The 144,179-nt window shown below is 40.5% G+C and overlaps 1 protein-coding gene and 1 pseudogene across 1 annotated transcript; one reads left to right on the forward strand and one right to left on the reverse strand.

Annotated features, from left to right (window-relative positions):
• Positions 1 to 1,367: 1,367 nt before the first annotated feature.
• On the reverse strand, positions 1,368 to 57,724 carry LOC124612675 (CCA tRNA nucleotidyltransferase 1, mitochondrial). The gene is made up of 10 exons (XM_047140999.1): positions 57,510 to 57,724; positions 57,197 to 57,405; positions 50,833 to 50,998; positions 50,643 to 50,760; positions 32,392 to 32,518; positions 21,489 to 21,682; positions 12,839 to 12,951; positions 12,258 to 12,361; positions 8,942 to 9,114; positions 1,368 to 1,746 (listed from the first exon to the last, which is right to left on the reverse strand). Exons 1-10 carry the CDS (start codon positions 57,570 to 57,572, stop codon positions 1,610 to 1,612), a joined length of 1,404 nt encoding a protein of 467 aa, XP_046996955.1. The 5' UTR covers positions 57,573 to 57,724; the 3' UTR covers positions 1,368 to 1,609.
• Positions 57,725 to 93,749: 36,025 nt separating this feature from the next.
• LOC124614649 lies at positions 93,750 to 93,867 on the forward strand (annotated as a pseudogene).
• The last annotated feature ends 50,312 nt before the right edge of the window (positions 93,868 to 144,179 follow it).

Raw genomic sequence — 144,179 nt, forward strand, 5'->3', positions numbered from 1 at the left:
TCTTTCATCAAGAGTGCTTCTGGCCTATGTAAAAACCAGAGGCACCATGATGACTAATTTAATTTTACTGACATGTGACGGACTGCCAGATGAAATTTTTATCCTTTTATATCTTTGCCAAACAAATGCACTGTTGACTGACTGTATGTACAGTACAATGCTGAAACTCAGCCGTAACAAAGAGTTGTGCATTCAGTGCTGAGATATCACAATACTGCCTTGCATTAGCAGTTGGTATGCTGATGTGCTGAAGTTTCAAAATGGACGAAGAAACAAGTCACAATTTTAATTCATCAATCTTCTGTGCACTCTCAAGAGCTTCAAAAATATATTTTTTAAATAGTTGTCTCAATGTGGTAAGGGTCACCTGCTGGCACATTCTGCACACAACTAACTAACTGATATCAGTAGTGAACTGTATCATACAGTCTAGATGTCACACCTTGGGTGGTGCTAATTTCTGAAGAATGCTTGTACTCCTATGTGTATCTCCTGGTTTTGGAGAACTTTTAAGAACTGCATTGAGACAGGCAGCAATCTTCTTTGGAAGATGATTGCCATAGAAACCCCTTAGCTTACATATTGTAAAAGGCTCTGGAAATGTGGTAATGGCTCTATTTTGCAGTGGGCATACTTCTTGCCCACTGGTTGAGTATCCCAGAAACGGTATTTCTGTTACTCTTGTGACACATTTTGGTGGATTAATGAGCAAGCTGCGTAAATATCTGCCAAAGGTGGTCAAGATATCTGCCTCTTTGTGTGACATGACAATAATATTGTCCATGTATATGTAGTAAAATGGTATCTCATGTGTTACCTCATCCATCAATTACTGCATTACTAAATCCAAATAGCATTTTGGTAAACTCAAATACACCATGGGGTGTAGCTTTTTCTCTGTTGAATAGTTGAGTGTCATCTTGACAGCCAGATTTTCACTATCTTCATCCATATTCATTTTAAACTAACAACTGCACTATCTGTGCCAATGGACTGATTCAAGGTTTCAATGTGCCTTTTTTCCTTTTTCATATTTTTTAATCTTTGAGCTAGTCCATAACGCATGCCTGGATAGTGTATTGATACTATGCTGCCTGGTCTGGCACACAAATTTTAATTTGTTGAAAAAATAATTTTTATGGTGACTGAGTCAGCAAACCTATTTCTGAATATGTAACTTGAACCAGTTTTTATTGATCCATGGAGTGCATATGATCACATTCTAATTTGAGCTTATATGACAATTGGAAATAGGCTGCTGTAGCATTATAAAAAGGAGGAAAGGAGATAAGGGTTTAACATCTCTTCAAGAACGAGGTCATTAGAGATGGAAAACTAGCTAGGCCAGGACAAGGATGGAGCACCCATTCCAAAAGAATCAATACAACATTTTAATTAGGAGACTGAGGACAATACAGAAAACCTAAATCTGGATGGTCAGTTAGAGATCTGAGCTTTAAGAGTGAATCCAGTGTCTTGCTGCTGCCCCACTATTGCTTTGCAGTAACATTTTGCACATAGTTTGTTTGTTACAGTATAAAATTGTTTACAAGAATGTGACAGTTATTCTTTTAATAAATCGAAATAAGTATCTTTATTACTGCTCATTTTATCTTTTTATGTCAATTCCTAGTGTATTGGCAATAGCTGGTATCTGAGCCAGTAAATCTTCTGGGGACATGTTGAAATCACTTTCAATCCATATTTCTTTCAACTGTTTCATTACCAGCCCAGTAATCTTCCCTCCTGAAAAAGAATGCAAGATATTAACTTGTGAAATTGCACGTAGCTCATATTAGAAGCAAAATAGTGCCGTAAAATGGGAGGCAATAATACAACCACTATCTAACAGAAGTAACTAGAAAATAGTAGTAATTCATTACAAGCAAAGAAGTGTTAAAAAGTACTTCTTGTAGGCAATCACTAATGAAAATGAAGCCATTTCTTTATCACTCACTCAAGCCAGCAACATTTAGTATCAAATTATATTTCACACAAAGGAAGGAGGAGACCATGTAGGGCCTACTTTTGCACATGCAATGGTTTAATGAGACCATGCTAAAAATATTAGAGTCTACTAAATTACTTTTAACATCTGTTACTTTTTTCTCTTTTATAAATGTGTTTAGCCTACACAGTCTTTTTATAAACACTTGGTGGGGCAATTACTACACAGCATTCACAATAAACGTTATCTAAGAAGGGGCACATAATAGGTACTCTGCCAATCTTTAACAGTTTCAATCACTTTTCTACATTAGATGAACTTTTTCCTTATGCCACATCTGAAAATTTAATAATGAACAGTAACAATGTAGTATAAGAAGATCACCACCAGACAAATTTTGAAAATGGATTTCAAATGTTTGCTTTTCTTTTCCTTCTGATGTCTTCTGTTTGTGATTTTATACAGGAACACATTTCTCTGTGATAACTTGAGAGATACTTTGCTGGGTTTATAAATTAAAAGGACAAAGTTTTAGAAGCTCCACAGTATTAATTTATTTTGTTACAGCAAAACGGTATTACACAAACCACTCAATCTACAAAATATCCTAGTCCATCCTTACTCCTTAGCCCTTGCTGGATGGGCCCTACCTTGGTGGAAGCCCAACGTGCAATATTGCAATATCTATCCAAAACATCCACCCATAATATCCTACTAGAGTCCTGACATAGGACTATCTTGCCCTGTCAAAGACAGGGCCAACTGTGAAGGTGGTACATCAGCTCTGCCATAATTTTTGTGCACCTTTTCTTGCTAGCAATACCACCAAGCAGCTGTCCATCCAAATGAATGGTCACCACTAAGACTGTGGCCAAGAGCAGTGGCAAACGTGCTGCTGAGCACAACACGATCAATTCCAATGGCCACTTCACAACATGTGTCACCTGGACCCTCCCACCTACATCAGCTTCTCTGAATTATGTAAAGGGTGTATACGCGGACAAGGAAAAAAAATTCCCAGATTTTTCCCGGATCTCTCGGTTAAAAATACATTTTTGCCATGTTAAGTGGCAGCATACCTTCCTTCGGAACTGTAAAACGTATCCTTTGATAGGATATGGTTTTATACAGCAGCGTAGAATTTCCTGGCACTTCAGAAAACGATACTCAGGACGAAAAAACACGTTTTGGAAAGATCTTTGATGTGCAGCAACATGTACGCTGCATATTTTCGTATTACGGAAGTATAAATTCCAATTCCACCAACAGGAAAAGTTAATGGTTTAAATTAATATACATAGTGTTGCTACATGAAAAGCAAAGCTTTCACATATAATATTTGTCTCTAAGATTAATAAGCTACAAGAGAAGCTAAGCTTTCACATATAATGTTGATCTGTTTAGTGCATGTTACACTTTAAGATACATCACAGAAACATGCCAGCAAAACTTAATACCGACATAAATCTCTGATCTTCTGGGCTCAAAATTCTTCTAAATGGCTCGTCATCAAAGAGCTGATTTTTAAAAGACCAAACACTGATGATTTAAGAAATTCATCGTACATTCGCGCACATAGTTCATCTTTCATAAATAGGAAATTGATTTTGAAAATAACGCTTTCCGAACAACAATTCGCAATGTTTTCCCGTGACCTGTTAGAAATAGATTCATTTCAGCAGTTGCCAGAGAGCACCAGATAAAAGGCATCACTGCGCTTGCACAGCTACAGTGACGTACGAAGCTCGTATGTTCGTACGAGTAAAACATTAAAAGATCTTACATTATGTCATAAAAGAAACAAGACATTAGAGGATAATCCAAGAGCGTCGGAATTTCATGAACCATACTAAAATGCATAGTTCGCCTTACAGTGCACATTCGTATGTCCAGATTCCCAATGACGTAGGCCTCAACCAGATATGAAGCTTTTCAGTGTGATTTTCGGGACGTAAATTTTCTTGGAGTGCCAGTACTGTATTATCTCATGCTTGGTTCTTTATTATGGCGTAATGCCATACGTGCTAGAAGTTGAAAACGTGCACCTGAAATGCAGCAAACAGTTGAAACTAGCCAATAGTGTGGAATAAATTGACTGCCTCAGCAGAAAAGCTTAATAAAAGCCAAATTTATTTATCAAACCGACAAAAATAACTTCACTATTCTGCAAGGTGATTAATGCTTGACTGTCAGAATGGTGGAAATAAAATAAAATCTGAAACTAGTAACATATTTTAGCCTTCTGTAATTATGTGAATGTATTTTAATTCACTTGATAGCTCCCAGCCACAGAAATTCGCAAAAATAAGTTCATTTTGTAGCTCACATTTTCTGAAGAGTCCGATACATAAAAGATACATCTTCGAGTAAATGTAAGACACGTTATTTGGTCTTAAGTGTTCAGTGCAGTGCAGTGCCACGCATCTTCAAACAACATTGTTATACCACAAGTCACTGTATTTCGCTCCGTGGAACTCAAAGGTTGTATATATTTTGTAATGGATGCCATCAAACTATTTCAGGACAATTGAAATTAAAATGTCCTGTAGTGCCTCTCCTGCTCCCAGTCGGCCGGTTTGACATCCTGCCCTCTTTTCTTTTTTTCTTTCCTTTTTTTTTTTTGGTAAAAAAAAAGCCCTCGCAATTAAGACTGGATGCGATAATTTGTAACCAGGAGAACACGAGCTCTTTAGAAAAACTGGACTCTTTATTGCCTATTAGCTAATAACTTGCTCTTCTGTGTGACATAAAATTAAATATAGGACAACTAAACCCAGTAAAGACAAGGGACAGGCAAGACAGTACACATTTCTTCAATCCTTAGGTCCTAGCAATTTTTCTCTCTAATCTTGCTACAGCTTTACATGACGTGCTTTCCTTTCTGCAAAAGGACTATTACCTTATTGTCAAACGTTTTGCTACATGAAAAATAAAAATGTCGTCGTCTAATACTGAAAAAGCTGCTAATACAAATAGTACCCAAGACTGGTGTGGTTTCTTGATCTGATTACGTCTATTTGGTCACTGTGTGCTTGAGAAAACAAAATAGGCCTTTCTAATATTGCAGCAATTGTAACACACTCCAAATAAGCGAGACTGTTTTGGCAATAGTGATCATTTATAATACACCAAAATATAATTCATGAAGTACCAACACGAAATACCTATTTGGCCTACTATAAGCAAAAAGCTTTACGTTAGGAAATAAGTTTCACATTTCATTCATACGCTCCAGTTTCTCCTGCATGAGACCAAAAAGTAGTAGAACGAAATTTTTGTATAAATTTGGAATCGTCATATTCTTCCATAATTTGTGTGATGTCCCCATTTCTTCTCCTTCCATGTTCTAACAAACAGTCTTGTTATCACTGCAGTGCGGGATTAGCCGAGCGGTCTAGGGCGCTGCAGTCATGGACTGTGCAGCTGGTCCCGGTGAAGGTTCGAATCCTCCCTCGGGCATGGGTGTGTGTGTTTGTCCTTAGGATAATTTAGATTAAGTAGTGTGTAAGCTTAGGGACTGATGACCTTAGCAGTTAAGTCCCATAATATTTCACACACATTTGAACATTTCTTGTCATCACTAATTCTGTAACTAGTCCTACCACTGTCAAAACTCATTCTCCGGTTAACTTCACTAGCCCTGCCACAATCACCGGTTTAGTTATCCAGCGATTATTCTCCGGTTAGGCGTTATTACGTGTTCGTACAATGCGTTTTCCGCACTACTCTCAGAATGGAACTTAAGCGGCTGCTAGCCGGGGACTACAACTGGTCCTGTCTAGTGTAGCGATCTGGTCAAAAAATTTCTGCCAAAATTTCACTTTCTTGGATACGCCGAAAAGATAATACAGGATTATTACAAATGATTGAAGCGATTTCACAGATCTACAATAACTTTATTATTCGAGATATTTTCACAATGCTTTGCACACACATACAAAAACTCAAAAAGTTTTTTTAGGCATTCACAAATGTTCGATATGTGCCCCTTTAGTGATTCGGCAGACATCAAGCCTATAATCAAGTTCCTCCCACACTCGGCGCAGCATGTCCCCATCAATGAGTTCGAAAGCATCGTTGATGCGAGCTCACAGTTCTGGCACGTTTCTTGGTAGAGGAGGTTTAAACACTGAATCTTTCACATAACCCCACAGAAAGAAATCGCATGGGGTTAAGTTGGGAGAGCGTGGAGGCCATGACATAAATTGCTGATCATGATCTCCACCATGACCGATCCATCGGTTTTCCAATCTCCTGTTTGAGAAGTGCGCTGGAGCACCATCCTGTTGAAAGATGAAGTCGGCGCTGTCGGTCTCCAGTTGTGGCATGAGCCAATTTTCAAGCATGTCCAGATACACGTGTCCTGTAATGTTTTTTTCGCAGAAGAAAAAGGGGCCGTAAACTTTAAACCGTGAGATTGCACAAAACACGTTAACTTTTGCTGAATTGTGAATTTGCTACACGAATGCGTGAGGATTCTCTATCGCCCAGATTCGCACATTGGGTCTGTTCACTTCACCATTAAGAAAAAATGTTGCTTCATCACTGAAAACAAGTTTCGCACTGAACGCATCCTCTTCCATGAGCTGTTGCAACAGCGCCGAAAATTCAAAGCGTTTGACTTTGTCATCGGGTGTCAGGGCTTGTAGCAATTGTAAACGGTAAGGCTTCTGCTTTAGCCTTTTCCGTAAGATTTTCCAAACCGTCGGCTGTGGTACGTTTAGCTCCCTGCTTGCTTTATTCATCGACTTCTGCGGGCTACGCGTGAAACTTGCCCGCACGCGTTCAACCGTTTCTTCGCTCACTGCAGGCCGACCCGTTGATTTCCCCTTACAGAGGCATCCAAAAGCTTTAAACTGCGCATACCATCGCCGAATGCAGTTAGCAGTTGGTGGATCTTTGTTAAACTTCGTCCTGAAGTGTCGTTGCACTGTTATGACTGACTGATGTGAGTGCATTTCAAGCACGACATATGCTTTCTCGGCTCCTGTTGCCATTTTGTCTCACTGCACTCTCGAGTGCTCTGTCGGCAGAAACCTGAAGTGCGGCTTCAGCCAAACAAAACTTTATGAGTTTTTCTACGTATCTGTAGTGTGTCGTGACCATATGTCAATGAATGGAGCTACAGTGAATTTATGAAATCGCTTCAATCATTTGTAATAGCCCTGTACATAATCTTTCTTACCTGTTAGTCATTTATTTCCACTCTGATAGTCTGAATCTATGGATTTCGCTACTAATTATAACAATGCTGAACATTCGCAAACTGAATCAACCACATAAACAAGCAGCAGTTGGCATTCACCGGTTCAGCCTTATTCCGCTAGGCTCGTATAGCCACATCCCGTTTTGTCTGCAGGAAAGTCTATTTCTAGATTTGACGAGGATTCCCCTGGCAGAGACATCATGTACACTATGCACGCATTCAAAAATCAAGTTATAATTCGTTCAGAAATCAACTTAGAATGTGTTCAAAACCCAGCAGGGGTGTGTTTCAAAATTGTATGAATAATCGATAGACTGACGTGCGATGGATGCTAGGTGCTTTGTGAAACAAGGTTTTTTTTCCTGAATAATATGAATTTGCCCCTCCCCCCGAAATTGCCGCCCGGTTCAGATACCACGGTTTGCCCCCACTCCCCACTAGATCATGGCCTGCTGCACACGTGTGAATCTGGCAGCTTGGGCGCGCCAGTAAAACTTTTCCTGGTTCCCCATGTGGCTGGTTGCCGCTACTGCTGCTTACACAGCCAACAGCCACATTTCTGCAGCCAGAAGTGGGAGAAGGTACTACTCATACGCGAATCAACTGCGCGTGTGCATGAGCCCACTCGTGACTGATTAAATGAGTCTAATGTAAACAGTTTTGACGTCACGCTCATCGAAGGCAATTTGTTGTAATGAAGCATTGCATAGTCTTCCGAAAGCCTTTGACACATGTTGCTGTTGGCAGAGGCTCGCACGAGCACTGTGTTATTTTACATGGCGCACTTCCTTTGCAATTTAAGTTTTATTTTCATTTTTTTCTCTCGTTTTAATGCTGCAGTATTATTCTGCAGTAGCGGGATACAGTACCATCCTTTGTTAGAGCAGCGGTTCTCACCATTCAAAATTACAAAAATTTAACTGAAAACTAAAACAACGAAAAATTCCCAGAATTCTAAAAAATTCCTAGGTTTTTTTGGTTTTCCCCCAGATGAAAAAAGTCTCGGGTTTTTCCCGGATCCCCCGGTCGTATACACCCTGATGTAGATGGGAGTTGTCCTTGCAAAATATCATTTGATCCTGTAATCCTCCTGGCCTCAATCTCTGCTATTCCATGCTCCATGTTCACCTCCATCCTTGTCCCATGGACCCTCACTTCACTCATCCTGCACTCCCACCCTACTTTCCACAATCTCCTTCTTCCTATGTTTTACCCCCCCCCACCCCCCACATAAACTCCCATGTCATTATGTGCTGTGCGTAAGTCCCCTTGCCTACAGAGGCTGCTCTTCTGTTCAGTGCAACTGTTGCGTCTCCTTCCTAACTGGCAGCCACCGTTCTCTAAGCTTCCCTCCAGCTCCCATCAGTTTTCTCTCCTGTGCCACTCTGTCTGACAGTCTCTCATCCCAGCCAAGCAGCAGAACCATCACAGTGTAGTCAGCCAAGACAATTTAGTCATACAGATGCGTCTGTACTCTATAGCTCTGACAAGCTAACAACATTTTCCATCTTGTTTAGGTACTTGTTGACAGCTCAGTGTCTTAACTATGTGATGCATTCTTACCTTTTAATTATTTATGAAAAAACTGCAGAATAAGTCTGATTTAAAATCAGGCAAAGGGCATAAATAAATTCAGCAGTTAATTCAAATTAATCCCACATCTTCAAGGACATAAAGGAAATTTGTAAACAATAAGTTCACTTTGTCATTGCACTGTGTTTGAGGACCCGCTGGAAAATGATCCACAGAAACACAATAATCATAAAATAAAATAATTATTTACAAACCTGGAACACCTTTCTCCCTTAACATGTTGCCATTTAATGGAAATCTTGGGAGTTCCCAACTGTCAAATTCAGCCAGTAGCTGATGGTCACCTCTATATTTGAGAACTTCTCTTGCATAATCTCTGCAGTCAGGAGCTTTATATTTTGAGTTAATGACCAATGCCTGATACGGCCTGGAAGAATATGATTAGAAAATGTATTATTTCAGTTATAAAGGGCACAAACAATACATCATTGCAATGTCTGCCTATGCTCCAAAATCATATGATTACATATGTCTTACTACACCTCAAACTCAATCTTTATTTACACTTAGTTTTCATAGATAACTTTCTGACTGAATCATTATAGATCACTGCCTCTTAGATCTAAAGGATATGAAGATAAAATATCTCTCTTCAAGGCCAAGAATGTGGGATAACTGCAAATACAAGCTGTCTGAATGCTCTAGAGTTTCCGTGGTTTTGTAGTTAACAATGACGTTCCATAATATTACTCTAAAAATGTTAAAAGCATTAACTTGCTACTTGTATTTAATGTTAGCACTTAACATGCAATACTTCTACTAAAAACTGAATTGCATTTTCAGGAGTCAAGCTTGTGGCTCATTTGCTTCAAAATGGATTTACTCTCACGCCAAAATTGATTCAATATGCAAAAAGTGTCACTGTATGTGAAATATGCAAAGATACCTTAATTTTTACAGTATCAGGTGATTGGATAGTTTTGAGAGATGAAATATAAAGGCAGCAGAGGATCAAATAGGCAAAAAGACAAAGACGAGTAAAAGTACATGTATTTTTATGTATGTGTACTGGCATTATTGAAGATTTATTTCCTTATGGTAAGAATTAATGGACATTAATATTATCTCCCAATTTTATACTTTCCCACATGAGTTTTCCTTTTGATAATGACATTGAATTTAATAGACAAAATCAGAAAAGATAAAAATGCAGCAAGTGAAGCAGACAAAATGGACACAGATACCTAAAAAATAAGACTGACACGAAGTTCACAATGGCAAAGTGGGAATGGCTAGAGGAGAAATGCACAGCTGTAGAAGCATGCATGACTGTAGCAAAGATAGATCTACCCACAGAAAAGTTAAAGAATTTTGTGGATAAAAGAGAAGCAGCTATATGAATAGCATGAGCTCAAATGGCAAGCAAGGAAGAGAACGATGAACAGTGGAGGGACTTAACATCTGAGGTCATCAGTCCCCTAGAACTTAGAACCACTTAAACCTAACCAACCTAAGGACATCACATACATCCATGTCCGATGCAGGATTCGAACCTGCGACCGTAGCGGTCACATGGTTCCAGACTGAAGGGGGGTGGAGGCAGTGGAAGTAAGATCTTGGTATATTATCTCAATGTATGGACAATTTATGACAGCACGGGTACTTGATTCACGACAAAAAAATGTAATTTCTTTTCAAAATATATTGTGGAATACTATTGCTATTTGCTACTTGTAAGCATTTCATCCATTTTGTCACCTACATTCCAACATACTTTCAGAAAATACATGAAGAGGAAGTGAATGTCAGGTGGGTTATGTTTCCAGACAATGTTTAAATGATCCTAACTTCAAGTTTTCTGTTTTCCTCCCTTTTGCCTCCTCACAGGATTTCAGTGCTATCAAATTTTTGCATTTGTGAAATATTTCAAGCACAGTTCTTTGTTAGACTGCAGATCCTTCCACAATTATCTGGGCGAGCAGGTCAAACACAGTGGCACAACATCTTTTTTAGGACTATTACTAATAACATATGTTAGCAAATAAATGAATGTTTTCCTTAATATATCAACACCTGCAAAGACACTAATGATATGTCACAATAATAAATAAGAAACAGGACGTATAAAAATGTCACTTGAAGGAGTATAAGTCGCATTAATGAATTTTTATTCATGTATATATTACTATACGTAGGCTGGAAATTAAATAGTGGCAACACTGCTGTGGGGAAACTATGCAATGGAATCTACTATTGTCGCTGATAGCACACGTTGCTGACATACCTAACTTACCTCTGAGCAAATGGACTTGCCCATCCCATGTCACCGGCATGCACACAATCGAGGGAAACACAGTCACTTGTGAGCACACGGTCTAACGTAACGGTGTCACTATGTTTTCAAAACAGGAACAATAGAGTTGGATCAAGATTGAATGTGCCAGAGGTTGTACAGCATGACAGCGTCATCAAGGTCTTCAAGAAGTGTGCAGGGAATCGGCATTGCTGTACAGAACAGTGGCACATTGGGTAAAAGCCTTCAACAAATGTTGGCAAACTGTGGCAGATATGATTGGGGCAGGTTCTCCTAGCATCTCTGAAGAAGGAGTGCATGATGTTGCCGCATTAGTGGACTGCGATCAATGCCATATGATTCGTGAGCTCGCCCACAAAATCAGATTAGCACATACGACTGTGCTTTGCATCCTGAAGGAACGTGGGCATGCGAAAAATTGCACCACGATGGGTTCCACATGACTTAACGGAAATGCAGAACTGGATGCGCTATGAAGCTGTTTACACTCACTTGGAGTGCTATGAGTGTGAAGGAGAGGCTTTCTTACACCGTATCGTAACACTGGATGAGACATGGGCCACATCGTATGAGCCATAACTGAAACGTCAATTCAAAGAAAGGCGTCATTATGGGTAACTACATAAGTCAAAATTGCATCAGAGCCCCAGTATGGTGAAAGTTATGGGGATTCTCATGTACGACCGTGATGGTGTTATCCTAATGCATTACACTCCACGGCAGACTGTCAATGCACAGTATTACTGCTCGTTTTCAGAGCATCACCTGCAACCAGCTTTGCGAAAGAAGCGGCAACACTTTCTGAACAACCCACCTATAATTTTGCATGACAATGCGCGGGCGCATACAGTGCAAGCTGTGGCTGCTATGTTTGGTCAATGGGTCTGGGAAGTACTTTACCATCCACCACACTCCCCGGACTTAAGTCTTTGTGACTTTGATTTGATTCTGAAGATGAAGGAACCACTTCATGGCATTCGCTTCAGAACAGTTCCAGAGATTCGAGAGGCAGTAGACCGTTTCATTCGCACCACCAACAGAACAGGCTCTGTTAACAGTATACTACACTTTCCACATTGCTGGCAACGGGTTCTACACAACGCTGGTGACTACTCTGAAGGACAGTAACAGGTGCAAACATGTAACTGTTTTGTATCAGTTGTGAATAAATAGCTGCCACTATTAAAGTTCCAACCCTCATATCTTTAACATTATTTAATTAACAATATAAAAAAAATCAGGAAAAATATTCTCACCTCAATGGATTTACTGATATTTTGTCTTCTCGATTTTCTACAATGAATAGACCCAAATCACGGTCATATGCTGACAGTTTCACACGTCCGTGGAAATTCATAACCTAAAAGAAATTCAAAAGCTTTCTACATATTTGCAATGCTGGTCAGAAGTAAGTAAACAAAAAAAAGGACACTCTTTTACATTATACAATTAGTGTACTCACGCAGCTTATGTCTTAAGAAAGAAAATGTTTCTGTACTTCATTTAGCCAAAAAGAATCTTCAATTTTTTAAAATTAGAATGTTAATTTTAAAATTTAACATTCTATGGCTGGTAGATATAAGTGATACATACAAATATTTGGAAAAAAAAGCATTAATGTTAACTCAAATGTTGTGTCAGTAACAAAGTAATCAAAGATGCAGTGTAAGCTCAGTGTGGAAAGTAAGTGGCAGAAAGTTGGGTGGATAAGTATCAGAATACATATAGAAAGCTCAGACGTCCACTATATCTAATAGTCTGCACTCTTTTCCTTCCATTTTTGACATCATTTAATTCCATTTTTTAAATTACATACTCAAAACAAACAGGTCCTTACCTGTTCTTGGCTTCTAAGCAGTGATGTTAGTAAAGTCATTGCTTTAAACCCCTCACTTCCACGTCTCTTCCATACTGCTTGAAGTTCTTCAATGTTTGGATCACTGGGTAAACCTGGTAAGAACAAGATGAAATACAAATCTGTAATAGAAGTTTATCTATTCTGATTTCACAAAATAAAGCTATGTATCAAGGTAATGGTAAAATTATAAATATTAAGTTGTTTACTGACTGAAAATTAATTCTTCAGTATGAAAATACAAAATTAAAGTGATACTCTGTTTACCTTGCGGATAAGAGTAACTATTAGTCATCTTTTGTAACTGAATGTTTATTGTAACTGTTCAATGAACTATAAATATTTTGTTTTGCGACGTATAGTGTTCCATGGCAGCACTTTTAGATTGTATGGAACAGGGGACCTAGAAACAATGGAGAGGCTTCGTCTCCACCGCAGCCCTCAGTAGTACACAACACAACAACAGGCTACAGTAGTCCACTCACCCCACCGCCGCCCCACACTGAAACCAGGGTTATTGTGCGGTGTGGCCCCCAGTGGATCCCCCCTGGGAACATCTCACACCAGACGAGTGTAACCCCAATGTTTGCATGGTAGAGTAATTATGGCGTACAGGTACGTGGAGAAAGTTTTTGTGCAGCCATCGCCGACCTAGTGTAACTAAGGCAGAATAAGGAGAACCAGCCCGCATTCGCCAAGGCAGATGGGAAATCACCTTAAAAACCATCCACAGACTGGCTGACACACTGGACCTAAACACTAATCTGCCGGGCAGATTCATGCTGAGGACTGGCACACCTTCCTGCCCGGAAAGTAGCGTGTTAGATTGCACGGCTAACCCACTTTTAGATTACCTTTAATATTTACATTATTTACAAATACAGTATTGTGATTTAGTACTTAACTTTTATTTCTCCTTAGCATCATGTAAAGTAAGTGCTAAATCATTATCCTGCAGTTGCAAATATGACGGTGACCTAAAATTGCAAACATGAAAAACACCAAATCTCAAACCAAAAAATTATAGTAAACACTTCCTAATATTCTTCAAAATTATATCTACTTGGTTATGCACCAGCTTTCAGCTTCTTGGTTCTTAGGTCATTGTGTTATGATAGTTGAATAGCTGTCACCTGATGATAGCCTAAGACGCCGAAACTTGTGACCAAATAAATATAAATTTGCGTTTTGGGTAGTGTTTCCTATTTATATTACTCTTATGCTCTGTCGAGCATTGACAGAAAATTAGATTAGTAATAAAATATTTTTAAGTGAAACATGTTTGGCTAAAAATATTAATATAAATTCAGTGACAAAAGACTAGTAATAGTTATTTGAATCTACGAGATAAACAGCATTGACGTAGCAGCTGAGTAAGAATGGCTGTAAATATTAACAATATCAATAGTAAAGGGAAAGTAAATGAGAAACAATGATAAAATAGTTTGAGAGAATAACTCCCTAAACAATATACAGACAGATTTAAGAGGTGCTATGAGGGATCATGCCGGGTGGAGTACGAGGGGTGAATGGACAATGGGTGGGAGTGAGAGGCAGAAAGCTGACAGAACGTTTGTGGCACCAGTGAGCTCATCCTGGCACAGGCAAGGAGAGTTGTGCGAGGCACACAATGAAGTAGAGGAGTGAACTGGGGGTGGAGAGGTGGAACAGAGGAAATGGGAGACTGTGAAGGAAGAGTGTGAGAGTATAGAACAAGTTAGAGTATTGAATGTGCAAAGTGAGGTAGTGCAGATGGTGGTGGATGTAGGAGAGTTGCTGTAACAGTTAGGAGAATTACAGGTTTCAACATTGTTGAAAAACCAATATTTGTGCCATCAGCTGTACAACTGTATATTTCTTCTCAACCAGTTTCAGTTACAACAACCATCTTCACAGGAGAAAAACAGTGTACATCAATGGATCAAAATTACATTATTGTTAAATATGGAACAACCAGACTGTGGAACATACATAACTGTCATAAGAGTCAGTTAGAACATAATCTATATAAACATGCTGTACATTAGCACATAATGCTGATGATGATGATTTGGTTTGTGGCACTCAACTGCATGGCCATCAGTGCCCCTACAAAGTCCCAATTTTTACACAGCCCAATTTTTCACGCAATCCAATCAAGCCACTGTCACAAATGATGATGGTGACGACACAAACACCAGTCCCCAGGCAGAGAAAATCCCCAATCCGGCCGGGAATCGAACCCAGGAATCGATGATCCAGAGGCAGCAACGCTAGTCACTAGACCATGAGCTGCGGACTACATTAGCACAGTTAACATTAATGCATAAAAGTTGTGTCACCAAAGATTCAGTGTAAGCTCAGAGTGAAAAGTAAGTGGCAGAGCATTGGGTGGATACGTTAATGTAATTGTGCTAATGTACGGCACATTTATAACCATTATGTTCAGAGAGACTCTTATCATCAGCTGTGTATGTTCTGCAGTCTGGCTGTGTTGTATCTGTCGAAAGTGTACTATATTTAGCCGCTTATAAGAAGGTTCTTTTTCCAAATTCGTCATTAAAAAAATTGAGGTCATTTTATATTTGCAAACTAAACTACTGCTGCTGGGATAAACATTTTCAGTGTTTAATAGATTAATATAGGGGCCGTCTTACATTTACAGATGAAACTTTGGCTACTGAGGTATTATACAAATTTATTTTGAAGAGTTCCAATGGGTATAGCTTAGCAAACAACACTTTCTATCAAACAGGCTCAAGATTTTTCTGATACACATAATAAGCACTTGATACAGTATTGATCTTGCTCAATCAATCATGTGACATTTGACGTGTGGCACTAGTGCAACAGATGTATATGTGAGAAACTATGAATTAGGACCTACAACAACTTTGTGAAACACAGGAGGACATAGCATTAAATTCAATCAACTCACAAACTTTTGTTGTATTTGAATAGGTTTGCAAAACAGAAGTTCACATACATGTACTGATACTCTATACATACACTTATGCTGCTTTTTAAGTAGAGGTAGCATTCATAGGTGAAAATCTTGTCCTTCAAAACCATTACATGATTCTTACCCAAGTCAGTATAATATTTGTTTATGAGAAACTAATGATTTATGAAGTGAGTTACAAATGAAAATTTGTTAGCTATTCACATATTAGAATACTTGGGGAAAATATTACCAGCCTTAGAACGTGATGGTGACACTCAGATGAAATGAGAAAGAAAATTAACCCACAATGACATATCTAACAAACAAAACATATCACATTAAACGACCAGCAACTGTTTTTGCAAGAATAAATTATAGCGGAAAGACCCGTTGTGGAGATAGTACCAACACACAGCACTGGATCACGGGACGAGAGAAAGTTCAAGACTTGGAGTGAATCATAATTGAGATTTTTTATTTATGTATTAGTTGCTGTTGTTACATATGACCTGTACTCTGGAAAATACGGCTGTCTGTCTTTCACTATTGCTCAACCACAGCTCTACAGAAGGCTTGGAGTGTGAACAGTGACACGAGCTTGGCTGAGAATTATAATGAGTGTGGGGAGGTGAGTGCCAAGCACGCAGTAAATTTCATCTTGCTTCCAACCATGGCAATTTATACTGCGTACTTTGGCTTTTTATGACCATCTACCACATTTAAACTGCAGTTTGTCTAAATGTCCGAATCAAAATGACTTTAAAATTGGCCAAATACTCAGCAATAGTGTACATTTCTGCATGAGATGCTAAAAATCAAGCCAGGGGCCAGCGGCGCACTTTCGTGTTTCATGCAGCAATGTTGTCGATGCTCAAAATTAGGTGTGACACAAACAATAAGGGGGTGACACAGCCAATAAGAGAGTGGTGGGCAGATGATATGTTTCCGTAGCAAAAGACATTAGAACATCCTATGTCAGTACAGAAGTGAAATCCACTCCGTGTTTTTCTTTTTAAAATAAAAGAAGAAGAGGAAAAAGAAAATAAACTTGCAATGTATTTGGAAGAAAGGGGCAAATATTTGAAACAAGGAAGATATAAGTTTCACAACTGCCTTGTTAGGATGATGACAACGGTGATTAAAAACAATGGTACCACAGACAACACGCTAAACAAAAGGGGCAATGAAGATAAAAATTAATGCAAACAATTTCTGTTTGTTTATTTTATTTCTCCTTTTATTATCAAAATTTAGATAACCATTACATGGCGCAAGTTTAGAATACATGTAATGGTAACTTTTTATGCAGAAATCTTATGTCAATAAAAGTTTGTAATTTTGATTAGTCAGAATATTTCAAAAATAATTTTTTCTCAAGGAGCCTCTAAAAAAAGGGGGGAGGGTCTTATACTCAGGGTCATCCTATAGTTGGGTAAATATGGCTTTTTTGATTCATTGATGTACATTGTTTTTCTCCTGTGCATGTGATTGTTATAACTGAAACCAGTAGAGCATAAATATACAGCTGTACAGCAGATGATACAGGTATGTTCTTTCTTTCTTTGTTTTTTTCAAAATACTTATCAACCATCAACAGTCACTTACAAAAAGCTTTATTTGAAGGATGTGTTTGAAGGACGTTTCTCATCTATACAGCTCTGAGAAGCTAATTTAGGGGATGGGTCAGAGGGGAGGGGAGGGGAAGGAGGATCCAGCAGGGACATGGGAGGGATTCTGAAGCAGCTACTGAAGTTGAGCATATTGTGCTCAGCAGTGCATCCTATCAAAGGATGGTTAAAATGAAATTAAAATAATTTTGTGATCGACGTTTCAGTGGGTCAAGTGGTATGGGCCAAATACCAGCTTTAGCGTGGTAGCTGTGTTGCCATTTGCCACAGTCTGCTAGGGTGCAGAAAGGTCTGGAGGGGGAAGCATAGTCAAACACACAGCTGTTGTGGCCACCACCATTGCCCTCCTCACCACTGATGACACGGGGACAATAGTTGGTAACACTGTGTGTGTGTGTGTGTGTGTGTGTGTGTGTGTGTGTGTGCATGCTTGTAGCATATTGTGTAAGAGCTGGAAGCTCCGCTTCCCGTTACTGGTATAAGTTGGTCACAAAGTTATTTAATCTTAGCTGAAGCTTAACAGTGAGCATGCATTCCGTCAACAGCTGCTTGGTGGTCGAATCTATTTAAATACAGTGCAAAAGATACAGTGGAACTGGTGTATGACATTACTGCTTTCCATGTGACCCTGCCTGTGGTAGGAAAGGTTATGCCTCTGACCTCTTCACAAACTGTACCACCTGCATCTGTCACCTTAATGTGAGCTGCTCTGAGTCACAAAGATAGAAATTGCACTCACAAAACATCCTTTGATCCTGTAATCCTCCTGCCCTCAATCTCTGGTAGCTTGGATCCCGCATAAACCCATACTCCCCACTTCACCCAAACTACATTCACATCCTACTCCTCCACGGTACAACTCATCTTCTGTCGTACGTGCGTTCCCCTACCTAACCACTACTCCATTTCATTCTGAGGCACATACAACTTCATCAGTCCATGCCAGAGCATGTTCATATGTGCCACACTGCTATCCCATGAGCTTGTTGCCCTTCCTTCCCAGCCATCAGCTGCCCATGCCTTTTAATTCTCCCACATGCCTTTCTCCCTCCACAAAATGCACGTGACACAACCACTCACTCCAGTAAAGGTACAGTGTTGGTACATTGTAGTTGTCTGGGAAAATTTAGCTAGCTGTGGTGTGTGTGTGTGTTTTCTATACTAGTCAGCTCGGCTCAGCAGTGTTTCCATTTTGGCTTACGTGCATTGCATTGTTGCATTCGCCACTTCCCTTATTTATATTACACAGAATTCTTATTAATGAGGTATTTTCTTCTTAATGACATAATTAGTAATGGAGTAGTTGCTTACATTTTATAAGAATGGAGAGAGGAATCCACTGTGGCCTTTTCAAAGTAACAACTACACTATTCACTTAGTATGACTTGGAGGAAAAAAGAAAAAAACATAATGGAACAAGTACTGAAACAAACTGATAATCAGTTCAACAGACTAAAATGAAGAAATGCAACAAATTGCCTATAGCTGACTGATGCATGTGGAATATGAACATCCAACATACAATACTAACTCTCTACCTACAAAATTTCTTTCTAGGGCGTGGTGGCTCTTTGCTTCACACTGAACTTAGCAGTTCTGTATGTTCCTTAGTTGTTGCGGCCTGGCCATCTGCTAGGGCAGCGAGTTTTTTACTTTGTGTGTTTACTCCTGCCCCCGAACTGTTGATTCTACTGTGCAATTGAATACCCGCCTAAAACGGTTACTGGCTACTGGTACAGAACAATAGCTCAGTTTCTAGTGAAGCTTCTGCTGACCTGTCCTTGCTCTCAGTCTCTCTCTTCTCCATGTAGCATCCAAATTGACTTCAGACCTGTGGCCTCACCATGAGGACATGCCACATGGTGATGCTCTTCATACCGGTACACTATTGTAAAGTTTTAAGACTCACCCACACTATTTCTATGCCTGCTATGCAGCCCAGTGTGTAAATTGCTGTTGTGCGCTGCAAGCTATTACAATCGGTAATTGTTGGTGCCTATATGAGTACTATGCGAGTTCCAAACTCAACCCGTCACTGCCAGCACACTTTTGTGTTAAGGCAGGCTTGTTGTTCGAGTCTCGCCCAGAGAGATGATTAATTCTGTGCCTCATGTCGATAAAAATTGGTATTGTGCTGGTGGATACTCTGGGATAGAGTAGTGACTTTGTTCAGTGTCCGATATTCTTACCACACAATGCTTTTATACAGTACCATCACATCAGCAAGTGACTTTCTCTGATATTACTTAATTTTGAGATCATTTCATGATTTTTCTGCAGTAGTTTAGTTGTTTAACAAATGCATTGTTTTCTTAACCACGTGTGGACACTGTTCTTTGTGCAGTATCTATCATGCCTTATTTTGCAATTTTGTAACTAATTTAGCAAGTTAGGTAGGGAAACATTCCTATGCTAGTGTAAGTACGCACACTCACATGCATAACCACACTGACATCTATATGCACCCACTTGTGACTGATTACTCTGTGCTGTGCTATAGTGTTTTTCACTGTGTCAGATATTAATCAACAAAAGGTGACTGGAAACCTTTCTCATTTTTCCTTATAGTTTTGATCCTACATTTTTCATTATTGTAATAATGATCAGTTTAGGACTATAATCTACTGACTAATTTTGTAGCTTCTATGGCATTTTAAATAAACACAGACAGTTGAATTTCACATGGAAAGAGGTTTCAATTCAATCAACTGCCTGCCACTTTATTAGCACTAAACAACATTGCTTAGTTCTGCTGCAACTTAAGCAAAATTGTGGGCAAACCTAATGGACAGAAAGTGACTGTTTTTCAAAATCATCTTGTTTCAGCATTCCAAAATAGGCCACAGTGATATAGTCTCACACAAAAAAGAAGGAAGGAAGATTATTGTTTTATGTCCCATTAACACAGAGGTCATTACAGATGGAGCACAAGCTCAGGTTAAGGAAGAATGGGAAAGAAAATCAGATGTGCCCTTTCAAAGAAAACAATCTAGCATTTGCCTTAAGCAATTTAGAGAAATCACAGAAAACCTATATCAGGATTGCTGAACGGGGATTGGAAGCATCATCATCCTGAATGTAAGTCCAGAATAGTCTCATATTGTCACCTACCAAAAACATGTACTGGTACCACTAAATAGTGACATATAATGAATAGTTTAAATATCAATCAAGAGCATAAAAAACAATGTTCTCATCAATGATTGGTGACAGCGACACAAAACACAACATATTTACACACTGGCTTTCAAAGCCAAACTTTCTTTGTCAATGTAACTTACAGACTGATTAAAAATTAGTGAAATACTTGCAAGACAGGACAGGTAACATGTATGCCTCAAACATATCATGGGAAAATATCTCTGAAATAGAGAGTTCTTCATACAGTTTAAATGCCAAACACTGCATCATTTTTTGCTCTCAATCCCCATGATTCTATACAACTTACATTCCACAATGTCTGCACAGTACACGTAAAAATATTTCTTCCTTCGTGTTATCTTTCAGTTAATTAATAATTCTTTTCACTGAGTAGAGGGTCATAATGAAGTAAACAAAGTGAGCAAGTTTTATAGCACATTAGTCATTCTTGGACAACAGACTTCAACATATCTCACCCTTCCATGCTACACTATGGGTTAGTGAAAATGGAACACAAAAAATGAATTGAAAAATTTAAAGCCTTGTGATGTCTCATTTTTAAAAAAAAAAACTGAACACAACCATTTTATTATTCATATGTGGTTAACATTATTAAGGCAGTACCAGCATATTATAAGGGTAATTGTTGCAGAGCTTCACAGACAGTGCTGTGAGCAGTGTGGCATATTACACTGGATTTATATTTTGTGGTGAAGTTAAGAAACTCCCACTACCTACTTTTTCATTTCAGTCTCTCTTTAGTTCTCAACGAAGAAAGATTTGACTGTGAAAGGCAGTGATTCTGTGATTATTTATGTGCATTTATCTCAAGCGCATCATTCTTTTATCTGGAAATACGACTACAGAAATTCATCTAATTTGATTTTGTTTTTAAAAAGAAGGGTGTCCATCCACCTGCTGCACCAAGGCAAGTACTTACCAATATATGGTCCAATACCAAGACTTAAGATTTTCAGCATTAAATCGCCTCCATAGTTCCCTTCAAGTATTTTGTGAAGTTCACTCCAAATCCTCTCTCCTGAAATGCGCGCTAAGCCTTCAGCATTATTTCTAATTGCTTCAAGTGTCTTTTCTTCATGTTTATCTGGATGTTCTGCAATTCGGCCGTAAAATCTGAAAAACAACCATTCACTGCACTCAAATTCATCAACTACCAACTGCTGTGATCTACAATAAACTTCACACATTTCAGTATCTCGTAAGTCACGCACAAATCTATGCTGTCTCATGTACAGCCAATAATCATTTCTGACTTTCATTCTGGAGGGGATAACAATAGTGTGAGTGCAAAAGTTATTATAAGAGGCAGTCAAATGAAAATAAGACAGATGGAGGAAAAAGTAAGTAAACTGTTTATTACTTCAAAACTTTGGAATAACTTTTAATACATTTATCCCACTGTGAGACATAAAGGTCAATGCCTCCATGGAAAAATGTTTGCACTTGCCTACAGAACGATGACTGCACCCAACCCAAGCATGCACATCCAAAGCATGTATACGGCCATGAGTGTCTTTCCTCAGGGCTCCAAAAATATGGAAATTGCATGTGGATGAATCCAGTATTCCCTTTAGGGTAAATAACATACATACAGTAGAGGGTCCTAAGCTATTTCAAACTATTTGCCGATGGTTTAAAATAAATATTTCAGACAATATGAGAAGCGACTGAGTAACGGGTGTGAGGCATTGTCTTACATTTCATAACAAACCACTGGTTGTCACATGGACATTGGCAGCACTATCTAAAAATACAATACAGTCATTGGTGATGTGGTGACAGTGGAGTTTAGCATTGTTTACAGTTCATGATTGGTTTTTGACTATGGAGCATTACATGTTACAGGAACCTGTAGACATAGTTTTAATGTATGGGACTGCAGAATGTAATTCCTGGGAAGCTGAACAAATACACAGAGAACACTTTTGCAAAAGCTACCATCTTTATTGGATGAAATTTATCACAACACTTAGAAACTTATGAGAAAAATGAGAAAATGTGAAGAGATAGTGTTAGATCATGTGAGAGAAGATTCATCAATAAGTACTCTTCACTTTGCCTGTGAAATACACAGTTATGAACAAGTTGTCCAAGCAATGGGGCCACATGATTTTTAATCCAGAGTTCATATTTGTCAATGGATTCTCTTCTAATGCACCCATTGAGACAGGCACACATCACTTTGAATACCTGCTTTGAGCTTTAATTGTTATGATAAGGTGTATGTTATTTACGTCAATAAACATTAAATACTTGTTTCCAAAGTTAGTTTTTTATCTCATGTTACTCAGTTTAAGATCACCTACATTTATGTATAATTTAGATCTAAAGGCTTCACATATGCTGTAGATTTTCTCCCCGCACAGTTGTGTTAGCACTACTGTCGGCTGTTTCATCACCACGGAAAATGGGGCGTGTCCTCCAAAAAATCCAGTTCTGTCCTAAAATGCAACTAGTTAACATGAAATGTAAGAAAACTACAAGTTTTGGTTTATTCTATTCACTGATGCTACAAAACATACAGCCATGTGTGCATAATAATGTTGAAGTTTACTCTTGCATTGTAGTTCGGAGTGTGGTAATACAACATATTCAAGAAATCCATTTGTGTCATAAATTTAGATGAGTGAATTAAGTCCATAATTACTTGAATGTGCACTTCGTTCTCGGTCTTCCACTTTTATTGCTCCCTCTTAGTTCTTGTACATGTATCCCTATAGTTTACCCCTATTTTTCTCAAAGATTTTGAACATCTTGTACCATTTTACATTGTCAAACGCTTTTTCTATGCTGAAAAATGCTATGGATGTGTCTTGGGTTTTCTTTGGGCTTGCTTCTATCAGCAACCACAATGTCATGACTACTTCTCTGGTACCTTTACCTTTCCTAAAGCCAAACTGATTGTCATCTAACAGATCCACAATTTTCTTTTTCAATATTCTGTGTATTATTCTTCTCAGCAACTTGGATGCATGAGCTGTTAAGCTGATTGTTTAATAATTCTTGCACTTGTTGGCTCTTGTATGACATTTTTCGGAGTCTGATGGTACATCTCCAGTCTCATACATTTCACATGCCAACGTGAATAATCATTTTGATGCCATATCCCCCAATGATTTTGGAAACATTATCTGTCTGTATGCCTTATTTGATTTTAAGTCTTTCAAAGCTCTTCTAAATTCTGATTCTAATAGTGGATCCCCTATCTCTCCCCTATCAATTCCTGTTTCTTCTCCCATCAGATCAGCAGATAGTTCTTTCCCTCACAGAGGCCCTCAATGTACTCTTTCCACCTAGCTGCTCTTTCCGCTGCATATAACAGTGGAATTCCCATTGCACTGAAGGCTGTTTTGACTTTTCTGTATGCTGAGACACTCTTTCCAACAATCATTTCTTTTTTGATTTCTTCACATTTGTCATGTAGCCATTTCATCTTAGCTTCCCTGCACTTCCTATTTATATCATTCCTAAGTGACTTGTATTTCTGTATTCCTGAATTTTCGGAACATTTTTGTACTTCCTTCTTTTGTTGATCAACTTAAGTATTTCTTTTGTCACCCTTGACTTCCTCAGTTATATACCTTGTACCTATGTTTTTCTCTGCAACTTCGGTGATTGCCCTTTTCAGAGATGTCCATTATTTTTCAACTGAACTGCCTACTGACTATTCATTATTGTTGTATCAATAGCCTCACAGAATTTCAAGCATATCTCTTCATTCCTTAATAGTTCCGCATCCCGCTTCTTTGTCCATAGATCCTTCCCGACTAATCTCCTAAGTTCCAGCCTACTCTTCACCATTACTAAATTGTGATCTGAGTCTATATTTGCTCCTGGGTACACCTTACAATCCAACATCTACTTTTGAAGTATCTGCCTAAGCATGCCGTACTCTAACTGAAATCTTCCAGTATCTCCCAGCCTTTTCCAAGTACACCTCCTCCTCTTGTGATTCTTGAACACAGTATTCGCTATCACTATCTGAAACATATTGCAGACCTCAATTAGTCTTTCTCTTCTCTCATTCCTACTACCAAGCCCATATTCTCCTGTAACCCTTTCTTCTATTCCTTCCCCTACAACTGCATTCTAATCCCCCCCATGATTATTAGATTTTCATCTCCCTTTACATACTATACTGAGCATTCAGTGTCTTCATATACTTTCTCTCTTCATCTTCTGCTTGCGACGTCGATATGTATATCTGAACTATTGTTGTCAGTGCTGGTCTGCTGTTGATTTTAACGTGAACAACTCCTGATGCTCACTACATCTAGAGTGAGCTTTAGCATTTCCCTTTTCACATTTTCTAGCTTTCCTACCATGTTCAAATTTCTGATATTCCATGCCCCGACATACAGAATGTTAGCCTTTCATTGGACATTTAATCGTTTTCTCATGGTCACCTCCTTCTTGGCAGCCCCTTCCCAGACATCTGAATGGGGGACTAATCCAGAATCTTTCACCAATGGAGAGATCACTATGACATTTCTTTCAATTATAGGCCACATGTCACATGGATAGACATGATGTGTCTTTAATGCTCTGATCTCCATTGTCTTCTGCTTCCTCAAGCTGTTGATCATTGCTGATTCTTCCACCTTTTAGGGGCACTTTCCCCGCCCCAATGAAAAGAGAGTGCTTTGAACGTCTGTGTGCCCCTCCACTCTCTTTGACAAGGCTCTTGACAGATCAGGGTAACTTCTTACGCTGGAAGTCTTCAGCCACCATTGCTGATGATTTTTATTCATAGTTTTGATTCCTAATCAAAGACGCTACCCCAAGATTATGGGTGTCCCCTCCCACCTCAGAGTACCAATACCCGTCAACAACCATCCTATCCCGGTAAATGCCCTTGGAACCACTCATAGCACCCCCCTCCCCCCCCCCCCCACCCTGCCTTGTTGACCTTTTCCATCTGCCTCATCTCCACAACTCCCTCCCAACACCTCACAAAACCAAAAACATAAACAAACCAAAAATACTTTTGTCACTTATCCATCAAAAACCTCAATTCTACAGAAGTTTCAGTCCTCTCCAAGAATCTCACCTTCAGCCCCTCAGCCCCACACCCCAGTTCAAACATGCTGGGCTCATCAGAGAGCTACTCACCTTCTCCTTACCCTTACAGTAGAAACACTTCTTTGCTACCAGTCCCCCCCCCCCCCCCCCAAACAACGCCAACCTAATCCCATGATAAACTTTGCTTCTCCCCATTTCATACCACCATCCAACCATGACCTTCTCCCTCTTATATCTAAAGAACTCTTGGTTACCTTCCAGGAATCCCTTATCTTCACCTTAGAAAACCCAGGACGGAATAATGACAATATTATGAAACAGACTGATTGCTCCTCATCACATAGATGACACGTTGAGTTGCAGACAGGCACAACAAAAAGACTGCTGAACATGTGAGCTTTCGGTCAGTGGGCCTTCTTCTAAAGAAGACAGCACATGCATGTTCACGCAAACCCAATTCACACACACATGACCACTGTCTCTGACCACTTCTCACCTCATTGGCAGTGCAGCCTCAGTGGCCAGTGATAGTGGTCACATGTGCGCGCGCGCGCATGTGGTGTGTGTGTGTGTGTGTGTGTGTGTGTGTGTGGTCTTCTTTAGAAGATGGCCTTTTGGCCAAAAGCTCACGTGTTTAGCAATCTTTTTGTTGTGCCTGTCCGCAACTCAACATCTCCCCTAATGGTTAGTAGTGATTTATCCTTTACTTCCCTTCCCAAGAACACAAAGCTCTCAATGGAAAAAAGAACAACCATCCCCACCATCCCCAATCTCATGACAGGTCCTGATTTAATGATTCCTTCTGCAGACAAAGGCTCCACCACTGTTCTCAGGCATCTGCCAACTGTAAGATTACTCCCCCTACAAGCCCTGCCACAGTGATTCCATCCCATAAGTACAGCATTATCTCCAATCCCTAATCCAATCCTCAGCCATTTCTTCACCGACTCTTGACTAACCCCGCCTCATCATTAACTGGATCCCTATTCGTCACTGTTTGAGCCACTTCCTTAACACCCCCTATGCCCATGACCCTTCTGATTTCAAAGCCACTACATCATTCCTTATATGTCCACCCAACTACATCCTCACACATACCCACTTTTACTCTGAGGGAAAGGTGTGAAAAAAAAAAAAAAAAAAAAAAAAAATCCATGGCCCTGCCACAGTTGCCCACATGGTACCCTCCTATGCCAATCTGTTAATGGGCCACCTGGAGCCTCCTTACACAATGAACCCTCAGTCCGGTTTAGGTTCACTGATAATATCTTCATGATCTTGATCCAGACCAAGACACACTATCCCCATTCTGCCACAGCTTCAACATTTTCTCTTCCATTCGCTTCACCTAGTCCTCCTCAGTCCAATATGCAGCTTCCTGGATGGTGACTCCATCTCTCTAAAGGGTACATGCATCCCTTTGTCCTTATTAAGCTTACTAACTGTTAACGGGACCTGCGTTTTGATAGCTCTCCCACTGACTGCATATCTGCAGTGACAAGAATTCCCTTGCCCAGCATGCTGTAGGTCTCAAAAGGATTTCACAGACGAGTCCCATCCTCCAGACATAGTATGCTAACACATTTCCTGCACCATATCCTCACACTCACACAACCCGAACTCACACAACATCAAGTACCAACAGCAAAGATGTGTCCCCCACCCTTATTACCCAATACCATTCCGGACTGGAGCAACTGAATCATGTCCTTTGTCAGGGCTTTGACTATGTATCACAGTGCTCAGAAACGAATACCCTAACCACAATCCTCCCCAACCCTCCAAAAATAGTATTCTTCTGCACACCCAATATACACAACATTCTGCTCTATCCCTGCATTTCCAATCCGTTGCTATGGAGTCATATCCCTCTGGAGGCCCAAACGGAAGACATGCCCGATTCACTCGCCCAGGGCATCCTACTCTAGGACTGTCAGAGGCAGGGCCCATAGTGAATGCAGGCATGTCATACCAGTTCTGCAGCCATTTATGCACAGCATTTTAATTGGGCATGACCACCACTTACCTGTCCCACAGAATTAACTGTTACCACCAAACCATAGCCAAAAGCAGAGTTGATTTCACAGACTCCCTGCACCCCGTCTTCCAGACAGTCTCCGCTTCGTCTGTTCTTTCACCTTGTCCATCCCAATCCACTCCCTCAATGCACTGTGCCCTGTACGAATGCACTGTTTCCAGTGTCAGTGAATCACATCCCTACCCTGTGCATTTGCTGTCTCCCCCTCCCACATTCTTAGCTTGCACACTTGTTGCTGCCCTCTGTGCCATCAGCCATCCTTTCCCAACCCTCCCTCTCCCCCTCTTGCTCCCTGCCTCTTTCCTCCTCTCATCCACCCCATCTGAGATAACCCTTCATCCCCATCTAGCTGCCAAACAGCAGTCCCCAGCATTGTATATTCAGCCAATTTTACAGGTGTGTGTTTACTGTTATGCCTAAATTATTTAGATTCTGCCAAAAATTTCCATACCAAATTTATTTTTTACTGTCAGTCTTTTGGGTCAGGACAAGTGATTAACCTCTGGAAGCAGTAAAGTTAAGAACAGGAAAATTTCGAGTAAACAATACAGCGAAAAAATGTGAAATCTGCAATTTTAGCAACTAAATGCAGAATTGATTCTTTTTGCAAAATATTGTACAATCTGTCATTTTTCCCGTTTCCATGTAAAAATGTAGATCTGACGGTGACAATTTACTTATATTGGTAACTGATAGTTATTGACTGCTTTTACTAGATTTTGATTTTGTTTCTCAATGCTGAGAATTGTATTTAATCTTAAAATTACAGTTGATTTCCCGTGTAAAGAACTATGGCTCTAGTTGTGATGCCAAATGATAACACTCCACTTCCAAAAATCTCTATCCCAGCAACAGTTTTAGTCATGGACGTGGGATTTCCCAAAATTTTTGTACAACCTATCACACAAAAATTGGCACTTTTTGAGAGATCTTTAATGTGATGAATCAATTAAACTACATATTTTTGTAATACACAAATATATATATTTGAAAAAAAAAAATCAAATACGGCACTTTAGCTAACAAATAAAGCAACATGACGTCTGATAACCCAGCAGCCTAACCTAAGCATCGACACAACTGATTACCTTGTCCCTACAAACTCCATTCACAAAACAGTAAAAATAATAGTGGATAAATACTGAAATAATCATTCTGTGTTCTTTTTTACTGCCAGAAACACATTTGCATGAGATTACATTTCCATCGCTCACTGGTTGGCCAAGTGGGTGTCGTGCTGATTTACATGTTTGTGACGCAAAAATGTCACACTTAGTGATTTTCATATTCTTACTCGCATAATACAAACATGTGCTGTTTAGCTGATGCACCATAGTCAAGATCTCCCCAAACAGTGTTGTTTTTGGTACTATTTGTAGAGTAAAAATTTCGAGAGGTCTGCCACATAAGACCATTAATTACCAGTGTTCAAATTAAAAGTGAAGATAGCTGCATTACTGCAGGAAAATTAATTTTTTTAGTTAAACCAGCACGCTTTTGAGAAAAATGAAGGAACAAATACTTCAGGCAGATGCGAAGGAAACACTGAAATGCACTGCGTTGCATCACCAAATTATGCTAACAACTCTTATGGCCACATACCCATGTAATCTATTTTCACTACTCTAGGATCTTGTTCCAACCATGGGATACAATGAACTCTATTAATGACAACATGCAAAGAGTCTGTTACAACTACCTAGAATGTTAAGTCTCATCCACGTAAGATATCCTGAAAGGATACAAATCCCTTCATAATTTAGTGGAAAAGTGATGTTCCATGCCAGCAGGATATGTGCACATGTCAAATATATTGTGTTGTGCAGAAGGCAGTTTGTCTTTCACTTTCAGATTAAGACTATGGGCTGCTGTTTTCCCAATATAGTAGTGTGTTGACAGATCAGTGACATAATGTCTCATAATACAACTCTGAAGTTATGACAACATTTTCTTTTGAGGAGTTTGAACAGTGTGTGTGGTGTTAATTATTCTACAATTGATTGGATTTAATGGGTTTCATATTAAGTATTTCTTTTTTTTAATAATATAAATAAATGGATTTGTGATATCAAAAAATATAATGTAATATGTAAACTAAGAAAAGGTAACAACTAACCTACAGCTGACTGATGCATGGCACATAGAAACACACAACAGAAAACAGTATTTACACTAGATGTCGACTTCTTGCTCTTTCTCTAGCAAAAGTACAGACATCCACATACACAGCCACACAGATTCCCAAATGCACACATCTGTAACCACGACAAGACTAACTGTCAATTATTGGTTATTCAGAGAAGTTGCCAAGACAGATGGAAGTAGGGAGGGAATAGGGAAAGGTACATGAGGTAAGGAGGGGTAGGGGATAGTGTGAGGCAGATCCTTCGAAAGATAACTTAGTGGCTGCACAACAAAACAAAATGAGTTCAGAGAGTAGGGTATGTAAGAGACAGATGAGGGGTAGGCGAGGGGAGGGGAGGAAAGAAGGGTAAGGTGCAGGAGAAACAAGGGGATGAGAGGGATGGAAAAGGGGGGATAGAAAGGGGGAGGGAGGGGGAAAGGGGGGGTGAGTGAGAGAGAAAGAGAGAGAGAATGACCACATGGAGGAAGGGGAGGGAGGTAAAGGAAGGCAGTACATAATCTGGACGGGGAAGAAGTGATACAGATAGAAGAGAGAAGGAAAAAGGTAAAGTGAGGCACTGGGAAACAGGTTAGAGGAGGTTTAGACCAGGAGGAGAGTGTGCAGGATATGCTGGAGAGACAATTCTCACGTTAGCAATCCGAAGACACTAGTGCTGGAAAGGAGGATCCAAATGTGTCATTTAATGAAACAGCTATTTAAGTTATTTATGTTGTGGTGTTCAGCATATTCAGCAACCAGATGGTCATGTATGTGGTTTACCACAGTTGGAGGTGGCCATGCATGCAAGTATGCAGTTGGTTACTTGTCATGCCCACACAGAATGCTACACAGTAACTGCAGCATATATAACAAGGCTGGTTTCACTTGAGGCCCTGCCTTTTTAGGGTAGGAAATGCCTGTGACTGGAGTGTGATAGGAAGTATTGGATGGGTGTATGGTACAGGTCTTGTAACTGGATCAGTCACAAGGAAAGGACCCATGATGTGCAGTAAGTATAGACAAAGATATTCTGTAGGTTGGGTGGACATCAGAACGAGACTTTGGGTGATAACGGTAGGATTTAGGGTAGGATATTTTTCATCTTAGGGCATGAACGGAGTAGTCAAATCCTTGGTGAAGGAGGTAGTTGAGCTTTTCAAGGTGAGGATGATGCTGGATAATTAGAGGAGTGCTGGTTGGTGGCTGGTTAACAACTTTACTGACGTCACGTGTCAGAGATTGCACATGTGATCTGTTTGTGGACACACAGGACAGGATACTGTCTGTCAATAAAGACTCCGGTATGATGTCTGGTATATTCTAGCAACTCACATTTTCCAACACAGATGTGGAATCCATGGGTGATGAGACCGTAAGAAAGAGACTTTTTGACACGAACTGAGTGACAACTGCCAAAGTGGAGGTACTGCTGGTAGTTGGTGTACTTTATATGAACAGATGTATTTATGGAGTCATCAACAGCCGTTTCACTACGTGAGCCATTGGGACACTCCCTCTCAGCACTAGTTTCTCTGAATTGTGCAGGTGGGGACTGTCTCTCCAACATATCCTGCATTCTCGCAATCCTCATGGCCTACACCGCTGCTTACCTGTTTCCCACTGCCTCACCTTACCTCTTCCTTTCTCCCTTCTGTCCACACCACTTCTTCCCTGTCTGGATTGTGTACTGCCTTCCCCTACCACTGTGTTCTCTCTCTCTCTCTCTCTCTCTCTCTCTCTCTCTCTCTCTCTCTCTCTCTCTCCCCCCCCCCCCCCTGCCCCCCTCTCGACAATTTCCCATTACTATCCCTTTCTCTCTTCCCTCCTTGTCTCCCACTTCATCTCCTTTCTTCCCCTTCTTTTCTCTCTCTGTCTTATATGCACTACTCTCTGAACTCCATTCCTCTTGTTGTGTAGCTGGAGTCATCTGCCTCACACTATCACCCTACCCCCTCCTCACCTTGTGAGCCTTCTCTCCCTTCCTTCTACCATCTATCCAGGCAACTGGTCTCAATACTCAACAGTCAGTCTTGCAATGGGTGTGGGTGTGTGCTTGAGTGTCTATGTGGTTGTGGTGTGAATGCCTGTACTTCTGCTAGTTAAAGAGCAAGAGCTCAAAAGCTACTATGAATACTATTTTCTGTTGTGTTTATGTACCGCACGGCTATACATAAATGGTTGCCTTTCCTTATTTTACATATTTTCCATCCTGAACTTTCCACTGTTATAAGTATAATGCAATTAATGGGTTGAGTTTCATTTTCAACATAACACTGAAAAACAATTAAATATGACAAAAGTAAGGAACATACAGTACTCACAAAAAGCTGTCAGAAACTAATGCCAAAATGATCAAGAAATAATGCACTGAAAGATACGTGTATCCTAAGGATTAACAAATACATGAGACAGACTATTCAAAAGCAATGTGTAAACATCAATGTCAACATTGATATAATTAATTTGTCCCTCATGCTACAGTGACTTCATACAAAATTACTCTTTCTTGTTATTTCTACACTCACATTTCACAAGACTGTGCATTTGCAGTATGCAAAGTGAATTAAAAAATTAAGTCTTTTTGAAAAAAAATAAATAAATAAATAAAATGCCTGCTTATTAGAAAAAAACGCTTACCTGAAGTATCGAAGTATTCTTAAATAATCTTCCTGAATGCGAATATTTGGGTTACCTACAAATACAACTCTTCTTTTCAGTAGATCATTATATCCATCAAAGTAATCATAGACAGTTCCATCGAGACCTGAAATAAGGACTCAATGTCAGTTCCAGTAAAGTTCATGCAAAACTAACAGACAAAAACACACACACAAACTTATTCGTTAGGGTGCGTCACACTGAAGCTGCAAATGTGCTGCAGAGTTTATTCAAAAATTAGTGAGACACTGGAACAATATACTATGTGTGTACAAATGAGAAATCCTCAGCAGCCACCATAGTGCTGCTGATGTTTTGTGGAGTAATATGCAGAAAAGGTATCACAGGATACAGACAATATGGAAGTCAAATGACTTTGGATGGGTACTGGAAACACATGATAATAAGGAGACATTCAACTGTACTCTATTTTATTTCAAGGATTTGTCAAGCTTGTTACTTAGCACAGGACACACAAAGTTCATTGTCACAGCTGCACAGAGCAAAGGTGTGTAACTGGCAGGAAGTTTGCCTATGTTATTATGTAAACTGTCATCTACAGGAGAGTTACAAGTATGCTCTTTGATGTACGACTGTTATTTTGTGTGATTAAATTGTTTAATTAATGCTTGGAAAACCAACCACGTAAAATGAGAAATAATTGTCAAGAATTCTGGCTTTGATTGTAGTATTATGAGTAACTGCAACACTGAACACTTGTAACAATAGGAAGGAGATGTTTCAAACCTTATCTCAAGTTCTTATTAAATAAGTTAATTACAATTACTTTGATTATGCCATTCCACCACCTCATCTTAAGTCAGGCTGTTCCAGCTCGTTGGTTCCATTGTGAGCCGTGGAGTGCTCCCTGCTCCAGGGAGTCGTGTCGCTCGCTGTGACCATTCAAGTGGGCCGGCACGTGGCATGGCTGGCTGAAGCAGGTGGCAAGGCAATCGTTTTGATGTGCCAGCTGTGTCTTACAAGATCGACAAGCTCATACTCTTAGCTGCTAAGACGTGGTGACATGCTTCACCAGGAAATACGATGTTCAGGAAATAAATAAGAAACACCTGTTTTACAAGAAATTGCATACTAAATTTATTGGGCCTCTGTAGAGTGACATTTTGTTTTCATTACAAGATCGGAAATATGAGGCGTCAAAGTGTTCGCAGCGTTAATGGGGAGGATGGCCTACATTGTTGCATCCTGAAGTAACAATCGTTCCTTACTTTTTACTCTTTTCATTGCTGAGAAAAGCTGTTTACAATAGTATGTAGATCCAAACATGCACATGATCTGAGCGGCATTGTTGTGAAGCTTGGGAAATGTTTTTTGCTGTAATGAACAATACCATTGTGATAAATGCAATGTGTTGTAGTACCTCTTTTTCAACAAAGTTGAATTTTGCAAATCAATAATCTCCAATTGAAGTGACGATGACAAGTCATTGAGGGAAATTGAAAAAGGAGTGCTGAACACCTTAAGTTCCATTTCCAAACTAGTGAGGTCTCGGAATCGTGTTTCAAACGATGTGATGAGCTGCTTTAACTTTGCTTGGTAATAGCCGAAAGTAGTACCTTCAAGTAGTTTTAAAGAAGCAAGACGGTTGAAGAACGTTAAATGTCCATTACTCATCTCCCTCTCAAATAGACGTAACTTTTCCATGAATGCTTTGATCTGGTCGTGTAGCTGCCCTTTGCCCTGCAATGACAGATTTAAATTATTCAGATGCATAGTTATGTCAGCTAGGAACGGCAGGTCTGATGTGTATAATGTTGTTGTATATTGTACCTCTTCGCAGAATTAAGTACTTTATGACATACAAGACACAGCGGACGACCTTCCCTCTCAATGAATAGATAGGTATCCTCCAATAGAGATACAGGGCTCCCACGGCTAGCCATAGCTGTCATTGAACACAGATTATTGCGTAAGTTGCAGCTGCATGCGGGCAGGGGGCAGTGAGTTCACTTTCCCCCTCCACGCAGGCTCCGAGCTGCCGCAGTGAGCACTCCGGCACCCTGGAGCTTGGTTGGAACAGCTTGTCCTAAGTACCTAGCACTGTAAGTAATCAAGGTCCTGCAACTGACTCTATGCACAATGAGCAGCATCATTAGTAGGCAATTCTACACAGAATTTTTGGCTGAATAATGACTTATTTAACTCAGCAGAATTTGTTAACTGCCTCTCAATCTGACTTCTCTAAAGGATTTTGCACAAAGAAAGCAATACGACAAATGAAGTGGTACCAGAGTTAAACAAAAAAATCATTCTTTGGGAATATTTTGTGAGCTTGCCCCAATCTTTGATTGTGTGGACCACAAAATTCTACTCGGGATCCCTCTAGCATGAATGGAGTCTTATATTCATAATGGAAAACGGAGAGTCCCATTAAGAGCCTGTGTCACAGGCATGAAACTACTTCACAATGAAGGACCACAACATGCTGAATATCGCAAGGATTGACACTGTGCCCAGTCGTTTCCAACCCACATAAATGGTTGTCCAATGACTTTAACAGGTAGTTAAAAAATGGTAGTGTTTTCTGATGACACAAGTATACTAATTATGTCTCCAAACTCAATCCTAACACGCACAGCTCAGATGATAAATGAACATGCATACAACTGGCTCATGGCAAAGACTCATGTTATGTGATTTCAGACAAAGGAAAAAGACCTTTTAGAACCAGAAGTAGTCATTAATGGCCATACACTAAATGAAACACGATGTGTGAAATGCCTTGGTCATAAGCTGAACAACACTTTAAATGAAGCCAACCCACAAATAAACTACTCAAAACACTCACTGTGGTTTGCCCTTACAGGCATCTCAGATGTGTGGCCCTACATACAAGAATGTGTCTTTGTTTTGCATATTTTCTCTTGCTGTTGTCTAGTGAAATTATCTTTTGGGACAGTGTACTTAAAGTAAACAGACTGCTTATTAAAACTCATACGCTCACCTGCCGACACATTTTTTCCTTAATGGTTTTTTATCATGGATGACAAAATTACTGTCGGCTGAACTGAGAGTGACACCAGGGTTGCCACAAGCTTACCCAAGCGTAATTCCCTGATATTGCCCCAATTTCCGGACAAGATTTAGCATTTGTCCCTGACAAATTTTGAGATCTTAAGGGTAAGTAAAGACATAAGTTGGCAAAAAAATTTAATGACATCTGTATTTCTAACCATGTGAGCAAAAATCTTAAGTACTAACATCAACATATTGTGTAATTAACTGCTTTTAGATGGAAAATCAAGCCGAATGATATACGTGTTTCATTAAGACCACTGATGTTATTTTATTTCAATAAAGCGAAACACATTTGGTGACAAATATACGCATTTTGTTGGAGTCGCAAGTCAAATTTAAAATACCTTCACTGCTTTCAGATATAACCTCAGAAAAAAGCAGGCCTCTTGCAAGAAATGTATAAGGTGCGAAGAGTTGTATAAACTAACACTACAGGTGACCGCCAATAAAGAGTTGGTTCCACTATGTTTGTTGTTGTCGGTTGTGTTATGTTACTCTATAGGTATGGTGTGATTTTTCTTTCAAGAAATACATGAGTACATAGCGTACAAACTGTCAGTGACTGCCACTATTTTCTTCTTCTTATCATCCATACTTTCTAATATATAAACTACTTTCGAAGTGCTAAAATGTACTACAACAAATAAAATGTCTATAAAATGCCGCACTGTACAATGTACTTGCAATGAGATAGTTGCAATTCCTTAAATCCATTGCCTGTGGCCTCTGGCCTGTTGAGCAGCACCACAGTCCTGGGTCCATGGATAAACCATGAAAATCCACTGAATTACACCACACACAGACAGAATCGGCCTGCGGTCAAATCGGTGAGAATAAATCCAACAGGCAGGGCCAGCACATCAGTGGGAAACTACAAGCTACAGATTGGCAAACCCGATCTGTCAGAGATACCCACAGAAATGGCCTGCGGTTTTTGCCCATCATGGAAGTCCACTAGTGTGGCCAGCTGATAACGTCTCACAGACATGCTGATGAAATGAGACCATGGTAACCACCCATGCAACAGATGACTTGCGCAAATAGGTAGCAACACACCGTAAAGATGATCGCTAAGCCACAGACAGACACATAGAAAATGCCGATGAAATGAGACCATGGTAACCACCCATGCAACAGATGACTTGCGCAAATAGGTAGCAACACACCGTAAAGATGATCGCTAAGCCACAGACAGACACATAGAAAATGCCGATGAAATGAGACCATGGTAACCACCCATGCAACAGATGACTTGCGCAAATAGGTAGCAACACACCGTAAAGATGATCGCTAAGCCACAGACAGACACGTAGAAAAGACAATTACACTCTCACAACTAAATTTTTGGCCATAGCCTTGGTCAGAACATGAAAACACTCACACATTCACACAATCACTCAGACACAACTCATCCACATGTCTGTTGTCTTTGGCCGCAGCGTCAACAAGCTCTGAGAATGAGATCCAAACAAACCACTGCTCACGCCTCCCTGCCTGTCATCAGCAGCTGCTGGCTAGCAGCAAGTAGGGTGGCAGCACTGACTGTAAGCCGAGGGAAGGGGAGAAGCAGTAAGAATGAGAGATTAGGGAAGCCACTCACATACTCAGCTGCACCCAGCCAGTGACAAAGCATGCCATCTAAATAAACAAACAATTTCATGCTACTGAGACAAAAAAAGAGATTTTTCCAGTGATTTTTTTTTTTCCAAATTTCCCTGATATGTTTGAAATTCCCTGATTTCCAGAACTTGTGACAACCCTGAACACAGCACAAGAGAGACAATAATTTTCATGTAGACTTTGTCCTGTTGTCTAGCAAGCAGAATGGAACTATTCATTCTAGAGGGAATATAACCAACAAGCTGCCATCCAACAGTAAGCAAGAGATTGGGAATCCATAACAATCCAATAGAATAATAGAAACATACGTCATTAGTCACTCTTTCTATAAGTTATACAAATATCTAGATTCAGGAACTGAAAATTCACATTAGGAAATCAAGCTTTCAATACCACTCACCGGCTTTGATCTGTGACATAATTGTGTTGTGTGGTGTCATGACAGCGCAGCATATTTGAAATGTATTGTGGTTGCACAGAGCAATCATGTTAGAGAATGTGGTGGCAAGCTCTAGAGTGGGATATTTATGTTTGTTATACTGGACTTCTTGAGTGCTGTTTGTGATAATAATACTGAAGAGTTTGTGGAGGTCTGTTATTTTGAAGCTGGCAGTTATGGGCCATACATTCAGTTTTGGGTTTAAATTATTAGTGTGGTATGCCATTTATGGTTGGGGATTTAATTTTATGTGTGATTTTTATTGATTGATTTACGGAGGGAGACAAAACAACAGTGGTCTTAGCCCACTGTTGTCCACACCAACACTTTGTTTATTATTCGGTTTCTCTCCTTGTTAGTCTAGGAAAGCCAACCGATACCTATAAAGAGTAGTGGAAGGCTTTTACTATCTCTTTATTAGACACAATTTCTTCAGGAATTAATGAACTGAACATTCTGCCTCTTTTGTCCTCCAAATATAGCATGTTTCTTGTTAGTTATAGATGTAACAATGAAGTACACAATTAGGTTCCTGAAAGTCACACTGGGGGTTTAAAATTTTCTTAGTGACAGACACTTTTTATTGTTACATGTCTGCTTTGTTTTCATTTTCTTGCTTTCAAATGTTGACTCCTGATGGGTAAATGAAATGCTCAAGATGTCTACCATTAGCTCTAACACAACCTTCTAAAGAGCACATATGGACTGACTTACTAACTCCCATATTTCAGGTGTCAGCTGTATTTGCTGAAATCCTTCTTGAATGCACTGGTGAAGGATGTCAACATTTGAAAAACTATTTTGCTCTGATATCAAGTACAATTTTAAAACAGCATCTGCCAAATAAATGACCAGGTCGTGTGGCAGCAATATCTAGGCCTGCTCGATCTCCTGATCTCAGTGCAATGGATTTTTATTTTTGGGGGCACTTAAAGGAAATAGTGTATTCAAGGTCTATTGTGTATGTTGATGATATTAAACTGACTATTTAAGAAGGATTTCAGCAGAAACAGCAGACACCTGGGTCATGGGAACAATTAAGACAATCCATGATGCAACATTTAGAAGTTCACGTTAAAGCTAATGGCTGATGTTTTCAGTATTTCATTCAGCCATCAGAAAACAACACTTGAAAAGAAATAATACCTGTAGAAACAAGCTGGAAATTTGAAAACAAAAAGTCAGAAATGAAGTGAACTTGCGGTAACAAAAAATGTCTATAATTAAGAAAATAAAAATCTTCTTTTTAAATCCTCCATCAATTCTCCAGAGGTTCCCATACGTTAGTTAACACCCTGTATGTGGCACTGTTGATGGGCCAGCATATGGCATTCCATCCAGAGAGGTTTCTGGTTTGAGAAGACTAGGCTCACTATTCAGGAGATTGCGTTGATGACTTTTTGTTTTTGCTAATTGCTAGATTTGTGTATTGGCTCACTTTTGTTTGTAAGTATGGTTTTTTTTTGTTATTGTCATATATACTGTATGTGTACATATTTGTGCGTTTCTTCTACAGTGAAACTGGAGTTAAGGTACGCTGGAGTTTGTTTTATCTACAATGTCGAGGTTAGATTTTTGACGTTAGTGATACAAGTGAGTTTTGGTTTAACAGTTCCATAGATAGGTCACCTGTTGTTGTCGATACTGCCTTTTGTTAGTTTTCACAATTTTTACTATGTGTACTGGTCTTGCTTTTTATCTTAGGATGTCTTTATCACTATCGGTGTTTCAAGTTGAGCTACATAGCTCAAATCATTTAAATGATGCTGTACTTCCTTCAGTTGTCATTTTTACTTATTTGTTGTACTACTGTACAATTTTGGTCCTAGACCATTTTCAAGAATATAAAATGGAAGCATTACAAGCACAATGTGTTAGCATAAGTAAAGAGTTAAACGCAAAGTATGTCAGAGCTCAAGATATGCTAGGAAAATAACAAATTAGGTCACAGAAGATTGTCAATGGTACATTTGCCACACAGGGTTTTGCCTCTGTGTATATTTAATTAGCATTTATAATGGTTGTGCTTATAACCATATGTAACAGCCAAAAATTGGTAATGGAAGCTCAGTTATTATGGAAGGACTTCACTATTAATCAGTTGTTGCAGAGATCTTCCACTAAATATACACATATATACAAAGCTGATGTACTCAAGATACACAAGCAGTGCTTACTGGGTGTCAGTCGGTCATACACATGTAAAAGTAGTAAGATTAATTAAATTAAATAAAGCCAAGTTATATAATTTACCATTTGAGTCTATAAGAGTTTAAAGCTGTGCTTTTACAACCATGTAAAAGGGATGAAAATTATGCAATTTATTCTAATTTCACAATTCTCATCCCTTTTTCATTAAGGGAAGGAATGAACATTTTGTGTTTTTCATTTCTTTTTTGTTAAACGGCTATAAAAGCACATTTTTAAATGTTTAATTGCTCACAAGGTAAATTGCATACCTTAGTTTCATTTTAATTTCATTAATTTTCCTACTTTTACATGCATGTGACACAATAACACTCTTTAAGCACCGTTTATGCACAATGAGCATATCAACTTTATTTATGTATACTTAGTATAATATCTCTGCAACAACTGATTATTAGTGAAATGGTTCCGTAATAACTGAGCTAAATTTTCAAATTTGTGGCAGCTACATATCTCCTAAGTACAAACAACAATGAACAATAATTAAATATACACAGAACCAAAAACTTGTGTGGCATAATGTACCATTGACAATCTTCTGTGAAGTAAGTTGTAGTTTTCTTAAAATAAGTTGAGATTTAACATACTTTGTGTTTAATCCTTAACTGAAGACAACACATTGTGTATGTAATGCTTCTGTTTTAAATAGCCTACTTGAAAACAGCCCAGGACCAAAATTGTAGAACAGTATAACAAATCAACATGATAGCTGAAAGTGATAAAAAATCTATTAAACAATACATTGCAGCTATGGATCCAATTTCAATGAAGATTATAGCTCAAATAATGTTGTCAATACTGCATGTTGTTAGTGTCTGGGATTTTTTTGCAATTTCTTTTTGGGTTTCTGTATTGGTATCAGTCTTTCAAGTTAAGCTGTACAGTTCAACTGATGTTTTTGATACCAATTATTCATTTTTTTGCTCTTGTGGACTCTTTCTTTAAATTATTGGTTCTGTTGTTGCATTTTGTATTATTTTGCTGCTGATGTGGTTTTGTGGTTGTTATGTTAATTGTTAGCTTCTCACCACTCAAGACCTCCATTTTCCTAAGATGGACACATTAGTTTCAATATTTATTATAAAGAATTTGCACAATTCTGCACTTAATCATTATATTTGGAACCAACAGAAATGTTTAAGAGTATTAGTCTCCATTTGTTGCGTCTTGGGATGTTGTATGATGTGACTGGCCAAAGCTGATGGCTGGTATCAGATGTCCTGCTTTATCTGCACTTGTCATTAGAAAGCTGCATGCCAAGTTATAGTGTACTGTAAATAGGACTCATTTACAGGTGTAGGTATATATTCTTTCTGAAAAATACCTGTAATAAAGTAAACATTAAGGCACTAACAGCTTATAAACAGAGGATGTCTAGTATGACTGAGAAGGCAACTGCTTTTTCAAACAGGAAGCTTTCATTCCAATTTATTTGATTAATGTTAGCTGGCTTAAGAGAGGATAGTATTAAGCAGTATACTGACAGTTTATTGTTAATACAGTAAACAGATCAAGCTTCTATGAATTCTTTGTCTTCTTGTTAATGTACACTTTGACTCATTTTACATCCCTGTAGGCTCTCCTTCTTCATGGGATCTTCAGAAGACAATGGATGAATGAATTAATGAAATGAGTTAGCCCTAGCATGGGTCAAAACTGTCAACAAGAAGGGCAGCAAAAGTGGTCCCCCAAATAGCTTTGACATCCATCTGTTGTGTACTTTTACAAAAAAATTATGAACTGAAGTAAAATGAGGTTTCTCAGAGAGAGTAATCTCCTACATGTCACTCAGCATCAATTAAAAAAACATCAGTTATGGGAAACTTGATTTGTACTTTATCACCTAGCATCCTGGGAAAGCTGTGGATGACAATTCTCTTAGCAGCCCCTTATACTGACAAGCAAGATGGGTTGCCAACCCCCTTTCAGGAGCGTGGAGAGAAACATCACCAGTGGACAGAAACCATAACAGACTTTCCAAATAAACACGAAACCACCTCGCCAGACAACATGAGACAGCACTCCACAAATCAGAACTCATATGACTCGTGTAGCATTCCGCTGACCTGGCTTTATAAGCACGCCTAGACCATCAGACCGGCAGTGTTTATCAACAGCTAGGAACAGCTCCGGCCAGTACTTACGCAGGCCCTAGCATTGTATTCACTCGCCGTAGCATGGTAGTAGCACATTGTATTTTGTAGAGTAGATTTTGGCTAGTATTTTCCTTCCATTGTCTTGTTTCCTTATCTGATTTGCAACCAAACGAGCTGTGGGGTTTTCTGGTTATTATTGCGTTTAAAACTTAGTGTATGCCAAGAAGGCGTTTTACTTTAATTATAATAAAGTGTGTTCAAATTGACTGTTAGTTCTCTCCTGCCAACCGCAGGACACATCGAACGGAATGGCCTCCTCTGAGGAGCTTCTTCAGTCCTTGGCAAAAACTCAACAGCAGATTCAGGCAATGCTCACGCATTCAGAACTTTGCTCTCACTCACCAGCGTTGCAAGTGGTAGCTCATAGAGTTTATTCCATCACAGATAAATGTCTGATTTTCTTGGCTCAAAATTCTTTTAAATAGCTCATCCTCAAAAAGTTGCCTTTTAAATGAGAGTCAAACGCTCTGTGACTTCAGAAAGTCATCATAAATTCTCAGACACAGTTCATTTTGCATAAAATGAAATTTACTTTGAAAGTAAAGCTAGTTTACATGACATCACTAGGTTGCAGACAACTGCGCTACAGGCCACTGTGCATGCGTGCCGCACTTTTGCCCAACTCATTGGTGAAACTAAACACTTTCGGTGTGTTCCAACTTTGGCAACACGAGTTTTGAGGTTACGTATGTTCATAGTGTGTGGACAAACTGAAATATGAAGTGGGGAACAGAGAATAATGTTCAATTTCTGGATACCTATGCTCTGCATAGGTGTTTGTGGGATTTCAGTGATGCTGATAACAAAAATAAGCAACATATTGCTGATCCTGAGACCGTCGTGTGCGATCAGAATATAGACGGTTTGACAATATCTGAGCTGCAGGCAAAATTTATTGAATTAGAAGCACATTCACAATTGAATTAAGAAAAATACAGGCAAGTACAATTCTGGCTGTGGAAATGCTCTCGTCTACAAGACTAAAATCCCATAGTTCTTGTTGGCAGACACATTTTTAAGGAATATTGTTGACAGGAGGGAAGGGTACACAAATCAAGAAGCTGCATTCTTTATTCAATATTCATCTATTTAAAATGTCCCAGCAGTGCTCCCCTTCCACATATGTTTGAATTTTGGAGTATTGCCACTGTAAAGATCTATCTTTAAGACAGTAGTTTGTAAACCACTCTCTTCTTAATGCGGCCTGCTTTGAATAATTATTGCTGTTAATGTTGTTAATTCTTAGTTAATGTTAATAATTATTGGTGTTAATGAAAAAATGGCATCACAAACTAAAACTTTATCTTCTAGCATGCCAAGTGTTCTCAGTTGTAATGCACGCAATGTGATCTGTAAGCAACCGAGCTATGTCCTTTCTTCATCCAGTTACAAATCGAAACACGTTTCTTATTTTTTTCTTATGCAGAGATTCCACGCAACAAGCTGTGACTTGCAGCTGCCAAAACTTTCATTTCAGGCATGACTCAGGAACCCACAAAACGATGAAACTGATAAGTATACTGGTGTCGCCAGGTCTACAATCATGCATAAAACCATTTGCGTGCAACTCATTCCATGCAACGAGTGGTGCAGCCTAATGATGTTGTGTAAACTAGGCTTAATGCTTTTCAAACCACCATTCGCAATATTTTCCCACGACCTGTCAGAAATAGGTTCACTTCAGCAGTTGGCAGAGAGCACCAGATAACAGGAGTCACTGCACTCGCGCAGCTACAATGATGTAGGAAGCCCGTATGTTCATACATTAAAAGATCTTACATTATGTTCTAACAGAAACAAGACAGCAGAGGAGACTCCAAGAGCAATGGAATTTCGTGAACCACACTAAAATGCATAATTCAGCTTATAGTGCACATTAGCATGTCCAGATTCCCAATGATGTATGCCTCGACCTGATATTAAGCTTTTCAGTGTGGTTTTCAGTATATAAATATTCTTGGAGTACAAGTACTGTATTATTTCATGTTTGGTTCTTTATTATGGCATAATGCCATACCTGCTAGAAGATGAAAATGTGCATTTGAAATGCAGTGAACAGTTAAAACTAGCCAACAGCGTGGAATTAAACACTTCGTTTCAAATAAATTGACTGCTCTGAGCATCTGCCCTGGATCTACGATATTCCCAAACTCCCCCCCAAGTGTTTGAGATAGGACGCCAAAAACTTAAAAAGCTGACCTTTCAAAAAATGTTCATTTTATGGGTTACATCTTTCTGAACAGTCAGATACATCACGCATATATGTTCGAGAAAATGTAAGACATGTTATTTGGTCTTAAGTGTGCCAAAGTGCAGTGCCACGCCTCTTCACACAACATCCTTCTATCGCACGTCACTGTATTTCGCTCTTGGAATTCAAACATATGTATTTTGTGACTGAAGCCATCAAACCTATATTCTGGACAGTGGAAATTAAAATTTCCTGTGGTGCCTCTCCTACTCCCAGTCGGCCGGTTTGACATCCTGCCCCTCTTTAAAAAAAAACTCACAATTAATACTGGATGGGATTATTTGTGACCAGGAGAACAAGAACTCTTCAGAAAATTTGCACTCTTTATTGCCTATTAGCTAATAACTTGCTGTTTTGTGTGACATGAAATTAAATATAGGATACATAAAACCACAAAGACAAGAGACAAGCAAGACTGTACACATTCCTTCTATCCTTAGGTCTTAGCATTCTTTCTCACTCATATTGCTACAGTTTTACATGGCGTGCTTTCCTTTCTGCGAAAGAATCTATTACCTCATCAAAGTTCATCAAACGTTTTGCTACATGAAAAATTGAAATGTTGTTATCTAATATTGAAAAAGCTGTTAATACAAATAGTACCCAAGACTGGTGTGATTTGTCGATCTGATTACGTCTGTTTTGTCACTGTCTGCTAGATGAAATGAAACAGGCCTGCCTAATATTGCAGAAATTGTAACGCTCACCAAATAACACTGTTTTGGCACAAATGGTCATTTTTATAGCATGACAGAATATAATTCATGAAGTACCAACATCAAATGCCTATTACGCCTACTAAAAGCAAAAAGCTTTATGTTAGGAAATAGTTTCACATTACATTAATATGCTCCAGCATGAGATCGAAAAGCAGTAGTACGAAATTTTTGTATAAATTTGGAATTGTCACATACTTCCATAGTTTGTGTGATGTCTCCCAGTTTCTTCTCCTTCCTCGTTCTAACAATCTTGTCATCATTAATTCTGTAACTGTTTCTGCCAGTGTCAATACTCATTCTCTGGCTAACTTCACTAGTCCTGCCATAATCATCAGCTTAGTTATCCCACGTTTATTCTCCAGTTAGGTGTTATTACGTGTTCGTAGAACTCATTTTCCACGCTACTCCCAGAACTGAACTTAAGCCACTGCTAGTCGGGGACTGTACAACTGGCCCTTACTAGTGTAACGATCTGGCCAAAACTTTTCTGTTAAAATTTCATTTTCTTGGAGACACCGAGAAGATAGTATGTGATCGTTCTTATCTATTATTCCTGTTTGTCGTTTATTTCCACTCTGACAGTCTGAATCTATGGATTTCGCTCGTAATTATAACAAAGCTGATCATTTGCAAACCCAGACAATCACATAACAAGCAGCGATTGGCATTCACCCGTTCGGCTTTATTCTGCTCAGCTCATACAGCCCCACCCCTATTGTCTGCAGGAAAGTTTATTTCTAGGTGCGACCGGGATTCCTCTGGCAGAGACATCACGTACACTATGCACCCATTCAAAAATCAACTTATGATTCATTCAGAAATCAACAAGGAATGTGTTAAAAAACGTTAAAAAATGAACAGGGATGCATTTCAAAATTATATGAATAATCGCTAGACCGACGTGCGCTGGATGCTACGTGCTTTGTGAAATAAGGTTTTTTCCCCTCAAGAATACAAATTTGCCCGCACATGTTCAGCTTCTTCCCTCTGCTGTTCCACATTTTTTTAAGGCCCGCCCGGCACCCTTTGCTCTCCGTGATTGGCTCCAGGTGGAACTTCCGCTGCTTACAAGATGAAGGCCTCCTTTTGCCCGTCACGCACAGTCACTGGGCAATGCCTATCATCATAGTTGAGAAGCCGAATGGTGCTTTACACGTCTGTGGTGATTTTAAGGTCAAGGTCAATTCTCAGTCTGTCATCAATGCATATCCTGTCCCATCGGTGGATGACATACTCTCATGTCTTGAGGGCTCAACCGTTTTCGCCAAAATTGATTTGTGTGATGCTTATTTGCAGCTACTGTTGGAAGAGGAATCGCAGCAGATCCTAGTCATCATCAATACCCCATGTGGCCTTTTCCATGACAATTGTCTCCAGTTTCCAAATAACATTTTCCAATGTTATTTGGAACACCTCACAAGCCAGGTGCCCGGAGCGGTCAATTATCTGGACAATGTCATTGTCGGTGGCTCGTTTGCGGTGGACCTTGCGGACAAGCTGGATGGGGTGTTTCAGGTTTTTTCCCCAGGCTAACCTGTGTTGCTGGAAAGAAAAGTGTGACTTTTTTGTGTGAGAGGTCAGCTATCTTGGGTTCATGATCGATGCCTGCGGCCCGCACACCTCTAAGGAGTATGTTGTGGTGATTCAAAACCTGCCTCCTCCCACCAATGTGAAGCAACTGATGCTGTCCTCGGTCAAATCACCTAGTATTGGCGTTTTATACCCCAGGCCGTCATGATTTCAACACTCCTGACGGGGTTATTGTGCAAGGGTGGGCATTGAGTTGGGACACGGCGTGCAAACAGGCTTTGACACGTCTCAAGTCAGCTCTCTCCCACCCTCCTTGTCTGGCAAGTTGGTCCGCAGACACCTATATTGGCACGGTTTGGATAAAGACATTGCCTCTCTTGTGTCAGCCTGCACCACATGCTGAATATATCAAGCAGCACCCAAGCACCAGTATTTTTTTTAGGTCTGATGCTGCTGCTCCGTGGGAACAGTATTTTTTGTGGTCTGATGCTGCTGCTCCGTGGGAACGTCTTTGGATTTCGCAGGGGCATTTTATGGATCCCAGTGGCTCATACCGACTGACTCCGATTAGGGATACCCTTATGTCTCCCACACGATGAACACCACTTCTGCTGAGACTGCCATGCGGGGTAGCCGTGTGGTCTGAGGCACCTTGTCACAGTCCGCACGGCTCCCCCCAGTTGGAGGTTCGAGTCCTCCCTTGGACATGGCTGCGTGCGTCGTCCTTAGTGTAAGTTAGTTTAAGTAGTGTGTAAGCTTAGGGACCGACGACCTCAGCAGTTTGGTCCCATAGGATCTTACCGCAAATTTCCAATTTCTGTTGAGACTATCAAAATTCTCCGGCACCTCTTTGCTGTCGAAGGACTCCCCAAAACGATTGTTACAGATAACAGTCCACAATTTACTTCAATAGAGTTTCAGCAATTCTGTACTGCCAATGGAATTTCCCTCGTCCATACCGCCCCATTTCACCCTGCGCCAAACGGCTGGGCAGAACGTTTTGTGCGGATGTTCATGACCCAGCTCGAAAAGCTGCATAGCCATCACCCGCCAAGTACCGTGCCATCTCCCATGCTGGTAAAGTCCAGCAGAGATACTTCATGGTTGACCATTCCGCTCTCCCTCATCTTTCCTGGTTCCTGAGGCATCTCACCCTGCCACCCGCATGCCAGCGCACTCCTTTCATGTCGGGCAGGAGGTCTGGGTGCAAACCTTCTCTCATCCATGGGCATGCTGGGTGAATGCGGTCCTCACCGAGCTTTGCGGCAGGGTGAAGACGTCTCTCCAATGGGCCAACTGTTTCACCGCCTGCCAGCACCTCAATTAGCTCCGCTCCAGTCTGGTGGACCACAACACCCCAGGGGAGCTGCCAGTGCCTATCACCGCCCGCCCTGTGGCAGAACCTCGGCTTCCGCCTCCACTGCCAGCTGCCCATGCTGCGTTGCCACCGCCTGCCCCTACCGGCCACGAACCCATGCCATGGACGTCGATCAGAACGCCCCTACTCCTATAGATGTTTGTGGTGCTGTGCATTTTTTTTCCCAGAGGAGAAATGTTGTAGTGGCCCCTTATTAGTTAGAGGGGCCGCACAACTGACACGCAAGATGGGTTGCCAACCCCCTTTCAGGAGCGAGGAGAGAAACTTTGCCAGCAAAAAGAAACAATAACAAACTTTCCAAATAAACACGGAACTACTTCGCCAGACAACATGTGACAGTGTTCCAACAATCGGATCTCACATGACTCATGTAGCACTCCGTCGACCTGGCTTTATAAGCACGCCTAGACCGTCAGACTGGCAGTGTTTACCAACTGCTAGGAACAGCTCTGACCAGTACTTACCCAGGCCCTAGCATAGTATTCACTCGCTTTAGGATTGTAGTAACAGATTGTATTTTGTAGAGTAGATTTTGGTCAGTATTTTTCGTCCACTATCTTTGTTTCCCTACATGATTTGCCACCACGAGTTTGGGGTTTTCTGTTTGTTTTTGCACTTAATCCTTAGTGTATGCCAAGAAGGCTTTAAGAATAATAAAGTGTGTCCAAATTGACTGTTAGCTTTTTCCTGCCGAACGTAGGACACAACAACAACAACAACAATCAGGTAGATGCACTATTTCATGACTTCTGAAAAGCATTTAACTCAGCACCACACAGTAAGAACATATGGAGTATAAAATAAAAATTTACTGACTGAATTGAGGATTTCTTGGTAAGGAGGTCACAGCATGCTATCTTGGAAGAAGAGTCACTGACAGATGTAGAAGTAACTTCAGGCACACCCAAGGGAAGCGTCTTGGGGACCTTCGCTGGCCATGTCGTCTATTAATGACCTTTCTGACAATATCAGTAGAACCTCAGACTTTTTGCACATGATGGAGCTATCTACAATGAAGACCTATCTTAAAAAGAAAAACTGCATAAATATTATGTCAGAGCTTGATAAGATTTCAAAGTTGTGCAAACACTGGCAATTTGCTTGAAATGCCCATAAATGTAATATTGTACAAGTCACAAAAGAAAGAAAAACAGCAATACTTTATGAGTCACTGTTGAAATCAGTCCACTTATACAAATATCGTGGTGTAACAAATTGTGGGGATGTTAAATAAAATTATCACATATGAGCAGTCACAGGTAAAGCAAGTGGTACAGTTCAGTTCATTGGTAGGTTACTGGTAAAATGCAACGAGTCTGGAGCCAGCCTACGAAACTCACAAGTGACCTGATCTAACATCATTCCACTTTGTGAGACTCATACCAAATATGGCTAACTGGGGATGTTGAAGATACACGAAAGAAAGCAGCACTAATGGTCACAGATTTGTCTGACCCATGAGTAAGAGTGCCACAGAGATGCTGAAAAATCTGAAATGGGAGACATTCAAAGATAAGACACTAATTATCCCGTGAAAGCCAGTCTATAATGTTTCAAGAATCAGCATTAAGTGAGCAATGTGGGCATATAATACAACCCCACGCATCACTCCCGTAGGGGTAGTGAACACAAAGGTGTTCAAGTAAATATTCTAACATTCTACACATGCTCTATACACAAATGGAATGGGAGGAAGTCTTAATTAGTGATATGCTGGTGTGCAGTTTACAGTGCTCTGAAGAGTACAAACATATAGATAGATGAAGACAGGTGATTGGAGGTTAAGCAGGGTTGTAGAATGATGTCTACATTCTACTGTAAAGTTTATTTCTCTTACACTTGCAATTATTACAAGGTCTACAGATCTCAGGATTTCCTTGGACAACCCTCTCCATTAATTTAGTTTTCTTATTTTTATTTACTTAACTATGTTTTCTAATTACTCTTGATGGAAGTGTACATGCATGGCACTCAAGTTTTTGTATTGTAGCCTGACAAAAACTAGGCAAGTCACTGCTGTGAACCACGAAGTATGTTGACACAAATATAGGAGACAAGGTGGGTGGTTGGTTGGAGAAGGGACCAAATTACGCAGTCATCAGTCCCTCCGACCTGAGATTAACTAAAACCGATAAAATCCTACATTAAAAGAAGGAACTACAACATTCATAAAACATCCAGTCATCAGTCCCTCCGACCTGAGATTAACTAAAACCGATAAAATCCTACATTAGAAGAAGGAACTACAACATCCATAAAATGATAAACTATTAACACGGAAGGAAGGAAAAGGACAGAAGACGAGGTGAGGGGAAAGAAAGTGACTAATGACAGGGGCATGAAAGAAGAAGCACAGGAGACAATTTGGTCTTCAAAAACACAGTAGGGAGTGAACATCATGACAGCAAGCCGAAATTAGTACTGTTGAACAGTCAGAATTGCCTTCAACATCAAACTCACAAACAAACATAGTTAAAATGAAAGTCTTGGTACAGAAAATCTCAGTAAGGGTTGTATTCATGAATCGACATAATGGAGGCGCCAAAGTTGAGGCATGAAATGCTGATTCACTTGCCGGGACCAGTATTTATTCCCTCTAGCAAATCAAAGGCCATCCCCAAGCGATGTGTTTACTGCAATCTGTAAAGTATCAGCAGGTGAAAAATGGTACTACCTGCTACACAAATAATACTGTCATCACTCTCCTTAGTCTGCGTCCTAACTGTAGGAGTGTTGAGACATTACAGAGATCTTAAGCAAATCCTCACATCAAAAATACAGCATTACTTTTATAACCTGTACGCCAAAATTTACTTTTGTCACTTTATCAGTGAACTCGAAGCAGGTAAAAACAAAACTGTTAAACAAGAGAACTTATAACTGCACTTACCAAGAAACATGGAATTGATAGTAAGATCTCTACGATTTGCATCCAATTTCCAATCAGTCGTAAACTCCACATCAGCATGGCGCCCATCTGTTCGAACATCAATACGCAATGTAGTTACCTGTGCCAGGAAAGGTCAGTCATGAAACACATATTGCCAATTCATCAAACTGTGCAGAGAAGTAACTCTTACCTCAAAATTTTCCTTGTCATTTATTCGTGGAGTGACTGTTCCATGTTTTTCTCCTTTCATATTGATCATTCTCACACCCTCTGTCTCAAACATATCTTTCATTTGATCTGGTGTGGCAGTAGTGGCGAAGTCAAGATCCTTTGGATTGATTTTCATCAGCAAGTCCCTAAAGTAAGTTAAAAAGCATATTAGTACTTTAGCTGCACCATATGTGACAGTTTCAAAGAAAACTTGTCTTGGTCACATAAATAAAGCACAAAGAAAAAGGTAAAATGCACATAGGCCAGAAACAACAAGCAGTTTCAATGCGTGTGTAATGACTGTACAACACATAAAGAATCAACATTTCTATCAGCATACTCAGACGAAGTTACTAAGTCCGCTAAAGCAAAATATTCACACGACCAGTACCATTCTTGCAGTAGAACTGCAGGTTTTACATTTACAGCAGTCCAAAAACAGCACTAACATTTATAAATGAAATATTAGAACAAGAAATGAGTAACACTATCCATCACTCAGTCTTAGTGTGATAAGGAAAGGAATGAGGTATGCAGCCATAAATATCATTTATCACTTATCCAAAGATGTACAGAATCTAATGCATAGCAAGATTAACTTCAAACACAAAATGAACCCATCTCAGTTTGACAACTCCTTTGACACAACAGAATTCCTGCATGCGTAACAATATAATGATTCTGGCCCAAAAGACTAAAGTTGACGGCCATGTGTGCATGAGGTATGCTTGCTTGTGTATATGAATTGTGTTTCTCTTTTGCTAATGAAAATTAAGGCTGAAACCTGTATGTAAATGTCTTTTAATTGTGCCTGACTGCAACTTAAGTGTCTTCTTTATGGTAAGTTGTGATCTGTCTTTTCCTACAATGTAGACAATATAATGCGTACGTGTTTTCCACATCACAGCAAGAGATCACAACTGTGATAAATGGCACACACAAATAACTAACAGCTTCAAGTAAGATAAGCCTTTAATAAAATTACAATATAGCAATGTACACCCCACACTACACACAAAATACATCACAACTCTGCAGCTTATTATCTCACCACATAATATGTAATCATTCTTAGTCTGGGTATAGAAGTTCATTAATTCAGGATATTTTACCAGAGATATTAAAATGTGTAGTTGTTAGGTTCAATATGAGAATAGTGGCTCCACTAATGTCTTAAACTACTGGCCAGTCTCTTCCCTGAGGCCTTGTTCATTTTGCATAATTTGTGAAAAGGTTATGCATTTTAGGATTACCACTCACTTGTACGATAATGCAATAATTGGACTTCAAAAGGGATTCTCTACTGGGACAGCCATTATACATTCTCTACTTCTGCCACAAGAATGAAGGTCAACTTCAGGGAAGCAGTAATCAGTAAGTTAACACATTCGGCATAGTTTCATTCACTGATGTAATGTGGGATAATAATTTAAGATAAAGCTGCACTTACACAAAAGGTACTCACTGAAAAAAGTTTTATAAATACTACTACAAGTTCTGGTGCTATCAGTGTGGTGTACTGGTTAGTGTCGCTGTCTGGCATGCTGCGGGCCACTGGTTGAAATATGATACATTTGTAATGTTTGTATATCTAGAATATTCAATGGCTGTATAAATACTATCTTTTTGGAACATTTGATGTTTATATAAACAACTGCACTCTCCATCCAGGAGATCAGTTCCATTTGGTTGCACATCAGTGTCAGTATAAACAAGCTTTTAGTTCAATGTGTAGTGCTTCACTGACAACTCAGCCTTTGGATTTGGAATTGATTATGGTTTCGACATGACACTGCTGGTGAAGACACTGGGTATTCTTTAGACATCTTCATCACTGTCACTCATAAAAACAGTCACCTACATGAACAGTGAGCAGAGCACATATAGTTCATCATTTCTACAGTCCATGTTTTCTGGAGACCAATGAATTCCTAGTCAATGGTAAGTCAGCTGCACATAAGGCATCCATCAGTGTTTACTGGAGATGCTGGTCAAGACCTGACAAAATGGCTGAAAGTATCTGACAGTGTTGCCAAATACAGCAGATGAGATGACATGATTGGTTTGGCAGAAGTGCACTTTTACTTGGATGGCACAGCCCACCACTGGTTTGAAAAGAACAAAGTGGTCAACAGCCGGGACAAATTCGAGTCCGAATTCAAGAAAGCCTTTGGTGGCGAGCAACAGCAAGTCTGTTTAGCAAAAGAACAGTGGAAAATGACACAGACATAGAGTGTGTTTTGGCAGTTTGCAACATTCCAAGTCCGGATACAACAAAAGCTGAGAAAATCTCCCATTTACTTAAATGAACCAGCTCAAAGACATGTACCAAGCTCTTCTGGTGAAGGCTGTCACTGCAGAAGAATTCAATAAATGGTGCCAGAATGCAACACAAAAGGGCTAGATGAATGAAGTCTGATGGATTCCTGAATATGGTCCCTATGGCAAGTAAGGAAGACCACCATAACCTTGCTTCTCTCTTGCACCACACAGTAAGAGATTTGAGATACAAAATTTCATTCCTGAGAAATAATGTGTTAACTGAAACTCTATTACTTGCTTACACTGAAGAGCAGAGTACGTATACTTCATCAGTATACTGAATTGTAGGAGGATTCAGACAAGGAAAATTTGGAATTAGTAAACAATGTGGTACAGTACCTATGACCCAGTGACAAATCAACATACCTTTAACTACGAAATCCACAAATGACCAATGAATGACATCACTAACAGCAAAACATTATCAGAATAAAACCTGTCAAACTAACGCCACCTCCACAGGGTGGCTCTGAGCACTATGGGACTCAACATCTGTGGTCATCAGTCCCCTAGAACTTAGAACCACTTAAACCTAACTAACCTAAGGACATCACATACATCCATGCCCAAGGCAGGATTCGAACCTGCGACTGCAGCAGTCGCGCGGCTCCGGACTGAGTGCCTAGAACCGCGAGACCACCGCGGCCGGTTCCTCCACAGGGATTGGGGGGCTTTAAGCAGAGATGTTTTTGTTTTTAATGCCTTGAAACATATTAAAAAGTTAAAAACATACAATCCATAAGAAATAGTCACGACATATTTCTTGGCTTCGACAACTCCCAACCAAACTGACGTAATAAACCAATCTACATCTTGGGCTTCCTACAAACATCTTCCACCACAGTCTACAAATGCTGACTTTGACACCACGCCACGCAGAATGGCTGTAGTGCCATCTTAAATGTACCCACTAGAGCTACATAGATGTAGTACACAACATAATCCAAGCCACTATCCCCTCCTCCTTCAATGTTTTGCCTTCTCCCCTAGCGCTCTGCAGTGCACACAACAGAAACCGCCAACCACAAGAACAATACAATGTATAGTAAGCAGAATGCAAACACCACTACAACTGAAACATAGAAACAAACAGTCTCAACAACATTTACTTAAGATACGATGTCACACTTCAAAGAATATACCAATGGCTCACATTGTTCACAAGACTCGAGAATTCATATCACCAAAACTATTCTCAAGGACATCATAGGGCAGTTTTCAGATTTTTAAATTGAGAAGACAAAGAAGGAACAAAGGTCAATGGAACATATCTGAACCTCATTTACTAGCAACACTTAGGACTTTGCCTCTAATGCAGACAAATATCCAAAATTAATAGGTCAATGTAATGTAAGAAGTTTGACATTTGCCTGAAAATCGGTTATAATGAGGTTAAAACACCATAACTGGCTTCTTACACATCATATGCCAGTACTTTTAGAAGCCATGATTTTTTAATATTAATTTCGGAATTTTCCATCTTTTGAACTATAGCAATGTTAAAAGAAACCCTTGTACAACTTTCATTGCTTTCTCTGAGTCTTAAACAGTGGTATGCTTGAATAAAATGTTGGTTTTTAAGCCATGCTATTTAGAATAAAAGTCTTGAGTCTCTGCCACCATCACTGTCATTAGGGAGAAAATAACTGACTGCCAAGAAATTCTTGAATATCAATAAGGAGGCCTAATAAATTAGAAACCCGTAAATGGGCAATGTGTGACCATATAAATAATTTTATGTTTTACTGACACAGTTTCTATACATATGATCTACAGAACATATAACTAGCTAAATAAAGACAATTATAAGCTGTTCATTTTGAAATCCAAATTTTTTGCTACTAAGTACGCTTTTTGTCCAGTGTGTTTATAAAAACTATTGCAGTACATGACGTTCTCAAAACAGCTTGGAAATCTGGCAATAATGAAAAGGTTGGTAATCATTTACTTATGTTTTAGCTCCCATTTTTGAAGGAATTGAACAACAGCATGCTTAAGCCTTTCCGCAAAAAAAACACTATAAGAACATTTGATATGTACATAACCTGATTACTTTTCAAACTGAACAATATTTGATTACTTTACTAGTGCTTCCACAGTAACACCTTTACCAATTATTTTAAAGAGAATTTACAACGAATATATTCCGTAAGTCAGACTCCAGGATTCCACAGTGTGTGTTCCTGGGATGCAGAAAGGCATCAAGATGCACATTTAATTTAAGTGCAATATAGTAAAATGACTTTACTTTACAGAATTTAAGTGCTAATTCCAATCAACTGAGGCATTTGATAATGCTTTACCAACTTACAATCAAACTGTCACCCTCCAACCTAACCCAAGATCTGGGGAACTCAACTGCATGGAGGCAGCATTGGGGAGTGAGAATGGAGTGGATGATGTCTGCCCTCACAGCCTAAGTTACTTAAAGTATACTACCAAAATCCAAATATCAATTGTAAAAACCATAGATTTTAATAACTAGCTACAATCCTACAGACAGCCTACATTACACATCAGTCTGTCATCACATCTATGATTTGACATTCACTCTTGTTGGCTTCACACCCTCAAAAACAGCCACTTTCACATCTAACCTAGCCAGATATCAAAATGTGCTACATATCAGGCTGCAACACCACAAAATATGCTCTAAAAGCTAATATAGGTGCAAAAGAAATATTGTTAGTTTTCTGTTATCTTTCTGTTTGCAGAATTATGATGTCACAAACTGTATCATCACATATTACGTGGCGAACCCAACATCCAGTATAAGTAAGACCAGTTGACTCACTAATTCTGGTCATAAATTACCCTAAGACATTAAATGGAAGAGTTTCTGTGAAGATACTCTTCAATGCAGTAGGAGTAGTCAACAGACCGTTCTCTAATTAATTTATCTACATGAAATTTAATGGGTGCTCTGGTAAGTTGCTGAATACATGTGCTCTCATATGTCTGACTCCTTTTTGAATTGATGCTAGCCTCTTGAAGTCTCTGAAGAAGTTTTTCTGATACTAGTGTTATGTTCAGAGTGAATTTCACTATTTTTAAGAAAAGGGAAATAGAGATCATGAAAAAAAACACTAATGAATAAGTCTACATACATTATGCAGTCATTTTGAAGACGTCTCTGGAGACTGATCTACAATTAACACCAGTTATAACTGTTGTAACATGCTACTCTACACTGAAAACACAAGCCCCATAACTTTAATTTGCCCAGAAAATAATTCCTTAACTCATTCGTGATTGGAAATTAGCAGAATAAAGCAGTTTCTTTATTTTGAAATTGCCTATTGCAGTAATCACGAATACTGCAAACACAGATAAATCAAGGTGCTACATAAATTCTAAGCAGTGGATTTTCTTCCTAACTGTAATTTATCTACAGTCCCAAAAATTTAAACACTTTCTATTTTTTGTATTTCATTGTTAGAGAAATCTATTTGTATTGATTATGGCGTTCTATTGGATGTATTGAGCTATATGTTCTGAGTTTTGCTAAAGTTCAATGATAATCCATTTGACTGGCCAATCTGTTGATGTTTTGAATATTTCAACAGATGGTTCAAGATAAATAAAGCTCTTTTAGAGATAAATCTTACCCACTAATTCGGTTACTACCATTTTCCAATGTAATATCTATGCACCACAATATAAAACTTGACATGTATTATGCATTTAATTAAAAAAGTAATAAAAATGAATAATCATACGCGGAGTGTATCGTAAGTGTCTGGCAGAATGCAAAAGTATGTACCCACAACACGAAGTTCCTTTCCTATTTTCTTGCATCACTAGATCTGAGGCAAGACTAGTTTCAACGTACTAACCTGGTTAAGAAAACCTTGGAGGCGAACATCGGCGCAAAACAATAAAAAATAAACTGAAATAGTAGATAATAACACATTCAGAACATAAGATAAATTTACTCACTAAGAAGGATGAATATTTTACACTGTAACTATGCGATAATATTACGAAGGCGTTGAGCTAATACACTAAACATCGGTACTTACCTTACTGCTCCACCTGCTATTCTCAGTTCATAACCGTATTTCTTGAAAAGGGCTGATAACGCGTCCACTTCAGGCGTAAACAAAGCATGAAATTCTGGAGTGTCTATTTTAAATGTTTCCGATCTTTCTCCAGCCATAGTGCTTGCTGATGATTTGATGATCGTATATTGTGAACAATACAGTAATCGTTGAAGTACTGTCCCTTGAATCTAGAATTGTAAAATAGTTCGCAGAGAATACACATATATGTCATGTCACACTGCGAAACGGGCGAAAATGCATGATCCTACAGATAGGGAATGTATAATCTCACCACATAGTTCGCAAGAGAGAGTCTTCCTGCTCTACTTAATAACTGCACTGTATTAACAAACATGTTTCAACATCCATAATTGTTACTAAATGCCATGTCTAAAAATTCTACACATGAGTTAATAACAATAGTCTGCAACACTGTCAGCGTCAACAACGCAGTTCTCACACAGAACTACACTGTCACACTACTTCACCGGCAATTTGTCAACAAACACTGAGTCTGAGACACGAGTATTTCAAAGATAACTTGAAGAAAGCGTACATCCGCTTACACCACTGATCTCCATACTAGTATAGAGATCACTGGCGTATACATATACAGCAAAGCCAATCCAAAGTAGTTCTACGTTCGTATCTCAAAATCTTTGTAATGCAACAATATCCAACCAGAATATCAAATGCACTTGAAACTGTCAAACATCCTTTGGCGTAGTTCAGTCCCGGTAAGCGAAATGGGAAAGGAGAATGATTAATAAAATTCTGTGTTGGTAACAAGTTGTTGTTGAAAATATCTTTACAATTAAATAAACAGGAGGTTGGAAACTACTTTTATTATTGACATAAATATAATGTAAAAATAATTACATAAGTGAACTTGACGATAAACACTTCAGCTGCTAATAAAACAAAGTATAAGAAAAACCTTAAAAATTATTGTGGTCTTCTCCTCTGAACCACCTAAAACCAAAGAAATAGCAGATAAACTCTTTTTACTCCCATTATGAGTTTCTGGGTACAATATATTGATGTATGTAAAGTTAATAATATGAAATAACGTGACTGCTTCGCCAAATAAGATTTCTTCAGAATTGTTTGACTTTTTTCTGTAATTATAAATACTGCTTTGATGTTGATTTCCTGGTGATGAAACTGAAGTCAAGCTAAATAAATAGATTACAAAGGGCATAAGGAAATCATCAGATACTCTAAGGAAGCACAATATAACAGAAAAACAAAATGCAGTTTCCAGAAAGTATGTAAAAGGCTGCAGATAAAGTATAACTATAGGAAGGCTATGGTGGCAGCAAAATAGTTAGTAAATGTTAAAGGCCAATTCGCTACTTTTAATTCTTCAAAATAACATATAAATGTAATCGATAGTCTTTTTTTTCTTATTATCTTCATACTACTATTGAAGTAAATGTGGATGAAATTATTTATTAAATACTTCTTTGACACTACAACCACCTTAGAGAATGTACCTATATAGTTTCTTGGTACTGTTTTGAAAAATAATTAAATTGTAGGCACATGTAACTTATTTTACACCAAACATTTCTAAGGGAATCTATATGATCAGAACGTCATAAGAAAAAGTAGGTGATTTTGCTTCCTGTCTATTATGCTTTTTATTCATTTTCCTTAGACATACAAGACACTCTTGTGGAGAAATAGCTACTATTCTAAATGTTTATTTATAGCTCCAGAAAAAGCTGTGAGAGTGATCAGTGAAGTCCCAGATTAAACTCACTCAAATCTAATCTAACCTAGAGATTTATTTATTGGTATTATGACCTTACCATGTATATATGTATTTCAATGTCTGTTAAACACTAAGAAAATTGTCTGGTTTAACTCGATATTCTAATGTCCATTGCTACAATACACTACACAGTAATGCTGTAACAAATTTCTGTTTTCATTTGAAAAACTCTAAAAAGCTTCGAACTTATCTCAGTTAGGTTATTTAATAAATTACAGTACCACACTCACTCAAGAGTCTGTAGCTGAAGGTGTTTAAGAAATCTGTCAGGAATTTATTAATTTTATACGCTGGAAGAATTCTGTGAGCATAATTTCTAATTATGGTATAATTATATATGTAGGCTACCTGTATTTACTGTCTACTTGTGTGTTTGCCGACATTGCTGATGCAAGTTTTACATTCATGTAAATGTTTTGTTTTTGGGAAAAGAAATCATTCCAGTTCATTTAAAGGACAATTCACATTAGCCATCATGGCATCATCACGTCACAGCACCATCATGTTAAATTGTATTCACACTGTCATGTTGATTAACCGTGTTTCTGTCAGTTATTCGTGTCTTTCCTGCACGATATTTCAACTGCGTGACTCGCAGTCTTCTTCAGGTGCTGTCAGATTCTGATTCCAGTGTGGAATGAGTCCAGTATTTATGCCTACGTCGTGCTTGGCGTTCCCTCTGCTGTCTGCGCCGCGTCTGGCGCTCTGGCCGTGGTGTACGCCGACCAATAGCAACCGCTGTAGCGTTTTCTTCTAGCCGCGGTTGTTCCGAACGCTGTGCGCGTAATTTGTGGCTGTTATCCATTGTCAATATAGCTGAATTGAGTTCTGAATGGCGTCCAAGCTGTGCCAGACCTTTTATCTTCCGAGTGTCATCATTTGAGTCCTTCTGTGAATTGAAACGTTCTGTTACCGTGGCGTGCCGTGATAGGCATCCGTCCAAAGTACTTGTCCCCCAGGAGCGGCTGTACTGTCATTTTCAGTCCGATTCTGTTCAAATTGTCGCTCGAGACTCAGAAGAACGCCCTCAGATATTGTGTCTGTTGTCTGAGATACCATTTCATGTATGTTCAGTCTGATGTGCCTTTGGTGCTCTTTGCACCTGATGTCAACGGTCCTGGTTGTCTGGCTGAAGTATGCCATACCACGTGGTAAACGCCCAGTTACTGTAGACGTAGGTCATCCTTCACAATCCCTTGCAGAGCCTTAATCTTGGTGTCTGGATGGAACATGCTTTCAGTGCTATGTTTGACGAGAATTCTGCTGATTCCCAACATACGGAAAATGTGCAACCTTTTGCGTTTCTTCTTGTATCTCTTCAGGAACCTCTGGTGGCGAAACAGGGCGCAGCGCCTTTTGAACATCTCGAGAGGAGTATCCATTTTTGTAGAACACATATTGTAGATGTTCCATCACCGCCGCCAAATTATCGGGATCTTACAGAGTTCGTGAAAGATGAACCAGTGGTCTGAGTACACCGTTTTTCTATGCCGGGTGGGGGCAACAGCTAGCTTGCAGGTACAAGTCGGTGTGAGTGGGTTTGTGGTACACACTGTGGCTGATGGCACCATCTCCCTTCTTCTTAACTAGTACATCTAAGAAAGGGAGAAGTCCATCTTACTCCAGTTCCATGATGAATTTAATATTAGGGTGGCGTGAGTTTAGGTGATCCAAGAAATCATCGAGCTTTTCCCTCCCATGGGGCCATACGACAAAGGTGTCATCCAGATATCTGAAAAAGCATTTCAGTTGATCTGGGGCTGATGTAAGTGCGTCCTCTTGAAATCTTTCCATTAAGAGATTGGCCACCAGCAGCGGGAGCGGGCTGCCCATTGCCACCATTGCCGAACATTGTTTGGAACTCAATCAATCTATCAAGTATAATTATGCCAAAATTTTAACACAAACATCAAGATACTTGGACAGGGTCATCAAAGAATCTATTAAGATTAAGGTCGAGGAGAATCTCATTAAGCGGGGAGATTAAGGTCGAGGAGAATCTCATTAAGTGGGACACCAGTTTCCAGCTGACCTTTGCTTGGAATACAGCACTCCATCTTCTGAAGACGCAACATAGGCAACATCAAGACCCCAAGGGACACAAGTATAAAGGTAGAATTAAGCATAACAGCCCAGTACGTGTAACAAAGGACATATGTGAAATGGTACCTCAGACAATAGACACAATATCTAAGGGCGATCTTCCAAGTCCTGAGCGACAATTTGAACAGAATTGGCCTGAAAATGACAGTGCAGCCGCTCCTGGGGGACTAGAACTTCGGACGGAACGCCTAACACGGTACACCACGGTAACAGAACGTCTCAATTCACAGAAGGACGCAAATGATGACAAACGGAAGATAAAACGTCTAGAGCAGCTTGGACGTCATTCAGAACTTAATTCAGCTATATTGACAATGGATAACAGCCACAAAGTACGCGCAGAGCGTTCGGAACAGCCGCGGCTAGAAGAAAACGCTACAGCGGTTGCTATTGGTCGGCGCACACCACGGACAGCGCCAAACGCGGCGCGAACCGCAGAGGGAACGCCTAACACAACGTAGGTGTAAATACCGGACTCGTTCCACACTGGAAGCAGTATCTGACAGCACCTGAAGAAGACTGCGAGTCACGCAGTTGAAATATCGTGCAGGAAAGACACGAATAACCGATAGAAACCCTATTAATCAACATGACAACACCTCGCCGGGAAAGCCTGAAGAATTACAACTGTATTCACACTGTCCGTCACATCATGGAACGTCAATTCAAGTCATGTGATCTCAACTTGCAACATCTTGCAGGAAAAATTAGGTGACACATACAAGGTCACAAGTTTTATCAAGCCCAGTGCATGTCTTAGCCAAGTGATAGAGGATGTAGGATCAATGTACCAGGATTTTACAAAGCAAGATCATGTTGTGATAGTGGGTGGAGTGGGGAATAGTATTGATAGGGATCTGGGCTACAAAACTGAGTGTGATGTGGTAAAAATAGTGTCTCCAACGAACCATAAAAATGTAATATAGTTTTCTGCTTCCATGTGGTATGATCGGCCCCAAATAAACAGCTCTGTCAGAAAGGTCAATGTGGAGTTAGATCAGCCATAGGTTTGGTTCTTGTTGATTCTATTGATAGGTGGGACTTTACAATGCATGGTTTGCATCTCAGTGGGAAAGGGGAGGGTAAATTGGCTGGGGTGATAGCAAAGTCTTTAATAGGGGGCCACAAAATTCATGGGAGTACCTCTTTACTTAGGCTTAGACCAGTGTCCAATATCTCAGCATTGAATAAAATTAAACTGAATGAGAAGCTCAGGCAGGCAGGCAATAGAGATGTTAAAAAATCATAAGATTCCCATATAAGTGCACTGAAAAATAATGTTAATATGTCACAAGATTTTCATAAAAGCACAGTGAAAAATAATGTTGGTATATTGCTTCAGAATATCAGGGAATTAAGAAGCAAAGTAGATGAGCTTCTTGTTTGCTTAGAAGATTTAGAAAGTGAGGGTGGGATAGATGTGCTACACCTGTCTGGACATCATACAGTCACAGATAAGGAAAAGATAAATGCAGGTGGATGTAAGATTTCAGTACATTTAGGTAGAGACATTAAGAAGATAGGAGCAGTTGTCATATATATCAAAATTTATCACTGTTGGAAAAATTTAGAACACTAAAAAGTTTTGTGTAGAACAACATACAGAAGAATGTGCCTGTGAGCTTAAACTGTATAATGGTACTTTTGTAATTGTAGCTGTGTATAGGTCACCATTGTGAAATTTTCAGCTATTTCTGGAAAACTTTGACTCTTTGCAGTGTTGTCTGTCAGACAGAGGGAGGAAAATTATTGTTTGTGTGGAGTTCAGTGTAGATTTTCTGAAAGAGGCTGATAGAAAGAATGACCTTGAATTGTTCCTTGGTTCTTTCAATTTGACATCAATTATTGATTTCCCTACACAGGTAATACAAGAAAGCAGCACACTGACAGATAAAGTTCTTATACATCAAGATAATTTTTATCAAATAAAACCCTTTCTAGTCAAGAATGGTGTTTCTCATCATGATGCACAGGTGGTTACAGTATAGGACATAGCTCCAGAAAGCAATGAAAAACAGTCCTACAAAATAGTGCATTCAGTTAACAGTTTAACAATTGCAAATTTTAGAGGAATCTGGCAACAGTTAGAATGAGATGAGGTCCACAGCAAATCTCATGCTAATTTAAAATGTAACCTATTTCATATCTTTGTTAGTATTTTTGAAAACAGTTTCACTGTGAAAACAGTGAAACACAATTGTAAGAAACCATCTAAAAGACTATGGCTTACTAAAGGGACAAAAATGTCCTTTAAATAGAAGAGGTAAATGTTTCTTATAGCTAGAAAGAGTTATGAACCACAAACGGTAAAACATTATAAAAACTACTGCACTGTATTAAGAAAAGCTATTGAAAAGTAAAGAAGTATGTGCATTACGTCTGACATGAGCACTCCTGATAACAAAATTAAAGCAATTTGGGATATTGTTAAAAGTGAAACAGTGCAGTTGAGAGCACAGGAACCCTATATTTCTATCAGACTCAATGAAAAGTATGTCAACATAAAATCAGAGATAGAAAATATTTTAATAATGATATTTAAGTGTTACACAGAAAACAAGATCCAGTTATTCATTAGAAAATGCAAGGCTGTACATGCAAGAGGCAATACGTAGACAATCTGATAAAATTGAAATTCAACACCTCTTCTAATGAAATTAGGATAATAATAAATTCACTCAAAAGTAAAAGCTCACATGGAATTGATGGTGTTTCCAACAGAGTACGAAAAGCTTGTTCCAAACAGGTATGATTCTCAGCCAAATATGTAGTAGCTGACTGAAACAGGGCATTTTTTCAGCTAGACTGAAATATGCTATTGTTAAACCAATGCATAAAAAAGGGGATAGGTCTGATGCTAACAGCTACTGCCCAATCTCACTTCTGACAGCTTTATCCAAGATTCTTGAAAAAGATGTGTATTCAAAAGTGACTTCAAATATTTGTAAAAATGAAGTACTAACAAACTGCTGATTTGTTTTTCAAAAAGGCTTTACAACAGAAAATGCTATGTGTGTTTTCACTGACGAAATATTAAATTCTCTGAATGACCAAATATCACCCATTCGCATATTTTGTGATCTCTCATAGGCTTTTGTCTGTGTGAATTATGAAATTATTCTATATAAGCTCAGGTATTGTAGTATGAATGGGACAGTGCACAAATGGTTGGATTCAAATTTAACTGCAGGAAAGCAGAAGGTAGAAATTAACGATACAGATAGTCTGCAAAAATCAGGAGAGTCCTCTAACTGGGGAGGTATCAAGAATGGTGTCCCACTGTGTTCAGTCTTGAGTACTTTATTGTTCTTAATATATATTAATGACTTGCCATTCTGTGTTCACGAAGATGGAAAGGTAGTTCTTTTTTGCAGATGATACAAGTATAGGAATCACACCCAATATACAAGAATTCGCTGAGGAAATGATAAATAATGTCTTTCAGAAAACTGTTATGTGGTTCTCAGCAAATAGACTCTTCCAAAAGTTTGAGCAGGCACAGTATATACAGTTTTGTACTGTAAATGGCATAACGCCATTGATAAATATAAACTTAGAACAGAGGTTTGTTGCTAAGGCAGAATATTCAAAATGTGTGGGTGTGTGCACTGATGAGAAATTGAATTGGAAGATACACACTGATGATTTACTGAAACAATTAGGTTCAGCTGCTTATGCTATTAGGGTTATGGCAAATTTTGGTAATAAACATATAAGTAAATTAGCCTACTTTGCCTTTTTTCATTCACTGCTTTCACATATCATATTTGGGGGCAATTCATCATTAAGAGAAAAAGTATTCATTGCACAAAAACGAATAATCAGAATAAAAGCTGGAGTCCACTCAAGATCACCTTGCAGATATTTATTTAAGGAACTCATTATTTTCACACTGCCTTTGCTATACATATATTCACTTATGAAATTTGTTATTGATAACCCATTCCAATTCAAAAATAATAGCGAAGTGCATAGCTACAACCCTAGAAGCAAGGATGATCTTCACTATTCTGGGTTAAATCTGACTTCGGCACAGAAAGGGGTAAATCTTTGGTCATTTGCCAAATAGCATTAAGAGTCTGACTGATAGCCAACCAACATTTGAAAACAAATTAAAAGATTTTCTGAATGGCAGCTCCTTCTACTCAATAGATGAATTTTTAGATATGAAGTAGTAACTGTAAAAATAAAATAAAACTATATAAATATATACTAGGGTTACCCAGAAAGTAATGCACCGAATTTTTTCTCTCTAACATTTCTTTATTGAACATAATGAGAATGAACCACACATGAAAAAAATGTGTTTATCTACACACCCTGTTTTTCCATGTAGTCTTCAGTTCAGTCTATGGCCTCCTCCAGCACAAAACAAGGTTTGTATGCCCTGCCAGTACCAATCCCTGTCCTGGTGGAGGAGCCAGCACTTCACTTTGTGAATCAGCTCCCCTTCATCCTCAAAATGTCTTCCACAAATGTCATCCTTTAAAGGCCGAAACAAGTGGAAGTCAGAGGGGGCTAGGTCAGGGCTGTAGTGTGGATGGATTAAGATTGTTGAACCCTGTTTTGCGATGTGTTCAGCGGTCCTCACATTTGAGTGGCGCCAAGTGTTATCAAGTTGCAGCAAAACATCTCCTGCGTTGCTGTAGTACCAAAGTCGCCAGAAGCACGTTTTGAGTTTCGTTAATGTGTTGACATGTGCTTCTGAATTAATGGTACCGCCTCTTGGCATCACATCAGTGAGAATCACACCTTCACAGTCCCATAACATGGTGATCATGTCGTTACCAGCGTGAGTAGTTGCTTTGATTTTTATCTTCTCTAGGCTCAAAATGGTGAGCCCAGGCTTCATCAACTCTCATTATCCAGGACAAGAAGATCTCCCCCTCAGCTTCACAATGTCGCAACAAATGATGATCTCACCCTCTGTGATCAGCGACTAACTGTATTTCTGTCGACAACAGATGATCCATAGACTTTGCACAAGCATTTGTGAATATTCCGCACAGTTTCTTTCTCTGCAGTGAGAAATTCAATGATGCCACGTTGCTTGTAACGTACATCGCCACTTCGAAACTGTCCTGCAATTATGCTATCTGACGGAAGTAACGGAAACTTGGTGCACAAACTCAGGAAACATCAAATAATACATATGTAACGTTTCAAATTTGTATCGTCATTATGAAATGTCGTATTCATGAACTATGGAACAAGTATTAAGCCCGGTCCACACGCAACGCTCTGTCTGCGCAGACATCGGCGCAGATGTCTGTACATGCAAAAGATCGCTGCAAATGTGGTGTGTTCACGCGACACAAACCCCAATCTAGTACTCGCCCGGCATCTGTCGGTGTAGAAAAGAAATCAGTGGCAAGTGACTACGCTCCCCGTAAACGTCAAAAATTTAATTCAGTTATTCTGAAATATAGAAATGGTGGAAGTTCTGTTGTGGTCTGTGTTCGCTACTTGTGTTGCAAAAAACATTCAGACGAACCGCAGGAAACAGAGAAAGCGGTCAAGATGGTGTAGACAGTGGCTGCTAAAGCGAAAGCAGTTTTCTCACGTAAATTTACTGCGAGATTTGCAGGGCGAACCTTAAGAAAGCCAAGCAGATCAAAATACTATAACATTGGCTGGTATACTTGATCTACTCCAACACCAGATCTTCTAGATTTCTGAACTTTGGATAACTCTTTTCGGTAAACAGTTCGCAACGAATTTATTTTTTTATTACTGTTTCTCTGTTTGCCGAGGCGTCAACTGCCCGCAATTTTTCAATTAGAGCATTGTATGCTGCTGTCTTTTTGTCTCGGTCACTATATTCTTTACTTTAATCTTCCACAAACATGGGTGGTTTCTACATATTTCAATGAACTCACTAACAAACTCTCGAGAACACTGACGAGTTATCAGCCATTTTAATGCCCTGTGCGCACTAATTCAAACACTAGACTGAGCAAACAGCTGTTTCGCGCCAGATTTGCGGCGATCTTCTGTCCACACGCTCCAACTCGTCTGCGCAGATGTGGTTTGAACCCACAGATTTGAGAGGTTTCGCTCAAACCTCCAACTCCAACTTCCAGGTTTGCACACACCTCAGGTTGGTGCAAATCTTCTGTCCACACGCAACGATCTGTCTGCGCAGATGTGATGTGCGCAGACATTTGCGCAGACAGATCGTTGCGTGTGGACGGGCCTTTAACGTAATGTAATAAATTTAAAGATCATCACATGCCGGAAATTCAAGTTGTCATTTTCTCATTCGATATCTAGTGTAACAGGCAGCAACCATGGTTGTTTTCTAATTATGCTGCGCATAGGGCAAGCAGCAACCTGCGGTTGTTTACTGATGACTTTGTAGACAGGGGAAAGTGTCAAATGTCGTCATTGAGAGAGTATAGAAGGATGCAGGTTGGCAGACAGAATTTCTATTTGGTGTGTGGAATAGCAGTTTGCCCTAAGTGTACAAAAATACAAATTAATGCAGATGACCAGGAAAACCAATCCTGTAATGTTTGAATACACTATTAGTGGTGTGCTACTTGACATTGTTCCACCAATTAAATATATAGGCGTAACTTTGAAAAGCAGAGTGAAATGGTACGAGTACATAAAATTGGTTGAAGGGAAGCTAAATGGTCGACTTTGGCTTATTGGTAAAATTCTGAGAAGATGTAGCTCATGTATTAATAAGATCACATGTGTAACACTAGTGCAATCCACTCTTGAGTACTGGCTGGGTGTTTGGGATCTATACCAGATAAGATGAAAGAAAGACAGAAGTAACTGTTGGATCTTTGTTCTTCTTCAGCTGCAGGAAGCGAATTACTGAATGATACTTCATTTTGTATTGAATTTAACTGATAAAAGGAGAAAATCTGAAAATGCAGGAAATGAAGTAGATGAAAGGGAATACAAACGTTTAAAAAATAAGATTGACAGGAAGTGCTAAATCGCCAAACAACAATGGCTAGATGACAAATTCAAGGATCACTAGGGGAAAGACAGATACTGCATACAGGTCAATTAAAGAGGCCTTTAGGGAAAAGGAAAACAACTGTATGAATATCAAGAGCTCAGATGGAAAACAAGTCCCAATCAAAGAAGCGAAAGCTGAAAGGAGTATATTCGTTCATATGTTTATTTATTAGCCATTTAGCATGCTTACCACGCAATTGGCTTCGTTAAAATACATTTTACATATTTCATATAAGTATGGTTGTTACTAATTTTTACATTATACATACAGTATACATACATTATGCATACATATACATACATTTTACTCACATCATCATTTTACATATACATAAATACATATGAATACATAAACTTCTTACTAATCAGACAATTCCAGCAATAATCATTATACAGTGTATGTTCAATAATTAATTATACAGTTTTACACATTTAATTAATTATAGTTACATTATTTAATTGTTTATATATTCCTTTCAAATTACTTCCAAGATATTCTTCAATACAGTAAGATGCTTTATTTTTGAGCAATGTGTCTAATGCCTCCTTAAATTTAAAGTGGGTGAGGGTTTTGACCGATAGTGGCAGTTAATTATACACTCCTGGAAATGGAAAAAAGAACACATTGACACCGGTGTGTCAGACCCACCATACTTGCTCCGGACACTGCGAGAGGGCTGTACAAGCAATGATCACACGCACGGCACAGCGGACACACCAGGAACCGCGGTGTTGGCCGTCGAATGGCGCTAGCTGCGCAGCATTTGTGCACCGCCGCCGTCAGTGTCAGCCAGTTTGCCGTGGCATACGGAGCTCCATCGCAGTCATTAACACTGGTAGCATGCCGCGACAGCGTGGACGTGAACCGTATGTGCAGTTGACGGACTTTGAGCGAGGGCGTATAGTGGGCATGCGGGAGGCCGGGTGGACGTACCGCCGAATTGCTCAACACGTGGGGCGTGAGGTCTCCACAGTACATCGATGTTGTCGCCAGTGGTCGGCGGAAGGTGCACATGCCCGTCGACCTGGGACCGGACCGCAGCGACGCACGGATGCACGCCAAGACCGTAGGATCCTACGCAGTGCCGTAGGGGACCGCACCGCCACTTCCCAGCAAATTAGGGACACTGTTGCTCCTGGGGTATCGGCGAGGACCATTCGCAACCGTCTCCATGAAGCTGGGCTACGGTCCCGCACACCGTTAGGCCGTCTTCCGCTCACGCCCCAACATCGTGCAGCCCGCCTCCAGTGGTGTCGCGACAGGCGTGAATGGAGGGACGAATGGAGACGTGTCGTCTTCAGCAATGAGAGTCGCTTCTGCCTTGGTGCCAATGATGGTCGTATGCGTGTTTGGCGCCGTGCAGGTGAGCGCCACAATCAGGACTGCATACGACCGAGGCACACAGGGCCAACACCCGGCATCATGGTGTGGGGAGCGATCTCCTACACTGGCCGTACACCACTGGTGATCGTCGAGGGGACACTGAATAATGCACGATACATCCAAACCGTCATCGAACCCATCGTTCTACCATTCCTAGACCGGCAAGGGAACGTGCTGTTCCAACAGGACAATGCACGTCCGCATGTATCCCGTGCCACCCAACGTGCTCTAGAAGGTGTAAGTCAACCACCCTGGCCAGCAAGTTCTCCGGATCTGTCCCCCATTGAGCATGTTTGGGACTGGATGAAGCGTCGTCTCACGCGGTCTGCACGTCCAGCACGAACGCTGGTCCAACTGAGGCGCCAGGTGGAAATGGCATGGCACGCCGTTCCACAGGACTACATCCAGCATCTCTACGATCGTCTCCATGGGAGAATAGCAGCCTGCATTGCTGCGAAAGGTGGATATACACTGTACTAGTGCCGACATTGTGCATACTCTGTTGCCTGTGTCTATGTGCCTGTGGTTCTGTCAGTGTGATCATGTGATGTATCTGACCCCAGGAATGTGTCAATAAAGTTTCCCCTTCCTGGGACAATGAATTCAAGGTGTTCTTATTTCAATTTCCAGGAGTGTATAACTTTAGACTGAGGTGTTTGTGACTGTTGTGTGTCAGTGACAGCCTAGAATACGATATATCAAGCTTGCCGTTGTTTAGAGTGCTGTGCAGATGTAAATTGTTTTATATTTTCTTTTATGTATATTAAGCAGTTTTGTATATATACATACATATATATATATATACATACTTGGGTGTGTCATTATGTTAAATAAAGTGAAGTGCTCCTTACAACTTTCTCTTGGACCCAGTCCTTGTAAACATCTAATTGCTTTTTTTGCCATTTGAATACATGGTTTGCGCCTGGTGAATTACCCCCTAACAGAATCCCATATTGTAGCTGTGACTGAAAGAATGCATAGTAGCAAAGCATCAATAAACTTTTACTGATAGAATTTCTTAGTTTATACAGCAGGAATATTATTTGTGCAAGTTTGCCTGTCAGATAGCTTATATGGTCATCCCATGAGGGCCTTTGGTCTATTTTTAGTCCCAGTAGCATGACACTGTGATTCTCTGCTTTCCGTACCTTCAGTTTAAAATAAATTTCCTCTGTTTTTGTGTTGTTTATACATAACTCGTTAGCAATACACCACATGCTACATGTTTCAAGAAGTTCATTATTTTTGTTTACCACCTCTTGCATACCCTCACCTGTGGAGATCATGGTCATATCATCAGCATCTAAAACATTTTTGCAGGCTGTATAGTTTGAGAACTCATTAACATTGATAAGAAAGAGGAAGGGTCAAAGAACGGAGCCCTGTGCAATTCCGCTCTTAATTTTCATTAAATCTGACCTTTCATTGTCTACATAAACTGGCTGTTGCCTGTTACTTAGGTATGACTTAATCAAATTAAGTCGTTTGTCTGCAATACCATAATATTCTAATTTTTAACATTTATCTCATGAGATACTGAACCAAATGCTTTGCTTAAGTCTATGAGTGTTGCACAGGTGGTCAGTTTCCTTTCAAAAGGCGTTGTGGATTTCAGTTATCAGGATTTCAATAGCTTTTATGGTTGGCTGATTAGTTCTAAATCCAAACTGGCTGTCATTAAGTAATTTATTGCTCTCAAAATAAATGATACTGCAAGAAGAATTTGACAGAGCTCTGAAAGATCTAAGTTGGAACAAGGCCAGGAGGATTGATGATATTCCATCAGAACTACTGATAGCCTTGGGAGAGCCAGACAAGACCAAACTCTTAAATCTGGTGTGCAAAATGTATGAGACAGCCGAAATACCCTCAGACCTCAAGAAGAATGTAGTAATTCTAATTTCAAAGAAAACAGTTGGAGATATGTGTGAAAATTACCGTATTGTCAGTTCAATAAGTCATAGTTGTAAGATACTAACATGAATTCTTTACAGAAGGATGAAAAACTGGTTGAAGCCGACCTCAGGTAAGACCAGTTTGGATACCACAGGAATGTAGGAGGTGCATTCAAGTTCTAAGGCCTCCGATTTTTTTTCTAATTAACTACTCACCCGAAATCTATGAAACTGGCGTTACTTCTCGACGTAATCGCCCTACAGACGTACACATTGTTCACAACGCTGACGCCATGATTGTATGGCAGCGGCGAAGGCTTCTTTAGGAGTCTGTTTTGACCACTGGAAAATCGCTGAGGCAATAGCACCACGGCTGGTGAATGTGCGGCCACGGAGAGTATCTTTCATTGTTGGAAAAAGCTAAAAGTCACTAGGAGCCAGGTCAGGTGAGTAGGGAGCATGAGGAATCACTTCAAAGTTGTTATCATGAAGAAACTGTTGCGTAACGTTAGCTCGATGTGCGGGTGCATTGTCTTGGTGAAACAGCACACATGCAGCCCTTCCCGGACGTTTTTGTTGCAGTGCAGGAAGGAATTTGTTCTTTAAAACATTTTAGTAGGATGCACCTGTTACCATAGTGCCCTTTGGAACGCAATGGATAAGGATTACGCCCTCGCTGTCCCAGAACATGGACGCCATCATTTTTTTAGCACTGGCGGTTACCCGAATTTTTTTTTGGTGGCGGTGAATCTGTGTGCTTCCATTGAGCAGACTGGCGCTTTGTTTCTGGATTGAAAAATGGCATCCACGTCTCATCCATTGTCACAACCGACGAAAAGAAAGCCCCATTCATGCTGTCGTTGTGCGTCAACATTGCTTGGCAACATGCCGCACAGGCAGCCATGTGGTCATCCGTCAGCATCCGTGGCACCCACCTGGATGACACATTTCGCATTTTCAGGTCGTCATGCAGGATTGTGTGCACAGAACCCACAGAAATGCCAACTCTGCAGGCGATCTGTTCAACAGTCATTCTACGATCCCCCCAAAAAATTCTCTCCACTTTCTCGATCATGTCGTCAGACCGGCTTGTGCGAGCCCGAGGTTGTTTCGGTTTGTTGTCACATGATGTTCTGCCTTCATTAAACTGTCACACCCACGAACGCACTTTCGACACATCCATAACTCCATCACCACATGTCTCCTTCAACTGTCGATGAATTTCAGTTGGTTTCACACCACGCAAATTCAGAAAACGAATGATTGCACGCTGTTCCAGTAAGGAAAACGTCGCCATTTTAAGTATTTAAAACAGTTCTCATTCTCGTCGCTGGCGGTAAAATTCCATCTGCCATATGGTGCTGTCATCTCTGGGACGTATTGACAATGAATGCGGCCTCATTTTAAAACAATGCGCATGTTTCTATCTCTTTCCAGTCTGGAGAAAAAAAATCGGAGGCCTTAGAACTTGAATGCACCTCGTAGAACACAGGAGGCTATACTGACCTTTTGACTTATCTTAGAAGGCAAGTTCAGAAAACACAAAGCTTCTTTCACAGCATTTGTAGACTTAGAGAAAGCTTTTGACAATGTTGGCTGGAACACTCCCTTTGAAGTTCTGAAGATAGCAGGGATAAAATACAGGGAGTGAAAGGCTATTTACAACTTGTACAGGAACCAGACAACAGTTATAAGAGTCGAGGGGCATGAAAGGGAAGCAGTGGTTGGGAAGGATGTGAGACTGGGTTGTAGCCTGTCCCTGATTTTATTCAGTCTGTACACTGAGCAAGCAGTAAAGGAAACAAAAGAAAAGGTAGGAGGAGTAATTAAAATCCAGGGAGAAGAAATAAAAACCTTGAGGTCTGCCAATGACATTTAATTCTGTCAGAGACAGAGAAGGACTTGGAAGAGCAATTGAACAGAATGGACAGTGTCTTGAAATGGGGATATAAGATGAATATAAACAAAAGTAAAACAAGGATAATGGAATGCAATTGAAGTAAGCCAAGTGATGCTAAGGGAATTAGATTAGGAAATGAGACACTTAAAGTAGTACATGAGTTTCGCTATTTGGGCAGCAAAATAACTGATAATAGCAAAAGTAGAAAGGATATAAAATGTAGACAGGCAATGGCAAAAAAAAGCATTTCTGCAGATGAGAAATTTGCTAACCTTGAACATAAGTTTAAGTGTTAAGAAGTCTTTTCTGAAGGTATTTGTATGGAGGGTAGCCATGTATGGTAGTGAAACATGTATGATAAATAGTTTAGACAAAAAGAGAATAGAAGGTTCTGAAATGTGGTGCTACAGAATGATGTTGAAGATTAGATGGGTCGATCACATAACTAATGAGGAGGTACTGAATAGAATTTGGGAGACAATAAATTTGTGGCACAACTTGCTCAAAAGGAGGAACTGGTTGATAGGACACATTCTGGGATATCAAGGGATCACCAGTTCAGTACTGGAGGGAAGTGAGGGGGAGACCAAGAAATGAATACATAAGTAGATTCAGACAGATGTAGGTAGTTATTCAGAGGTGAAGAGTCTCTCACAGGACAGAGTAGCATGGAGAGCTGCATCAAACCAGTCTTTGGACTGAAGACCACAGCACAACATACTTCATTTTATCAATGGGCTGTCGGCCGGGTGGCCGAGCAGTTATAGGCGCTACAGTCTGGAAGTGCGTGACCGCTACGGTCGCAGGTTCGAATCCTGCCTTGGGCATGGATGTGTGTGATGTCCTTAGGTAGTTAGGTTTAAGTAGTTCTAAGTTCTAGGGGACTGACGACCTCAGAAGTTAAGTCCCACAGTGCTCAGAGCCATTTGAACCATCAATGGGCTGTACAATTTTGTTTTGGCTTATGTAGCGCCATTTTGTCATACTGTGGCTTGGGAATTTCAATGTTTACAAGAATTGCAAACAAACAAAATATTAACTGAAGTGATAAAAAAACATTAAGGCTGTCTCTCCTAAATGGTGCTAGATTTGTTATTGGTAAGTTTGATCAACATATGGGTATTACAGGGATGCTTTATAAACACAGATGAAAATCACTGGAGGGAAGTCTACATTCTTTTTACGAAACACTACTGAGAAAATATAAAGCATATGTAAAAACACAATTAATTTGGCGAGAGAGAGAGGCATGACAGTAACGTCATAATCAACAGCGCCTGCCGATTTGTAGAGTTCTTTCTTTACACAAGCACCATGCTAGACATGACGATAGGTACTGCTTTCAATCTTTTGCAACATGAGCTAGGAATAATTAACGTTGAACGTTCTCTTCCTAATAATGGTAATTACCTCTTCTCTCTCATGGTACGACAATGTCGATGGCGAAAGTTGTTTGAAGATTATTCCTGCATAGCCAAAGACCGACTTTATGGTTCATGAGGCACATAGAGGGGAACACGTGTACTTGAAGCTTGTAGAAATAAAATACTTTTCTTCATAGAGCTATCAACGTTTTATTTGTTAGGTACATATAGAACAAGTAATGTCCATGCTCCACGGCGGACGAGAATCGAAGAGATGTGTTACAACCATTAAAACAAGAGAGGTGATGTAAAAAATTTGAAGAAGTGTTTTTTAAATTTTCCACCACCCTCTCGGATTATATTAATGAGGGGTAATATGAACTGATCAATTAGTCTGTCCCCAGTAGCTGGGTGGTCAGCGTCACAGAATGTCAATCCTAAGGGCCCAGGTTCGATTCCCGGCTGGGTCGGAGATTTTCTCCACTCAGGGACTGGGTGTTGTGTTGTCCTAATCATCATCATTTCATCCCCATCGACGTGCAAGTCGCCGAAGTGGCGTCAAATCGAAAGACTTGCACCTGGCAATCGGTCTACCTGATGGGAGGCCCTAGTCACACGACATTTATTTTTTTAGTTAATCAATTCATATTAATTCAATATTAATGAATTATTAATGAATCCAACTGGCGCCTGCATGAATTAATACATCTCGTTTCTCTACAGAGATAAACCTTGTAGGCACCTACACAAGCACCAGCATTTACAGGTGACTGCAGAAGAATTCTACTACAACAAACGTACATTTCGTGTGCAGGCTGTTGAAACAAGATACGAGAAGATAGGACTTGTTCAGAGGAAGATAGATAGTTGCTTTTCCCTTGCCCGATTTTGTGAGTGGAACAAAAAGGAGAATGACTAGTAATGGTACAAGGTACCCTCCGCAATGCATTGTGTGGTTGCTTGTGAAGTTGTATGCAGATGTAGTTATAAAGCCCACAGGCAAAAACTAATACCAATTAATTTCTTACATTTTGTCATCTAACAGACTTATTTCCATGTAAAGATAAATTGGCAAAGAAACCAAACAAAAAAGCTGAAGTTGCAGCTGAAGCAATAGGAGTGCAGTGTTGTAACAAAACCATCATTAGTAATATGAATGGAGCTACAGACAGCAATCTCCTGAAATATATTAATACCCCTTGCAGAGAAGATGAAACACAAAGTGCTAAAGCACTTAATAATTATCTTCTCCACATTCTGAAAAGTGACTTTTACTTTTTAATGGCACAGGTTTACCAACTGTTGCCAATCAGAAAGATATAACTTAAAGAAGTTGTAGAGGACTCCACAAATACATTATTTGTACAATTTCTTAAGTAGCAAATCATGAGTTATCGTATCAAAGGCTTCAGTTCAATTAATCTTGGTCTGTAGCACTCAGAACTTCTTTCCAGAAGTCAAAGACAGATGTTTCACATGACCTGTTCTACTGAAACCATTTCGAGAATTAACTACTATTTTTTGTTAACAAACTTAAATAACCTTCCATGTATCACTATTTCAATTATTTTAAAAAAAACTAGTTATATGTAAGACTAGTCTAAAGTTTTGTATTTATTTTGTGTTATGATTTTTGTGAAGTGTTACTACATCTACATTTATACTCAGAAAGTCAGCTTTACAGTGTGTGGTCAAGGATACCTCCACTACCTTTACCATTTTTCCTCTTCCCTGTTACATTTGTGAGTAACATCTGTTGTTAAACCTCTGTAAAAACTCAAATTTCTCTGATTTCTGTCATCATACTCATTTTGCGAGATGAATGTGGGAGAAAGTTATATTTTGCCTGACTCTTCTTCAAACATACACATTCGGAATTTCAGTAGTAAGCTTATATACAACAGGCAAATCCTCTGTTGTAGTGATGAATAGTAAAGTTTGTTGAGCATTTGTGTAACACTCACGAGCTTACTAATCGATACCACGACGGTAGTGCCGCTCTTCATTGGATCTTCTCTATCTCTTCTGGTGATCCTTTTAGGTAAAAGTGCGAGACTGATGAAGAGTACTCAAGAATCGTTCAAACAATTGTTTTGCAAGCCACTTCTGTCGTAGATGTATAGCATTTCATTAATAGACTTCCAACTACTCTCAGCTTGGCCTCTGGTTTACCTACGGTTAGTTTCGTGTGGTCATTCCACTTAAGGTCGCTCCAGACAGTTATTCATTGGTATCTGATGGTTGTTACCATTTAAAGCATAATCGTACTTCGGCTAACTGATCTCTTTCCCTATTGATTGTTCTAGGTTTTTATTCCTACAATAAAAGATACGCTTGTTATATCAAGTTACTTGAGAGTCTGTTTTGCTTCAATTTTGTTTAGTATCATTATCTGGGATACCATGAGTACCTCAAAATTTCGATGTGCATAGTTCAGGTCTCTGTCATAGATTTTTAATGAAAATGTCGAGATAAGATCATAGCAGGTGTTTTGTTTTGATGTGTAGTGTAATTATCAATTTCTTTAATAGAATGGTAACATGTAGTAGTATAATGGTTACAGAGAAGATAAATCACAAATTTGACATTCGCTGATCACTGCATGGACAATACCAATTTTCACTCGTATTCTGGCTAACATTTTTATTATTTCACTTTGAATCCCAGCAGTGCTCCACAAGCTGTTCACTATGACCCCTGAATCAACGACCCAGCTAAAGGTGTTTCTACACTACTCCAGTTTATAACTTCACAAAAAAGCTAATTCATAACTATCAACTGTATGCACCCATATTGGTACAAGGACCTCTCATACAAAACAAGTACAGCACAACAAACACATACAGATGTGATTAGTCCATTGCATGCTCAACCATGGTTTACACATTAGTAGTCTCACAGCTATTAGTTCGACCAATTAACACATAGACATTCCTATAATTTTTAATTTACTGGCGTGTTTCATTCTTTTAGTCTTGCTGGTATAAAAAACAATGTGTTTTCATCTGGCAGAGTTGTTAGATTGGTTACTGCTCATACAGTGGCAGGTTATCAAGATTTTAGTAAGTTTGAACGTGGTGTTATTGTCAGTGCATGAGAGGTGGGACACAGCATCTCCAAGGTAGCGATGAAGTGGGAATTTTCCCATACGACTATTTCACAAGTGACTTGTGAATATCAGAGATCCGGTAAAACATAAAATCTCCAACATTACTGCAGCCAGAAAAAGATCCTACAAGAACGGGACCAAGGGCGACTGAAGAGAATCGTTCAATGTGACAGAAGTGCAAGCCTTCCTCAATTTGCTGCAGATATCAATGCTGGGCCATCAACAAGTATCAGCGTGTGAATCATTCAAGGAAACATCGTCGATATGAGCTTTGAGAGTCGAAACCCCACTTGTGTACCCTTGATGACCAAATGACACATGTCAACACTGACATTGGACTGTTGATGACTGGAAGCATGTTACCTAGTCGGACGAGTCTCGTTTCATAATGTATCGAGCAGATGAATCTGTATTGGTATGGAGACAACTGGAGTGATATGGGACTCCTGATATGTCCAGATACAGCTCTGACAGGTGACACATACGTAGGCATCCTGTCTGATCACCTGCACCCATTCATATGCATTGTGCATTACGACAGACTTCAGCAATTCCAGCATGACAATGCGACACCCCACACGTCCAGAATTCCTACAGAGTGGCTCCAAGGACACTCTTCTCAGTTTAAGAACATCCACTGGCCATCAAACACCCCAGACATGAACATTATTGAGCATATCTGTGATGCCTTGCAACATGCTGTTCATATATCTCCCTCGTACTCTTATGGATTTATGTACATGGTTTCAGTAGCCTCCAGCACTACTTCAGACGTAAGTCGAGTCTGCGGCACGCCGAGATGCAGCACTTCTGCGTGCTCAAGGGGACCCCCACGATATTAGGCAGGTGTACCATTTTCTTTGGCTCTTCAGTGTATAATGAGATGGATTGTAACATCATTGCAACTTTAAGCGATAAAAGTATCATGGGCAAAATCAGATGGATTAGTGAACGGAATTTATTCGTATGTTGTCATGTATTTGTAATGTTTCATAAATAAATGGATTGAAACTTCCAGGCACTGCAACAGTAGCAAAATGCTTTTCTGTGAAGTACACTTCAAGTAATATATTAGAGTTGGTTGTTTAAATATGTGTTTGTGGCAGACTTATTTATTATTAAGTAGGTCTCTGGATTGTGTATGAAACAGTTTTGCAAGCATCTGTGTTCAATATGTATGTGGTTTCACTAGCTATTCTCAGACAAATAAGGGATTTGAACTATTAAAAGCCAAACACAAGCTGTAAAAAAAACTATAAATCTTCAAGGGTATTATGAGAGATATGACTATTAAACAGAAATTTGCACTAGACTGGCGACAAAACTTAACCTTACAAAAACCAACTTTTCACAGGATGTGATGGCAGTGCAGGTCATAACACTGTGTTCTTTATAGTAATTCTAGGTACTGTTTTACAGGTAAAAAGAAACAACTGGTGCTTCAAGTTCCCAAAATACTTATGTAAAATATAGATTGCTCTTCCACAAGATCCTTGGATAGCGTGTGGAATTCCACTTCTGCAACACATAATGACAGTTTTTGAATGCACATTCTTTTTGTGTTGTTTTTCACTTCTGTCGTCCTTCTCTAATGCAAGCTGCACTTCACGTATAAAAAAAGTTGAAAGTCATCTTACAAAGATCGCAACAGAGGACGACAGCCGTGTTTCTCAGTGGAAATCCACACAGTGTAGCAGCATCAATGACTTACTTTTACTAGTGCCTGACTTGCTTTTAATAATTATCTTTCTGCTTGGTCAGCAAGTCAATACTTTCACCATCTCCGAGCATATCATATTTTGCGGATTCGACATCAGTGCATGTGGGCTTTCGCAAACAAGTCAAGACTTGTACATTCAAGGAATCTCCAAACATGACATATTTCGCTTAGCCAACTCAAATGCATAGGCCAAAACACTTCGTCTCGTCGCCTGTGAGCTGCATAACAAACTAAATGTCATATCGCCTGCCACCTCTTACCAGTCGCTGCTGTGGACTTGTTATATTTCCTGCACTATATACTAATGTAGGAGAATCAAAGTGAATTGCATGTTATGCTTTTAATAGAGTAATAGGCACACAGCGGATGGAGGATGTATTGCTGATTACATATAATTGCCAATGACAACTGTATATATTTTATAAGATAAATTCCTTATGCTGATAACACTTATGTTTATATAAATCATGTAATCTTATTATAGCACGAACTTTAAGAAATGTTGTCGTTGGGATACGCAAGAGAACATTATATTTACGATACCATAGATGGTGGGCAATGCCCAAAACTAGTCCAGTGAAATAAAATGCTACCACAAACCAGCTTTTGTTGAACACTTAATTAATAAGACGACATATTTACAATTTCTACGAGTTGCAGAGCACCAAACATACAAGACAAGTCATTGAAGACTTCTCGCATTACGCTCGACAGCTAAACACGTTTCATTCAACAGATTCCTTTCTGTAGCCCCATGCTTGTTTTACACCTATTATGCAGTAGTCTCTGTTTCTTTAGAAGTTTCTTTACAGCATTGTATAAATCGTTAACAGTTTATATTTCCTCATTGAAATATGTCACTACCGCTTTTTTATCTAGTTTACTGAACATGTGTATTTTTCTACTTCCTTTAGTTGCACTGTGTACTTCGGTAATCAATTTTGCCACAACCACCACATAGTCACTGATACCAGTTTTGATGTAGACATTCTCAAGGTCAGGCCTCTTCGTTGCCATTAGGTCAAATGTATTTCCATCATGAGTGGCATTTCAAACTATCTGGTCTAAGTAGTTTTCACAGAAGGCATTTAGTAATGTTTCACAGGATGTCTTGAAACGTTTACCACTAACGAAACTGTAATTTTTCCAGTTGGTTGTTGGATGATTAGTCTCCATCAATGATAACTAGAGAACTTCTGTGCTAGCGATCTGAGGTATTTCTAAAGTTACGGTTGCATCAGGAAGTGAGTCTGATGGTCGACAGAAGGATTCAGTTATAATTTTATGCCCACCCCTGATACTGAGTTTTGCCGAAACTATCTCGCAAAAAGCTTCATTTTCTATCTCGATGGGTTTGAGTTTCTTGTGTACTGTGGCAAATACAACACCTCCATTTCCCATTAGCTTATCCTTTCGACAAACGCTTAATTTTACCGAAAAACTATTTTTCAAAATGGTTCAAATGGCTCTGAGCACTATGGGACTTAATATCTGTGGTCATCAGTCCCCTAGAACTTAGAACTACTTAAACCTAACTAACCTAAGGACATCACACGCATCCATGCCCGAGGCAGGATTCGAACCTGCGACCGTAGCGGTCACGCGGTTCCAGACTGAACCACCTTTAACTGCACGGCCACACCGGCCGGCAATTATTTTTCACTTCATGTTTTAGCCAGCCTTCTGTACCTAGTATTATGTGAACTTCACAGCTTTTCAGGAGTCTTTCAAACAGTGGTACTTTATTCCAAGATTTCACGAGTTAACTACTAAAATTTTAATACTCTTGCCTATAGAGCGGATTACTTTGGATCTTATACTAACACGAGGAATGTTCAATAAGTAACGCAATAAATTTTTTTCTTGGCGAATTTCGGTTGAAAAAATGCGGTACTTGTGTGACATATTGGAATATTCTTGCTTCGGCCCATTTAGTTTCATGAAGTTCTAATAGGCGATGGCACTACACACACCCTTAAAAATGACGTCTGTAACAGATGTTCATTGAGTGTCATTGAGTGTCTTTAGCGAAAAACCTATGTTCATAGGCGCTTGCAGAATGTCTACAGAGACCTAGCAGTGAACAAAAGCACGCTGAGTCTTTGGACGAGGCGTCTATCATCATTGCAACAAGGTTGTGTAAACCTATGCTGTCACCCCCTGCCTGCTGACTGCCAATAGCTGTGAAAGTGAAGGAACGACTTCAGTGTGTTCGTTGCCACAAAAATTCAAACGAACTTCCCTACTCCATGACAATGCAAGGCCTAACACAAGTCTGCACACCTGAGAGGACCTCAATAAACTTCATTGAACTGCTTTTCTTCATCCACCCGACAGCATGAGTCTCTCACCTTCCTATTCCCATCAGTTTGGTCCAATGGAGGATGCCCTCCGCAGGAAGCAGTACGTGGATGTCGGGTAGCTTATTGATGCAGCAATACATTGGCTCCAACGTCGACAGTAGAGTGGTAACATGTGGCATTTCAAACTATCTGCTCTAAGTAGTTTTCACAGAAGGCATTTAGTAATGTTTCACGGGATGTCTTGAAACGTTCACCACTAACGAAACTATAATTTTTCCAGTTGGATGATTAGTCTCCACCGATGATAACTGGAGAAATTCTGTGCTGGCGAACTGAGGTATTTCTAAAGTTATCGGTTGCATGCAGGCCCATTCAGTAAGGTAGCGTAGGCCGCATTGGACAGAGATTATGTTGAAAAATAGGGTTCTGTAGCCAAAAGAGTGGGGAATAATGTGTATTAGAATCCTGAATGGAACTAACGTCCTTTCAGAAAAAAAAAATGTTGCTTTAGTTATTGAACGCCTGCCGAATTTCTGGGACTCCTGCAGCTGTCGTTATCTGGACTGGATGGAGAACTGCCTAATCTAAAACACTTTCATTTGCAATAATATTATGAGAAGAAAAGTTGCTACTCACCATATAGTGGAGATGCTGAAGACTTTCACAATGGTAGCTTTCAGCGTTAAGGCCTTCGTAAACCATAGATACTCACACACACACACACACTCACACGCGCAAACGCAGCTCGACTCACACACATGACTGCAGTCTCAGGCAACTGAAACCACCTCTGTTATCTGAGATTGCAATCGTTTGTGTGTGTGAGTTGTGTTTGCGTGAGCGCGAGCACGTGTGTGTGTGTGTGTGTGTGTGTGTGTGTGTGTATGACAAAAGCCTTAACGGCCGAAAGCTACCATTGTGAAGGTCTTCTTGTTGTGCCTATCTGCGCTTCAGCATCTCCACTATATGGTAGTGGCAACTTTCCCTCTCATAATATTGTTACTTTCCATCCTGGACTTTATTTGCAACCTACATACAGTCAGCACCGTAGATAGCAGCCTCTGATGTGTTTTCTCACTCTTCCCCAGACCAACTACCTTCCTTCTAGGTTTAATTCTTTCTGTGCTAGTGTCAGAGTGTCCTGTCAGTATCACTACTTTCACTCCACAGGAATTTTATATTATGAGACGTGTTTAACACAGTGTTAATAGGACTTTCCTTACAGTAATATTTAAGATCCCTTTTTCAACTGTCAATATAAAGATTATAATTTATATGATCATCTTATGTACTATAGTTTGCATTGTTAGCTGTAAACCTGATTTCTAAGGAACATGAGAGCATAGGTGGCATTCTTTACGTAACAAGAGACACATACAGTGTGGAAGCTCGTGTAACGCTACTTTTTAAGAGATTTTCAATAACCTATCTCTTTAGGCTTAGTCCAGACCATTAATTCGTTTTTTAGGTTTTATTAACGCCAGATAAATATTTTGTAACAACAAAGATACACTGTATTGCCATTATTTTTAAGTATTATGTAAATTTATGGTTTGGTTATGTACTACTGATGAGTGAAATTGGATTTTAAATTGTTAATGGTGAATTGTAAAAACTTTTTGCGTGTTAGTGTGGAATGAAAAAGCTGATGTTGTTTGGAGACTTCATTGTGCATACTTCACTCCGACGGTTTTACATATCTACCCTCTGCAGTTATCTTCATCTCTGCAAAACTGCAGCAGCCAATGTTGAACTTGCTCACTGTAGTCAAGTCTCGGACTCCTACAATTTTTACGTTCCACACTTCCCTCTATTACCAAACTGAATATTCCCTTACGTCCTAATACCCGTCTGAATCCTTATTTAGTCAAACTACGCCATAAACGTTTTCCTCCTGAGTACGATGCAGAATCTTCTCATTAATTTCTGATTTACCAGTCTTCAGCAGTCTTCTACATGTTAATAGATTCTGTTCTCTCTTGTTGGAACTGTTTATTCTCCATGTTTCATTTCCATACTAGGCTTCACTACAGACAAATACACTGAGGTGACAAAAGACATGAGACAGCGATATGCACATATACAGATGGCGGTAGTATCGTGTACACAGGCTACAAAAGGAGTACATTGGCAAAGCTGTCATTTGTATTCGGGTTACTCTTGTGAAAAGGTTTCCACCGTGATTATGGTCGCACGACTGGAATTAACAGGCTTTGAACGCGGAATGGTAGTCGGAGATAGACGCGTGAAGTATTCCATTTCGGAAATCGTAAGGGAATTCAATATTCTGACATCCACAGTGTCAGTAGTATGCCGAGAATACCAGATTTCGCGCATTACCTCTCACCACAGACAATGCAGTGGCCGATGGACTTCACAAGAGCAGCAGCATTTGCCTACAGCTCTCAATGCTAACAGAGAAGCAGCTCTGCATGAAATAACTGTAGAAATGAATGTGGGGCATCCGACGAACATATCCGTTAGGACAGAGCGGGAAATTGGGGGATTAATGGGCTATGGTAGCAGACGAACACCGCGACTGCCTTTGCTAACAGCACGTCGCATGCAGTGCCTCTCCTTGGCTCGTGGCAATACCGGTAGGACTCTAGACGATTGGAAACCCTTGGTCTTGTCAGATGAGTTCCGATTTCAATGGGGCACAGATCCTACGAAGCCATGCACCAAAGTTGGCAACAAGGCACTGCGCTGTCTGGTGATGGCTCCATGATGGTGGGGGCCGTGTTTACGTGGATCACTGGCTGGAAATGTTAATGTTCGGCTACCTGGAGATCATTTGCAACCATTCATGGACTTCATGTTCCCGAACAATGATTTCATATCACCAGGTCACAATTGTTCAATATTGGTTCGAAAAAGATTCTGGACAGTCTGAGCAAAAGATTTGGCCACCCATATTGCTCTACATGAATCCCATTGCACATTCATGGCACATAGTCGAGAGGTCAGTTCGTGCGCAAAATCATGTGCTGGATTATTGAGTACTTGAAGATAAGTAATTAATTCTTTAATAACTGTCAATTAAGTTAATATTACACCGCAAAGAAGTTAATTAGAGCCTATTTCGTGTTATCTATTGAAGGTTTCACTTGTTTCAACGTATTTCTCGAAAAGGTATCCTAATGGCCTGTTTCCGCGTGATTTAGACGTAGGCTTCCATAAAAATTTGAGACGTTTGCGTAAGTATTAAGTGAAGAATGTAGATTGTTTTCGTTACACAATATTTAGTAGTGCCATTTGTCTTTTATTTCTTAGGCCTAATTTTTCAGGTGTACAACTTTTAAGTTTCAAGGCTATTTTAAGTTCATTACGTTCCATATTAATAGTATACACATATATTAGTGTTCCATGTAACTTTAGTGACTCTTGTGCTCTGTAGTTAATAGAATATTACTGTAATTGTGCAGATACATTTTGTAAAAATGATTATAAATTACCATGAGCGACAAATGTTTGCTATGGGCTCACTGGAACTGATGGGAGTTCCTTTTTTTTAGGCGAAGATCAATGTCTAATAACTTAGCATTGAATGAAATTAAGCTGAGTGATAAGCTATGACAGGCTGGTATTAGAGATGTTAAAACATCACAAGATTTTCATAAAAGGACAATGAAAAATAATATTAGTATATCATAAGATTCTCATAAAGGTACAGTGAAAATAGTGTTAGTATAGTGCGCGCAAACTGCCGTGGCCGCTATGTGCTCAGTCGGCTGGGGAAGTGTGCGGAGAATGGCAGTCGTGGGGGGTCGCTCAGGGTGCTGTAGGGGAAATGTCGAGGGCTGGAGGGGAAAGTGCCGTTTTGACTGAACACTCACACCTTTTGTAAATATTAATTGTGGCCCTTTCACGCTCACACTTGCATGGTGACCATTCAAAAAGGTCTACTGTCACCTTTGCTTTCGATAATATCTAGAAAGAATTCTGCCGAAAATGCAGCGATTTATTTTCCCCTGGTTCGTTAGCCATTTGTAACTTTCAGTGAAGTGTGATGACTGGCGAATTTTGAGTAAAACCTACGCATTCCTCTGACTGCCATATCAAAACTTGCTTCACTGTCTCACCTCACTGATATGTTGTGCAGACACAGTTGCGAGAGAATTCTGAAGCAGTGGTTTATTAAGTGAGAAATTGCGGAAAAGTAAAGTCAGTAATTTATGAAAAAGCACATCTTCGGTACAAAAAAAGTGTAATGTTTTTATATATGTTGTTCCAAAACGCAAGGCATTTCTCCTTTCACCAGCTATCGACAGCTCTTAAAAATACAGTCTTTCACCGAATAAGTCTGTAGTTGCTGGAATAACACGGTAAATGATGAAGTTTTACATAATAATGATACGGAAAAATACTCTCCTCTTTTCGTGCTATCATTTGCCAAAATTTCATTTCGACACCTGAAATCGTTTATGAAACATAAGGAATGTTGTGGACATATCACCCTGGTTTTATCGCTGGCGCGCGCGATAGCAAATGAGTGTGCTACATCAGATCAGTTTTCTTGAGATTGGTGACAGATAGATACCTCTACACAAGTCTAAAGAAAAAATCAATATGTTAGCTAAATTTCATATGCAACAACAGATTATGTAATATGCACAAAAAGAGAAATCATAGCGACCTCTATTTTTTAATTGCACACTTTTCCGAATTTCTAGTAGTTTCTCACTTTCACGTAAATATCACAATAACTATGATCATCAACGAAATGATGGGCATATCGTCATGAACCTCACGTATATAGCTATATGTAAAGCAAAAATCATTTTTTTTTTTACCAAATAGAGTCTGTAAAATCGTCTCAGAAAGATTGCATGGTGCGCGCCTCGATTCTCTCATCGCTGACTGGCCGAAAGGTAGAAAACACTTATCGGCCTCTCCTTCCGAACAAACGAATGAACTCGCCCAGCGCTTTGGACAAAAACTGGTCACTGCGCTTCGGCCACCGTATGCTGCGCGACCTATAGCTTCAGAATACCAGGCGATTAAAAAGAAAGTAAAAGAGTTTTGTGTATGTTTAGAATGTTTAGAATCCAAGGGCGGGATAGATGTGCCATATCTGTCTGAACATCATATAGTCACAGATATGGGAAAGGTAAATGTAGGTGGGTATAAGCTTTCAGAACATGTAGGTAGAGACACTCTGGAGAGAGAAAGAGTTGGCATATATGTTAAAATTTATCATAGTCTGAAAAATTCAGAACACTAACATTTTTTGTGTAGAGCAACGTACAGAAGAAAGTGCCTGTGAGCTTAAACTAAATAATGGCACATTTATAACTAGCTGTGTATAGGTCCACATTGGGAAATTTTTAGCTATTTTTGAAAAACTTGAATTCTTAGTTGTGCTGTCAGACAGAGGGAAGCAAATTATTGTTTGTGGGGCTTTCAATGTAGATTTTCTGAAAGATTCTGATAGAAATAATGACCTTGAAGTATTACTTCATTCTTTCAATTTGACATCAGTTACTGATTTTACTAATCGGGTAATACAGAAAAGCAGCACACTGATAGATAAACTTTTTATACAGCAAGATAATTTTAATTAAATAAAACCTTTTCCAGTTAAGAATGGTATTTCTGATCATGATGCACAGCTAGTTATAGTATATAACATAGCTCCAAACAGTAATGAAAAACAGTCCTCCAAAATAGTGCAGTCAGTTAACAATTTAACAACTGCGAATTTTAGGGAAAGCTTGCAACAGTTAAATGAGATGAGGTGCACAGGAAATCCCATGATAATTTTAAATTAAACCTAAACCACAATACCTTTGCTAGTATTTTTGATAACAGTTTCTCTATGAAGACAGTGAAACATAATTGTAGGAAGCCATCTAAAAAGCTGTGCCTTACTTAAGGGATAAAATATGTTGTAAACAGAAAAGGGAAATGTATCTTATAGCTAGAAGGAGTAATGAGCAACAAAGAGTCAAACATTATAAAAGCTAATGCACTATCTTAAGAAAAGTGATTAAAAAGTAAAGAAATGTGTGCATTATGTCTGGCATTAACATGCCTGATAATAAAATCAAAACAATTTGGAATATTGTTAAAAGGGGACCAGCGCAACCAAGAGCACAGGAAGACTGTATTTCTATCAAACTCAATGAAAAGTATGTTAACTAAAACTCAGAAGTAGAAAATACTTTTACTAATCATTTTTTAAGTGCTGTAGAGAAAATAGGATACGGCTGTTCATTAGAAAATACAAGGTTGTATATGGATAAAGCAATATGGAGTCAATTTGGTGAAGTTGAAATCCAGTGCACCTATCCTACTGAAATTAGGAGAACAATAAATTCACTCAAAAGTAAAAGCTCACATGGAATTGATGGCGTTTCCAACTCCTCTCACTGACACTGTCTCCCTCATGCTCTCTCTTACTGCTACTGTTTTATTCATTCTTTCCCACTGCCACTGTCTCTTCCCATGGTCACTATCTCTCTCTTGCTTGTTGTCATTGTCATAGACTGTCTTTCATTATCACTGGCTCTCACTCCCACTTTCTCCTTCTCTTTAATTCCTCTACCACTGTCTCTTTAATACTTTTGCTGTTTCTGTTACTGTCAACTATGTTCCTCTGCCACTGTGTTCCTTCCTGTCTCTCACACTGGTGTTGTCTCCTTCACTCTTTCTATATCACAACCACTGTCTTGTGTCTTCCAATATGTATTACTTTTCCATCTCTTTCCAACTGTCTTCTCATCTCTCAACACAAAGAGGTGCGAATATGTTCGAATGGCAAAATTTTCGGGAAAAATTTTAAAGGTGCTGGGGAAGGTAGAGTCAGGCAGCTGGTACCCCAGCGTTCAGTCAGAGGCATTTAAACAAGAGCATATCAGCCGTTTTTGTGAGCCGGCAGGAGCATTTTTCCGCCGATTCCCTTTTTTTCCCTACCACAGCAGGCCACATCACCCGTGTTTGTCAGTAAAACTTCGATAGTTTACTTGTATGAAATTGAAATAACGCAAAACTGATTTTACACCTCTGACCGGATTTTACGTGCACAAAGATTTCACATGTGTATGTACTACAACATGGGGTTCCCATAACCATTCTTATGGTAACCAAGACACGTTACAGTACAGTTCTCCGTGCTACTTCTCTTTGTAAATCACGTTTTCGCATCACACCCAGTTTTACATTCGAATTTTACGTGTATAGGTAGGGTAACTTTGAACCTCTGTATCCCTTATTGACTTGTAAGTGTCAGTAATCCAGGTCAGCTATAAATCAATATTTCATTGTAACAGAATGGGTATAAATAAAACACCAGAAATAATGATGCGAGCTGACTCTAGCGAGATGGATGAATTTTAACTATTCGTGAAAATAGTTGATCGCTCTCCTGTTGTTATTTATTTGATGCATGAAAGTAAACACCGTTATTCAGAGATGTATTTGGACACTGAGAAAATTCTGACACACCACAGAAAAGCAAAAGTCTAAAGCCCTGTAGAGACGAGGACACATCTTGCGCTACTAATGGTGCAATAAGATGGTACAATTTCCTGTTGCAAGAGATAACATGCCATCTGGTAGCTGCGTTTGTACACACAATGACTGCAGATGGCGCAACACGCTAATGACGAACTGAGAGTGGTAGCTGCTGCGTATACTGTCACTAGTGCAGCTAATATCTTAGCGGCGTAATAGAAGATGATGGAGTAGACCTTGGATTTTTAAGATGTCACGACGGCGGTCGGGAACTGCACAGTCTATTATACGATGAATGGAGGTTGGAGGACGGGGAATCATACAAAAATTTGAGAGTGGGCGACACGGAATTTTCGACATCACTTCGTTTGGTAGGTCCAAGAATAACGAAGCAAAACACAGTTATGCGAGACTACATCTCAGCTTCAAAGAGATGGGTAGGTACAATTATATAAACCTAGTATTACTAGGCTGCTGTAAGTACAGTGCATAATTGTAAGCTGTAACTAATCCCATAACTTTTTTACGTTAGTTCTAACACTGACATTTATGGCCACTGGAGAAAGCTACAGAAGCCTAATGTTTTCATTCAGAGTAACTCTAAGCACGATATCTTCGCTTATTCCTGAACCATGTGACGCAATTTACCAGTGATTGAAGGATTCATACGTGAAGGTACATTGACTTTGTTAAATTTCATGAGAACATGACCAAAATAAGTTAATGTAATAACACATTCAAATAAGCTGAAAAGTACTATAAGAAAACCATTCTGGTCAGCTGTGTTACTCTCAGCAAGAATCATTTTTCGGGGTGTGAGTGTATTCTACGTGCGTCTGCTACAAGTTTTTGATGTAGTTTTATTTCTTATGTTTAGTTAGTAGGCAAACCCCTTTATTCTGCTAAATTCATTAGAAATAGTAAATTCTTTAAAGTGCCATTCTTAACAATTTCCAAGAAATATTTTGGTGAAAGGGTGTATCTCTCATCCAAACTTCAACTATACCTGTGTCCAGACATTATCACGTATTTTTATAGTTTAGCAATTATATTCAAAAAGTAGGCCCAAATTGTGAAAGGTTATGTTAAGAATTGAACCTTACAATTTACAGGCCAAAACCGTTTCTCACCTACCTGAGGAATTTTCAGACAAAATTTGTGCACTTCATAATCTATCATTTTCAGTTGTTAGGGGAAAATGTGTCTGACACATAGTGATTCCAGATTTTAAGATCATACCACAACAGGTGTAGGATTCGTTATGAATAGGAAGGTAGGGCAGAGCGTGTGTTACTGTGAACAGTTCAGTGACCGGGTTGTTCTAATCAGAATCGACAGCAGACCAACACCGACAACGATAGTTCAGGTATACATGCCGACGTCGCAAGCTGAAGATGAACAGATAGAGAGAGTGTATGAGGATATTGAAAGGGTAATGCCGTATGTAAAGGGGGGCGAAAATCTAATAGTCATGGGCGACTGGAATGCAGTTGTAGGGGAAGGAGTAGAAGAAAAGGTTACAGGAGAATATGAGCTTGGGACAAGGAATGAAAGAGGAGAAAGACTAATTGAGTTCTGTAACAAGTTTCAGCTGGTAATAGCGAATACCCTGTTCAAGAATCACAAGAGGAGGAGGTATACTTGGAAAAGGCCGGGAGATACGGGAAGATTTCAATTAGATTACATCATGGTCAGACAGAGATTCCGAAATCAGATACTGGATTGTAAGGCGTACCCAGGAGCAGATATAGACTCAGATCACAATATAGTAGTGATGAAGAGTAGGCTGAAGTTCAAGACATTAGTCAGGAAGAATCAATACGCAAAGAAGTGGGATACGGAAGTACTAAGGAATGACGAGATACGTTTGAAGTTCTCTAACGCTATAGATACATCAATAAGGAAGAGCGCAGTAGGCAGTACAGTTGAAGAGGAATGGACATCTCTAAAAAGGGCCATCACAGAAGTTGGGAAGTAAAACATAGGTACAAAGAAGGTAGCTGCGAAGAAACCATGGGTAACAGAAGAAATACTTAAGTTGATTGATGATAGGAGGAAGTATAAACATGTTCCAGGAAAATCAGGAATACAGAAATACAAGTCGCTGAGGAATGAAATAAATAGGAAGTGCAGGGAAGCTAAGACGAAATGGCTGCAGGAAAAATGTGAAGACATCGAAAAAGATATGATTGTCGGTAGGACAGACTCAGCATACAGGAAACTAAAAACAACCTTTGGTTACATTAAAAGCAACGGTGGTAACATTAAGAGTGCAAGGGGAATTCCACTGTTAAATGCAGAGGAGAGAGCAGATAGGTGGAAAGAATACATTGAAAGCCTCTATGAGGGTGAAGATTTGTCTGATGTGATAGAAGAAGAAACAGGAGTCGGAATAGAAGAGATAGGGGATCCAGTATTAGAATCGGAATTTAAAAGAGCTTTGGACGACTTACGGTCAAATAAGGCAGAAGGGATAGATAACATTCCATCAGAATTTCTAAAATCATTGGGAGAAGTGGCAACAAAACGACTATTCACGTTGGTGTGTAGAATATATGAGTCTGGCGATATACCATCTGACTTTCGGAAAAGCATCATCCACACAATTCCGAAGACGGGAGGAGCTGACAAGTGCGAGAATTATCGCACAATCAGCTTAACAGCTCATGCATCGAAGCTGCTTACAAGAATAATATACAGAAGAATGGAAAAGAAAATTGAGAATGCGCTAGGTGACGATCAGTTTGGCTTTAGGAAAAGTAAAGGGACGAGAGAGGCAATTCTGACGTTACGGCTAATAATGGAAGCAAGGCTAAAGAAAAATCAAGACACTTTCATAGGATTTGTCGACCTGGAAAAAGCGTTCGACAATATAAAATGGTGCAAGCTGTTCGAGATTCTGAAAAAAGTAGGGGTAAGCTATAGTGAGAGACGGGTCATATACAATATGTACAACAAACAAGAGGGAATAATAAGAGTGGACGATCAAGAACGAAGTGCTCGTATTAAGAAGGGTGTAAGACTAGGCTGTAGCCTTTCGCCCCTACTCTTCAATCTGTACATCGAGGAAGCAATGATGGAATTAAAAGGAAGGTTCAGGAGTGGAATTAAAATACAAGGTGAAAGGATATCAATGATACGATTCGCTGATGACATTGCTATCCTGAGTGAAAGTGAAGAAGAATTAAATGATCTGCTGAACGGAATGAACAGTCTAATGAGTACACAGTATGGTTTGAGAGTAAATCGGAGAAAGACGAAGGCAATGAGAAGTAGTAGAAATGAGAACAGCGAGAAACTTAACATCAGGATTGATGGTCACAAAGTCAATGAAGTTAAGGAATTCTGCTACCTAGGCAGTAAAATAACCAATGACGGACGGAGCAAGGAGGACATCAAAAGCAGATTCGCTATGGCAAAAAAGGCACTTCTGGCCAAGAGAAGTCTACTAATATCAAATACCGGCCTTAATTTGAGGAAGAAATTTCTGAGGATGTACGTCTGGAGTACAGCATTGTATGGTAGTGAAACATGGTCTGTGGGAAAACCGGAACAGAAGAGAATCGAAGCATTTGAGATGTGGTGCTATAGAAGAATGTTGAAAATTAGGTGGACTGGTAAGGTAAGGAATGAGGAGGTTCTACGCAGAATCGGAGAGGAAAGGAATATGTGGAAAACACTGACAAGGAGAAGGGACAGGATGATAGGACATCTGCTAAGACATGAGGGAATGACTTCCATGGTACTAGAGGGAGCTGTAGAGGGCAAAAACTGTAGAGGAAGACAGAGATTGGAATACGTCAAGCAAATAATTGAGGACATAGGTTGCAAGTGCTACTCTGAGATGAAGAGGTTAGCACAGGAAAGGAATTCGTGGCGGGCCGCATCAAACCAGTCAGTAGACTGATGACCAAAAAAAAAAAATCAGTTCTTGTGTATGGAAGTCACATGGACACATTCCCATCTTTCAGATGCCATAAACAGAAATTGAATGGAAACATATATCAAAACAGTTTCAAGGCATGGGCAGCTTTTCCAATTGTCTTGTCACTTTAGACGGGAAGCATGTGGAATTCTGACCACCAATATGTATGGGATCATACTACCACAATTACAAAGGAGGCAACAACATTGTGTTACTGGAACTATTTGATGCACAGTATAAATTTATATGTGTGGATGTTGGTTGCACTGGGAGAATTAGTAATGGGGCATGTTCCAGAACATTTCCTTTTGTGAATATCTTAGTGGTGCTGAAAATTTAATGAACGTTCCTAAACCACAGATATTATCAGGAACTCAAACTGCAATGCCTTTTATAGTTGTAGCTGATGATGCTTTTCACTTATCAGAACATATAATGAAGCCATATAAGAGAAATCTCACACAGCAACAGAAAATATTTAATTACCATTTGAGTAGGGCAAGAAGAATTTCTCAAAATGATTTTGGAATACTGAGGAATAGGTTCAGCATTCTACTTCAGAAAATGGAGCTACCTGTTGAAACTGTAGAGAAAATCACATTGTCTATTTGTAGGCTAGGCCAACGGCCTTGCTGCAGTGGTAACACTGGTTCCCGTCAGATCACCAAAGTTAAGCGCTGTCGGGATGGGCTAGCACTTGGATGGGTGATCACCCGGTCTGCCGAGCGCTGTTGGCAAGCGGGATGCACTCAGCCCTTGTGAGGCGCACTGAGGATCTACTTGATTGAGAAGTAGTGGCTCTGGTCTCGTAAACTGACATACAGCTGGGAGAGCGGTGTGCTGACCACATGCCCCTCCTTATCCTCATCCAGTGACACCTGTGGGTTGAGGATGACACGGCGGCCGGTCAATACCGTTGGACCTTCCATGGCCTGTTCGGATGAAGTTTATTTGTAGGCTACATAAATTTTTACTGGACACAAGTGGGAAGAATTATGTTGGACAACTGGAAAAGAAAGAGACACAGATCATCGTTATCATTCTAGGAGAATGGCAACAAAATAATCTGAGGGGCATAGGAAGATTATGTCAACACAAGTCAGTTAAAGAAGCTAGGAAAGTGAGGGATACTCTTCAGGAATATTTCAACGCTATTGGGTATGTACAGTGGCAGTGGGAATCTGTATAAACTTTTAAGTACAGATACAGTGCCAAATACTGAAAGTAGTGCCAAATACTGAAAGTAAGTAATGTAAATTATGACTAAAAAGTTAATATGGTACCCAGGATACTGTACAATATTTATAAATTAACTTAGTTCTTCAGTAGCTCTACAGCCCTTGGTGAGCCTTGGCTTCTTCAACAATCTTCCTCCACACTTCTCGGTTATTTGCTGCTCTTTTCCATCCCCGGACTCCCATATTGCTGATATCCATTATTACCTCATCGATCCATCTTCTTCTAGGTCTCCCTTTTCGCCTAAATGAATGGATCATACCTTTCATCATTTTCTTTGGAATTCTATCCTCTGCCATTCTCTCCAAGTGTCCTAGCCATCGTATCCGATGTGATTTCACAAATTTTACTATGTCCCTGCCTTGTATTAACTCTTGTAATTCGGCATTGTAGCGTATTCTCCAGCCTTCTTCCTCCCTTATTGGCCCATAGATTTTGCGTAGTATTTTCCGCTCAATGCTTCTTAGAGCATTTTTTATTGTGTTCTGTCAACGTCCATACCTCTGAGCCGTATGTGATAACTGGGCGGACTAGGGAATTATATATTAGCAGTTTAGTTTTTCTTGTAACAAGACTATTTTTGAAAAGCTGCATATTTGCAAAGTAAGCTCTGTTTCCTGCTTGTATTCTTTCCCTTATAGCCTTTCCAATACTGTTATCATTTGTTATTAGGGCTCCCAAGTAGTTAAAATAGGACACTCCATTGAAGCATTTCCCATTGATGTTTAGGATTTTAGGGGTTCTTCTGGCCTCAGATTGTGACATTACCACATATTTGGTTTTGTTTTCATTTACTATGAGGCCAATTTTTAAGGCTTCTGTTTCCATTGCCCGGTATGTTTCTAGGAGTGTATTGGTATTTCTTCCTACTATAGCAATGTCATCAGCGTATGCACATATCTGGCTAGTTTTCATGAATATGGTGCCCCTTTTGTTGATTTTATTTACTGCACTATGCAGGGCTATGTTGAATAGGACATTGGAGAGACACCTTTATTAAAGTCAAAGCTTTCACTTGTTCTGCTAAGGACCTTTACTTTTGCTCTTGTCTCTGTCATTGTCATTCTGATTAGTCTTATTACTTTAACACATATACCAACTTCTTTCAGTACTCTGTATAGTTCTTTCCGATTTATGCTGTCAAAGGCTTGTTTGAAATCGATGAATAAGAAATGCAGATCTATATCATACTCATAGAACTTTTCCATCATTTGCCTTATCACAAATATTTGATCAGTTGCTCCTCTGCCTGGTCGAAAGCCACACTGATACTCCCCTAGTATGCCTTCTGCACACTTCCGTATCCTTTCATTTAATATAATTGTGAAGATCTTATAAGCTGTACTTAGGAGTGTTACACCTCTATAGTTTTCACATGCTGTTCTGTCCCCTTTCTTATAAATGGGGACTATTATTCCAATTATCTGGCATAGTTTCTGTTTCCTATATATCTGATATTGATGTGTACAGTTCCTTTATTACAGCCTCACCACCAGTTTTTATTAATTCAGCAATTATGCTGTCTTCCCCAGGGGCTTGATTGTTTTTTGACTTTTGCACAGCCTGGGAGACCTCTCATAGTGTTGGCTTTCTTGCCTCATTGGTTTCATTGTCTACTTCCAGCTTCACTCTTCCCTCCTGTGCAGCTGTCTCTTCATCTTCTAGGCTGGTGCTTAGTGTATCTTTGAAATACTTTGCCCATCTTCCCACTATCTGTTCTTCCTCCCTTATCATTTTCCCATCTTTACTGGAACAGGCCATTGTTTTTGGTTGGAATCTATTCTTCATTTTGCCTATGGCATGATAGAACTTCCTTATTTCACTCTGTTCCTTTAGTTCTTCTAGTTCTTGAAATTTCTTCTTATTCCACTTTCTTTTCTTTCTCTTGCACAGTCTGTTAGCTCTTCTCCTTAATTCTCTATATTGTTCCACATCATTTCTGGTTTCTCTCTGTAGCACTTTTGTTCTTGCCCTGTTCTTTTCCTCTATTGCTGACCTGCAATCTTCATCAAACCACTCCTGGGTTCTTCTGTTCCTTCTTATGCCTATTATTTCCTCTGCAGCATCCTTAATGGCTTTTTCAAACGTGTTCCACCTTTCATATACTCCTACTGTGGTCTCTTCATTGCTCAGCTTTCTGCTTAGTGTTACTTGGTATTTTTTTACTTCATCAGGGATGTTCAGTTTGTCTGTATTCCATTTCATCATCTTTCCCATTCTGTTGCCATTTATTAGTGACAGTTTCTCTCTCAAGACTGATTTTATCAAAAAGTGGTCTGAACCACAGTTTGGTCCTCTGCAGCCCCGTACATCCGTAACTGACGTGGAGTGGCGTGCAATCACTAAAGTATGGTCAATCTGATTGACTACTCTATTGGTTGCAGACTTCCAAGTACCCAGATGGATCCTTTTATGTGGAAAGCAGGTACTTTTAATAATCATATTGTTCCTTGCTGCGAATTGGCATAGTAAGTCTCCATTCTCATTGTTTTCTTCATGCAGTGAATATTTTCCAGAAACTCCATACGATGTTCATTCCTCCCTATTTTTGCATTAAAATCTCCTATTACTAGCATCAGGTCATATGTAGGTACTGCACAGTATACTTTTTCCAAGTCTTTGTAGAACTGTTCTTTAATTATATCCTCTTTTTCCTCTGTTGGTGCATGTGCATTAACTATTGATATATCCCTAAATTTACCTTTTAGTCTGAGTCTGCACATCCTTTCATTTATGGGTTCAAATTCTAGAAGGCTTTTCCTAACTTCCCTAGTTATTATAAATCCTGTTCCAAGTTGGCCTGTTCTTTCTTCTGGTCCACTATATACCAATGAGTACTCAGGTTTATCTATCTGCCCATTCCCCTGCCATCTTATTTCCTGTAGCCCTACAATATCATATTTGAATTTTAAAATTTCATTGGCTATTTCTTTCATTTTTCCAGGCTGAAGCATTGTCCTCACATTCCATGATGTTACTTTTAGATCCTTTATCCATTTCCTTTGCTGGTGTCATGATACATGCTTTCCATCCAGTTTCCGAGGCTTCTGTTGAATTTCCGTAATATTCTTTTTTTTTACAGTATGGGGTTATTAGCCCCATGCCCAACCCCCAACCTGGACGACCAGGATTTGTATGAGGTTTACTCCTCTAGGGAAGCTGGCTTCACTACGCCTCTAGAGCCCTTCCTGCCCTATGTTGTGGAACACACTTTGTCTGGCTCCTCTGTTGAGACCAGTCCGGCTTGGGAGACCCTACCAGTAGCTATGCTACTTGATTGAGAAGTAGTGGCTCTGCTCTCGTAAACTGACATACGGCCGGGAGAGTGGTGTGCTGACCACATGCCCCTCCTTATCCTCATCCAGTGACGCCTGTGGGTTGAGGATGACACGGCGGCCTGTCAATACCGTTGGACCTTCCATGGCCTGTTCGGATGAAGTTTATTTGTCGGCTACATAAATTTTTACTGGACAAAAAATGGTTCAAATGGCTCTGAGCACTATGGGACTCAACTGCTGTGGTCATCAGTCCCCTAGAACTTAGAACTACTTAAACCTAACTAACCTAAGGACAGCACACACATCCATGCCCGAGGCAGGATTCGAACCTGCGGCCGCAGCAGTCGCACGGTTCCTGACTGCGCGCCTAGATCCGCGAGACCACCGCGGCCGGCTTTACTGGACACAAGTGGGAAGAATTATGTTGGACAACTGGAAAAGAAAGAGGACACAAATCATCGTTATCATTCTAGGAGAATGGCAACAAAATAATCTGAGGGGCATAGGAAGATTATGTCAATACAAGTCAGTTAAAGAAGCTAGGAAAGTGAGGGATACTCTTCAGGAATATTTCAACGCTATTGGATATGTACAGTGGCAGTGGGAATCTGTATAAACTTTTAAGTACAGATACAGTGCCAAATACTGAAAGTAAGTAATGTAAATTATGACTAAAAAAGTTAATATGGTATGCAGGATACTGTATAATATTTATAAATTAACTTAGTTGGCATTAGCAATATATTTTGTAATTTCAGTTTGCCATAATTGCAATCCGCATTCAGGATAAAGCCCTGCATTCAACTTGTATTTTATAGATATTGAGCAGTTACATTTTAATGAAAACATAGAAATTGTTGTTACTCAAATAAAGAAATAAATAATTCTTTTTCTCAAAATATACAAATAAAAAGTCTTGTTACTCATTATTGCCCAGGTCATCCTCTTGTACAGCAATATATTAAATATTTCTCTCTTAGTTTTCATTACCAGAGTTTTACTTTTTATTTGCTGTAGAGAAGCAGCTACATTTGAACCAAATACCTTAACATCATTTGGAGCAGTTTTTGGTTTATTTATGCTCGTCAGTATATTGTCAGCGCTTTTCAAAATAGCATTTTCTTCTTCATTGTGGGCACTCTTCCCTTTTTCCGTTGTCTCTATGGCATATTTTATGGACGTTTCTCAAAGTTCCTGTTTTTAGCTGTCTGTAATTAAGAAATCTTCACTAATATCAATAGGAGACTCTGGAATCTCACTGACAAGACAGTCATCATGAAAAATAATGATAACAATTTACACCGCTTGCAGTGTGTGCTTTATATTTTTTTGTGACGATATTTATGTTCAATACGAGACACGGTGCAAGATCATGGGCCACAAACTCAGCTTCACAACGTATTTAATTTTAAGTTACAAATGAGAAAAAATAAGGATATTAGTGGGGTTCAAATCCACAATCTTCGAACTGCAAACTAAAGGTATCAGACAAGTGAGTTACTCATATGCATTACCTGTATGTTAGTATATGTATCTTTTGAAGTTCGCCGAGACAAACCAATCATCAGATAATATTTTTCACTTATTGCGCTAACTGCAGAGGAAACGGAACGGAAGGGTAAAAATTACTTACTGTGACGTACTGTTTTTAGTTAGTCCGCGCTTTCTTGTGCAAATTCTGCGGTGCAAGCTTCATTCCTTGCCAAAACAAAAAAAAAAAAAAAAAAAAAAAAAAAAAAAAAAAAAAAGTTTCTCAAATTACCACACCGTTATTTCAAATACTTCAGCAGATCCCATACCACTCTTTGTCGAAGCTTTTATTTTATTAAGTTCTGACACAAACGTAAAGCGTACACTTCGCAATAATTTCAGCATGAGACGAAAACCTAACCTCCTTCAATGAAATAACTATTTTGTCGAGTGAGTAATTCCTGGCGTGTTTGTTATGGTATGTGGGTGATTTTCTGTCGTAAAGACATGTTTCGGTCTGTGTGGCTGAATAAGAATTTGTATAGCTTTCTTAGACCACTCCATTATCACGAAGTGCACTACCGACAGGAAAAAACAAACAGACGTATGCGCTCAAATGGCAACCATATGGCGCGGAACATAGCTCCGTTCTGTTGCATGCCATTTATTAGCAGTGCGATGGCACGCCTCCAGATGGCACGCAAGGTAACTGTTCATACGAAGCAATTTACTCGCAACGCTAGTCATGGCGCAAGAAATGCCTCCGTCTATACAGGGTTAATTCTCACTGCACTCATTCCGGATATTCCCAGGTGTGATTGCTCAGGCATCGTGTACAGATGCTCGAATGACATGGTGGAAACTGTGAAGCGGGAGACAAATTGTGCGATATTAATAACATTAGAGGTGATAATATAAGAGACCTCAAGAAAGGCCTATTCAGATGCAAGCCATTGTTATATAATACGTGAAAAAATGAAGAGTTATCGTGTAGACATCAGGAAAAGTAGTTAATCAAAAAAGGCAAAACACCAAAAGAATTACGAAGGAGAATGCTCTACTGTGAGACAGTGGCCTTTCTTTGAAGACAAAAACACTGAAATTTCTTGTTTCATTTACGACGTATTTGTGCAGGGTTGTGAACGACCATAAATACAGGTAAAAAGTATGATTGTTGGAGCTGAAGACGGGACAAACACGTATCACAACACTGCCACCAGGCATAGTGATGTTGTTCCACATATTAACAACATATGCATAGTTTACCAGTCCCGTTAAAATTACTTGATAGTTGACGTCTGTCACTTGACGCTACTATGTTGCCACATCCGCTGCCGGCTACCATTTGACTACAAGCAACAAGCAAACATAGTGGGTCACTTCACAAATGCTTTAATGTGTAACGCAGAGCAACGTTGGAAGCGGCTGCCGCGAGATGTGACAGAACTGGGAAATGCTCTGCCGACAGCTGATTTTGAGTGACCAACGACTGAACTGCAGCAGACGCTGGATACTGTAGCCCTGAATTTAAAGTCATATCCTAACCTAGCCACAACCTCACGATGTGCAATGTACCCTAGAAAACTGCGATCAGCAATCTGTGGGATAACTAAAATCACAGGCGCTTTGTCCATGGCGTTTAAGGCTGACCTCTACGAGCAAACTCAAGACAGAAAAAATGCATAATATGTTTGTTTGCATCGCCATCTTCCACGGCAAAATTTCAGTTTTAATGATAAAAGCAAACTGTCATTTCTCACTGTCATTGGTTACCTGAAACTATCCTCACGCGGGGTACACAGGATGCCGCGTTACCAGTTGATGAGCAGTCCTGGTTGGCACTTGGTTGTTGATTATAGGCGACACATGCATATTCCAAACGAAAGATGTGTGACAGGAAGAGAAATGAGTCCAAATAAAAAAGTCTATACGGTGATTAAATAGACGTGACAAGATATTAGAAATAGAAAAATTACATTCAAACCAATTAATTGAATAAAAACTATAATGAAAGTCTTTTGGTTAGATTTAGAAAAATTAAAAACCTCGCTGCATTTGACGAGATTCATACCTTCGATCTTCTACAGGTCCAGTTTACACACTAAGCACAATGCTATACCATTCCACTGCAAAAATCTCTTACATTGTCACAACCAATAATTGAGAGCTTTCAAAAATCTTGCTTCATGCAATGTTGTCCGAAGCTTGTCTGATGTAAGCCGATCTCTGTGATTATGTAATTGTGTAAATGACGCTGAATCGATTGCTGTGTAAGAAACGTGTGTATTTCGTTAGCATCGTTGTGTGTGTGTGTGTGTGTGTTTTGTTTTGATGTAGCTGTCATGTGTGATGAAATGCGAAATAAAAGTGCCAGACCCAGGATTTGGGATTCAAATACTATATCAAGAAAGAAGACCGGGCAAGGAACTAGACCTAATTGTTGAGCAGTTTGGCAACGGCGAACGGTTTGGGAGTGACGTTGGGCGCCGTGATTAGAGGGAAACCAGCTACAATGCGTGAAATGTTAGCTATCAAATAATTTTAATGGCGCTACAGAAGGTTATACAGGGTGGCCAGAAATAATCTAAAAAGCTTATAAAAGTGTTGCAGGGGATGTTGTGTTAAGTAATAATTACCAAGGAAGAAATTCGATACGTTTCGCCGTTTCCGAGTTATTTAGCGTTTAAGTTAGCCAATCACGTCGTCGTGCGCGCCAGTTCAAGCAGCCTGCCAGGCTGCGTCGCCAGACTTTGTTTGGTTTACTCAAACCAAACATCACCTAGCTTAAATTTATCACCCCCAAAAAAGGCACATTTTTAACTGGCAATGCGCATGTGAACAAGCGGTAACTCTCGGCCCACACATGTCTGTGCAACGGCGCAACGTTTCGAATTGCTTTCTTCATTATTATTGCTCATCACAATCTTCCCTGAAACATCCTTAAAAGCTTTACAGACTGTATCTGCCCACCCTGTGTAACAGTATGCAACAACCGCGAAATAAAACAAGCGTTCCAGTGCATAATTTTTTGTATACGATATGATTCTGCTCTTTCCTTCTCCTCCTCGGACTCAAAAATTCATTCATGAATTTTGAAGAGTATCACAGGTGTACAGCAATTGTGTACTAAGGCTAGTTTGAGTCAAGAGGAATTTACGATGTTGTACTAGGCGTCAATTTTGAGCAACAACGTAATGCTGATGGCTTCTGTGACGTAATTTCTTAGAGCATTTTGACTGTAGTGCACGCAGTATTTTGAACTGTTTCATAGCATTGCTCGTTTTCACGTTTTCCCTTGTTTCGAAACAATTTCTTTTTAAATCTTTATTTTGTATCATAAAAATATTATATTTTCTGTTCCGGTGGTAATTCCAAAATTTCTCCAAGTTATCGGTCTTTTTCATTGCGAAATGTGGAGCCGGTAGCAAATGCGACTACTACCCCTGATTTTGTTGATATTTCCGAAGACGGCAGGAGAGATGATAGTGAAATTCTTGGAGTGCGTTTCATTATTTGAAACTAGTTGAGGTGGTTAAAAATCCGATGACCCCTTTAGTTTGTAGCCAAAGGATGTTGTAATACGCTATCCAATTTAGTCCTCATGCATAAGTTATATACGAGGCACTGAGAACCATAAGGGCCTAAAGTATATCGTCGTCGGTTGTGAGATTCTACGATTTATGCATACTCCTGACATGTGTTGATTTTATGGTGAGTGAGGTTTATCTGTGCTTCAGGCTCACACTGTATGCGTGAACTTTCACGAAAAGCTGTCTCACCGATTTTCTGTTATTCAGTTCCATGTGGCTCGATGGCGCAGCATTTATGCACGTTCGTGACATCTGTCGATCTAGTAGTGAATCAGGTTTATCTGTGCTGTAGGCCCACATTGTTTATAAGAACAATCACGAAAAGCAAATTGGAAGTATATTTTTTTAGTTCGTACTATATATCGAGTTATCCACTCTAGCTGTAAACCTTTTTTATGTTTTTTACGATAAATACAGCGAAATTTCTTTTTGCGATTTTCCCTTGATACATACATACATTTGTAACGTTGTATCGTACTCTCTCTCCACTTGATCTGACAATGAGCTCTAGCTTACAGTACTAGTTACGATTGTTTTGCGACAAACATGTTTTTTATTCAGTTTGAGCTCCGCAGTTTCCTCCATTTCACCTATACAGATTTTCACGATAACTGAAGCGTTCTCTTCCCGATAATAGATGTTCCTTTTATTAGTCTGTGAATCTGTTTCACATGATTTCCTGTTTCTTTTTGATTCAAATTACGTCCAAAGATAAGATGTTATAGTCGCCATGCTGATTCTATAGTCTGACGCATACTCTATTATTCATTTTACGACTAGTCAAACTAGACAAGTAATAAAGAATGCTTACTTCACCACGTAAAAATCCACGTTTTGTTTAGGCATCCAACAGATTCACTATTGCTGCTGTAAATTCGTAGCTACGTGACCCTCTTTCAACAAACAGAACACTTCTTTTGAAATACAAATATCTCTGGCACACGTGTTATTACGAAGGATAAAGCTATGTTTCATCTCTGGCATTCTGACAAAATGTCTGTACGATGCCTTCCGAAATTAGAAATGTCATAAAATATTACACCCTGATAATTTTGTGTTCAATTGTGCCACCCACGTCTTCAGTGCTGAGATTTCACATTTTGCCAGAAGCGGACAGTACACACTTCCGAGACGTTTTGGTGGTGTCCAGTGAGGTGCACAGGCCCCTAGCAAGGCAGACGAAGCGGTCACTACCCGAGGAATGCTCCATACTGTCACTCCCCATCGACGGCGATAGACGCGTTTTCTGTGTGTTCGAGGAAACCCTGGGAGCAGGCGTCGACGTCGTAAATCGGGAAACTATCATCGAACTAGGTGGGACCCGCTTGAACTTAAGCGAAGCCCACTTGAAGGTGGCGCGTGGTTACGACGTACAAAGGCCTCAGACTGGAGATCTTGACGGCTACCTCAGCAATGGTCGTTTCTTCGGGAAGTTGCACTATGGCGACGACACGTACTATTTGGAGCCTGCTACCAGGTAGGGAAATCAAAGTTATTTCAGTACAGATTTACAGTTTCTTTACTGTGCTCTCAATTGTGAGATGTCGAATGCCTCTTGAACGTACGGAAGTACATAGGATTTTATTCTGTGAAGGATCTCGTCCTAGTTGCTTAAAGCCTTTCGTTGTATTGCATCACTTACATTCGTGTGGTGGCGCAAATTTCGTTCTTTCTAATCAGCAATTAACCACGATATGAAATGGATAATTTCGCGACGAATTACTTTCCCCTCTGTTGGTCCCACATGAAAAAATCGCTGTAAAATTGAGAGCGTTATTCTTACAGATTAAACATTAAACTAAAGTCATGAGACTTATTTCCAGTTATTACTATTCTTTATTTAATGCTCGAAGAGTTTCGAGAATCTTAATCTCGTACCTTAGTTAGAAAATGACTTAACCTGTGTACCACTGATGTTTAAGCAACGTCGGTTTCAATGACTTACTTGGGAAATTTTGCGTCTTTGTTGAATAATGTCACTAAAAGGTATTACAACAAATATCTAAAGCTACGAAAAATAATGTTGCGTATTGATTATAGGTTAAAGGTCTCGTTCTTGACTTACAGCACATAAGTTCTTCGTATCACAGTGAGTAGAGATACTCGTACGTTTCACAAACCATTCTATATTACAGTATGGAGAGGTTAAAACTTTGACTCTGTAGAGGTGTGCAGGACAACTCCCGTGAGTAATTTGCTTTCTGATGATTGATGTTGTATGACGTCGTTAAAGTGTGAACTCTGAATACCGTGTTATTTTGGAAGTCGTTGAATCCGTGCAAAGTTGTGTCCTTCCGTCAACTGAGAGGTTTTCCAGAATCAGTGTCGATCACCAAAAGCCCCTTTAGTTTCAATGGTTACGGAGTCTGTTTGATGTAGATGTGCAAAGAAATGTATTCCTTCCGTGATTCTAGTCTTTGCTAACTGGTCAAAATTTAGTTGTCTCTGATTCAGTTGTAGTGTAATGCCTTAAGTGTGATTTTATTCAACTCTCCATACTGGTCTATACTGTCAAGCATCTTCATCTGTTCACAGCTACTGTAACCACCATTCATTTGTAACTGCTTATTGTAGTCAAGCCTTGATTACCCGTGTAATTTTAGCCGCACACTCTTCTCTGAATCACCAAATTGACGATTCCTTGATATTTCAGAATGTGTCCCATCACGTGATCTGTTCTTTCAGTCAAGTTGTGCCATAAATTCCTTTTTTTTTACAATTCAGTTCCTCCCCATTAATTATAATATCTATCTATCTCACCAGTAGTCTTCTGTAGCACCACATTTCAAATGCTTCTGTTCTCTTCTTGTCTGAAACGTTTATCTCCCATGTTTCATTTAAAATGTTATGCCTGATTCATTTCGGCTGCACTCAATTATTCCCGTTTTCTTTTTGTTGATATTCAACTCACGGCCTCTTTTCAGAACACTATTCATTTCTTTCAACAGATCTTCCAAGTTCTTTGCAGTCTGTGACACAATTACATCGGTAAATCTCTGTTTTCATTTTTTTAATTATCTTTCCAATGAAGAGAACATACATGCCACTGCAAAAGAAAATAAATTATGTACTGTGTGCCTCAAGGATCTATTTTGGGCCCAGTGTAATTCTTAATATTTAGCCTACCAATGACCTAGAGTTGTCCAGCAATTCCCAGAAACGTACGAACTTCGCGGACGACACAAATATATTGATAACCGACAAGACTACTGCAGGAGTATAATATGAAATACAAAATTGCAGAATTACGACTGTGATATGGGGTAACTTTTGGGGCAACTCGCCAATAAGCGAAAACTGTTTCATAGCACAAAGGAGGATCATAAGGGCAACTGAAACTACAGCACTCAGAAACCCTTGCAAACCCCTATTTAAAGCTCTCCAGAAACTACCATAGCCATGCCTGAAAATTCTTGAGGTAGAAATGTATATTAACCATTCTTCAGTGCACTTTGTAAGATAAAGATCAGAACTGCCTCGCGTATTCTTACATTTCTATGAAACTCAAACTTATCCTCCTTGATTGTGCCAATAATGCAACTGTGATGGTTCTTTGATATTCGCACCTGCCTGCACCTGTTTGCTTTGCAGTAGGAGTTATTACATTCTTCTTGAGGCGTGAGGGTATTTCGCCGGTCTCATCCGTCTTCCATATCATGTGGAACAATGTTATTATGATATGTTCACCCAAAGCTCTCAATAATTCTCAGTGAATGTCATCTACTCCAACTTCTTTGTTTTTAGTTGGGTCTTCCAGTGCTATGTCAAATTCTCCTTGCGGTATCACATCTCCAATCTCATCGTTTTCTACTTTCTTTTCCCATACCATGATATTGTCTTCATGATCTTTTCCCTTGTACATCTCTTCTGTACATTCTTTCCCGGACTTCAGCCTTTCTTTATTTTTTAGCACTTCCTTTTTATCTGTGTTCGTAACATTCATAAACATGCTTCCCTTTCCTCCAAAGGTCTTTTAAATTTTCCTATAGTCGGCATTTATCTGCCCATAATCATACTTGCTTCTGCAGCTTTGTTTTTCTCCTCTAGCCATTACCGTCTTGTTTAATTTTATGTATTTTTATAATTACTTTCTGCTTTTATCATTTAAATTCAACATTTCGTGTGTAATCCAAGGATTTCTATTGTACCGTGTCTTTCTGACTATTTGGTTCTCTCCTGCCTTCGTTATTTCATTTCTGAAAGTTTCTTTTCACTTCTTCCATTCGTCTTCTATTTTATTCCTTGCCCTTTTTCATTCAGTCGTTGCCGACTTGTAATCCGTCTGGAATCTTCCGGTGCGTCCACGTCTTTTCCGCATATACAATATCTGTTCACGACTCTTTAGCTGAATGTTAGCAATGATTAAATTACGTTCTGTGCAAAACTCTGCCAGGTAGCTTCCCCTTGCGTGTTCGCTTCGTGTCTCTCTTGAGTACTATAATGCGTTCAGTATGCCGTCTGTAGTAGCTTGCCCGTATTCCTGTTTTTTTTTTTTCATTATGAATCTACTCCTGCGTTAAATGTGTTTATTTTGTTTGTTGATGACATTGTTCTTCCTTGAGGAGGTGTCCTATTGTTGCTGCCCTTGCACTTCACCAATTTTCATTATATCTAACATCACCAAATTCTTTCCTCTTTTAAAATACGTTAGTCTACCAGACCGATTAAGGGATATATCGTTCCACGCTATGACTCGCAGAGCGCCATTATTTTTTCTCCTGATGACAACCTCCTCCTTAGTAGTCCCCGCTTGGAAACACAACTATTTTAGCCATATTTATCCCATGTAGTAGAGCTGCGTAGCCTCGGAAAATATAATGGCTGCCGTTTCCCACCAACATACCACGATCATGTTTGCTAATGTTACACGACCATATCACTCTATCACCCAGAATATTATACCTGTAACTACTGGAAAGTCTTGAAAGGAGGATATAAGATGAACATCAACAAAAGCAAAACAAGGATAATGGAATGTAGTCTAATTAAGTCGGGTGATGCTGAGGGAATTAGATTAGGAAATGAGGCACTTAAAGTAGTAAAGGAGTTTTACTATTTGGGGAGCAAAATAACTGATGATGGTCGAAGTAGAGAGGATATAAAATGTAGGCTGGCAATGGCAAGGAAAGCGTTTCTGTAGAAGAGAAATTTGTTAACATCCAGTATTGATTTAAGTGTCAGGAAGTCATTTCTGAAAGTATTTGTATGGAGTGTAGCCATGTATGGAAGTGAAACATGGACGATAAATAGTTTGGACAAGAAGAGAATAGAAGCTTTTGAAATGTGGTGCTACAGAAGAATGCTGAAGATTAGATGGGTAGATCACATAACTAATGAGGAAGTATTGAATAGGATTGGGGAGAAGAGAAGTTTGTGGCACAACTTGACCAGAAGAAGGGATCGGTTGGTAGGACATGTTCTGAGGCATCAAGGGATCACCAATTTAGTATTGGAGGGCAGCGTGGAGGGTAAAAATCGTAGGGGAAGACCAAGAGATGAATACACTAAGCAGATTCAGAAGGATGTAGGTTGCAGTAGGTACTGGGAGATGAAAAAGCTTGCACAGGATAGAGTAGCATGGAGAGCTGCATCAAACCAGTCTCAGGACTGAAGACCACAACAACAACAAGGCTGTGTAGCATTTTTTACATTCAACTAAACAATTATGAATAATGCATCAAACAAGCAACTCACATTGTTTTTCTTACACGTGTTCAATGTGAGTACCATTCATCACACGGCACACATCGACTCGATAGGCGAGTTGTTCCCAAATCTTGATCAGTGTGTCTGGAGTAATTGTAGCAACAAGTGCTTCAATTTTGTTCCTTAAGTCAGATAGATCAGCTGGTTGTGGAGGCAAATTGATATAATTCTTTAATAACTCCCAAAGGCAAAAATCGCATGGCGTCAGATCGGACGAACCTGGAGGACATAGAAAATAAGGCCTGCCAAAAATGGTTCAAATGACTCTGAGCACTGTGGGACTTAACTTCTGGGGTCATCAGTCCCCTAGGACTTAGAACTACTTAAACCTGACTAACCTAAGGACATCACACACATCCATGCACGAGACAGGATTCGAACCTGCGACCGTGGCGGCAAGGCCTGTCATCTGGCCCCTCGCGGCCAATTAGGCGGTCGAGCAGATCATCCTTTAACCAATCACATACTTACGAGGAGAATACGGCAAGTGCTATCGCCCGATTTCCCAGGAAGTTCGCCAAGTGGAAAAGGAGTCACAATAAGCAAACACATGTCCATATGCCTCGGCTTATCCTTAGGTACTGCACCGTTTTTTTTTTTTCGAAACTCGGATTACTGTTTTTATTTATTTTACTTCTTCTTTACCGTTTTCATTTATTTACCTATGCCTGTAGAAGATTCCTACACGAATGTTTCTTTCCAAATGAGGTGTTACAAGTGTTACGTTAATGGTAAAATTACAAATGGATTTCACAATAAGTGTCATAGTTTATTATACACCATGTGTTAAAAAGTATCCGGACACCTAGTTGAAAATAACTTAAAAGTCCGTGGCGCCCTCCATCAGTAATGCTGGAATTCAATGTGGTATTGGCCCACCCTTAGCCTTAATGACAGCTTCCACTCTCGCAGCCATACGTTCAATCAGGTGCCCATTCTTCTCGGAGTGCTGCACTGAGCAGAGGTGAGTCCTGGCACGAAGTCGGCGTTCCGAAACATCCCAAAGGTGTGCTATAGAATTCAAGTCACGACTCTGCGCAGGCCAATCCAATACATGGATGTTATTGTCGAGTAACCACTCCGCCACAGACCGTGCATTATGAGCAGGTGCTCGATCGTGTTGAATGATACAATCGCGAATTGCTCTTCAACAGTGGGAAGAAAGAAGGTGCTTAAAACATCAATGTAGATCTGTGCTGTGATACTGCCACGCAAAACAAGGGGTGCAAGCCCCCTCCATGAAAGACACGACCACACCATAACACCACCGCCTCCGAATTTTACTGTTGGCAATGCACACGCTGGCAGATGATGTTCACCGGGCACTCGCCATACTCACACCATGCCATCGGATCGCCACGTTGTTTACCATGATTCGTCACTCCATACAACCTTTTTCCACTGTTCAACCGTCCAATGTTTACGCTCCTTACACCAAGCGAGGCGTCGTTTGGCATTTACCGGCGTGATGTGTGGCTTATGAGCAGCCGCTCGACCATGAAATCCAAGTTTTCTCACATCCCGCCTAATTGACATAATGCTTGCAGTGGATCCTGATGCAGTCTGGAATTCCTGTGTGATGGTCGGATAGATGACTGCCTATTACATATTACAACCCTCTTCAACTGTCGGCGGTTTCTGTCCGTCAACAGACGAGGTTGGGCTGTACGCTTTTGTGTTTTACGTGTCTCTTCACGTTTCCACTTCACGATCACACCGGAAGCAGTGGACCTACCTATGTTATGGACTGTGGAAATCACGCGTACAGACGTGTGACGCAAGTGACACCCAATCACCTGACCACGCTCGAAGTCCCGGCGAGCGCTCCATTCTGCTCTCTCACGATGTCTAATGACTACTGAGGTCGCTGATATGGAGTACCTGGCAGTAGGTGGCAGCACAATGCACCTAATATGAAAAACGTATGTTTTTTGGGGTGTCCGGATACTTTTAATCACATAGTGTATAATGTATGTGACTATGGTGTGTTGAAGGGTTACAACCTTTGTAAATTCCCATATTCTGATATTTCACTCTCATATAAATTCTAATATTAAATATAGTGTTTTATTGATATGTTTATTGTTCAGGAAGATTTGGTGAATTCCCTTGGATGATACCGGTCGAAGAAACATTGTTTTATTGATATGTTTATTGTTCAGGAAGATTTGGTGAATTCCCTTGGATGATACCGGTCGAAGAAACATTTGAAACATCGATATGCCGAAGACCACGGGTCGCTCGATAGCAGATGACATTTCTTCGCATGAATCTCACTCGGGAAAGAAACGTCGTTAACATTGCTGAAGATTTCACGCGTTGGCAATAATTTCGCGGCAGACCTTTGCCTAACGGGTCACTTTTCCGAAATCTGGCGCTCGCAATTGTTTATTGAGTTAATATACACTACAGGTATTTCGCCGAAAACAATTTCAAACAGTTTTCTCATTTTTTTAAAAAAAATTCATTCGCTTGATATACAGTTAGCAGACGAATTAGGAAAACGTTGTATCAGTATACACTGGGAAACGTTCGGGTAGAAATCTTTTACAGACATGGGCTTATAAATGAAAGACAAAACTAAATATTATAATCGGGTTTCGAAATCAGGGCGCCCGATGAGCAAGCCATAACGCTTAACACTGTACCACCACTTCGTCTGAAAAATAACGAGCAGTAAAAGACACATAAAGTACGAGGGTCACTCCAAAAGAAAAGCACACTATTTTTGTAAAAATGCAGTTTTCATTCTGCATGTGTGAAAGTTTTACAGTGTGTAGATACATCCTTCCCGCTTGTTTTCAAACTTAGTTCAACCTGTTCCCGTGAGTGGTGCCGTCACAGCATGTCTTCAAGGTGGTTGCTACACTTGACGTTCGTCAGAAGCAACGTGCTGTCATAGAATTCCTGTGCTGTGAAAACGAGGCAGTGGGAAACATCCACAAGAGTTTGAAAAAGGTGTATGGAGATGCTGCTGTCGATCGCAGTACAGATAGTCGGTGGGCGAACAGGTTACGTGATGAAAGCGGGCACAGCAGTATTGAGAATTGTCCTCGCAGCGGCAGGCCTCGTACTGCACACACTCCAGACAATGTGCAGAGTTAACGAATGGGTGACTGCTGACACGCATCACAGTGAACGAATTGTCACGCTACATTAGGATAGGGGAAGGAAGTGTCTGCAGAATACTGGAAGTGTTGCCGTTAAAAAAGGTTTGTGCCAGGTGGGTTCCCAGGATGTTGACAGTGGCTCACAAAGAAACAAGAAAAACGGTATGCAGCGAACTTTTGGAACTTTATGAGAATGGTGGAGATGAATTTCTTGGAAGAATTGTGACAGGTGATGAAACATAGCTCCATCGTTTTTCACCCGAGATAAAGAGGCAATCAGTGGAGTGGCATCATGCAAATACACCCAAGAAAAAAAATTCAAAACCACACCTTCTGCTGGAAAAGTTATGGCTACGGTGTTTTTCGATTCTGAAGGACTCTTGCTTGTGGAGATCATGACAAGTGGAACCACCATAAATTCTGATGCATATGTGACGACACTGAAGAAACTTCAAGCTCGACTGAGTCGTGTTCGACCACATCGGCAAAAGCAGGATGTTTTGCTGTTGCACGACAATGCACGGTCACATGTCAGTCAAAAAACCATGGAAACGATCACAAAACTCGGATGGACAACACTGAAACACCCACCTTACAGTCCTGGCCTGGCTCCATGTGACTATCATCTCTTTGGGAAACTGAAAGTCTCTCTTTGTGGAACTAGATTTGAAGATGATGACTCCCTTGTGCACCATGTCAAACAGTGGCTCCAACAGGCTGGTCCAGACTTTCACCGTGCGAGTATACAGGCGCTGGTTCCAAGATAGCGTAAGGCAGTTGAGAGGGATGTAAATTATGTGGAGAAATGGAAATATTGTTCCTAAAGGATGTATCTACACAGTGTAAAACTTTCAAACATGTAGAATAAAAGATGGATTTAAAAACAAAATAGTGTGCATTTCTTTTGGAGTGACCCTCGTATTTTGAAACTACCTCAAAAACTTTGGTAGTCGTCTTTTCAGAAACGGTTGAGTATCTATGGATAAGCCGCGACACGTGTCCGCTTATTTTGACTCTTCTTCCAGTGTGCGAAATTGTTTGGAAATCAGATTACAGATCTCGTGTCCTCTTCATTAGTTGTGCCCGTGAGGTGGTGCACCATCTTTCTGCAGTGTTCTGTGGATCACCTTCCAGATTAGGAAAGAGCCACAGTTCTAGGACGTCAAGATAATAAACACAAGTTTCGCCAAAAAAGAAGAGCCCATCAATTTTCCGCCAGGATACAATTCCAAAAACATTGAATTTAAGGGAGTCTCTTTACAAGTGTACCACATCGTGCGGATTGTCTGACCCCTGATGCGCACACCATTTGGTTTCACATTTCTGCTTATGTAAAATGTAGATTTGTCACTAAAGACGACACAATTCAGGAAGTATTCATCAACATGCAGCATCATGTACTTTTGAGAGTTGACATGTATAGGCTTTAGAGGTCGTAACAGTTTCAAACAATGAGAACGTAGTTACAAGCATCTCCTTTAAAGTCTCCACACAGACGTCACTGTAATTACTAATTCACGACTAGCCTGATTTCTTGGAGCTACGCATGAAAGACTCTGTCACTCGCTCAACACGTTCTTCAATCAGTCTTGGTCATCCCATACTCTTCCCTTCGCAAAGACAACTGGCTTCTTCAAACTGATGATAACATGTACGGATGTTATTATTACTTGGAGGATCATAATGCAGCTTAATACCGAACGAACGTTGCACTGTAGCAGTGGGTTCAGTCCTTGCAAACTGTAAAACACAAAAGGCTTAGTGTTCACTTGTCATTTTCACTACTAGCACTTTCTAGCGGAAGACACAGGAACCAGTGCATGTGCATGCACACAGGTATACAGAAAAAATTCTTTGAATTGGTCTGACAGTTGATGTATTATTTACAATCGTAAGTTGAGGGTAATAAGCGCTACAAAGAGTTAAAACCCCATTGTTCATTTCGAAACACCCTGTAGTTGCGCAGAGGCTACATTGGCCACATCCGTGGTTCGTGATTAGCAAAAAGTGAAGAAATTAAATGAAAACTAAAGAAACTGCTATTTTGTACATGACAACTGCAGAATTCAAAATACAGTTGGCACTCTCAGATGCTGATAAACATGTGACTATAATACGCCAATTGTTAATGATCAATAATCCAGAACACATCTTGGTTTCTGTAAAGTTAAAACAATAGTGACTGGTTTCTGTATTTTTGCAAGTAATAAATATGCTATCATTTTTTGAGTGTGTCTTTGTACGGTAGTGGAATATTGGCTCTTGCTCTGTACATGACTTATTTAAATGTATCACTAAATTTCATTTTCTTCTGGCCACTGTTTCATGGTATAATGGAACCACATTTATCCAGCCTTCATTAATTCTGATTTCCAGCCAGATCGTATTTCTGTACAGTATTTGATACTCCGGAAATGATAGTGACAATAATCGACGATGACAATCATTAAATTCAGCCACTGATCATTCAAAGATCCTTTCACTGTATCAGCTAACCAGTTTACTTTGAGTTGTACAGTACTGAATTACTGCACTCCCCATCCCCCCAGCCTTCATTAATAGCGCGTGTAAAATGACATGAAAGAGTCATGCGTGACGTCATTACAACTTGTAAACGCTGTATCGAAGATCAAAGAGGCCGTGTATCGACTTTCATGGTCATTCGAGATGCTAAACTGTAGTAGCCATTTTTGCAGACGAACTAAGGGAGCGGCTCATTATATCCTCAGCTGGTATATTCACTACAATTTTGGAAGTTGTTGAAATCTGTATTTTCTTTAGAAGTGTGAACCTGCCAACTTTTTTTGGGAAAAAAGTTTCCACAGTGGGCTATCTAAATAGTAAAATTGGCTCTTGTCAGAGCTTAGGCAGTGTGGCTCAGTCATTTACACTGAAGAGTCAAAGAAACTGGTACACTGGCCTAATATAGTGCAGAGCCCCCGCGAGCACGCAGAAATGCCGCAACACAATGTTGTATGGACTCGACTACTGACTGAAGTAGTACTGGAGGGAATTGACACCATAAATCCTGCGGGGCTGTCCATAAATCCGCAAGAGTACGAGGGGGCTGAGATCTCTTCTGAACAACACATTGGAAGGCATCCCAGATATGATCAATAATGTTGCCAGCGAAAGTGTTTAAACTCAGAAGAGTATTCCTGGAGACACTCTGTAGCAGTTCTGGACGTGTGGGGTGTCGTGTTGTAATGCTGGCATTGCCTAAGTCCGTTGGAATCCATGATGAACACGAATGGATGAGGGTGATCAGACATGAGGCTTACATTCGTATCTAGAGTCGTATCTAGACGTATCAGTCGTCCATTATTACTCCAACTGCACACGCTCCACACCATTACAGATATTCCAACAGCTTGAACGGTACCCAGCTGACATGACCTGGATTCATGAGGTTCTGTCCATACCCGTACACATCCATCCGCTCGATACAATTTGAGACGAGACTCGTCCGACCAGGCACCATGTTTCCAGTCATCAGCAGCCCAATGTCAATGTTGATGGGCCCAGGCGACGCGTAAAGCTTAGTGTCGTGCAGTCATCAAAGGTATAGGAGTGGGCATTCGGCTCGAAAAGCCCATATCCATGATGTTTCGTTGAATGGTTCGCACGCTGGCACTTGTTGATGGCCCAGCATTGAAATCTGCAGCAATTTGCGGAAGGGCTGCACTTCTGTCACTCTGAACGAGTCCCTTCAATCGTCGTTAGTCCCGTTCTTACAGGAACTTCGTACGCTCGTGAAATGGTTGTGTGGGAAAATCCCCACTTCATCGCTACCTCGGAGATGCTGTGTCCCATCGCTTGTTAGCCGACTATGACGCCATGTTCATACTCACTTAAATCTTGATCACCTGTTATTGCAGCACCAGTAACCGACCTAACAACTGCGCCAGGCCCTTGTTGTCCTATATTGGCATTGCCGACCGCAGTGCCGTATCCTGCCTCTTTACATATCTCTGTATTTGAAAACACATGCCTATACTAGTTTCTTTGGCGCTTCACTGTAACTGCACATATAGAGTGTCAGATGTCCCATGTTCAAAACTACCAGAAAAACGACTTTTATTAATCCGAAAATTGCCACCAAGAAGCAGTCTTGTACAGAGTCCACGTTAACTTCGACGCAAGTAGGGAATTACCTTCAGAAATCATTGAGTTGTTAAAATGAATGACTGAAATGTCCAACACCAAAGTAGAATTTGACAGATATACTCCATATTGTGAACCAAGTATAAATACCGGTATCATTGAAGAACTGCATCAGCGTGTCTGAAGTTGTCTTAGGAGTTTACTGGTGTCGGCAAGGATGATTGAATCTGACCTTCAAACACACGTTTGAGATTTTCGATCTCACCAGGGAGAAAGACAACTGCCAGTCTGACTTCCTCGCCATGAGACATCGGAGACGTCATTGTTGTTGTTGTTGTGATCTTCAGTCCTGAGACTGGTTTGATGCAGCTCTCCATGCTACCCTATCCTGTGCAAGCTTCTTCATCTCCCTGTACCTACTCCGATCTACATCCTTCTGAATCTGCTTAGTGTATTCATCTACTGCTCTCTCTCTACGGTTTTTACCCTCCACCCCGCCCTCCAATACTAAATTGGTGATCCCTTGATGCCTCAGAACATGTCCTACCAACCGATACCTTCTTCTAGTCAAGTTGTGCCACAAACTCCTCTTCTCCCCAATTCTATTCAGTACCTCCTCATTAGTTATGAGATCTACCCATCTTATCTTCAGCATTCTTCTGTAGCACCACATTTTGAAAACTTCTATTCTCTTCTTGTCCAAACTAACTATCGTCCATATTTCACTTCCATTCATAGCTACACTCCATACAAATACTTTCAGAAACGACTTCCTGACACTTAAAGCTATACTCGAAGTTAACAAATTTCTCTTCTTCAGTAACGCTTTCCTTGCCATTGCCAGTCTACAATTTATATCCTCTCTACTTCGACCATCATCAGTTATTTTGCTCCCCAAATAGAAAAACTCCTTTACTAATTTAAGTGTCTCATTTCCTAATCTAATTCCCTCAGCACCACCCGGCTTAATTCGACTACATTCCATTATCCTCGTTTTGCTTTTGTTGATGTTCATCTTATATCCTCCTTTCAAGACACTGTCCAATCCGTTCAACTGCTCTACCAAGTCCTTTGCTGTCTCTGACAGAATTACAATATCATCGGTGAACCTCAAAGTTTTTATTTCTTCTCCATGGATTTTAATACCTACTCCGAATTTTTCTTTTGTTTCCTTTACTGCTTGCCCAATATTCAGATTGAATAACATCGGGGAGAGTCTATAACCCCGTCTCACTCCCTTCCCAACCACTGCTTCCCATTCATGCCCCTCGACTCTTATAACTGCTATCTGGTTTCTGTACAAATTGTAAATAGCCTTTCGCTTCCTGAATTTTACCCCTGCCATCTTCAGAATTTGAAAGAGAGTATTCCAGTCAACATTGTCAAAAGCTTTCTCTAAGTCTACAAAGGTTTGCCTTTCCTTAATCTTTCTTCTAAGATAAGTCGCAGGGTCAGTATTGCCTCACGTGTACCAATAATTCTACGGAATCCAAACTGATCTCCCCCGAGGTCGGCTTCTACCAGTTTTTCCATTCGTCTGTAAAGAATTCGTGTTAGTATTTTGCAGCCGTGGATAATGAAACTGATAGTTCGGTAATTATCACATCTGTCAACACCTGATTTTTTTGTGATTGGAATTATTATATTCTTCTTGAAGTCTGAGGGTATTACGCCTGTCTCATACATCTTGCTCACCAGATGGTAGAGTTTTGTCCGGACTCTGGCTCTCCCAAGGCCATCAGTAGTTCTAATGGAATGTTGTTTACTGCCGGAGCCTTGTTTCGACTCAGATCTTTCAGTGTTCTGTCAAACTCTTTACGCAGTATCATATCTCCCATTTCATCTTCATCTACATCCTCTTCCATTTCCATAATATTGTCCTCAAGTACATCGCCCTTGTATAGACCCTCTATATACTCCTTTCACCTTTTTGCTTTCCCTTCTTTGCTTAGGACTGGGTTTCTGTCGGAGCTCTTGATATTCATACAAGTCGTTCTCTTTTCTCCAAAGGTCTCTTTAATTTTCCTGTAGGCAGTATCTACTTTACCCCTCATGAGATAAGCCTCTACATCCTTACATTTGTCCTCTAGCCGTACCTGCTTAGCCATTTTGCACTTCCTGTCAATTTCATTTTTGAGACGTTTGTATTCCTTTTTGCCTGCTTCATTTACTGCATTTTTATATTTTCTCCTTTCATCAATTAAATTCAATATTTCTTCTGTTACCCAAGGATTTCTATTAGCCCTTGTCTTTTTACCTACTTGATCCTCTGCTGCCTTCACTACTTCATCCCTCAGAGCTACCCATTCTTCTTCTACTGTATTTCTTTCGCCCATTCCTGTCAATTGTTCCCTTATGCTCTCCCTGAAACTCTCTACAACCTCTGGTTCTTTCAGTTTATCCAGGTCCCATCTCCTTAAATTCCCACCTTTTTGCAGTTTCTTCAGTTTTAATCTACAGTTCATAACCAATAGATTGTGGTCAGAGTTCATATCTGCCACTGGAAATGTCTTACAATTTAAAACCTGGTTCCTGAATCTCTGTCTTACCATTATATAATCTATCTGATACCTTATAGTATCTCCAGGCTTCTTCCATGCATACAGCCTTCTTTGATGATTCTCGAACCAAGTGTTAGCTATGATTAAGTTATGCTCTGTGCAAAATTCTACCAGGCGGCTACCTCTTTCCCCAATCCAAATTCACCTACTACATTTCCTTCTCTCCCTTTTCCTACTATCGAATTCCAGTCACCTATGACTATTAAATTTTCGTCTCCTTTCACTATCTGAATAATTTTTTTATCTCATCCTACATTTCATCAATTTCTTCGTCATAGTTGGCATATAGACTTGTACTACTGTGGTAGGCGTGGGTTTCGTGTCTATCTTGGCCACAACAATGCGTTCACTATGTTGTTTGTCGTAGCTCACCCACACTGCAATTTTTTATTCATTATTAAACATACTCCTGCATTACCCCTATTTGATTTTGTAGTTATAACCCTGTATTCACCTGACCAAAAGTATTGTCCCTCCTGCCAGCGTACTTCACTAATTCCCACTATATCTAACTGTAACCTATCCAGTTACCTTTTTAAATTTTCTAACCTACCTGCCCGATTAAGGGATCTGACGTTCCACGCTCCGATCCGTAGAACGACAGTTTTCTTTCTTCTGATAACGACGTCCTCTTGAGTAGTCCCCGCCCGGAGATCCGAATGGGGGACTATTTTACCTCCGGAATATTTTACCCAAGAGGACGCCATCATCATTTAATCATACAATAAAGCTGCATGCCCTCGGGAAAAATTACGGCTGTAGTTTCCCCTTGCTTTCAGCCGTTCGCAGTACCAGCACAGCAAGGCTGTTTTGATTAGTGTTACAAGGCCAGATCAGTCATCATCCAGACTGTTGCCCCTTCAACTACTGAAAAGGCTACTGCCCCTCTTCAGGAACCACATGTTTGTCTGGCCTCTCAACAGATATCCCCTCCACTGTGGTTGCACCTACTGTACGGCTATCTGTATCGCTGAGGCACGCAAGCCTCCCCACCAATGGCAATGCCCATGTTTCATGGGGGGGGGGGGGGGGGAGAAGTCATTAGTAACATCTAATGTTAAATTTAAGTTTTCATTTCGTTTCCGTGTACGTGATAGGTACATAATTTTTGCTGCAAATAGGTGACCAAAGAGCTTTTTTTCTCAAAAACGAGTTTCACTTGATCGTATTAAGGTGACAATATTTGCAAATGACCAATTATACTAGTACAACACAAAGCTTTATTAACATTACCCATCTGACACTTACTTTCAATACGTTTTAAAATTTGCAACAGTACTTCCATTGTAGTTTCCAAATGTTGATGAGTACTGAATTGAAGAATTCTGTACATGTTGACTTCTGGGTAAAATGGGACGAAGATATCAAACTACGGGGAAAAACAATCTATGGCATGCTATGCCCCTCTACATCTAAGGGGAAAACATTATGTTTCATGTGTCGAGGCACACTACTTTGCTACATACACTGCCATTAGTCGTGTCCTAAGCTTTTAAAGTATGATGGGTAAATGTTATTTGAGAAAAAAGCTCTCCAGTTATCTATGTTCAGCAAAGATGCTGTACCTATCATGTGCACAGTAACGAAATGAGAAGTTAAATTTAACATTAGATGTGACTAATACCTTTCCTGATGTCTCTCAGCGAATAAGTCAAACTGGCACCTGTCTTTCTCCCTGGTGATGTTGAAAATCTCAAAAGTGTGTTTGAAGGTCAGGTTCAATAATCCTTACCGGTAGTAATAAACTTACTAGTACAACTTCAGACACACTGAAATGTCGTGCGGTTAGGGCTTCCCATTGGGTAGACTGGTCGCCTGGTGCAAGTGTTTTTAGCTTACGCCTCTTCAGCGACTTGCGTGTCAGTGAGGATGATATGATGAAGACAACACAACACCCAATCCGCCAGCCAAGCCGGCCGAAGTGGCCGAGCAGTTCTGGGCGCTACAGTCTGGAACCGCCCTACCGCTACGGTCACAGATTCGAATCCTGCCTCGGGCATGGATGTGTGTGATGTCCTTAGGTTAGTTAGGTTTAAGTAGTTCTAAGTTCTAGGGGACTGATGACCTCAGACGTTAAGTCTCATAGTGCTCAGAGCCATTTGAACCGTTTTGAACCCCCAGCCAAGAAAATCTCCGACCCAGCCCGGAATCAAACCCAAGTCCCTCGCATAGCATTCCGTCGCGCTGACTACTCAGCTATCAAGACGGACTTCAGACACACTGATGCAGTTCTTCGTTGAACTAGTATGTGTAACTGGTTGACAAAATGGAGGGTATCTGTCAAATTGTGCTTTGGCATTAGACATTTCAGTCTTTAATTTTAACAACTGAATCATCTCTGAAGGTAATTCCCTATTTGTGTCGAGTTTAACGTGGACCCCGCTCAAGGTTGCTATTTGGTGGCAATTTTCGCATTAAAAAAAATCATTTTCAGTAGCTTTGAACAAGGGACCTCTGTCACCATCCATCTGCAATTAAATGACTGATCTACAGTGACTATGTTTAGATAATAGCCAATTTTCCCAATTAGGTAGCCTATTGGGGGGGGGGGGGGGGTGTTCCAATAGTTGGCGGGCTCATACTTCCAAAGAAAATACAGATATCAATAGCTATCAAGACTGTAGTGAATATATCAGTTGAAGATGTAGTGAGCCACTCCTTTAATTCATCTGCAAAAATGGCTACCGCAGTTTAGCGTCTCGAAGGAAGACAAAAGTCGATTCACGGCCTCCCTCGACTACGCTGCACTAACGTGTACGTCGCGCAACTTGTAAGCTACAACTAGCAAGTACCCAAATGATTGAATGTGTGAACAGGCTGTGTAGGACGACCAATAATTCGATAAATATAGATGTTTAGAGTCAATAATTTCTCATTAGAGTATCAGAAAAGAGTCAACCGAGGCAAAGCTCGACCGACCATGTACTGCAGGAAAACAAAAAGTAGTAAAAAATGTAGTGTAATGTACAACGTAGCTTAATATGATACTGAAAATTTATGACGAAGAACATTTGTCACGTGGAAATTACGTGTAAGCCCTGCTGACAATCTGTTGAGCAAATTACTTCAAAATAAAATTTTCTCCTCATTTTCCGCATCCTCCCGAAGTAGTGAAGCCTTCTGAAGTATTGTAGCTACTATCCTTTATTCTCTTCATTTATCGAAGTGGTTCCTACAGCCCTCTCAAGCACAGTGTTTAATGCGATTTTTGCTTCCTTATTTGTTTTTTCTGCAATGGAGGCCGGAGCAAAATTTTACCAATGTGCTACAATGCAGTGCCCATGTAGTGTTGGCAGAAGAGCCAACACTGTTTTTCTATAGGAGGCCGAAATGCACGCGGTTAAATACACGCAGACCGGCGTGAGGTCTGGAACAGGACAATGTCTTGAGAATTGCAATAAAGTACGAAAATCTTGTAATACTTAACTTTAATCCATAATCGGTGTACATCGCTCTTGTACAGATACAATCTCCATTTTACTATACACTGGTAATGGCGCCTTGCTAGGTCGTAGCCAATGACTTAGCTGAAGGCTATGCTAACTATCGTCTCGGCAAATGAGAGCGTATTCGTCAGTGAACTGTTGCTAGCTACGTCGGCTGTACAACTGGGGCGAGTGCCAGGACGTCTCTCTAGACCTGCCGTGTGGTGGCGCTCGGTCTGCTATCACTGACAGTGGCGACACGCGGGTCCGACGTATACTAATGGACCGCGGCCGATTTAAAGGCTACCACCTAGCAAGTGTGGTGTCTGGCGGTGACACCATAGCCCAATATCCTTTTGACTTGAAAGAGAGGTAATTATGATTAAACTGAATTTATTAATTATACAGGGTGATTTTTTCCGCTGTATAAAAACTCTAGGGATTGTCCGGAAATGCATGGTTTCCATGCTAGAGACCATTTATTCGGCCATACATTGTTACAGAGACTGCGGTTTAATACGCGATTTACTATGCAGCCACAGTTACAGTATGAGCTGAAAATGGTTTTCACGGGCCTCAATGCATGCGTGTACGCGTCGTAGCGTCTTCTGTCTCACACGTTCCCAACGGCCAGGCTGCACCCGAGTAGTGTCAAAGGCAACATGAATACGCTGCTCCAGTGTCTCCACAATTGGAATGGGCTCTGCACACACGATACTTCTCAGTTGGCTCCATAACCAGAAATAGCACGGGTTGAGATTCGGTGAACGAGCATGCCATGCAATTGGACCCCTCCTCGGATCCATCGACCAGGGAAGACAGGACTGAGATGCGTGCGGACGTTAACGGCGAAGTGGGCTGGAGCACCATCCTGCAGCAGCCACATAACCCGTCGAATCATCAATGGCACTTCTTCCAGCAGGGGAAGTAAAGCCACCCACAAGAAACGTCGATAGTTCCGGCCGGTTAGGCGAGGTGGAAGGAAGAGTTATCCCAAAATAGGTCTCCAATTATCCCGGCCCACACATTCCGGCTGCACCGATGCTGATGATTCGCTGTCACCCTACTATGGGGTTCTGCACACTACCCCACAGATGACTGTTATGAAAGTTGAGGATACCACTCCGCGTAAAGATGGCCTCATATGTAAATAGGATGGATGATACTAATCCCGGAATCGTGGTTGCCTGTTGAAGAAACCAGTGACAAAACTGTTCACGATGTTGAAAGTCTGTCGCTAGCAAAGCCTGCACACGCTGTAAGCGATAAGGGTAGTAACAATTGTGATGGAGAATGTTTCACATGGTCGTCTGGCGGGCCAACTGCCTGGTACTGACACGGCGGTCGCTTTCCACAGAGTTAATCAAATTTTCCTCCAAGTCTGGTGTCCAAACATTTCGGGTACGTCCTTCATGAGTTCCTGCTTCATGAAACGACCTGTCTCAGACAAACGGCGAAACATTGTTGCAAACATTGAACGCTGTGGTTGTTGTCGGCGGGGTAGGTCTCCCGATACAACATTGCTGCCCGCCGCCCGTTACCATTTCCCTTTCCGTAAGTAAACAACGTTTTGGCAAGCTCTCGATCCGAATACGGAACCATTGTGTTCGACGCTGTATCATATCAACTACAAGGTGAGTAAGCAAGAGAAGTGAATCGTACACAACATTACCAATTACTATGGCAGGAGAGAGCGCTAGGGCATGACGTATGAGGAACAGTACCACCATCTGGGAGGAAACTATGCACACTGTAACTGTGGCTGCTTGGTACAGCGCTTATTAGACCCCAATCTCCGTGACAAAGTATGATTGAATAAATGGTCTCTTGCATGGAAACCATGCGTTTTCAGACATAAGTTCATTAGATCCTTTTTGTTCCGTATCCTCTGATTGATCAGCCCCTAGAGTTTGTACGCGACCTCTGCACACCCACCCACCCATACACACACACACACACACACACACACACATTATATATACAGGGTGTTTAAAGAATGACCGGTATATTTGAAACGGCAATAAAAACTAAACGAGCAGCGATAGAAATACACAGTTCGTTGCAATATGCTTGGCACAACAGTACATTTTCAGGCGGACAAACTTTCGAAATTATAGTAGTTACAATTTTCAACAACAGATGGCGCTGCAAGTAATGTGAAAGATATAGAAGACAACGCAGTCTGTGGGTGCGCCATTCTGTACGTCGTCTTTCTGCTGTAAGCGTGTGCTGTTCACAACGTGCAAGTGTGCTGTAGACAACATGGTTTATTCCTTAGAACAGAGGATTTTTCTGGTGTTGGAATTCCACCGCCTAGAACGCAGTGTTGTTGCAACAAGACGAAGTTTTCAACGGAGGTTTAATGTAACCAAAGGACCGAAAAGCGATACAATAAAGGATCTGTTTGAAAAATTTCAACGGACTGGGAACGTGACGGATGAACGTGCTGGAAAGGTAGGGCGACCGCGTTCGGCAACCACAGAGGGCAACGCGCAGCTAGTGCAGCAGGTGATCCAACAGCGACCTCGGGTTTCCATTCGCCGTGTTGCAGCTGCGGTCCAAATGACGCCAACGTCCACGTATCGTCTCATGCGCCAGAGTTTACACCTCTATCCATACAAAATTCAAACGCGGCAACCCCTCAACGCCGCTACCATTGCTGCACGAGAGACATTCGCTAACGATATAGTGCACAGGATTGATGACGGCGATATGCATGTGGGCAGCATTTGGTTTACTGACGAAGCTTATTTTTACCTGGACGGCTTCGTCAATAAACAGAACTGGCGCATATGGGGCACCGAAAAGCCCCATGTTGCAGTCCCATCGTCCCTGCATCCTCAAAAAGTACTGGTCTGGGCCGCCATTTCTTCCAAAGGAATCATTGGCCCATTTTTCAGATCCGAAACGATTACTGCATCACGCTATCTGGACATTCTTCGTGAATCTGTGGCGGTACAAACGGCCTTAGACGACACTGCGAAGACCTCGTGCTTTATGCAAGATGGTGCCCAGCCACATCGCACGACCGACGTCTTTAATTTCCTGAATGAATATTTCGATGATCGTGTGATTGCTTTGGGCTATCCGAAACATACAGGAGGCGGCGTGTATTGGCCTCCCTATTCGCCAGACATGAACCCCTGTGACTTCTTTCTGTGGGGACACTGGAAAGACCAGGTGTACCGCCAGAATCCAGAAACAATTGAACAGCTGAAGCAGTACATCTCATCTGCATGTGAAGCCATTCCGCCAGACACGTTGTCAAAGGTTTCGGGTAATTTCATTCAGAGACTACGCCATATTATTGCTACGCATGGTGGATATGTGGAAAATATCGTACTACAGAGTTTCCCAGACCGCAGCGCCATCTGTTGTTGAAAATTGTAACTACTGTAATTTCGAAAGTTTGTCTGCCTGAAAATGTACTGTTGTCCCAAGCATATTGCAACAAACGGTGTATTTCTATCGCTGCTCGTTTAGTTTTTATTGCCGTTTCAAACATACCGGTCATTTTTGAAACACCCTGTATATATATATATATATATATATATATATATATATATATATATATATATATATATATATATGTGAAAAAGACCAATAAAAAGTTGTTAGCATGTGGACGTAATGTGCTGTTGCAGTCTCTTCTGTACCTAAGGTCCATCACCGTTCCCTTTGGATCCCTACGTAATTCGGTGCTCTCTGATACACATGATCGAACAGCGGAGGAGTGGTACTCAAGCGTCAACTTTAGGTTACAATATCTCCGGATGTAATTAACATTTTACAATGCAACAAACGGCACTGATTACGTATTTGTTTATACGTTTAGATGTGCTAACAAAACTAACGTGGTTCCATTTAAAAAAACGTAGGTTTGAGTTAAAAAACATACTTCCGTGCATTTTTGTATGGTTTGTATTAACCAATTACACTAGCTCCTCTCCTCACATTCGGTCTGTGCAATCGATTCGACAGTATTTGATGTGGTTTACGAAATATATCCAGCGGTAATGTTAGGTGACTCACCCTCCGCTGTTCGATCATGTGTATATATATATATATATATATATATATATATATATATATATATATATATTCCTGGAAATGGAAAAAAGAACACATTGACACCGGTGTGTCAGACCCACCATACTTGCTCCGGACACTGCGAGAGGGCTGTACAAGCAATGATCACACGCGCGGCACAGCGGACACACCAGGAACCGCGGTGTTGGCCGTCGAATGGCGCTAGCTGCGCAGCATTTGTGCACCGCCGCCGTCAGTGTCAGCCAGTTTGCCGTGGCATACGGAGCTCCATCGCAGTCTTTAACACTGGTAGCATGCCGCGACAGCGTGGACGTGAACCGTATGTGCAGTTGACGGACTTTGAGCGAGGGCGTATAGTGGGCATGCGGGAGGCCGGGTGGACGTACCGCCGAATTGCTCAACACGTGGGGCGTGAGGTCTCCACAGTACATCGATGTTGTCGCCAGTGGTCGGCGGAAGGTGCACGTGCCCGTCGACCTGGGACCGGACCGCAGCGACGCACGGATGCACGCCAAGACCGTAGGATCCTACGCAGTGGCGTAGGGGACCGCACCGCCACTTCCCAGCAAATTAGGGACACTGTTGCTCCTGGGGTATCGGCGAGGACCATTCGCAACCGTCTCCATGAAGCTGGGCTACGGTCCCGCACACCGTTAGGCCGTCTTCCGCTCACGCCCCAACATCGTGCAGCCCGCCTCCAGTGGTGTCGCGACAGGCGTGAATGGAGGGACGAATGGAGACGTGTCGTCTTCAGCGATGAGAGTCGCTTCTGCCTTGGTGCCAATGATGGTCGTATGCGTGTTTGGCGCCGTGCAGGTGAGCGCCACAATCAGGACTGCATACGACCAAGGCACACAGGGCCAACACCCGGCATCATGGTGTGGGGAGCGATCTCCTACACTGGCCGTACACCACTGGTGATCGTCGAGAGGACACTGAATAGTGCACGGTACATCCAAACCGTCATCGAACCCATCGTTCTACCATTCCTAGACCAGCAAGGGAACTTGCTGTTCCAACAGGACAATGCACGTCCGCATGTATCCCGTGCCACCCAACGTGCTCTAGAAGGTGTAAGTCAACTACCCTGGCCAGCAAGATCTCCGGATCTGTCCCCCATTGAGCATGTTTGGGACTGGATGAAGCGTCGTCTCACGCGGTCTGCACGTCCAGCACGAACGCTGGTCCAACTGAGGCGCCAGGTGGAAATGGTATGGCAAGCCGTTCCACAGGACTACATCCAGCATCTCTACGATCGTCTCCATGGGAGAATAGCAGCCTGCATTGCTGCGAAAGGTGGATATACACTGTACTAGCGCCGACATTGTGCATGCTCTGTTGCCTGTGTCTATGTGCCTGTGGTTCTGTCAGTGTGATCATGTGATGTATCTGACCCCAGGAATGTGTCAATAAAGTTTCCCCTTCCTGGGACAATGAATTCACGGTGTTCTTATTTCAATTTCCAGGAGTGTATATATAATGTTTACGTATATTAAATTTTATAATTAGTCCCTTGACAGTGTGAAGAATAAAAGAAAGTGGAAAAAGAAGTTATGGTGGTAGCAGAAATCGAACCCAGGCCAACAAATTGCTAGTCAGTGCATGTGGCTACTCAGCTACAGCGCCGTTATGTCGACTGCTCCTCCAAAATCTCTCACTCTCTACGCTTGCGCACTACATTACGCGCATTTCCAAATGAAATTGCTGATCTGGTGCTGTGAGCAACGCAGCGGAGTAACGTAGCGCTCATAGTGCCAGAAGGGATGACATCACATAAGAGCATGTGCTGTCGAAAACAGATGGGTGCGTCTGTTCTCCAAGTTGATCATAGGCCGCAACTATCATTTCAGCACACGACACTGGTTCCTAGTTGTCGTGGAGAGAGCATTACAAAGCATGTTTTCGTCCGTTTTATTTGCATAACAACATGCATTTGATGGGAAATGGCGCAGTTTTAGTACGATTTCCGTCTCGGATTCGAAGAGAAATGGCGTAATTTTAGTGTAATATTACAATGTGCCGTAGAACGTTAGCACATAATAACTGGCCGCCACTGCTTTCCCGACAAACATTTGATAGCATTGCAGGTAATCACACTTACCTGATTATGAATAACTTTCCCTGGAGCTAGGATGCTCGACGAAGACTATTTTGCTATGGTATGTAGTAAAGAGACAGCAGCGAGAACCCTCGAAGTGTGCTGGTCGTCAGGGGGCTCGCATTCGGGAGGACGACGGTTCAATCCCGCGTCCGGCCATCCTGATTTAGGTTTTCCGTGATTTCCCTAAATCACTCTAGGCTAATGCCGGGATGGTTCCTTTGAAAGGGCACGGCCGACTTTCTTCCCCTTCCTTGCCTAATCCAATGAGACTGATGACCTCGCTGTCTGGTCTCCTTCCCCAAACAACCCAACCGTCAGGGGCCTGTCAGCTGCTGCCTCCTCAGAACAACGGGATGAACTCTCCCAGCACTCGCAACAAGAACGTTTCTTGCACCAGTGCAGCGTTATTTTGTACAATCTCCTCAGTCCACAGACAATGAGTTAAGATGCACTGCAATCAACTGAAAACCATAGGTGCTGATTTTCGTGTTGGAACTTCTACTGTGTCAGATTGGAAGATGCATTAGAAAGTAGAAAGAGATTGAAGGCTTTTGTTGCAAAATGATGACAAACGAGTTTCGAGAATCACAGGGCAACAATATCAAAACAAAGATAACGCACTTTTCATGTCGTTTAGTTCAAAGAGGGAGTGTGGCTTTACGATTTCAGGACCTACATTGCAGGAAGAAGCGATAAGCTTAAACAAGAATTTTCCTCATAATGATCCTAACTTCACAGCTAGCCAGGGTTGGTTTCACAGTTGGAAAGACTGACATAGAGCATGTCAGTTGTCACTGACTGGTGAATGCCTCTAAGGGGATACAACAGCTGATGAAACTTTCGAAAATGAATCCAAAACGGTTTTTTCCTTTGGAAAGCTGTCTCCAGAATAAGTTTATAACGCCAATTATTCTGGCCTTTTTTATTGGATGCTAGTCAGTAAGACATTAACTTCCAGATAAGATGATTGAAAATGACTACGTGAAAAATAACGATAGAATGGCTGCAATGCAGTGACGCGCCCGGAAAAAAAGACATAACCCCACGTAAGGAATGAAAAAAATTCCCGTTCTTTAATATAATTAGAGAAGACCCGCCTTGCCATTTTCTTATAACTCACAAAAGAATGCATGGTTGGACAATTCGTGTTTCATGAATTTTTGCTTTGAAAGTTTTGTGCCAAATGTAAACAAAATTCGTAACAAATGTTCAAATGTGTGTGAAATTTTATGGGACTTAACTGCTAAGGTCATCAGTCCCTAAGCTTACACACTACTTAACCTAAATTATCCTAAGGACAAACACACACACCCATGCCCGAGGGCGGACTCGAACCTCCGCCGGGATCAGCCGCACAGTCCATGACTGCAGCGCCTAGACCGCTCGGTTAATCCTGCGCGGCAAAATTCGTAACAGAAGACGATTTTGCTTTGAAGGCCATGCTGTTGATCGACAATGCAAGATGACATCTGGGTGTAGAAGAACTGCTCGGTGACAGCACTGAAGTGCAATTTTTACCCAAAACTTAATGGCACCCTTGCAGCCAATGGATCAAGGAGTTCTGGAAAATATTGAGCGTGTGTATAGACAACTAATGAGAAACGCTGTTGAAGAAGAGAGTAAAATGGTGTGACTACACTTTTGATATCGATAAATTCATATCATTTACATTCATATTATTTATATCATTGCATCTGCTTGGGATCCTGTTTCCGAGTCAACAATCATGACATCCTGGAGAAATCTAGGGTCAACCATTTTTTTAATCCACCGAAGCAGTTTACACGTTGAATGAAGAAACTGGTGACAATGTCAAACCAACGAAGTTCGTTGTAGCATTTGCAAACATTTCAGGAAGCTCAGACATAGTATTAGTATAAGATCCAAAGGAATGCCCTCAGGGGCGAGGCTATTAAGTTTTAAAACTTTAATAGTTAACTGCCGAAGCATTCGCAACAAAGTGTCAGAGTATGAAGCGCTCCTGAAAAGCTGTGAAGCTTACATAATATTTGGTACAGAGAGCTGGTTAAAACCTGAAGCTGACAGCAGTGAGATTATTGCAAAAAAATGAAGTGTACAACGAAAGGAAAAGGAAATGGAGGTAGCGTATTTGTCGCAGACATTCAAATCCACTGAGACGGGAGTGAAGCTGGATGCGAGATTACTTGGACGTAAAATGATAATTGGATTCTTTTACTGGCCACCAGACTCACCTCCTGATGTAACCAAAAACTTTAGAGGAAACTTCATTTCACTAGTTCGTAAGCTCTCCAACTGTAATCTAATCTTCAGTGGAGATTTTGATTACCCAACAATTAACTGGGAAGATTACAATAGTGCTGGACATTTCAAGACATGTTGTGAAACATTACTGAATGCCTTTTCTGAAAGCCATCTAGAACGGATGGTTCAGAAGCCCAGTCATGATGGAAATCTATTAGATCTAATGGCAACTAAAAGGCCTGACCTCTTTGAGGATGGCCACATCCAAACTGATATCAGTGGCCGTGAGGTAGTTGTGGCATTGTTGATTACTAGAATACAAAAGGCAGCTAAAACAAGCAGAAAGATTTTTATATTCAGCAAGCTAGACAGAGAACCAGTAGTACCATATCTGAATGAAGTGCTTGAAACTTTTAGTTCAGTATAGGAGCATGTAAAGGAACTATGGTTCAAGTCCAAAAAAATAGTTGACTGTCTACTAAACAGATGGGTACCCTGTAGAGCAGTTCATGATGGAAGAGATCCTCCATGGTATAGGGTATTGCATAGAAACTAATAAAGAAACAGAGACTACTGCATAATAGGTATAAAACAAAGCATAGGAAATTCTGGTCACATGTAAAGGCTGTTACTGGTACCAAAGTTAGAGTCAAGTCAATCACTTGAAGATGGGAACGGTAGTGAAAATGAGGGTAGCAAAGAAAAATCAGAAATTGTTAACTACGTTTTGAAATATTCCTTTACCAATGAAAACCCAATAGAATTCCCCCGATTTAATTCTCATATCACTGAAAAGATGAGTGAAATAAATATTAGTGTCAGTGCCGTTGAGAAACAACTGAATTCATTAGAACTGAACAGATTTCAGGGTCTGATGGAATTCCTATCAGTTTCTATAGTGAATTGAGGCTGGATTAGTTCCTCTTTTAACTATAATCTGTCGTCGATCTCGCAAACAAAAAACCATGCCCAGTAGATGGAAGGAACCACAGGTCACAACCGTTAATAAGCATGGTTGATAGACGTGATCCACAAAACTACCTGTCCAATATCCTTGACATCGATTTGTTGCAGAACCATGCAACATACTCTGAGCTCAAATATAATGAGATCTCTCGAACAGATTACCCTCCTCCATGCCAACCAGCTTCGATTCCTAAAAACATAGATCATTCGATCTTGTGAAATCCATCTCGCACTTTCCTCACGTGACATACCGAAAGCTTTGGATCAAGACAGACAGGTAGATGCAGTATTTTTGAAAAGCATTTGATTCAGTGCGACATCTATGCTTATTATAAGTAAGATCGAGTGGAGAGTAGGTTATCAGTACGAGCTCAGATAATGATCATATCTCAGGGTCACTTCAGATGCCAGGTTAAACACTTCTAGTAGCTGTATTTGAGATCACCCTCCATTCTCCTCCCCTGAGGGAATCAGCAGCAGTTGTGGAAGGTCACGCAGGGGAACCCCTGTCCTACCCAGGTATCTGGTAGCAACTAGACTAGTTATGTTCCAGATTATGTCATAACTCGATACCAGTCACAGGTAATTGTCTGATATAAAATTGGAAGGAAACAGCTCCCATCTCTCGAGCAATGGAAACACATTAAAATGGCGGGGAACATCTCCCTACTCACCCTCCCCTAGACGAATAAGATTGAAGCTCCTCCCCCCCCCCCCCCCCCCCACCGTCTCATCATTTATAACTAGTTCACTTGGATAGGCCTCTCCATTCCAGCTCTGTGCACCATACAGAGAGGACCATCAGTTTTGTCTGTGGGCTGAGTGTTGGTATTTGTTATAAATAATAACAAATTAAATTTACTACAGTTATGTGAGCTTCGTCATTAAACGTCGAGGGAGAGAATCAGGGAGTCGGTAACTGCTATAAATTAATTGTATTACTAGACATATTATAATTGTGTAAATTTCATCATTTGAGATGTAGGGAGGGGGCCAGTGTATGGGTATTTGTTAACAACAAATTAAATTTGATATCATTGCTATTAAGCGAATTTAGTCATTCGGAGTGCCAGTAGATATGAACCATCCAAGCAGAAATGTAAGTAATCACATTTTCCATTCTTTCCATATTTTTACCATTTTTTCGTATTCATCCATTTTTCCCATATTTTCCACAATTTAATCATTTTTACATACTTTTCTCCACTTTTACACCTTTCATATTTTCAATATTTCGACATTTTAGCCGTTTTTGTGCATTAATCCATATTTTTCTATGTCTTCCATGCTCTATATGTATATGTACAAGAATATATAATGTCTTATTGCATTTTAGCACAACAAATTATTTAACAACAAATATGCTGTTGCAGAGACTTTAAATGTTAAATATCACAAATCAATCTGTAAACAACTTACGATATAAACAAATTACCACTATGAATTATTTAACAACAAATACGATGTTGCAGGGACCTTAAAGATAAACCAAAATCACAGTATAATAAATAAAGAAAATAAACTCGTGCGACACCACCCCTACATTACTGGTGTGTGTGTGTGTGTGTGTGTGTATGATGACACTTTCTGTGTTAAAATCTGCTTGTTCTCCTACTGGTAAAAATAAAGATGGCACGGCAAAATCTCGGTAAATCTAAACTAAATTTATGACATCATAGTAAAAAGTCTGAGATTTACCTATGTTCAAGATATGTGTAAGCACTGCATCTATAGAAATACTACACTGGTGGCAGTACACGCTTGGATTACGAGGAAGTCGTCCCTGAATTCGCCGGATAAATGCGGGGCAAACATGGCCAATGAGTTGCCGATATTTGTAGACAACACTGAGTGGCTGTGGCTGCGACCGTCGCCACCACTGACTCCAAGTCATGAACAAGAGAGCAACACCTGCTTACCGAATACACAGCGCCAAGAATTTGTAATATTTTCACAATGTGTGAGTAATTGTTCCCTGACACAACCCACATGGTTGCTAACGGAATAGACATTGGTCCAAAAGCAGGCACTCAAGGAAGGCCATTGCATCCACCTGAATATCAGCAGAAGGTACTGACTTGCCGGCGGATATATGTGGGTGGCGTAGCAGATAAGCGCCAAGCACTTGCCTCACATTCCCTCTTGTAACTGGAGCAGTAAGAAACAAGTCCCACAACTAGCCTGTTTTTAATACTAGAGAAACTATGTGGGTGACATCAGTCTTGGTAAGTCAGTGCTGCCAGACCGAATAAAAAAGAGTAAGAAGACGCGCAACCTACCACGAATCAATATCTTAAACAAAGAAAACGTTGTATTAGCAGTGTGTGATGTCACTTTAAGACTTGCAATTAATTATGGAAAAAATAAGAAGACACAGGCCCACACTACACAATGAGACTGAGCTACAGTTATAAATTAGCAAAAGTAACTTACACTACTGGCCATTAAAATTGCTACACCACGAAGATGACGTGCTACAGACGCGAAATTTAACCGACAGGAAGAAGATGCTGTGATATGCAAATGATTAGCTTTTCAGAGCATTCACACAAGGTTGGCGCCGGTGGCGACACCTACAGCGTGCTGACATGAGGAAAGTTTCCAACCGATTTCTCATACACAAACAGCAGTTGACCGACGTTGTCTGGTGAAACGTTGTTGTGATGCCTCGTGTAAGGAGGAGAAATGCGTACCATCACGTTTCCGACTTTGATAAAGGTCGGATTGTAGCCTATCGCGATTGCGGTTTATCGTATCGCGACATTGCTGCTCGCGTTGGTCGAGATCCAATGACTGTTAGCAGAATATGGAATCGGTGGGTTCAGGAGGGTAATACGGAACGCCGTGCTGGATCCCAACGACCTCGAATCACTAGCAGTCGAGATGACAAGCATCTTATCCGCATGGCTGTAACGGATCGTGCAGTCACATCTCGATCCCTGAGTCAACAGATGGGGACGTTTGGAAGACAACAGTTGGACGACGTTTGCAGCAGCATGGACTATCAGCTCGGAGACCACGGCTGCGGTTACCCTTGACGCTGCATCACAGGCAGGAGTGCCTGCGATGGTGTACTCAACGATCAACCTGGGTGCACGTATGACAAAACGTCATTTTTTCTGATGAATCCAGGTTCTGTTTACAGCATCATGATGGTCGCATCCGTGTTTGGCGACATCGCGGTGACCGCACATTGGAAGCGTGTGTTCATCATCGCCATACTGCCGTATCACCCGGCGTGATGGTATGGGGTGCCATTGGTTACACGTCTCGGTCACCTCTTGTTCACTTTGACGGCACTTTGAACAGTGGACGTTACATTTCAGATGTGTTACGACCCGTGGCTCTACCCTTCATTCGATCCCTGCGAAGCCCTACATTTCAGCAGGATAATGTACGACGGCATGTTGCAGGTCCTGTACGGGCCTTTCTGTATACAGAAAATGTTCGACTGCTGCCCAGGCCAGCACATTCTCCAGATCTCTCACCAGTTGAAAACGTCTGGTCAATGGTGGCCGAGCAGCTGGCTCGTCACAATACGCCAGTCACAACTCTTGATGAACTGTGGTATTGTGTTGAAGCTGCATGGGCAGCTGTACCTGTACACGCCATCCAAGCTCTGTTTGACTCAATGCCCAGGCGTATCACGGCCGTTATTACGGCCAGAGGTGGTTGTTCTGGGTACTGATTTCTATGGATGTATGCACACAAATTGCGTGAAAATGTAATCACACGTCAGTTCTAGTATAATATATTTGTCCAATGAATACCCGTTTATCATCTGCATTTCTTCTTGGTGTAGCAATTTTAATGGCCAGTAGTGTATTTCTACTTACCGTGTCATCGAATCTACGACGCTATTGACGCCCCTGACGAGCCTGCTGCTGTACAATAACTGTGGCTGTAGAGAGCTGCATCGTTTACATGCTATCTGCCAATAAGCAGAGACGAATAATAATTTTGTCAGCTCTCACTTAATAACATTTCAAAGGCGCTCAGGTAAAATTCAGAATTTAACAATTACATGTAATGTGCTGCACACGTAGGCAGAAGCTGCAGCCAGTGCTGCCACTACCGACTGCATTTGATGTTGCTGCCGCCCACTTCCGCCACCACTGCAGTCGCTCCTGGCCTGCATCGCCGCGTGCCTCCACCCTGCAGTCTGCGCGAATCTCACAATAACATGCTGGTGTAAGGTGGACCCTAAGAGGTGTGCTGTCTCGCGTACAGAGCATTGCCATCTCTCTAATAAATGCAAAGCGTCTGTGCTTTGAGCATATACAAGTCTTTTAGCTGGGGAAGTACCAGCATGCATACAATTCCCCACTCATTGGCTTAGAGTAATCACAGGAAACCTTCCTTTGCGTTAGAAATCCCCCCTTTCTGTCACTTCAGGTAACGGACAAATTTCTCATGCTGTCTCAGAAGATACACATGCGTTCTCCAGATATTAATTTCACCACTTCTTAAAGACGCCTACCCGATAGTACTTCCCACGCTCCGGATAGGAGGCTGTGTGGTGGCCTCTGTGTTTGTGGCTGTCTGCCATGCCGTTGTTTGCTGTGGTGCGAAATGGTCATGATAAGAGTCGCATGCTAGCCATCAGGAAGCACCCACAGTACTCCGACAGTCTAAAAATTTTTTGTTGCATGCCTCTCCAAACACCAACAACAATTGCAATAACGACATACTACCAACAATAGCCAAGATTTGCTGTACAGTAAGTATTTATTAAATTGATTGTACTAAAAAAAGTTCTGATACATCTACGATGACACATATACAGTAAGTTGTGTCACTGGGGCAGACTGACCACCATGATGGAATCATTAAATATGCATTTTGTTTATATTTGCAGTGGTAAACTATGATCGCTGTACCACAAGCCAAGCTCACAAATTGCTTCCTATGAAGAAAAATGAAGATCGAAATTAAAAATTAAAAAAATTATTGTTAACCCATATAGTTAATAAGATTACTGGCCACAATTCATAGCAATACATTTTCGTTGCTTGCAGAAATGCTGTTACACACCTTTTACTAATTTTGTAGAAGGATTTCTCTAAAAGCAATCATGTAATCCTAGACTTCTTACCGGTATGTTTCAACAACACACGAGTATTACATGAACTCAAATTGAGCTACGCCCTTTTCTGAAAATACTGTTGGGAACTGACATTCCTAGGCAACATAGATTCTGTGTAAGACAAGAGAAAAATCAGGACTTGCACAGAGGCATATAGAGAGTTGTTTTCTTCCCTAGCTCTATTTTTGTGAGTGGCACAAGGTACCATATAGTGATTTGTGGAGCATGTATGTTCTAAAAAAAAATTTAGAAACCATAACCAGATGAGACAACATGATCACATGACCGACATATAACCACATATTACTTCCCAGTAGACAAAATGCAGAATGACTGTAGGCTTACATGTACGAAAACTTTAATATGTAATGACTTTTTATCTAATCGACACATTACCTCCTTTAGGTATCTACACACATAGAAGAAAAGTTTTGCACCACCCCAGTTCCCAGAACTCCTGAAGATAGACGTTGACTGTGGGTATTGTATCACAGACACAGTCCCTTTGACTGTTCAGAGATGTCACTAAACCCGTCCAGAGATGTAAACAACTATGCATGAGCAGCGCCTATTAGACGGAGGGGGTCCGACAGCCGATCAGTTCCAGTCATTCCACCAGGAAGGAGGTACATGGCTCGTGTTGTCTGTAGTTCAACTATGCCTATAAGGTCAATACCGTGGTTCGATTGCGTCCGCATTGTTACTTTGGGCCAGGAAGGGCTCTTAGCAAGGGAAGTGACCAGGCGTCTCGGAGTGAATAAAGCAATTTTGTTCGGACATGGAGGAGATACAGAGAGACAGGAACTGTCGATGACATGCCTTTCTCGGGCCGCCCAAGGGCTACTATTGCAGTGGATGACCGCTACGTACGGATTATGGCTCGGAGGAACCCTGACAGCAACGCCATCATGTTGAATAATGCTTTTCGTGCAGCCACAGGATGTCGTGTTACGAGTCAAACTGTGCGCTATAGGCTGCATGATGCGCAACTTCACTCCCGACGTCTATGCGAGGTCCATCTTTGCAACCACGGCAGCATGCTGCGGAGTACAGATAGGCCCAACAACATTACGAATGGACCGCTCAGGACTGGCATCACGTTCTCTTCACCGATGAGTGTTGCATATGCCTTTAACCAATCGTCGGAGACGTGTTTGGAGGCAACCTGGTCAGGCTAAACGCCTTAGACACAACTGTCTAGAGAGTGCAGCGAAGTGGAGGTTCCCTGCTGTTTTGAAGTGGGTTTATGTGGGGCTGACGTACGCCGCTGGTGGTCATGGAAGGCGCGGTAGCGGCTGTACGATACGTGAATGCCATCCTCCGACGGATAGTGCAACCATATCTGCAGCATATTGGCGAGGCATTCGTCTTCATGGACGACAATTCGCGCCCCAACGTGCACAACTTGAGAATGACTTCCTTCAGGATTACGACATCGCTCGCCTAGCGTGGCCAGCATGTTCTCCAGACATGAGCCCTATCGAACATGCCTAGGATAGATTGAAAAGGGCTCTTTATGGAAGACGTGCCCCACCAACCACTCTGAGGGATCTACGCCGTATCGCCGTTGAGGAGTGGGACAATCTGGACCACAGTGCCTTGATGAACTTGAGGATAGTCTGCTACGACGAATACAGGCATGCATCAGTGCAACGGGACGTGCTACTGGGTGTTAGAGGTACCGGTGTGTACAGCAATCTGGACCACCACCTCTAAAGGTCTCGCTGTATTGTGGTACAACATGCAATGTATGGTTTTCATGAGCAATAAAAAGGGCGGAAATGATGTTTATGTTGATCTCTGTTCCAATTTTCTGTACAGGTTCCGGAACCGAGGTGATGCAAAACTTTTTTTGATGTTTGTATATCTCTGTCAGCGAGATAGTTAGACCTCTCCTTTGCATTATCAGATTTACTGTCACTAAATTTTTGCGTCTGCGCTACACATTATTTCATTTACGTATCCCTATCTTTACCAGCAAGACAGTTAGGTCTCTTCTTTGTATTATCAGATTTACTGTTACCAGATTTTTACATATTCTTGACACTCCTCTGGCAAGGTGGCATTTTTCCCATACATAGAAACAAAACAATAAAACATGTTTCCCCAGTCTTGATTCACTGAGCAGTGTAGTAAATGTCGTCTTTGCTGGAGTCTGTGCTAAAAAAGTTCGTCTACACTACTCCCATCAGTCCTCTTATTTTTTATATGGAATACTAATGTACAGTATTGCATCCTGCTGTAATATATTTTGTGTGGGATCTAAAATTTTAAAACCTCTCTCACACCGGCCTGATTTAGCTTCACTGATCAGGATAGTAAAAACATGCGTATGTTAAGGGAATTTTCATTCACAAGGCAGGCTTATCACATTCACACAGTTCAATACTGTTCTATCCTGATTAAATTGAGCTTAACTTAAATTCCATAAGGCAGTGAAGCCATTTCGAAGTCTCGGTGCGACGAAAATTGTCAGTCGATCTCCTGAAAACATTTGTAATAATTATTAACTTTCGGTGATCACATGGGGAAGACCGGAGATCTGCTGGTAAGACCGTGTTAGCCTATTTATTTGAAGTAACTGGATATCTTGAGCATACAAAACAGCAGGTTCGTCCAGTGTAAATCAGACGTTCCCCACTGATCCCGTGCAACACAGTGTAGTAAGCAGACACTGTCAATAACAATCAGTTAAATAATACGCGAACACACTTACTTTAGTTTAGTTCATGTATTAAATTCCTTCTCATACAGAATCTCATCAAGATGGCGACTAGCTCAACGATACATACATATACATCCTTCTTTCACGACTAATCGGCAAGAAGTCCTTCCTTCTTTTCCCAAGGAAAACATAGATAGCAGAGAAGCTATTCCATGGAGTAAATGGACGCTCCAAGGAATAATTGGGCTTGAAACTACTTTGCATTGATAATCGGTAAGATAAGAAGAGACATTTCGAGATATATACTGAGTTATATAATTTATAAAATTTCTGAAAATATCGCGGAGAGACCGCTGCAAGAGACATTACACTGCCATTACCGAATATTCCGTTAAAACTACAGTCTTCTACAGCATGTACACACCCAGGTAAAATATAACACTTAAGTATTCTAATTTTAGGAGTCATAACCGGATAAGATGTCGTCATCACATGATTAACATATACGCTCGTATTAATTCCCAGTAGACAAATTGCAGAACAGCAGTAGCACTACACATACAAAAAATTTAATAGGTAATGATTTTCATCTGCTCAACACATTGGCTCCAAGTCACATATATATATTTACCAGCCAGATAATTTGGCCACTCTGTTGCATTAACAGAATTACTGTCACTAGATTTTTCCTTGTTCATAACACTGGCAAAAACTCCTGGGTAGGTGGCACTTTTGCCAGACACAGTAACCGTAAATAGTACAACATGTTTCTCCAGTCTTGGTTCTATAAAAAGTATCTGACCCCAGTAGTGTGGCTGATGAATTGATTGCACTAATAATCAGTCATCCATTCCTTCTCTCATGATGAAAGAGTGTATTAAAACTGCATATATAGGGTGATTATACTTAGTTAAACTCTCAAACCGCTGTAGAAATAACACCTCTCGTCAGAATGACGTCAAATTGCAACGTAATATTATCAGAGAAGGGGGAAAAAGAATGGTAGAAGAAAAATAAATAATTACAAAATGGAGCAATAGATGGCGCTGTAAGCATCATAATGTAATAGTGGTCGACGTCAAATAACAAATGAATCATACAACAATGCCTAAGGTGTACGTTTGATGTACTGCTCAGTTTACATGGGTGTATAGGTGTGATACTGTTAATTACTTAAGCCCATCCACCACGGTAAGGTCATATCACATTGGATGGGAAAAATCGGTTTTTAATTGTCCTGAGGCCAAAAACCGCACAAAAAGAATCATTCACATTGGTTTTTAATTGTCCTGAAGCCAAAACCGCATAAAAGTATCAATCACAACGGTTTTTAATTGTCCTGAGGCCAAAAACCGCATAAAAAGCATCAATTACATCGGTTTTTAATTGTCCTGAGACCAAAAACCGCATAGAAGGTATTAATCAAAATCAAAACGGATTATTAATTTCATGTGCCTGGTTGAAAAAGTGTTCAATATGCTGACCACCGTTTTCTGCAAGTTACCACAGAGCCGGCGAACAGGCATGTGCAGTAGCTTCCTCTTACGAGGCCATTAGTGGCTAGAACTCATAAACCGCTGTTTAGAGGACGAGATTAGTTGCGATTTCCACCTGCAACGACCTTCCTGGGCTAAAAAAACCGTAAGTTTACAATCTTTTGTTACACCTCAAGAGATAATAACTGAGATTATTCAATGGAGCTGACAGGTAAAATCAAGTGAACTTTGAGGCTTAATTCCGTGCACACAAGGAAGTAACTCGTCGATCACAGAGTTGCCTGGAGCGATTTAGGGAAATAAAGTAAAACCTAAATCAGGATGGCCGGATGCGGGATTGAACCGTCGTCCTCCTGAATGCGAGTCTAGTGTGCTAACCACTGCGCCACCTCGCTCGGTTTTAGTTTTGAATACACTTGTGAAAGAAATATAAAGACAACTATGAGAGTTACTGATTTATGATGCTTAGTTTGCAGTCAATTCTGAGTATTTTTAGTAACTACGCTCCAGTCCCTAAACCTAGTTACAGAAATGCGAAGCAGTCGCATTACGTATTCCAGGCCGTAGCAGCTCCGACTTGGAGACACCAGCTATGGTCGCTTCCCAGCCCGCTGTAGGATCACATCAGTTCGTCTTCTTCCTACTGGTACTGTAACTGAAATTTGGCAACAAGGCAACGTATGTTTGGCAACTCTGTGATCGACGAGTTACTTCCTTGTGTGCACGGAATTAAGCCTCAAAGTTCACTTGATTTTACCTGTCAGCTCCATTGAATAATCTCAGTTATTATCTCTTGAGGTGTAACAAAAGATTGTAAACTTACGGTTTTTTTAGCCCAGGAAGGTCGTTGCAGGTGGAAATCGCAACTAATCTCGTCCTCTAAACAGCGGTTTATGAGTTCTAGCCACTAATGGCCTCGTAAGAGGAAGGTACTGCACATGCCTGTTCGCCGGCTCTGTGGTAACATGCTGACCTGTGAAAAAGCGTGTGTTATGGTTCGCAGTTCCAGTCTCACTGACTTCAACGTTTTTACCCCTTCTTTAAAAGAGCTACAAGCAGTCAGATCAAACATCAATAAGGAAATCGCAAGAAAATACTTTCAGCTCATAGTGCAATGGTGAAAAACTTATAATGCTGCACAACAGGTAACGCCTCTTTCCGCTGCTGACAAACAAATTTTGGGTTTCTAGAAATACATAACTATATTTATGAAATGCCACATTTGCATACCTATTGAGTATGACACAGCATACCAATTAAACACAGACCCAATCAAAATCTAAGTGAGTAGTATTTTACTAATTCGTGTCGATAGAGGCATGCTTGTGTACAGACACTCAGTTTTATTAAAACAGACTTTCGTCGTAAGGTTATCGTGGGTAGTTTTATTTCATTTCTTATAATACAGTGCACAGTTTTCGTAAGGTTTCCTTTAGTGTTGTTGAAACAATAGTAAACATTAGAGCGAAATTAATCATCAATGATATATGCGAATTCTCTGATGTTATCTGTAACCGTCTGACGTTTCACATGCAGTTGATTGATTACATGCATGTAGAAAAAGTGTTCTGAGTTAAAGCTGTCAAACAATGTTTGAAGAAGAATCAAATACCACTACCACACGACAGCTAATGTAGAAAATACTTTTCTGAAGTATTTGGCCACGATGCGCTCTCCCCATACATAATACAATAGCTTCAAGATGCATCTGCTGCCTAGCTGTCTATTAAACCTGAAAAGAACAAAATGTCACAGAAGTTAGCCCTTTTTCCACATGCGACTATTTTGGGTTGAGAAGTGAAGGGAATTATGTTCAAAGTTTCATTAGATTGGTAACTTCAGCAGACAGCAGAATTGCGTTTAAAAAAAATTCGGTAGTAAATGTATTTGAACTCGCGACATCTTATCTATTGTGCACGACACTTACCATTACGCTACTAGCTAACACATAACTTTAACCGCTCCAGAGCTGAACAACAATTCCTCCAGAACTTGTGCATACCACAGCGCTGTGAGATAATGCAAATGGCCGGGTCTAGACTTCTGACAATGAGAGAAACAGTTACAGCTTTTCTTTTGCGCTGCACGACGTTTTTGACAAACAGATAGCGCAATAGAATAGCTCAAGTGGAAAGGAACACTTCCTCTCTAAATTTCTGCATCCTACACTGTTGGCAGTTCTGTGTAGGTGGCAGTTACGTGATTTTATTTCGGTGATTACAAAATAGAGTCGAATGTATGTACTGGGTAGCTGAGGCAGCTAGTTCATGGTGATTTGGTCAACCAAGTAAATGAATTTACTGAACATGCTGCGATTTACTACAGGGAGCCTGTGTGTCAGCATTCTCATCCAGTGTGGCGCAACGGAGTTACAATAGAAAAATGAGTCAGAGAGAAGAGGGTTGGTGGTCTGTTGGGCTGATCGTAGGTTCTTGTACCCATGGTGTTCGCAGTCTCGTCGCGTCAGCCGTGTTGTGCGGACGTGTGCTGAGTTTCGTGCGCCGCGGTCTGCTGTGCTTCGGCGTGGTAAGTCGCAGTGCTTCTTGCATCGTTGCAGAGCTTCTACGCATATTGAAATTTGAAATATGAATCCGTGATGGCCCACTTTAACAGACAAGATACTTTGAAATTCTCGTTTGATCGTAATTACGCCCGACCTAAACTACACGAAATCGAAGATTGGTTGGAATATGAAGTGAAAGTTGATTCAGAGGATGTCATTGGAATGCATCTTTCGATAGTGAGCAGCGTTGTATTTGTGAAATTGAGGAATGCTAACTTATGTGACAAAATAGTTGAGTCTTGCGGAGGAATTATGAAATTTAAACATTGTGATGGAAACGTAGGCGAAGTCACCGTAACGCATGCAGGGTTTGAAATACGAACTATCAGGATATTCGAACTACCATTCGAAGTACCGGTGGAACAAATAAACGCAGTGATAGCGCCGTACGGTAAAGTTCTCAGCAATGTTGCCGAACGGTGGTCCAACGCGCGCAAATTCCAAGTTCTCAACGGAGTGAGACAATTAAAGGTCGATTTGCACAAACATGTACCGTCATACATCAGCGTCTGTGGATACCGAGGTATCGTTATATACGACGGCCAGCCGAGGACGTGCGCGGCGTGCAACTCTCCCGGCCACGTCCGCGCTGAGTGTTTACAGCGGCGAGTGGCGCAGCTGCCGGCTGGCGAGGCGCCGCGACCGCCTGCTATGACTGCGCTGCCAGCGACTTACGCTACGGCTGCCCGCGGCCAAGTCCTGACCCTAAGCCCTGATGTGAACACGGAGAGCCATCCACTCCGAGAAGAAGCCCAGATTGCCACCACTGAAGCAACAGAAGCTAGACCACCCGAACCTAAGGAAATCGTGACAGCTGTAACAGTTTCAGCACAGCAGACACCGAAAGATATTGGGAGCCACAGCAAATTCTCCGACTCCTCCGCTGTTGAGAATGACATGCAAGAACCACCCGGAATGAGCAACGTCATAGTGAACCGATTTCTCTATTGACACCATCATCTACCAAGAGCACGGCTCGAAACACCACCCGCTTAGAAGATTTGAAGAATGCTGAGGAAGACAACATCAGACAGCAGCCGGTGAAACCTAAACGGCAAACACGAAAACAGAGCCCTGAAGAGATTCAAGAACTGGAGAAAAAACTCTCCCGTACCAAAAAAATTCTTAAAACAGATCGAAGCGGAAAGCAAGGCGTGGTAGACATCGGAAAACCAGACATCCCCAACCCAAATGAGGACGTACAGATGAACCTCGCCCCTCCAATTGAAGAACCAATGGACACTGTTGACCGCTGCGGATCTGATACGGGGACAGCATGGTCTGATGACACTGAATGCGCTTAGTTGGACTACCGAATGACGCAGGCGTATAAAATCGCCACGCTCAATGTAAACAGAATAGTTTCGGACGTAAAGTTACAATCTGTGAAGGACTACTTATATGCCGCCGACATTGACA

This window comes from Schistocerca americana, chromosome 4 (genome assembly GCF_021461395.2).
Source record: "Schistocerca americana isolate TAMUIC-IGC-003095 chromosome 4, iqSchAmer2.1, whole genome shotgun sequence".
Lineage (NCBI taxonomy): Eukaryota > Metazoa > Arthropoda > Insecta > Orthoptera > Acrididae > Schistocerca > Schistocerca americana.

Coding starts and splice junctions, on each gene's coding strand:
- LOC124612675 (XM_047140999.1), bottom strand. CDS start 57,572: ATGTTTGTTAATACAGTGCAGTTATTAAGTAGAGCAGGAAGACTCTCT. Junction 32,519..50,642: donor TATCAATTCCATGTTTCTTG/GTAAGTGCAGTT, acceptor TCCTTATTTCAG/GTCTCGATGGAACTGTCTAT. Junction 21,683..32,391: donor AGAATACTTCGATACTTCAG/GTAAGCGTTTTT, acceptor GTTGTTTTTCAG/ATTTTACGGCCGAATTGCAG.